Below are 144,179 nucleotides of genomic sequence, written 5' to 3' on the forward strand. Positions count from 1 at the left end.
TTAAACCAATCAAAAGGCAGGACATCACTTAAGGCCTCTCTATACTGATCTCAGCTGCCATATCATTACTGTATATAGGCATTATTAAATAAGTGAACAAGCGAGTGATTTCGGAAACAGCTTGTGTCACGTTCACCCAATTACTAAATGCCCACATCTGTTCACTAATCGCATACACCTGCAAGTAATCACTAGTCACTGTGTATATAGAAAACTACCTGTGTACCTGTCCTTTGTAAGTAATGTTCTAGTAGTGACTTCTGACTTATGCCATTTCCCCCAGTTTTGATTACTTTTGGGACCTGTTTTTTGATTATTTGCATTCGCCGGTACCTCGACCGAGCCTGTTTATTGACTATGATTATTCTTGGGTCTCAGATGTTTTCCAGTTTGCTTTTAATAAAACTCCTCCCTGTGTTAACTTAGGTTAGCTTTAATATTAAAATCTTTATTCTATTTCATTCTTTTTATATAATTCTTACTTCATATAAATATAATTAATGTCTTTTTTCCATTTACTATTTCTGAAGGGGGCGGGGGGAAAAAAACAAGATTACGAGAATGAAGTCGTAGCAGAATGATGTAATATTTGGAGAAAAAAAAGTCAAAATCGAGAATAAAGTCGAAATATTTTAAGAATAAAGCCTTAGCAATGCAAAATTAAAGCGATAAATCACAGTTTAGCTGTTTTGCATAAAATGGATGTGGAGGATTTGGTTAAATCCTATATTAGGCTAGGATTTAGCTATAAGGAGTTATAATTAGTAAACAGACACTGCAGCGGTTATGTATGAAACTTAATTTTGTTCAGAAACAAATAACAAAGACATTGAGGAAACTGCCTCTTTTGTGCAGCCTGAAGTGCGATCAGTGGTTGACTTTAAGGATATCGATGGTTACTGGATATCTGTGTGATATTCAAAGTCTTTTAAAAAAGAGTCTTTTGAAAAAAAAGTAAAACTTACAAGAATAAGGCCAAAATTTCAGACTTATTACTTTCTTCTTCTTTCGGCTGCTCCCATTAGGGGTCGCCACAGCGGATCATCCGTCTCCATACCACCCTGTCCTCTACATCTGCCTCTTTCACACCAACTACCTGCATGTCTTCCCTCACCACATCCATGAACCTCCTTCTTGGCCTTCCTCTTTTCCTCCTACCTGGTGGCTCCATCCTCAGCATTCTTCTACCAATATAATTCATGTCCCTCCCCTGCACATGTCCAAACCATCTCAATCTCGCCTCCCTCGCCTTGTCACCAAAACATCCTACATGAGCTGTCCCTCTAATAAACTCATTTCTAATCTTGTCCATCCTCGTCACTCCCAACGAAAACCTTAACATCTTCAGCCCTGCTACCTCCAGCTCCACATCCTGTCTTCTACTCAGTGCCACTGTCTCTAATCCATACAACATCGCAGGTCTCACCGCAGACCTATAAACTTTCCCTTTCATTCTTGCAGATACCCTACTATCACAAATCACTCCTGTCACTCTTCTCCACCCACTCCACCCTGCCTGCACTCTTTTCTTTACTTCTAACACACTCTCCATTACTTTGCACTGTTGACCCCAGGTACCTGAACTCCTCCACCGTCTCCACCTCTTTTTCCTGCAACCGCACCACTCCACTGCCCTCCCTACCATTCACACACATGTACTCTGTCTTACTCCTACTGACTTTCATTCCCCTTCTCTCCAGCGCATACCTCCACCTCTCCAGGCTCTTCTCGACCTGCTCCCTACTCTCACCACAAATCACAATATCATCCGCAAACATCATAGTCCAGGGAGACTCCTGTCTGACCTCGTCCACCAACCTGTCCATCACCACTGCAAACAGGAAAGGGCTCAAGGCCGATCCTTGATGTAGTCCAACCCTCACCCTGAACCAGTCTGTCGTTCCTACTGCACACTTCACTGCTGTCACACTGTCCTCATACATGTCCTGCACCACCCTCACATACTTCTCTGACACACCTGACTTCCTCATACAGTACCACAGCTTCTCTCTCGGCACCCTGTTGTACGCTTTCTCTAAATCCACAAATACACAATGCAATTCCTTCTGTCCTTCTCTATACTTCTCCATCAACATCCTCAAAGCAAATAAGGCATCTGTGGTGCTCTTCCTCAGCATGAAACCATACTGTTGCTCACAGATGGTCACCTTTTCTTTTAGCCTGGCTTCCACTACTCTTTCCCATAACTTCATGGTGTGACTGATCAACGTTATTCCCCTGTAGTTACTGCAGGTCTGCACATCTCCTTTATGCTTAAAGATAGTTACCAGCACACTCCTTCTCCATTCCTCAGGCATCCTCTCACCTTCCAGAATCTTGTTAAACAATCTGGTTAACCCTCTGGAGTCTGAGGGTGTTTTTGGCCCCTTGAGAGATTTTGACATGCTCTTACATTTGGTTCTTTTTAGTTGCTTTTAAAATATATTATTGACAAAAGACTTATTACACTGTCTTCAGCACAAACTGGGCTACCATAATATGTAAACAACTTATATGTATGTGTTTGTATTTTTGACAAAATAAGGTTTATGGGTGGTTTTTGAAAAAGCAAAAAAAAAACTCACTGAAATAAGGCCACAAAACCGATAGTAAACATGTTTCCCAAGACTTTTTGAGACCAGAGCTTCTAATGTAGGTTTTTATTTTTTTAATCATGTGAAAATCATCCTGCCTGCTCATTCACCTTAAACAATACATAGATTTAAAATTTAAAAGACACTTTTTACTTTGAAAGGCCATATGTGAAGAGGCGTCTACATGCTGTGACTGACAGCTTCGTAGACAATGGGTCGCATAATGACCTGTCTGTTACATAATGAGCTGTGGATCACTGAGCCAGGATCACAGTGAGAAGTACAGTACTACTAAAAGGAATGCGTTTTCTTTATGGTTTATTTAAAATACACATTAGCAAGGACAGCATTAAAAAGGGAATTGTGTAACAATAAAACAATACAGTACAGTATGTATAAAAAATAAAGAGTGCAACTAAAGCAATAACAATACACAGGGTTCTGCAAATCCTAGCCTGTAGGGCTACAATACTATGCATTAAATAATAATAGTGTATTCATTTGAGGAATCGGCAAGAACAAACAACTTGAACCCCCACTTAGTTGGCTTGGCTTTCATGTACTGTGTCCTCCAAGTGTTAGCTTTGCATGCTACCATCCTCTCATCCACGGCTAAATGTCTTCTAGGATGATAAGTTGCTTTGCATGTCTTACGAATTGTGTCCATAAGCGGTTTCACTCTGAACAGACGGTCATGTTCAGATGTGAACCTCTTTCTGTCATTTTCTTTGTCTGCATCTGGGTGACTCATGTGTACATTCCACAAAGTTGTCCTGTATCTGTCCCTTGACATAATTGTTGCTGGAAAGGGAACTGTGAAAATTCTGCTCTGTCGCCAGTAGTCTATGATGGAGGGCAACTTTACCATTGCCATGTAAAATAAGAGCCCAATGTAGCGATACATCTCACTCACGGTTACGTCTCTCCATTTGTATTTGCGTCCCTTGGCTATTGACTTGGCAGCTTGAGCATTTGTGTTGTGGCACAGAGTTGACACAACATTTTCCAGGAAAAACATTTTATATAGACTACATGGAGAATGAGAGTCAGAAGACCTCAGTTGAGGTTCAGGTTCACGTGTGGGCAGGAATCGCAGAGTCTGTGGAACTGTGTCGTTATCTGTCTGATCTTTCCATGACATGGTGGACTGTGTGTGCTGCCTTTGCCCTTTTTGGAGCAGGTGCTTGATCACATCTGTTTATGAAACACACACACACACACAAACATTACTAATTGTGTCATTGGTAAAGTTGTTTGCATAGGTCATACAATGCAATAATGATTCAAACTAAATACAATTTAAGAAAATATAAAATATGTACTTACTCAGGATGATTCTCGGTCGAACTCAAAATGGAGAGACACCTGTGTGGCCTGGTGTGAGTTTTCAGTGAAGGCAAGGGTGATGCAGCCACACTCCTAAAAATAAATCAAACAATATATTTTAGGATGATGAATAAACTTGAACAATATATATGTGTTAGCATACATTGTACAGCCTATAGGCCTATTTGTTGATGGGCAATAGGACAGATAAATGTTTGTTGATGGGCCATAGACCATAATGCATCTCAGACATTTACACCATCACCATTTACAGCTGAGCAAATAATATTGTCATTGATAACTCCACTGCCATCTCTCCTATATATCTCCATGCTTCTACAGGTATGTCATCTGGTCCAACCGACTTTCCACTCTTCATCCTCTTAATCGCTGCTCTCACTTCCTCCTTACTAATCCTATCTACATCCTGCTTTACCAACTCCACATCATCCAACCTTCTCTCTCTCTGATTTTCCTCATTCATCAGCTGCTCAAAATACTCCCTCCACCTTCTCAACACACTCTCCTCACTAGTCAACACATTTCCCTCTATCCTTTATTGCTCTAACTTGCAGCACATCCTTCCCAGCCCGGTCCCTCTGCCTGGCCAATCGGTATAAATTCTTTTCTCCTTCCTTAGTGTCCAACCTCTCATACAGCTCCTCATATGCCTTTTCCTTGGCTTTCGCCACATCCCTCTTTGCCTGCTGCCACATCTCCTTGTACTCCTGCCTACTTTTCTCATCACTCTGTCTATCCCACTTCTGTTTTGCCAACCTCTTTCTCCTTATGCTCTCCTGCACTTCCTCATTCCACCACCACGTCTCTTTGTCTTCCTTTCTATTTCCAGATGTCACAGCAAGTACTTTTCTAGCTGCCTCCTCATCACTCCTGCAGTAGTTTCCCAATCACCCAACACCTCATCACCACCACCGAGCCCCTGTCTGACCTCTTCCCGAACCTCACACTACACTCTTCCTCCTTCAGTTTCCACCATCTTATTCTTCTTCAGTCCTCACTCTCCTCCTCTTCTTCTTCGCCTCCAAAACCTACAGACCACCATCCGATGCTGTCTAGCTACACTGTCCCCTGCCAACACCTTACAGTCTCCAATCTCCTTCAGGTTGCATCTCCTGCATAGAACATAGTCCACCTGTGTGCACCTTCCTCCACTCTTATACGTCACCCTATGATCCTCCTTCTTCTTAAAATAAGTGTTCACCACTGCCATTTCCATCCTTTTAGCAAAATCTACCACCATCTGCCCTTCCACATTCCTCTCCTTAAAACCATACCTACCCATCACCTCCTCATCACCTCTGTTCCTTCACCAACATGCCCATTAAAATCTGCCCCAATCATCAATTGTTCTTTCCTAGGTACACCATCTACCACTTCATCTAATTCACTCCAGAATCTTTCCTCCTCCTCCATCTCACAGCCAACTTGTGGAGCATAGGCACTGATGACATTTATCATCATCCCTTCAACTTCCAGCTTCACGTTCATCACCCTATCAGAAACTCTTCACCTCCACTACACTCTTACTGTACTCTTCCCTCAGAATCACCCTTCACCATTTCTCTTTCCATCCACACCATGATAGAACAGTTTGAACCCACCTCCAATGTTCCTGGCCTTACTCCCTTTCCATTTGGTCTCCTGAACACACAACATATCTACCTTTCTCCTCTCCATCATATCAGCTATCTCTCTCCCTTTACCCATCATAGTACCAACATTCAAAGTACCAACCCGAACCTCCACTCTCCTACACTGCTCCTTTCCCTGCCGTCTCTGTAGACGTCTTTCTCCTCTCCTTTTCCTCCTTCGGCCAACAGTAGCCCAATTTCCACCGGTACCCTGTCGGCTAACGATACCTGTGGCGGTTGTTGTTAACCCGGGCCTTGACCGATCCGGTATGAAATTCTCATTTGTCATATTTGATGTAGCACATGTTTTACGCTGGCTGCCCTTTCTAACGCAACCCTCCCTATTTACCCAGGCCCTGGACAGGCACTAAGAGTGCACTGGCTTGTGCATCCATAATGGCTGGGTTCAGACTTATTACTTTATTCTCGTAAATTTATTTTTTATTAATTTATTTATTTTTACAAAAACACGTCATAATTTCACCTCATTATATGAAGAATTCAATTCAGTTTAATTCAGATTTATTTGTAGGGCACTTTTTACCATGGACATTCTACCAGAGGATCTTTACAGAGATAAAGAGGCTATAAAGATAGAATGTATAAGTTAGTAATTATAAGTTTGTTCCTTCTAAGTCTATCCCTGATGAGAGTACCAGTGGTGAATGTAGCATTGGGAAAAAACTCTGTGAGATGGCATGAGGAAGAAACCTTAATAGGAACCGAGGATTTAAAATGGAACATCCTGAACAGCGAACATCCATTCATTATACTTCCATCATTGTTGAGGTGCTGTCCAGTAAAAGGTGCTTAAATGCATTACTTTTCATTCAAACTGCACTCCTGCACCATAGTAGTACAGTGTTTTTATTAATTCCAGTTCAAATCCATTATCATGCTATAGTTCTTGAGTTGCCCAGTAAAATGTATGGATCTTTAGAAGGGAACTGCAAAACAACAAAGCTCATTTAAGCTTTCTATTCTATTTGTATGAACATTGTGATAACATTTTGTTAACGTTTTTTTTGTTTTTCTGCTTTTATTTACAAAGACAATGCACAGCAAAGGGCATGCCTGTCTTGCTTTCCCGATAAAGCCAATTTACATTCAACTTTTGTGCCTGCATGACTTAATTGCCTTGATGCTGTGGGCATGGCTCTGTGTTCTAATTAAACACTAAAATATTTATGGCTGCAAAAGGAGCCCTGTCCTCATCTTTGCAAGCTTCAGGAGCAAAAAAAAAAAAGAGTGAAAAAGGTGTATTTTTTGTGTATTAAAAAATTGACCATGTAGTTTAATAGTAAATAATTTTTTTTTAAATAAGGCTAAATTGTAGTAGCTTTTATTGTCAATTCATCCAGATATTTTAAAGCACCCAGTAAAATGAAATGATGTTCCTCCAGGACCAAGGTGCTACATAAAAGCGCATCAATTTAAATAACACAAAACTAACCAGAAGAAACAAACCTATAGATGGCAGGGGGTGAAGAATGTGTGTGAGGGGTGTGTGTGTGGTTTTTACTGTGTTGGTGGTTTTGCAGATGCTGTGTGTTGTGCTATATCCTATGATGAAGGGAAGAGTTACCCAATTGATCTTCTCAGCCATTTTCACTATCCCCTGCATGGTTTCCATTTGCTGTAGAACTTTTAGATAGTCTTTCTGTAGAATGTAGTAAAGATGGATAGTAGTAAAGATGGAGCTGGACTTTTCCTCAGCCTCCTCAGGAAGTAATAAGTGGGCAGAGTGTTGTGCTGTGGGTTACCACCCAGAAGATACATTCAATGACGTTGAATAAACTTTTAATTTCATTATAACAGCAGGAAATGGTTGTTTCCTCGGCCGTCTGTTCTTCTTTCATCATCTTAACATTAATAAGGGCTAAAATGCAAAAAAGAAATGAAAATGACCACCATCACAAACACCACCATAATAACCACATCACAACAAACACCCCCCCAATAAACACATAATTCTCAATGAATGTGAATCAGGTGCAGAGGTCACATGACAGCAGTGTGATATAATGCTGTATCATCATTTACCTTTGTCTGTTTTTTTACCTCAGTGGTTTGGACAGCTGGCCAGAATGACGTTTTTTATTCCTCCTGAGTTCTTCCAGAACTCAGTGTCCAATAATCTGTTTCTAGAAGTGTGCTTGGAAAACCCCTTTGAGCTTTTCTTGGCAGATTTGTCTCCCTGAAAGCTTTCTGAATCATTCTCAAATCCTCCCACTTCTTACTTTATTATAAGCAAAATTTTCTGACCAGCATACAACCTTTGCTCACTTCTTTTGATCGATAGGGATGGTTTTATTTATTTTCAAAAATGACACAAATGTGGTACAAATTTTTACTCATGACACAGTAATGAATTGTCCGATAAGAACAAAAATATAGGAGCAAACTTTATTACGTCCATCGATTTGAAAATCAACTCTTCTTTAAAATACTTTGTACTTCTGACCTAAAGCTTGTGATTCAAAGTGGGATACACTTTATAGACAAATGCATTGAGACACCTGGTTCTTCTTCAAACTTTTCCCACAAAGCTGGAGGCACACAATTCTACTGGAGGTCTTTGGATGCAGTAGAATTCGATGTTCTATCGATTGAACCAGGAAACGTCTGTTCCAGCGTAATAGCATGACCCTTTGCACAAAACCAGTTCTATAAAGATATGCTTTACATGGGTTGAAATGGAAGATCTCTGACTTTCAGAACAAGAGCTTTGGATAAATTGAGTGATTAATTGATTTGAATTCAAACCAGTGGTGGTTGTTGAGCTGGTTGTGATAATGGTGGCTGTTGAGATTGTGGTGGTTGTAATAATGGTTGTTACGATATTGCTGTGATGGTGGTACTAGTGGAAGATGTTTCATCAGACTTTGGAGTGTCTTTGTCGACCCTCTAATTTGTGATCGTTCATCAGTCAAATAATGATGTAGGTAATTTTTTATAAGTAAACATATCACATTCTATCCTAAAATTACCATTATTCACATCAGCAAATAACTCTTAACTCTTAAACACATTTAACACTCATAATACAATATTCCCAATTTTTCCCTCCCAATTGACATCCTCATCATTTCTACTTACATTACATTACCATAGAAAAACCCTAGTTATAGGAATGGTGATTGTAATGTGATTGTAACTCTGGAACCATGGATGGATTGGAGATAATGGAATCAGTGTATTTGTAATCCTTTACCTTTATCTTCTTTGGAGTGTTTTTTAGTGTGTAATGGTAACTGAGTGTGTTAAGATGATGGAATTCCCTAATATTAATTCAACTCAAACAGAGCTACTTTAATTTTGTGATAGAAGGAACACCTGGCTTGGTCTGGTGTGTGTGCGTGCATAGACTTCACTCTTCGGGGGAAAGTATCGATCTGTGGCAGAAGGAGGCTAACCCAGATGGACGTCCCTTGAGTTCAGAGACAATGACTAAAGTAACAGATCAATTTGTATGTGTACGTACACATACAACACACAATCTTGTTACCCGTTTCACTTTTCCACCCTTGGGAATCTATTGGCTAATACATAGACCTCCGAAAGTCAAGACCAGTTTTTCGTCACGGTTTGCTTTAGGAAAAAAAACAATGTTTTTTAGAGAGGGATCGTTTAAAAGATCAGAATTTTTTTTCAAGGTTTAAACATTTTGTGGTGCGAAATTAGTGTGTTATTTATCGATTTTCTGAATAAATTCTTAGAACCTGATAACTTCCTCGTTCAAGGTCCATTTAGGAACAAAGGTTGTTTTGCCTAGTTTAGGCTTAGAGACTTAGTGGCAGGATTTCCCTAAGTATCACAAATACATCAGAATTAATTTAATACCAGTTGCAGGTCATGCAGATCACATCTAGGACTTTAGTGGTGTCCTACCTGAATTAATCCACCTCTAAATACTATCATTATAATGCCATGACTAAGGAACCCATCAATATTATACAGAAACGTAGTATGACAGAGGGCTGCATTACAGACAGTCGTGTAAATGTCCTCACAATGAAACTAACTTCTTCTCTGTCAGTCATTGTGCAATGAAAAAAAAAAACAGCTAATAAAATGACATTAATATTTTTGAGTTTGTGCAGTTTTCTGCAGATCCAGATTGTGAGCTCTGACTAATGCAACTTTCTGACTATCCAATCAGAAGATGTGAAATATTAGGCATTAATGGGGAGCTTCTAGACTTTTAGGAGTGGCCAAATTGCAATCTAATTGTTTAAAGCAGCTTCAAGCAACATGAAGAGCCCGCAAGTGCTAACCGTGAAGGACTTACGACAAATGGATAAACCTTTAACCCTGGCAACACCTGATGTGACAGCTGAAATCAGATTTTAGCTGTAACTTCAACCAAAACTTACCCTTGCACTTACACTGACGCACTCTTCCGGGTCGGCGACCCTCTTCTCGTTTTTGCTACTGCCTCAAAAAAGCAAGCCATGGACACAACAGAGACAATCTGCAGAGGGCGGCGCTCCAGCCTCAGACCTCCTCAGAGGCCGGCGTTCCGCCTCAGACCTCCACAGAGGGCATCACTCTGACACTGATCTTCACTCTGCTGCTGGTCCATGCAGAAAAAGTTGCTTAGCTACTGATCGTTACTCTGTCACTGATCTCCGCAGAGGGCGTCACTCCATCCCAAATCTATGCAGAGGGCATCGCGTCTTCCCAGACTTATGCAAAGGGCATCGCTCCATCCCAGCACGTCGGCCAGAAAGCAGAGACCGCTCCCTAAAGGGGCAGCCACCAGGAGGCTTGCTCCATCTTTATCTGTACTTTCCCGTCTTCCAAGGTGTCCTACCTAGTTGCGTCTCCGCTTCAAGTCCTGCTGTGTCCGTGCTGGCACCTGAACTTCCTCGAAGATGCTTGTGCCTGTCTAGTAGTCCAGTATTTCCTTTGTCTTTTTATTATTCTCATTAAAGACAGTTTATTGGTACTCTGTGACACAGAAATGAAATGCAGAGAATAGACTATTGGGAAATGTTTTTTTACAGTATACAAAAAAGCACAATATACACAGAATATTGAAACACACTTATCCAGATTAGCTTACTGTACACTCCCATTTTCATACAACAAAGCAGACAGTTGAGGCCTTGCATGAGGACAGTCTTATGCTGCTAGGATTTGAACTCATGACCTTTCAATCTTAAATCCCACAGGTGAGATGAGGTAGCCACTGAGGTACGATTTGACTTGTAATAAAAGAGTGATGACTACTTACATTTACAATGCAGTCAGTGTTAAAGGTCCAACAGGGGCAGCTAAAATGTGTACTTTTGCATTCTGAGTGGAAGTCTAAGACAGTAGGAAACATTTACATTTGCATTTGTGGAATTTGGGGCATTTGGCAGACACCTTCATCCAGAGCAACTTTCAAGTATCTCATTCAGATAACTGAGCAATTGAAGGTTAAAAGGTTTTGCAAGCTTTGGGTTCAGGCTTTTGGGTTTTATAGGAGGCTACTCTACTCCAACCCATGTAAAGCGTATCTTCATGGAGCTGGCTTTGCTGAAAACAGGTTTGGGTCTCCTAGTTCATGTGAAGGAAAAATTTCATGCACAACAATTGTGTGCCTCAAACTTTGTGTTAACAGTTTGGGGAATTTACACTGTATATATTTAATTGTTTTTAGAGCTTAGCCCTGCTCAGCTGTGTGAATACACTCAGCTGCCAATGGCATATTTCTGTGTGACATCTTTACCTTGAAGAAAAGCAGAGGAGGGGGCCTCAGTCATTCATATCGATTTGCGATCTATAAACAGCGGAGCCCATTTCAGTAAATGCCAAGCCGTTTTCAGGACAATGATGTCGGGGTTATTTTTTGCACCGAGACGAAACAAGAGCGACTGCTCTCTAGTGAAAAACAGGTGGCAAAAAACAAGACGATGCTTCCCCCAGTCTCATTTTGTTTTCCTTTCTCTTTTTATCTTCAAGGCTGGTTGAAAGCATCAAGTTTTGTCAAGTGTTAGGGAACAAGACAAAAGGCAGGGTTCAAGAGTGAGTCATAGACAGATGTGGCGGAAAGAATCCGGTAATTTTCCAAAATAAAACATTGTTCAGAATCAGATAATAAATAAATAACGGAAATAATGTAAGTTATTTATTCTTTCTGTGCGGCCCAGGACCAATTGACCCATGGACTGGTGCCGGTCTGTAGCCCAGGGGTTGGGGACCACAGGCTTAGAGCCTTTTGCTTGGCTAACGATACCTGCTTACAGAGGCAAACTCGACAGTCTGAATCTTAGGCAGAGGATATAAGAATGAACTAATATTTCGTAAGTAGGCTGCTCAATCCTTGCCCATGCATAAAGAACAATTTATTTAGTCCCTTTGTCATAACTTGCTAAGTTAGTGATAGCCAGAAATCAGAAGGTCCCAGAAATCAGAAGGTCTATGCTTCATTCATGAGCCTTCAGTTTGTACCAACCTGGTCATAGATTTGCAGTAACACCAGACAACATAATCAACTACTGTAGATATAAATGTTTTGGGGCAATGTCACATTTAATCAAGAATTTTACATTTATTTGCCAGGCAATAATCAATAAACAAATGTCAAATCTGAAACAAATAAGAAATAAGAAAGTTGCACAACAGGATCACCATAAGGTGGCTCCATCTTCAGCATTCTCCTACTGATATACCCCATGTCCCTCCTCTGCACATGTCCAAACCATGTTGATCTTGCCTCCCTCACCTTGTCTCTAAAATGTCAGTTTTGCCAACCTCTTTCTCCTTATGCTATCCTGCACTTCCCCATTCCACCACCACGTCTCTTTCTATTTCCAGAAGTCACACCAAGTACTTTTTTGGTGTCTCTCATCACTTCAATTCAATTCATTTCAATTCAATTTGTTTTTATTTTATAGCGCTTTTAACAATGAACATTGTCTCAAAGCAGCTTTACACAGATAATGTGGTGATTAAAAGTGAATACATTCTTTATAAGTAAGTTTGTCCCTGATGTGCAAGCCGGTGGTGACTGATGCAAGGAAAAACTCCCCGAGATGGCATAAGGAAGAAACCTTGAGAGGAACCAGACTCAAGAGTAGTGAATCACTTCTGCAGTAGTTGCCCAATCATCCAGCACCTCTTCACCACCACCGAGCCCCTGTCTGACCTCTTTCCTGAATCTCACACTACAGTCTTCCTCTTTCAGTTTCTACCATCTTATTGTTTCAGTCTTTACTCTCCTCCTCTTCTTCTTCCCCTCCAAAACCATCCTACAGACCACTATCCGATGCTGTCTAGCTACACTGTCCCCTGCTTATACCTTACAGTCTCTAATCTCCTTCAGGTTGCATCTCATACATAGAACATAGTCCACCTTTGTGCACCTTCCTCCACTCTTATGTGCCATTTCCATCCTTTTAGCAAAATCTACCATCATCCTAGGTATACCTTCTGAAACTTCATCTAACTCACTCCATAATTTTTCATTTTCCTCCATCTCATAACCCACTTGTTGAGCATAAATATCAAGTACAGTACCTTAAATTCCAGGAACTTCTAAGTCAACTTTCTTGAATTAACTTGACTTGATTTAACTCCAGGATTAACATGTGATAGACTATTATGTCTGAACTAGATCCAGGTGGGGTGGGTGGGGTTTTGTAAAAGCAACTTAACATTGTAAGCATCACAGGCTTAATGGAGCTCCTAAATCTCCAACAGTGTTGCCACCTCATTTCAGAGGAAAGTGTCTTATGAATACTTATGAAGTCCCTAGGAGACATCTTGATTTGCAAATGAAACTGTGTTACATGATTAGGTGAGATTTTCTGGAAAGGTTTGTAGAATAGAATAGAATAGAATAGAATAGAATAGAATAGAATAGAATTGATAGAACTGATTGAACATAGATTGATTTTTGGGATCAATGGTGATCATAGATTGTTCTTTGGAAACAAAAGTGACAAAGGATTGGTCACTGAGAATAACAGTGTTCAGGGATTGATCCTTGGGAACAACTGATCATCAGAGATTGGGGTTTGGGAACAACTGATCACCAGGAATTGTCTTTGGGAACAATTATGATAATGGATTGGTCTTTGAGAACAATAGTGTTAAGGTATTGGTCTTTGAGACACATTGACGCTCAGAATCAGGGATTGGTCTTTGAGAAACAATGGCGATCAGGGATTGATCTTTGGCAATTGGTTATAAAAGATTTATTTTATGATGATCAGGGATTGTTTTGTTTTTTGTTCAGCAAAAAAATGTACTTTTTCAAAACAATAAAACATTTGTAGTCCTCCACATTCAACTAAATACTATTTTATAGTCTCAGGTTACCTGCAGCAACAACAAGTTCAATTCTGTTCATTTAAAACTCTGCTTTTGCTTGACATTACTGCATCTATAATGTTTTTTTATTTAAAAAAGAGACACAAGAAACTTTTCCAATACTAGACAAGCTTGTATGTTTATGCTTGTTTGCTGTTTCTACATTATAACACCTCCATGTCCCTGTCATAACAAACGGTACTATTTTTATATTTTCTACACTTGGATTTCAACTTGAAGTGGACTAAACCTGAAGAGAAGCACTGATCGAAATGCCGGCACTTTCAGCATTGCAGCCTTAAGTACAGCTTCAGGTTCCATCAAGTTTAATCTGGACAAATTTGAAACATGCACAATGAAGGGATGTGAACGTTTACAGATGTTTCATCACGGACAAGCTAATTTTGGAAAACGTTTGAAAGCACAAACATGCATGTCAAACATGCAAATCTATCAGAATTAGTGTGTATGTAGCCTCATCTACAACACAAGTTCATATTTGTTATCTAGAAATGTTTGGCTTTTTTTTTTATTCATTCCACTTACATCTGTTTTTCTGCCTTCAATGTGTTTCCCACAATTTCAGAATATAACTCAACTAACACTAATTTCATCTGACGAAACCCTGACAAACAGTAAATGATGGATGAATAAACACTAGGATCCACTAGGATTTCACTTCAAATACATGTTGAAATACACACAACACAAACAAATAAAGTTTTGGGGCAAACTTATGAAAAATAACAATAAATTGCCCCTGCTATTCCTTCCTTCCATCTCCTTCCACTTTCCCTTGTGTCCTGGTTTGCTAGTAACCCATGAATACACTTAAAAGCCTTTCAGTCTTGTCAGGAATGCCGTTGATGTTACTTTGTTTGCTTGTGTCAAGTGAACTACACATGACCGCACTGTTGAAGGACGACTTGGAATTGATTCAAGTAACCAGATGAAGGTCAAACTAAGATAAAAAGCCATCCTCCTAATCGCTAACTTCACTTTGCTCCCTGTTGTCTTGTTTTTTGCTAGTAATTCTTATTTGCTAACATCCTTTGGAAACATCCTCACAGCTTTTTTGTTTTTTTTCAGAAAGAATGATTAAAATTGCTTCAACTGCATTATTGCTTGACTAACTCTTCCTCACAACAAACCAATAAACATTCTCCATTACATTGGACCATAGAGCGAATAGGTGCTACTCTGACAAAATGGCAAGGATCTGCTCAAGGTTGTGTGCAAGGAAAAAATGTGCAATTGGAGTGGTGTTTGCTTTAAAATGGCGGCAGGTGTGCAGACAGGCAGGAGGCATACCTGAGGATAAGGTCAGTCTGGCAGGTAAATGAATCATGGCCACATGGCTTAACACAAGTTAGCCGTGTGTAATAAATTCCCGCTGCGCTAGCCGGCTAGCCAGCGGCAGAGGGAGGCCCTATTACACTGATGCATCGCTGCGCAGGCCCCCATCTCAAGGTCATTAGCGGCAAGCTAACCGAGGGGCGTGCGTAACAAAGACAAACAGCCAACAAATATACGCTAAGCAACGCTATCCATCTTCCGAGGTGGCTGGAGCACTTGCAAATGAACCTGAAGGGCTCGAGTATATGACTAGAGAGCGCCGAAGTTTATTGGGGGGAAAAAAAACACAGTCTGAAATGGCTTTTATATACTGAAGTCAGGGTCAGCATTAATCTAGAAGTATTTGAATGCACTGTGTTTTAGAAGCAATCTCTCAGCATCATTTCGCTGCATGTCTTCTATCTATCTTGCTTCTACACACTATTGATTTTGCTTTTGAGCCATATTTTCTTTGTCCCTGGACTCCCTGTCTCTGTGTAGAATAGCTATATAGGTTTTTTTAGTCTTCCATCCAGGTTCTGGACACAGCCCAAAAAGCAGACCCTCAGGGTCAGGCAGGTATTGAACTGTGGAGTGAACTTAAGTGCCAAGAGATATAACGGTCTCTGTGATGGCTGCCCCAATTCTTTATTTATTAAATAATACCATCTGTGCTACAGATCCTATACCTCACATACCACTCCTGTCAACATGTACTTATAAGGTGGACCTTTTGGGGGCAGTGAAACTTGATTTAAGATAAGATAGACTAACTGAAACTAAACTGAATCAGTGGGAATGGAGTTTGTAAAAGCTACTCAACAACTTATGAACTCACATAATTTTAGAGGGAAGAGTCTCATGAATACTCATAAAGTCACTAGGACACATCTTGATTTGCATTTGGAAATGTGTTACATGATGAGGCAAGATTTTGTGGAGAATATAATATAATAAATAAGAATAAAATAGAATAGAATTGGACTATTGGTATTTTGGAAATAATGGTGATTAGGGATTGGTCCAGTGGTGATCTGGCATTAGTCTTTGGGAACAATGGTAATCAGGGTGGTGATCAGGGATTGGACTTTGGGAATGGTGGTGATCAGGGATTAGTCTTTGGGAATGGTGGTGATCAGGGATTGGTCTTTGAGAATGGTGGTGCACACAGATTGCTTTTTTGAAAACAATAGTTGTGAGTAATTAGACTTTGGCAACAGTGGTGATAAGGGACTGGACTTTGGGAACTTAAGGCCTGGGACACATCAAGCTGTTGGTCAGACATCACCAGCGGAGCTCATCAGCGAGAAAGAGAACGCTGATTAGCTATTCAGTTTGGCAAATGAAAATAAACTAAACTGAAGAAAGCAAACAATGATGGAGTAAAGAAAGAGAGCACACAGACACATCATTCCCGGTACTTGTCTTTGCAACTGAGCAAACATGATAAAAAAAAGCTACAGGAATCCGTTAGAACTGATCGGGGCAGTTGTAAACGCTGCTTGCTTTATATAGTCACAGTTCTAGCTCATCCAGTTTCCCTGTTTGGATGACGAATACAGACTACTGCCACCTGCTGGCATGGGAGACTTATGTTCTCTCATGTAAGCTCAGAATGTACTCGCTAATTAGCCGTCGTCTGTAGTGTGTCCGATTTGTTCGCAGATGCTACTGCCTATTAAATAAAAAATGCCAAAAGAAATCAATAATCTATTATCGACCTCTAATCTATTTGGAATTTCTGCTTGGGCTCTTACAAAACAATGTAATTTTAGTAACTAACCATAGCAAAAAATGAAACATTTGAATTTTCTGACATTAATCTCAGTTCAACCTACTGCATAACCTTGTTATATAACTTCTCTATGAGTCTCATCAGCTGAATAACTGCTTCAGTTATTAAATTACTACATATTTAGACCTGGATCTTCAACTCAAATGTCATTTGTGGGTGAACTCCTGTGTTTAAATGCGGGGGATCAGCAAGCAATAGACGTAGTCATGTATATTTTCATAAGGGCAATGTTGTTAGCCCTGAGTAATCAGTGCGCAGGTCTTTCATCCAACCCTCTCAATTACCAGCACAGCATTCAATCATTCACTGTGTAAAGAATAAACTACACTCATCCCTGTTTCTCTGTGGCTGTGGGTGAAGGAGGTACTGAGAGCAGAAGTCAAATTACTCAGCTCATGTTGCAGCCAACACGGTGATTTATTTGTTGGCCCACAACAAGCCGAATTAAAAGTATCTCTCTCTGCCTTTCTGATTTGTTCCACTGAGCCAAATAAAAACTCTCTGTTAAAACAAAGCACATTAATTTGTGTATGTGTGTGCGAACTCCTTGGGACAAAATGTTCACCGCCAAAAAACAATCTCTGAACATGTTTTTGATGAAGGTACAAACCTAAACTAAAGTAAATGGAAAGAATTTACAAGATTGTGTCATGGCTTTTAACCATATTGGTTCATTCATCAGTTGCTAATAGGTTTTTTTTTTTTTTGGAAACAATGATTAACTGGGGGTGGTCTTTGGGAACAGCAGAGATCAGGAATTTGTCCTTAGGAACAATACTGATCTGGGATTTGTCTTTACAAACAGTGGTAATCTGAGTTTACTCTTTAGGAACACTGGTAATCTGGCATAAATTTTTGGGAACAACTATGAATTGGGATTGGTCTTTGGGAACAATGGTGACCAAAGAATCATATTTGGGAAGAATACTTATCTGGGATTGTTCTTTGGGAACAAAATAGATCTGGTATTAGTCTTTGGGAACAATGGAAATCTTGGATTGATCTTTGGGAACAATGCTTATCTGGGATTGGCATTTGGGAACATTGGTGATCAAGGAATTATCTCTACTTTAGATTGGTCTTTGGGGACACGGATGACCTGAGATTAATGCTTTGAAACAATGGTGGTCAGGGAATTGTTAATAAAAATAATACTGAATTGGGATTGATTTTTAGGAACAATGGTAATCCGATATTGGTCTTTGAAAACACTGGTGATCTGAGAATAATCTTTAGGAACACTGGTAATATCGGTTTGTTCCCAGTGGAAAATAGAGATATTGGCTTGGTCTTTGGAAAAAATGATGATCTGGGATTGGTCTTTGGGATCATTAGTGATCTGGGATAGATGTTTTAGAAGAATGGTTGTCAGAGAATCATCTTTAGGAACAATTCTAATCTTAAAATGGTCTTCAGAAAGTAGTAGATCAGGGATTGGTCTATGGGAACATTAAAGATCTGGGATTGTGTTTTAGTAACCATGGTAATCTGAGATAGTTTTTTAGGAAAATTGGTGATCAAGGATTTATTTTTGGTAAAAATGGTGATCAGTGAATCATCTTTAGAAACAATACTCGTCTCAGATTGGTCTTTGGGAACATCTATGATCTGGAATCAGTGTTTAGGAAAAGCGGGGATCTGGGATTTTTTTGGGGGAACATTTGAGATCTGGGATTGCTGATTGGGAAGAGTAGTGATCTGGGATCGTTCTTTGGGAACAAAAGAAATCTGGCATTAGGGAACAAAAGAAATCTGGCATTAGGAACAATGGTGTTCTTGTATTGGTTTGGAAAAAAATGATCAGACATAGTCTCAGATAAATGTTTGAAGGAATCTCAATTTTCATAATATCTTTATTCAATTTAAATTATAAACTCATGAGACATGTGGCTTTTACATTGTACTTTGCCTACCTCATGGATTGTTTTAGGACTGATTTCATGCATTTATTTATGAAGAAAAAAAAATTTCAATGCAGGATATTTATATTCAAGATATTTCATCATCTATAACTTATTATATCTTTAAGCAATAGCAACTTTAAATAATAGACTGTAAAGCTCAAAGTGTAGTTTTTCTAAGATATTTAAATTGTGTATGTAGCCCACTGTTTTCTCAGGAACTGTTAACATTTAAAGTTGGGTAAGGCATTTTCAGCTGTGAGTCCCAAAAAGCTGTGGTGAAGGCTAACAGATTAAGATTTGGAAAAAATACAAATACTGAACAGCTGCATTAACCATCAAAACCGAATGCTGCTTGCTCACAGCACATAAGGAAGGGGTAGCTCAATAAATAAGGCTTGGGGTTACTGATTGTAAGGTCAGGGGGTTCAAAGTCCCAGTATTGTTGAGCTGATACTGTTTGACTCTTTAGCAAGACTTCAGGGGTGCTTAACATGGCTCATCTTGTGTTCTGACCCTAGCTTGTTAGAAAGAAATACTTTGCATAGTAAGTGATATTTATGTTGCAATGTCAGAAAATCAGGTTACAGACTTAATAAAAAACATTGTTAATTTTTTCTTTATGTCATCAGCTTCATTACGATCCAATAGTCGTGCCGGGTATGGTTGTAGAAGAGCGATCTTTGGACGTGTAAAGGAAGATCAGGAGCTTAGTGCAATGTGAGAAGGTATAAAAATGAGCAAAAGGCACTGAAGAAGGAGAAGGATGGAATGACAAATCGAGGTAGATGGATGCCGCTCGCTCCTACATGCAGGGAAAATCTTTCTGGAATGGCAATCTCAGCCATCTCCGAACTGAGACAGATGGAGATGGAGAATTAGATTTCGTTTCCCATTACTGCTAAAGAAGAGAAACCCTACACCCTGACCACACCAGGAGCCTGAGAGTCTGGTCAACCAGATACTTGATTATAGACACACACACACACACACACACACACACACACACACACACACACACACACACAAAATTGCACACAATTAAACATTGCAGACATACTGTATATACACCGACTAGGCATAACATTATGACATTATAACATAATGACATTATAGCATTATAAAAGGTGAAGTAAATAAACTGATTATTGCTTCATCATGGCACCTGTTAGTGAATAGGATGTATTAGGCAGCAAGTTATCATTTGGTCCTTAAAGTTGATGCGTTGGAAGCAGGAAAAATGGGCAAACGTAAGGATTTAAGCATGTTTGACAAGGCTAGACAACTAGTTCAGAGAATCTCCAAAATTGCAGCTCTTGTGAGGTCCCCTAGAAAGGAACAGTGGTGAATCGGTGACAGGGTCATGGGTGGCCGATGCTCAATGATGCACATGGGGAGAGAAGGCTGGTCCAGACGAGCAACTGTAGCTCAAATTGCTGAAGAAGTTAATGCTGTTAATGCTCAATGGGTCAGGACTGTTTTGGCAGCAGAAAGGGAACTAAATATTGGCCAGGAGGCCATACAGTTATGCCTGGTTAGGGTGAGTTATGTCCTTTTTAAGGGCCTTGCTCAAAGGCCCAAGAGCAGCAGCTTGGCTATACAAGGACATGATCCCCCAACCTTCTGATCAGTAACCCAGAGCCTTAACCCATGAACTACCACTTTACCTTTTATTTTGTCCTGCTCTCATAATAGATTCTTATAATTTTACTCAGATTTTATACATGGCCAGATAGAGGTATCATAACATTCAAACTGATCTGAAGGTATAAAAGAATCTGCCTTATTTTTTTTTTTTACTTTCTTGATTACTCACATAAACCCACATCCGCTTATTATTCCTCTCACTGATAGACCAGTGGACTTTATTAACGAATAATATGTAATCAAATGATCTAATCACATGGGCATTCTGTACCTCTGTGGGCATCACGCAGAGCCTCTCAATAGGTCCTGATTTCCACTGATTCCAAAAGGTCATCTGATTTTTCAGGCTCAGATGGTCATTTTTTCCCTCGTTCATGCTTCACCTGGCTTGTTCGTGCCATGGAATGTTTCATTACAGGACCATATCAGCTTTCAATCAATTTTGCGTTTTTCAAAATTGAATCACATGTGCAACCCTCTTGGCAAACTGGTCACTAGGATGTTATTGTGTTAATTGGGTTAAGATTCTAAACAACAACACCAACCCCTCACCAGCCATCCCTTCCCCCACTGAGTTACAATTTGACTCGTAATGATCTACAGGTGGTAAATCAGTCGTCCTTGACTATGCACTACTTACATTTACAACTCAGTCGGTGTTAAGGGTCCAACAGGGGCAGCTTGGTGGTCCTGAGATTTGTGCTTACGACTTCTGATTGGAAATCCAACACAGTGGGATACATTTACATTTAGTAAAACTTGTTGTCCAGAGTGACTTACAAGTATCTAATTCATATAACGGGATGTGAACTCACAAACGTCTGTTCAGATGTCTAACTGAGCTACCACTCCCCTCAATTATAGGATACTGTATTTGGTCATAACAGTGTACTACAATGTACATTTGGCAGACGTCCTTATCAAGAGTAACTTAAAACTTACAGTTGACAGTTAAGGGCCATGCTCAAGGGCCCAGCATGGTAGAGCTGGCATTGAGCTTGTAACCTTCCGATCCAGAGTCTAATGCCTTAACCACTGAGCTACAACCTCCCTGATCCCAAAATATAGTAATGTCTGCATCCTAGCTGGCAATATTTCCGTGTAAAATTGCACCAAAAAGATTTACAGTGTGTGAATGCTTACAAAGCTCCTTTGAATGTCTTTTATTAACAAAATAAATTGTCTAGAACTTTCCTAAAACTTATATTCAACCTGCCATATTAATCCAAAAAGAAAATGTTTTTTTCTCCTTCTTGCGTTTATTGCACTATGCATTAATCCTTGGCTCTGTTTGAGTACACGGTGCCTGAATGTAATTTTACAACCTCCAATTAATTCCAAGAAAATTAAAGCCAGATCTTCATCGGGTCACTTGCAATCCTGCGAGGATTTCTCATTTTATGTTTGCTTCTGATGCCTAGCTTGACTGTCAAGAACAAACTGGGTTCTCTAATAAACAGTTGGAAACAATGTGCATGACGGTACACACACCAAGAGAACCTGTGTGAGAATATGCATGCTTGAGAGTTTCTCTCCACCTCTGTCGTGACGGTTCCTTGATCCGACACTGCGGTGGCAGGTGTGTGATTAGATGATGTGTTAATCACTGGATGACACGGCAGGTGTTTCGTATGCGCCTGTAATTTTAGCTGCAGCGAAGACAGAGAGGCTTCATGCTGTGATTCTATATTCAGGACCGGGGATTGTCCAGGTGTCGCACAAGAGGGATTAGGTATCCTGGTGCCAACGCTAAAACACAAAGCAAAAGGAAATCAAATTTTCCCCGAGTACTGCATATTGATCATTGGTGGGCCGTCAGGACCTTTTTTTCTATCAAAATCACTGACCTTTTTTCATATATTTTGATCCATGAATATGTATTAAATTCTCTCCAATAGTCTATTCTCTTCATTTCATAGTGTTTCTCTAATGTCTAAGTTTCTATCCAATCAGATTTCAGTTGTCACCTCATGTCTTTCCAGGGTTATCTGGCAAATCCATTTTGCTCAAAGCTGTGACTTTTAACCAATTTGTGTGGATTTAATATCTTTTTTTTATTGCATGATGGCTGACAGAGGAGCAACTGATTTGGTTGCAAATACACTTACAAGGACATTTACAAAAAACAGACTTTTCAAGAAAAGCGGGGCATCCCGAGCAAAGGTCGGCCGAAACAGTTCAAAACATTTTGAGACTCATTTATAATTTAGAGTTTTCTTTCCTGTACAATTTGCACCAAAACATCTAATTTGCCTTCAATTAAATTTCCCAGAAAAAACTGCTTTTAAATAGAGATTTGATTTGGTTTAATATCGATGAGTTTCCTGTCTGTGATGCAGCATTCTGTTATACTCCGTTTCTATTTAATGTTGATGTATTCTATAGCCTTGGCATCATAATGATGGTATTAAGAGGTGGATTGACTCAGGTAGGACACCACTGAATGTATATACAAAGGCACCAAGAAAACTAACAAAAGACATTTTTCTATTTAGCTATTTTCAGTACAAAATGATACACTACTAGCTTTTTGGCTGAGTAGTATAAGCAATTAATTACATTCTGTGGAGGTAAAGAATGAAAGCTGTATAACAACAAAGTCTGGCTTGTAAAAACAAAGTGTTTATTAGCGCCTTGGCGAAAGTGTTTGTGCAATGCATCAGGCTTTCGCTTTAATAATCTTGAGGTTGTGACTTCAATTTACAGCAGTACCACTCTGCCATCACTGGACCCTTGTGCAAGATCTTTCACCCATGACTGCGTCACCGTGTAAAATTTTAATTGAGTCACGTTGGATATTTTACATTTTGGAGTATCAGCTGGAAATAAACAGTATAATTTACATTACAGTGGTACCTCGGGTTACGTATACCGATACAAATTTTCCCATAAGGAATAATGGAAAATGGGATAATGCATTCCGAACGCGGATAGTGAATGCTATGTTTGGAGGAGGAGGAGGAGGAGGAGAATTATTGTTTGGAAGCAGAATCTCCACTACGATACTATTCAGTAATGACTACCGTACTGTAGTATTAACGAAACAAGATAAACAGCGATAAACATCGCTAAGACGGTGCTATCACAATGAAATCAAGACGCTAACTAAACTTTCTGGTTGTGTGACGAAAGAACCATCGTTCCCTCCAAATTTCGGCCGCGAGTTTCGAATGATTCATATCCTGAATCCTGAATTTTGTCGAATGACGATTTGTAATCTGAATTATACGTATTCTGGGATGTTTGTATCCCGAGGTTCCGCTGTTTATGGATATTATAAATCCAGGTGTCCAAGTAGTTTTTATCAATTCAAAGCATTGTCATTAATCTAGGTTTCTGTGCCGTGCTTATACAGTGCATTTCTTTTACCACGTACACCATGTTTTCTGTCTACATATGAGAATAATATTATTTGTTGAAGTCAGTACCGGGCAGTGCATTCAGTGGTGTCGTGCTACCTGAGTCAGTCAACTTTTAAAACCATTAGCACGCCACGGCTATAGAAACCATCAATATTATTGAGAAACGCAGTATAACAGAGTGCTGCATTACCGACAGGAATCTCACAGTGAGAATAAACGGCATTGTTAAAGCAAGAAACCCAATGAACACAATTCAACAAGTGTCCATTCACTGCAGCCACAGCTACACTGCTCGCATTCTTCAACTCTAACAGAAGCATCGATATTTACCTCGTAAAATAACGTTTTTCTCATGCATTATTGTTTTCCTGGGGATTTGAAATGAAGGCAACTTGTGTGTTTTTGTGCAAATCCTACGAACAACAAAAGTATGAACAGTTCATGATAAAGTTAAACAAGTGTTTTGAACTTTCGGCCGACCTTTCCTCACGATGTAAAGCTGTTCCTAAAAAGTCCGTCTTGTAAATGTTCTTGTAAGTGTAACTGCGACCAAATCAATTTCTTCTCCTCTGTCAGCTATTGTGGATTGGAAAAGAAAAAAAAAGGTGTTAAATCCACACAAGCATGTGCAGTTTGCTTCTATTTGCCTGCTATAGACTCGGACTACCGGTCTTCTTTCTGCACACATTAAGTTTATGTGCTTTTGTCTCACCATATGCCATCATTTCTAAAGAATCCTCAGATACCAGTGATCCTGTTTATCTTTTGCACTCTTGACCTGTCTCTAAAATCCTAAAACCTTTTATTCGGGTTTAGATTCTTAAAAAAATCCTTGCTGCTGCTGGAGATTGATCCACCTAAACAGCCTAAAGATACATGATACTAGTATTAAAGTTTCCACTGAAGAACCATGAAAATTAATATAAACTGTACTCAAAACTTTGAACTAAAAGTTTCCATGAATCATTTGCATTCAAGTGTCCAGCTGATAAGCATAACATTGTTGATAATAAATGAAAAATCTGTGTCTGAGATGGTATTAGGAAGAAACTTTCAGAAGAACCAGTCTCCAAAGGGAACTTCATGGATCTTTAGGCTGTTGGGGTGGAACCATCCCCAGCTGCACAGCGTGGATTCCAATCAGAGAGAGCTCCATCCAGAGCACTGGTATGATTTGATGGACTGAATTCTAGATTTCAGTCCATATTTCTATATTTCAGATTTATTTCATCCCTCATTATATGCTCCATCAGGTACACAAAACTCACTCATACTTGTAATTTCAATACCCTGGATAAAAAAAAAAAACCTGGTTGATTTAAGATCTTGCACTTGCTTTTCTGGTTGATTTTCAGGGCAGAACATAAATCAGGCATGAATGCAAGGTCAGTTGTTGCTTCTGGAGAACATATGAGGAATGTTATGATATATTATGTCTGAATTTCCCTTTGGAATGAATAAATCTATCTGTCTATCTGTGTTTAAGTAGCACTCACTGCCTACCTGTATACATACGAAGATATATACATGCATTACAGTGTTTGCTGATATCATGACCTGCACTAGCTAGCACCAGACACCTAGTCCTTTATGGCTTTTGAGACACATGTGCATATTTCTTTTGTTATTATGCAAGAAACTAGTTTATTCAATTGCATTAAGATTGACTTTGACCAAACAAATATAAAAATGTACAGACTTTATTTTTATATAGAAAATAAAATCCTCTCTTAACATGAATACAAGCTTTACACACTCTGGACAGTTCATTTCTCCAAACATTCAGCTGAAATAATTTGCCACTCATCCAGTTTATCCCAGAGATGTTCAATAAGATTTAGGTGCGGTGAATGGGCAGGACATTCCATGATAGATATCACTCCAGCCTACTGTTGGCTCTCTAAATATAACGATTACAGAGCTTGAACGTACTTTTCGGCTCATTGTCTTGTTGTATGGTGAAGTCGGTTAAAATTTGTCGCAGTCTAGACGGAATTGCTTGGTGTTGAAATATGAAATGGTTGCCATGTTGGTTCCTTTCACCTGGAATAATTCTTCAACCTTCCCTGCTCCAAAACAACTCCAAACCAGTATGCTTACACCTCCATGTTGGACTGTGGGGGTGAGGCAGTCAGAAGTTACAAAAATTCAAAATATCACATTTGGACTCAACTGTCCACAGAACTTTCTTTTAGTCCATCACTGTCCAATTCTTGCATGGTGAATTTTTATAAGAATTTACTCTATAATGTATTACAAAGAGGTGGTACCTTAGTAGTTAAAGCATTGAACTTTGGCTCTAGAGGTCTTGAGTTCAAATCCCAGTCACACCAAGCTGCCAAGCTGTGCCCCCGACCAAGACCCTTAACCCCAAAGCTGCTCAGTTGTATGAATGAGATAAATGTTAGTCGCTCTGGATAAGGGCATCTGCTAAATGGGATAAATGTAAAAAGAAAACAGGTGAAAAACGTCAGTTGAATCCTTTACAGAATGACAAAATAATGAATTACAAGAAAATATGACCTCTTGTAAACCTACTTCTTGTTAATAAAAAAACAAAAAAAACAAAACAAGACTAAAAAGTCACAGGAGTCATTTCAAGTGCAAAACATGCTGTTATTTATTCTTGGATTGATTAACAGAAGAAACCACATCCAAGTTTAACAATCAAGGGACCTTTTAGCGATTACATTCTGTTATATTGCAGATTCTACTTTCTGGTGCAGCCACCAGGACATAAATAAAATATATCTCAGTGCAGCTAATATTCTGATATTATGGCCTGTTTGCCCTTCTATATCTGCACCTTTATCTGTGAGAGAAATCAGATAGAAATAGATGGAGTGTGTCTGGGCAAAGCTGTAAGGCAGGCATATGGAGGGTGATTACTAGCACAGGGCAAAGGGAGGGCACGGTCCTGGGTGTGTACTTGAGCATAGGTCTTGCCTGTGTTTGAGTTAATGTCCCCTGGGCTGTCCAGCAGGCTTGGGGCCAAGCCGAACTGCTGTCTAATGGAGATTAATGCTGAGCCTGGATGTGTTTGGATGGCGGACTCTTTGAGCATGAAATACAGTCGCACAGGGCTGACTAAAGCCCTGATTTATGTCATCTGGATCCAAACGTCAGCGCTCGCGGGGTTTTATCTCTGTCCTGTTAATGGTTTACATCCGCTACCCTACATAAAGCATGTCCAACCATCACACACACACAAAATCATACTTTAAAAGCAAACACGGAATTTAAAAAAAGCAAAGCTGCAATACCATCATATTTATATGTCTAAGGAATGTCTCATGTTATGATGCATCTTTTGGCATCATACATATTTTTTTGCATTAATAATTAATATGTTACACTTTATAGCTACACTGTATTTTACAAACATTTTTGGACTCCTGGCCATGTGCTTTTTAAACATCCAGCATTCAGCATTTAGTGCTCATTTGCTGATATCATTCAGATGTTCCACTATTGTGCTTGTGGAGATTTACATTTACATTTATGGCATTTGGAGGATGCCCTTATCCAGAGCGACTTAAACTGATTTCATTCATACAATTGATGCAGATATGGAGTTAAGAGCCTTGCTCAGGGCCTCAAGGAGTAGCTGCTTGGTGTGGCTGGAATTTGAACTGATGCCCTTCAGAGAAAAAGTTGAATACCTTAATTACCAAGCTTCCACCTTTCAGAGATTTGTGCTCATTCAGCCATATGAATGTAAGTTAGACAGTGAAATCAAATCCCAGCCACACCAAACTGCCATTCCTGGATCCCTGAGCTAGGCCTTTAAGCCCATAGCTGCTCAGTTGTATGATAAAGGGGGTCTGCCAAATGGTATACATGTAAAATTTTAGAAAAGTCAGGTACTGGTGTAGGTGAGGTAAGGAGTCCGGGGCTGCAGTCAATTCATCCCAAAGATGTTCAATAGGGTTAAGGGGCAGAGCTCAATAGTAGGAGATCTTCCACTTCAACCTATGTAAACCATATATTTATCAATCTGGCTTTGAGCACAGACATATTGTCTTGCTGGAACAGGTTTGGTTCTCCTAGTCAGTGGTGGACAAAGTACACAAACCATGTACTTGATTTAAAGTAGAGATACAAAGGTATTTGTCTTCAAATATACTTAAGTATCAAAAGTACTATGATTTAACCCAGCCATCATGGATGCACAAGCCAGTGCACTCTTAGTGCCGGTCCCAAGCCCAGGTAAATGGGGAGGGTTGCGTTAGGAAGGGCATCCAGCGTAAAACGTGCCAAATCAAATATGCGGATCACAAATGAGAATTTCATACCAGATCGGTCGAGGCCCGGGTTAACAACGACTGCCACAGGTACCGTTAGCCGACAGGGTACCGGTGGAAATTGGGCTACTGTTGGCCGAAGGAAGAGGAGGAGAGGAGGAAGACGTCTATAGAGACGGCAGGGAAAGGAGCAGTGCAGGAGAGTGGAGGTTCGGGTTGGTACTTTAAATGTTGGTACAATGATGGGTAAAGGGAGAGAGGTAGCTGATATGATGGAGAGGAGAAAGGTAGATATGCTGTGTGTTCAGGAGACCAAGTGGAAAGGGAGTAAGGCCAGGAACATTGGAGGTGGATTTAAACTGTTTTATCATGGTGTGGATGGAAAGAGAAATGGTGTAGGAGTGATTCTGAAAGGAAGAGTACAGTAAGAGTGTAGTGGAGGTGAAGAGAGTTTCTGATAGGCTGATGATCGTGAAGGTGGAAGTTGAAGGGATGATGATAAATGTCATCAGTGCCTATGCTCCACAAGTGGGCTGTGAGATGGAGGAGAAGGAAAGATTCTGGAGTGAATTAGATGAAGTGGTAGATGGTGTACCTAGGAAAGAACGATTGGTGATTGGGGCAGACTTTAATGGGCATGTAGGTGAAGGGAACAGAGGTGATGAGGAGGTGATGGGTAGGTATGGTTTTAAGGAGAGGAATGTGGAAGGGCAGATGGTGGTAGATTTTGCAAAAAGGATGGAAATGGCAGTGGTGAACACTTATTTTAAGAAGAAGGAGGATCATAGGGTGACGTATAAGAGTGGAGGAAGGTGCACACAGGTGGACCATGTGCTATGCAGGAGATGCAACCTGAAGGAGATTGGAGACTGTAAGGTGTTGGCAGGGGACAGTGTAGCTAGACAGCATCAGATGGTGGTCTGTAGGATGGTTTTGGAGTGAGGACTGAAAGAAGAATAAAATGGTGGAAACTGAAGGAGGAAGAGTGTAGTGTGAGGTTCAGGGAAGAGGTCAGACAGAGGCTCAGTGGTGTTAAGGAGGTGTTGGATGATTGGGCAACTACTGCAGGAGTGATGAGGGAGGCAGCTAGAAAAGTACTTGGAGAAAAGATTTATACCAATTGGCCAGACAGAGGGACCAAACTGGGAAGGATGTACTGCAAGTTGGAGCAGTAAAGGATGGAGAGGGAAATGTGTTGACTAGTGAGGAGAGTGTGTTGAGAAGGTGAAGGGAGTATTTTGAGCAGCTGATGAATGAGGAAAATCAGAGAGAGAGAAGGTTGGATGATGTGGAGTTGGTGAAGCAGGAAGTGGATAGGATTAGTAAGGAGGAAGTGAGAGCAGCGATTAAGAGGATGAAGAGTGGAAAGTCGGTTGGACCAGATGACATACCGGTAGAAGCGTGGAGATGTTTAGGAGAGATGGCAGTGGAGTTTTTGACCAGATTGTTTAACAGGATTTTGGAAGGTGAGAAGATGCCTGAGGAATGGAGAAGGAGTGTGCAGGTACCAATCTTTAAGCATAAAGGAGATGTGCAGTCTTGCAGTAACTACAGGGGAATTAAATTGATCAGTCACACCATGAAGTTATGGGAAAGAGTAGTGGAAGCCAGGCTGAGAGAAGAGGTGACCATCTGTGAGCAACAGTATGGTTTCATGCCGAGGAAGAGCACCACAGATGCCTTATTTGCTTTGAGAATGTTGATGGAGAAGTATAGAGAAGGACAGAAGGAATTGCATTGTGTATTTGTGGATTTAGATAAGGCGTACGACAGGGTGCCAAGAGAGGAGTTGTGGTATTGTATGAGGAAGTCAGGTGTGTCAGAGAAGTATGTGAGGGTGGTGCAGGACATGTATGAGGACAGTGTGACGGCAGTGAAGTGTGCAGTAGGTACGACAGACTGGTTCAGGGTGAAGGTTGGACTGCATCAAGGATCAGCCCTGAGCCCTTTCCTGTTCGCAGTGGTGATGGACAGGTTGGTGGACAAGGTCAGACAGGAGTCTCCCTGGACTATGATGTTTGCGGATGATATTGTGATTTGTTGTGAGAGTAGGGAGAGGTGGAGATATGCGCTGGAGAGAAGGGGAATGAAAGTCAGTAGGAGTAAGACAGAATACATGTGTGTGAATGAGAGGGAGGGCAGTGGAGTGGTGTGGTTGCAGGGAGAAGAGCTGGAGAAGGTGGAGGAATTCAGGTACCTGAGGTCAAGAGTGCAAAGTAATGGAGAGTGTGTTAGAGAAGGGAAGAAAAGAGTGCAGGCAGGGTGGAGTGGGTGGAGAAGAGTGACAGGAGTGATTTGTGATAGTAGGGTATCTGCAAAAATGAAAGGGAAAGTTTATAGGTCTGTGGTGAGACCTGCGATGTTGTATGGATTAGAGACAGTGGCATTGAGTAAAAGACAGGAGGTGGAGCTGGAGGTAGCAGAGCTGAAGATGTTGAGGTTTTCGTTGGGAGTGACAAGGATAGATAAGATTAGAAATGAGTTTATAATAGGTACAGCTCATGTAGGATGTTTTGGTGACAAGGTGAGGGAGGCGAGATTGAGATGGTTTGGACATGTGCAGAGGAGGGACATGAATTATATTGGTAGAAGAATGCTGAAGATGGAGCCACCAGGTAGGAGGAAAAGAGGAAGGCCAATGAGGAGGTTCATGGATGTGGTGAGGGAAGACATGCAGGTAGTTGGTGTAAAAGAGGCAGATGTAGAGGACAGGGTGGTATAGAGACGGATGATCCGCTAATGGGAGCAGCCGAAAGAAGAAGAAGAAGAAGAAGAAGAAGATCAAAAGTACTATGATTTATTATGGCTATAATGTTCCTATTATTATTTTTGTCACAAGACTCTTAATCAAGACACTTAATCAACCCAGTTTATGTGAAAACACTCAAATGTTACGCTCAGCACACCAATCAATTCATAAACTAATATTAATGATTCAAACACTAAGTGATATCTATTAAAATTATCATGAGCCCAAAATCTTCTTTTCAACTACTTCATTAAAATTTCATAAATAAAGCCACGGGTGTTGTGGGAAGTCATGAGTTTTTTTCATAATTTATTCCTCTCAAAATGGTCTGCTTACTGTTTAACTGATGCTGAACTGTATGTTCATGCTAAGTAGACACCACAAAGCAGCAATCAAAACAACTTTAAAAGAGGGCGTGTGCTCGATCGTGATTGGTGACTTGCTGCGTGTTTGACCAGTTAAGTTTTTATCTGCTCATAAACAAACTGGTTTCGCAAAAGAAAGTTTCGCTATCTGCAGGAGTGAAAGGGAAAGTTAATAGGACTGTGGTGGGACCTGAGATGTTGTATGGTTTAGAGACAATGGCATTGAGTAAAAGACAGGAGGTAGAGGTGGAGGTAGCAGAGCTGAATATGTTAAGGTTTTCGTTGGGAGTGACGACGATGGACAGGATTAGAAATGAGTTTATTAGAGGGACAGCGCATGTAGGACGTTTTGGAGACAAGGTGAGGGAGGCGGGATTGAGATGGTTTGGACATGTGCAGAGGAAGGACATGGGGTATATCAGTAGAAGAATGCTGAGGATGGAGCTGACAGGAAGGAGGAAAAGAGGAAGACCAAGGAGGAGGTTTATGGATGTTACTTCCGATTATGTTACTAACCCAAACCTCAACCATGATTAACCAGGTTCACTCACATATCCCAGTTTATGCAGGCTATGGCACCCCTGGAGCAGAACAGTCTTGCTCAAAGGCCCAAGAATGGCAGATTGCTGAGGTTTGAATGCATGACCTTATCATCGGTAACCCAGACCCTTAACCACCAATCTTTCACTTTTCAGTTTGTCACATATCTCAGCTTGTCAGAAAGAACAAATGGCTTTTTAAAGGCTTTTCTTAAAGGCCCAACAGCGGCAGATTGGCGGTTCTGAGGCTTAAACCGCTGACCTTATGATCAGTCAACCAGAGAGTTAACCTCTTAACCTGCTTGTTGTGTCTCTCCGTATGTCTATTTGTTTACCAAAATGCTTAATGTTTTGTCTCGTTATTGTGTTTTCCTTTCGTACATAAAGAAAGTCGGGGGGCTTGCATCTACCTCTGTGGCTCGACTTTCGAAAACCTAAATGTAGCGAGAAAGACGCCATCCAACAAGTGTCAAAATATGAACCAAACTAGTTCTCCACTTACAAAAAGATGGTCCATATTCTCTGCTTTTTTTTTTCAAAAGTAGAGAAAATGATACAGTTTTTTGTGAACTTAAGAATTCTGAAACTCACACACACACACACATGCACACACACACACACACACACCATGTTATTCAGTGGAGCAGATCGTGCTTTCTGACCGCAGGGCGCCGCTCTGTACTGGCTGTGTGTCGAGAAGCAGCTGTGTCTTAGGCCGGTTTGAGGATGAGAGCGGTTACGCAGCAGTGTGTCAGCAGATTGGATTAGCCGTTCCAGACCCTCGAGGCATGACGCTCAGCACACACCACTGCTGCATGTATGACACATCTCTCCATTCATTCTAGGCCTGCGTGCGGACTTTGTTCGGCGCCCTCTTTCATCCAAATAGATGGAAAAAAAAAACGCTTTTCCTTTTTTTTTTTTTATTTCGAGTCATCCAAGTTTGATGCTCATACCCCAGCTTTCTTTCTTTTTTTTCTTTTACCTATTTCTCTCTATTGCACCACTATTTAAAAAGAAAAAGAAGAGGAACACGGGCAAGCCAGGTTGAGGTTGCTATAGTAACAGGCCTCGGCGACGGCGCCTGCAGCCTGAAGTCCTGCGTTTTTTTTTCAATTCGCACGTTCCCCTGTCACATCTAATGGCGGCCCGTCTTGTTATTGCCGAAAGAAGATGACAGAACGTGAATGCGTTTTAGTACAAAAGGGGGAGGGGAGTGAAACGAGTCAATGTGACAGATACCTGCAGGAACGCAGGCACGTGTAAGCTGTCAGTGCTTAAAGGGTTCTTGTTCACACCTCTGACTTGAAAGCAAGTTCTTGGAAGGATTCGGTGAAGCGTTCGGAGAGGTGGAACGTGGAATTTGCGACGCAGAGTTTATGTACGTTGACCTTGAGGGTCAGACTCGCGTTTTTCTGGTTTTAAGGGGATCTAGGAAGGCAGGTTTTCAAGGCTTTTTGTGTATTTTTTGATCTATTTAAAAATGATTGCCTTTTAAACAACAGACTTGCATTACATTAGTAACAAAAAATCACAAGGTTTTGACTGTCCTTTTGATGGTTCCTTTTTCAAGGGGAATTGTACATGTACTGAATTTTAAATTCAACAAAAATTGTAAATTACTTGTCATGAATGTTTTATTTACTACTTTAAATGAATAATACAATAATAAAATAGTTTATCAGACATGTGTATGTTATTTATTAGTACAAACTCTCAACAAGTTTTGAAATGTTACTCCCAACTTTCGAGCGACTCGCGGCTTCTTGCGAACTATCAGATATTTCAAGAGTTACAGATGAAATGCCGCGAACTATCGAGGATGCGAGTGTCAAGTTCGCGAGTATCGAGGTTCACTGTATACAGTTTTTTTGGGGGGAATTGGGAACCTTTGGAGTATCCATGTTAGAACAAGCCGAGCACAGACATTGCCCTTGCTCATTACAATTCATTTACATTCACAGCATTTGGCAGACATCTGGAGCGACTCACAGTTAATCTCATTCATGCAACTGAGCAGCTAAGGGGCCTTCCTCAGGGACCCAGAAGTGGAAGCTTAGTGTGGCTGGGATTTAAACTAATGACCTTCAGATCCAAAGTTCAATACCTTAGCCGCTAAGCTATCATGTCCTTTAGATTTGCATAAGACTGATTTTGCGTTTGGTTTCTGTTTCTTTTCAAGGATCTAACGTGAGCTCAGTCATATTTTTCAAGCTACATGACTCCGTTCAAAACAAACAGTGATGGAGCAGGTCTGGAGATAAACAGATGTTTCACAATCCCACATGGGCATCCGGGTGACGGAAGGCAACAACCTGACATCCCTCTTGATCATTTTTAGTGCGTGTGTGCGTATGTGTGTGTGTGTGTGTGTGTGTGTGTGTGTGTGTGTGTGTGTGTGTGTGTGTGTGTGTGTGTGTGAATGGCATAGTTGGCAATTCATTACAGGAAGACACCATTTTGTGCCAGTAATAGTGCATGCTGATGTTTTAGACCTTGGAGGCTCACAAGATAAATGTTAAGTGCGTTTAAAAAAAAAAAAAACAGTTACACCATCTGCATTGTCATTCATTAAAAAAGAACAAAAAGAACACCAAATAAAAATTGAGAATCCCACAAAAAAAGATCCTTTATTAAATCATTCTGGATTCATGGATTCATTGTTGGCTTACTGTAGCCTCCGAATCCACTTCCCGTTTGAATGCTTCCAAAGCTTCCTGTGCGTTTTGTGGATGCTTTTCTGCTCCCTACGGTTGGAAAGAACGGTTATTCGAATTATCGCAAGTGTCAACACAGGCTGATGTTATTCCTCTGAGGTGTTTCCATCCACGGTACTGGATGTTTTTTGTTGTTCGCACCAGTCTGTGATTTGAAAATCCCTTCCGCCGAGATCACGTTGTTCCGTATTCTAATGATGAATATGAATATTAACCAAAGCATTATTTATTTATTTATTTATTTATTTATTTATTTATTTATTTATCACATTGTGCTGTGCCACATAATTGCCTCATTGGATAATTGCATGAAAGAGCAATCGTGAGATTGCATGAAATTGCACGTAAGAGCAATTGTGTGCTGAGTGTATAATTTGCACTTAAATTTTTTGTCTTTTTTGTTCAATTTAACAGCTTTATTTTTTTCATGACCTTTCAAGTCTTTCAACCCAACACCCCACAAACCCCACCTCCAAACAGTCTGGTTTATTTGTTTTGCATTTGAATGGAACGAACTCAACATACTGATTTGGGACGATTTGAACTATAATGAGGTCCCAAAGGACATTGTGAGCCATTCGATGTAAAGTAAAAATAAAAATTGAAGTCTAAGGATTCTGTTTGTCACAGGTTATTGACCATACGGACAAAAGTTTGTGGACACCTGAGCATAAAATTAATAGGTACATTTTGGACAACCAATTCCATATTCAGTCCCAATGTTTTTGTTGTTATAATTTCCTTCACTTTTCTGAGAATTCTTTTGTTCTGCTAGATTTTGGAGTGGAGATTTGCACTCAATTAGCCTCAACGCTATTAGTCAGATACTAATAGGATGAGGTGATCTGGGGTGTGTTCCAATTCATCACAAATATTTTCAATAGCAAGGGTTGAGGTCAGATTACTAAAGCAGGCCAACTCAAGATATTTCACTCCAACCCATGTAAAGCATATCTTCATAGTGCTGGTTTTGTGCCCAGGTGCATTGTCATGCTGGAACTGGTTTGGGTCTTTCAGGTAAAGTGAAATTTTGGATGCTTCCACATCTAAAGATATACAATTATGTTCCTCCAAATTTGTGGCAACAGTTTGAGGAGGAACCACATATGGCTAGAAAAGTCAGGTGTCTCAATACTTTTTCTCCATGATCCTGGATTCTTAAACAGTAAATTAAACAGTAATGGAAGATGAATGAATGAAAAAAAGAACAAACGGATGAATGAATGAATGAATGAATGAATGAATGAATGAATAAATGAACTTGAAAATATAGAGTAGCTTTTGCCTAAACAACATGTATAAAACTGGAACTAACAAAAAAAAAAAAATACTGCTCATTTCAAGAATTTTTTCAAAGTAGCAAAGTATGCGAAATATGTCTCATCTCGAAGATTTATATTTTTTCAAGAGGAAAATCTGAAGTGAGCTGTAAATGTAGCAGATGACTGCTCAGACGTCTCTGTACATAGTGTTTTGACTCCACAGGCAGTGTAAAGACTGTTTGTTTTGTATTTGGTTCCTGGTGCATGTTTATACCCTTCATGATACGAAGCGATGGCAGGAATAGAACTCGACTTTAATACATAAAAAAGAACAAGAAAAAAAAAATTGTTGAGGCACCGACTTGTTACTTTTTCTGTCTCCCGCTTTAAGTTCTTGCCACTTCTCTTTCTCTAGTTTGGCATTTACATTGTGAAATGTTATCGGGCTGTCAGCATGTCAGCTGCGTTACGGCTTTCTAGTGTGCCTTTCTAGGCAAGGTGCCTTTGATTAATACGCTACCGTCACAAGATTGTACCGAGCTGTCACACCAAATATTCATGCCCTACCTTCCCCCACATGAGGCATGTGTAAGGGAGGTGGGGGGGCTTGGGTAATAATGCCTTATCTCATAATGCAACTGTAGCTGAGCACGAAGGAACACCGGAAAGGTTGCTTGGCGGCAGGTGTTTCAATTAAAGTGCAGTTTTCCATTTTCACCCGCTGAACACGCAGTGACCTTCGAATGTGCACTTGACACGTAATATAGTTCTTATTTATGTTCGGTTCTTTATGTGCTTATTTTCAACTTCTATTGTTGTATGAGAAAGGATCGTGTAAACGTGCAGGGTGAAATAATTACTAACATCAGTTGCAACAAAATGCTTATTCAACGAGGGAAATATACAGAGTATGAGTGGTGTATTCTTGTATCTGATTGATTAGACATTTTCTATAATATATATATATATATATATATATATATATATATATATATATATATATATATATATATATATATATATATTATGAATATGACCTTTCCTGCTATATGTGGTTCTTTTCCAAACTGTTACCACAAAGCTGGAGGCACTCAGTTGTACAGAATGTCCTTCAGATGCGCTCTAATAAAACTTTGCTCCTTGAAGATCTGGTTTACATGTTTTGGAGAGGAAGATCTTCAGTGGACTGCTGTAGAGCTCTGAGCTCATCCCTACTGCACACCTTTGGGATGAATGTGAACGCTGACTGTACCACAGGTCTCCTTACCTGCATTAGTAGCTGCCTTTCGGAACACCCTTGTGGCTGATGAACACACATGTCCATAAGCACACTCCAAAATGTAGTGGAACATTTTCCCAGAAGATTGGAGGGAATTATAAGAGTAAATTGGGATTAAATTTGGAATGCAATGCTATAAAAAAATCACATACCATACAGGTGACCCAATACTTTTGGAAGAATAGTGTAAATAATTAAATATTTTTTAATTGTTATATTAGTAAGAATAATGTAAATGTTAAGGGCGAAATAATAATTAACCTCAGTCACAACAACAACAACAAAAATTATTCAAAGAGGGAAATTATACAATAGTGAAGACATTGGACTACGGATTTGAAGGTATTTGGAATTCTGACTGCATCCCGGGCCTCCTTACCTCACCTACATCAGTACCAGACTTTACCAACTGGCTAAATGAGCAAAATCCCCCAATTACATTTCAAAATCTAGTGGAGCATCTTCCCAGTATAGTCTGAAGGTAAATTTTTAAAAGTATGTAGGAATCTTGTGTTCAGCTGGAACAATTGTTTGTTTCCAGCTTTGTGGTAACAGTTTAAGGAAGAGCCACATATGGCTGGAAAAGTCAGCAGTAGTATTTCAGTCCATTTAGTGTAGTGTTTCAAGTCAGTTTAATATAATGAAAACGATTCCTCTTTATACACATTAATGTATTTTCAAACCCAAACGATCTGACTTATAACTACTATATATAATAACTTAAAAGAACAGCAGTGGGACGAACACAGTGCACAGTGAAGTACGCAGCCCTCCCCCACCACCACCTCCCACCCCCTTCCAAGCTTGCCTATTTTTATTTCATGTTTCCCTCACCTTTGGCCAGCTCGATACTTTCTGACAACTGACCTTTGCGGATGAAAATTAAAAAGTTTATGTGTGTCTGCACTCTCTAATGATGAGCTTTGCCCTTTTCGCTGTCAATAATCCACACGCTGTAACACCTGACACGAGCTGTATGACCATCAACTACAGATATGGCAAGAGAAAGAATGTAAAATAAAAAAAAGGTGTACTCATTTATTGTATACAGATGTCTTGAATCTAAAAATATCCCATAGCAATGTCTTCGAGTGGCAGATTATTTTCCAGATAATTAGCTCGACATATATTATCCCTTAGAGCTCTGATGCCTTTTAATAGATCCTGGACATGTTCTGCTATGCCTTGAACATTGTTCTTATTTTCGTTAACTATAGATAACTCAAATTCCACTATATTTGACATATATTTGACTTACATTTTATTCCATGCATACGTTTTAGAAAAATATGCCGTCTCTTGCTACTTTAAAGTATTTACAGGAGAAATGTTGGGAATGTGTAGATGAAACTGGCAACATCAGAACATGTTTCAAAGAGGCATATAATGTACTGTAGTTTTATTCTTTACTGACACTATACAAGTACAAGTACAAATGCATTTACATGCAGTTAGGATCCAACCTGTGGTGCAAATAGCAAGTAAATGACATGAAATAACGGAACTGCAAAAGTATAAATGGTTCTTTAAAAAGCTGTTTTGGTTGACCTTTCTTCAAGATGTCGAAATCTGATTGGTTAAAGCAGTAGTTTAAAGCAACATATACTGTATGCTACAGGCACCTACACTGAGTGTTTAAGGCTGTTCTGGCATTGATGGCCTGCCACTGCTTGTTTAGTAAGAAACCAATTTTAGGAATATTAAGATAGGTCTATTTAAGTATATTTATAACTTTTGAGTCAAGGATTATGTAGACCAGGGTCTTTGTTAGATCTTCACACGACTGTGCATACATGCACAAGACATTGTTTTAAATTTGTGTGAAACTTTTTGATTTAATAAATCTGCAAGCGAGGACATGTCATTGGGCTTGAGAAGTAATGAATTATAACACCTGGGGAGACAAAGACCAACCCTGTAATTGGTCTTTCAAGGTGGAATGCCACTGTGGAAACTCAAAAAAGAATTTGAGGAGACATAAGTGAACATCACATGTCTGGCTTTTTTTCAAGGAGTTTTCTGCTTCTTGTCATACACCACTCTGCTATGCACACCTGGTGACCAGTGTTGGTAACATTCCCTTTTTTTTACGTTTCTCTCTGTGATACACCACAGGACTCTTTGCAAGGCTTTCTAGACACATATAACGGGTCCAAGCACTAAAACTTTATAGATATGGATAAACATGTAAACCTTAAATGCAAAATTGAGAGCCACTGGTAAACACAGGGACTGACAAATTATCCACGTGAGATAAATCCAAAAAATAGTCACAAAACAAGAGTCCTAACACAAAATTCAAAAGCTATAAACCCACTGTAGACAATTACAATTCATGTCCATTCTCCAGCATCTTAACCCTTATGCTCTGTTTATTATACTCTATGGACTTCAAATGTTCTGTTGCCAGTTCCTTGGCTTTTGTTCCAGTTTGAAAATGTTTGTAATAGAACAATCAAGCAACAACTGTAGAACTTCGGTAGATTCCAGTATTGTCCACTACTAACGTCTCACTGTCCAGGGCAAATATTTGGTTTGGGAATCAGACAGTGAGGTACCACATGTTGTGGGCTTTAAATGGAAAAGCTTTGACAACCAATGATCTAGAAGATGTCTGTCCTGCAAACCAACCCTAGAATTCAATATTCATGTTCTGTCATATAATAACAAGGATGTCAGATGGTTTTGTTTGAATATGAAAAACTAAATTTGGTGCATGGGTTTAATTATGAAAACAAAGTAACAATGAAAGAATAACCATTAAGCTGTATATATATATATATATATATATATATATATATATATATATATATATATATATATATATATATATATATATATATATATATACAGTGTTGTGCTAGTTAATAAAAAATAGTAACTAGTTACAGTTACTCGTTACTTCATTCAAAAAGTAACTTAGTTACTTTGTTGATTACTTTCACCAAAAAGTAATGCGTTACTGTTAACTTTTTAGTTACTTTTTTAAAGAACGTTCTTTAATGTTTCCATTAATGCCCTTTTATGCGTTATGGTCTATACAAACACAAAACTGACTTAAACACAAAGTAATTTTTAAACACTATTTTATTAAAGTCAGAGCAGCACAAACTGAATATATCACAAGGATTTCTGAAATAAATAACAAAACAAGCTGAATAATATATTCACAATCAAAAACTAAAGTGGCTTCTGCATCATAAAAGCTGTTGTGTTGAGCTCTTAAAAATATTCCTTTCACAGCTTAAGTATGAAAACTATCAACAATGTACAACATAACATCGGGCTAGCTTCTAGCTTTGTGGAGTTTCTGGAGGTGCTGATATCGCAGTAGATACGACCTTCAGACCAGAAAGACACAGCTTACATTTGACTAAAAACTTTTTGTCTTTATGCTCAACTAAAGTGAAATAATGAGCATATTTCCACTTTGAGAAACTCGTCTTGCTCTCGCCTCGACTCGCCATTACTGCCGCACAGACCTGAATAAACGGAGACACGCCCACAGTGCGTCTTGTTCGTATTTACAGTGGTTCATCCACCAATCCTACAATGCGTCTCTGCTGTAAACAGGTCAGACTGTAGGATACACTTCAGCCCAGATTCATTAATTTAAAAAAGTAACGGGTAACGCACCATACGGTAACGGTAACGGAGTTACTTTTATTTAAAAAGTAACGCGTTACAGTATTAGTTACTGTCAAAAGTTACTAGTAACGCGTTACTGCTCAACACTGTATATATACACAAACACAATATCTCAGTGCGTACACCCCTAACATTTCAGCAACCATTGTAGTACAATGGAACCTCAATACTCGCAACCTTAATAGTTGGCAACCTTTCTCGTGAAATAATCTGATAGTTCGCGATAAGCCGTGAGTGGCTCGAAAGTTCGGAGTAACATTTTAAACATTTTAGCTTGTACTAATAAATTACATAAAATTTTTGAAGAACAATTTAATAATTGTATTATCCATTTAAAGTAGTAAATAAATTCTCAATTCACAATTTTGGTTGAGTTCACGGTACAGTACATGTACAATTCCCCTTGAAAAAGGAACCATCAAACAGAGAGTCAAAACCTCGCGATTTCTTGTTACTCACGAGGGATCATAGAACGTAACCCCCGCGAGTATCGAGGTTGCACTGTATATCTTCTCAAGAGAATACAATAGAAATAAAACTTGGATATATATTTTAGAGTAGTCAAGGTGCCGCTTGTAGAGCAGTACATATTTACTGTCTTATGAAAATAACTCAATATACAGCCATTATTGTTCAAATAGCTGGCAACAAAAGTAAGTACACCCTAAGTGATAACAGCTGTATGTAGTGTAACCAGGCAAACCCACATGTCCTATTAATCATGTTCATGCATTCATCTGCTTGACAGAACCACACACATTTTGTGTATCTTGTATTCAAGGAGTTCAAATTTGGTGGTTTGAGTACAATTCTCTTATACTGACCACTGGATGTTCAACATGGCACCTCATGGTAAAGACTCTCTGAGGATTTGAGAGTTTGAATTGTTGCTCTCCACAAAGATTCCGAGGCGATACAAAGATCAGTAACACCCTGAAACTCAGTTATAGTACAGTGGCCAGGGTCATACAGAGGTTTTCCAAGACGGATTCCACTCGGAACAGGCTTTGCAAGCGTCCATCAAAGAAGTCGAGTCCTCGTGCTCATGAGTGCTGCAGCATTGCTTTAGAGGTTGCAGAAGGGAAAGGACAGTAAATCTGTACTGCTATACAAACTGCACATTGACTATTTTTAAATATTCTCAAGCAATAGTATTTTTCCTTGAAAAGACATTCAAATATGGTTGCTAAAATGTGTGGGGTGTACTGACTTTTGTGAGATACTGTATAAGAAGAGGGATTCAGACCATTCCATTTTACATACAATGTCTTGCTTTTGTAAATTGTAAATATCTCCAATCCTTTTAGACATTTTAAGGAGAGCATTCTTAAAACTGTCTTAAATCTGATCCAGTACGGAGATGCAGTATTTGTTTTCCTAAGTTCTCCCACACCAACCCGTTGCTTTGCTCTCATCACTAACCTTCTGGAGTTATTTTTAGACGACAGTAAACCTGTACTGCTCTACAACCTGCACAAGTTTTATTTCTATAGTATTGTTCCTTGAGAAGACACACCAAAACGGTTGCTGAAATGTGAATATATACAGTGAGGAAAATAAGTATTTGAAGGCCCTGCTATTTTGCAAGTTCTCCCACTTAGAAATCATGGAGGGGTCTGAAATTGTCATCGTAGGTGCATGTCCACTGTGAGAGACATAATCTAAAAAAAAAAAAATCCAGAAATCACAATGTATGATTTTTTTAACTATTTATTTGTATGATACAGCTGCAAATAAGTATTTGAACAGCTGAGAAAGTCAATGTTAATATTTGGTACAGTAGCCTTTGTTTGCAATTACAGAGGTCAAACGTTTCCTGTAGTTTTTCACCAGGTTTGCACACACTGCAGGAGGGATTTTGGCCCACTCCTCCACACAGATCTTCTCTAGATCAGTCAGGTTTCTGGCCTGTCGCTGAGAAACACGGAGTTTGAGCTCCCTCCAAAGATTCTCTATTGGGTTTAGGTCTGGAGACTGGCTAGGCCATGCCAGAACCTTGATATGCTTTTTACAGAGCCACTCCTTGGTTATCCTGGCTGTGTGCTACAGGTCATTGTCATGTTGGAAGACCCAGCCTCGACCCATCTTCAATGCTCTAACTGAGGGAAGATTTCCCCAAAATCTCGCAATACATGGCCCCGGTCATCCTCTCCTTAATACAGTGCAGTCATCCTGTTCCAGGTGCAGAAAAACACCCCCATGCTTCACAGTAGGGATGGTGTTCTTGGGATGGTACTCATCATTCTTCTTCCTCCAAACACGTTTAGTGGAATTATGACCCAAAAGTTCTATTTTGGTCTCATCTGACCACATGACTTTCTCCCATGACTCCTCTGGATCATCCAAATGGTCATTGGCAAACTTAAGACGTGCCTGGACATGTGCTGGTTTAAGCAGGGGAACCTTCCGTGCCATGCATGATTTCAAACCATGACGTCTTAGTGTATTACCAACAGTAACCTTGGAAATGGTGGTCCCAGTTCTTTTCAGGTCATTGACCAGCTCCTCCCGTGTAGTTCTGGGCTGATTTCTCACCTTCCTTAGGATCATTGAGACCCCACGAGGTAAGATCTTGCATGGAGCCCCAGTCCGAGGGAGATTGACAGTCATGTTTAGCTTCTTCCATTTTCTAATGATTGCTCCAACAGTGGACCTTTTTTCACCAAGCTGCTTGGCAATTTCCCCGTAGCCCTTTCCAGCCTTGTGGAGGTGTACAATTTTGTCTCTAGTGTCTTTGGACAGCTCTTTGGTCTTGGCCATGTTAGTAGTTGGATTCTTACAGATTGTATGAGGTGGACAGGTGTCTTTATGCAGCTAACGACCTCAAACAGGTGCCTTTAATTTATGATAATAAATGTAGTCGAGGTGGACATTTTAAAGGCAGACTAACAGGTCTTTGAGGGTCAGAATTCTAGCTGATAGACAAATAAATAGTTTAAAAATCATATATTGTGATTTCTGGATTTTTTTTAGATTATGTCTCTCACAGTGGACATGCACCTACGATGACAATTTCAGACCCCTCCATGATTTCTAAGTGGGAGAACTTGCAAAATAGCAGGGTGTTCAAATACTTATTTTCCTCCCTGTATCTGTTTATATAAATATAAATATATATTTATACACACACACACACACACACACACACACACACACACACACACACACACACACACTTTTATGTGCAAGACAACATGACTTATGTTGATTTCCTGATCATGGTTCATGATTTTCTGATAGGAAATAATGTCCCAGTCCATGTTCCTGACTCATAAAAAGTACTTTTATTTTCCATCCACTTTCCCCAATTTTTTTGCTGAATTCACATGATATTCTTGTGTAAAAAAAAAATAATACATTGTTTAGAAAGTAATATATAAGTTTGCTGACTCTGCCTGTTACAAAGTCTCTCAACATTAGAGACTTCTTCCATAAACATTGAAAATTGCTCAACCTATTGGTTATCATTCCCACTTACAACACATTCCACGTGTTTCTTATTGTCGTTAGTTTACAGGGAGTCTCCTGTTACCTTACACTCTACGGCCTTATAATTTGCACATGTGATTATTAAACATACAGATTTCCAATGTCACACTTTCACTCATTGTATACATGATTTATTATTTTTTCTGTACTGTATTCTCATTTTCAATTTCGTTTCTGTTGAAATTTCTCCTTGATTTCGACATGTTGATTGCGTTTTTATCTGTTTTTATCTGTCATTCAACTCTCACTCAAATAGTATTTTGATTTTTGAATGTATTTTTTAATAGTATATTTTTTCATTACCATAAAAATTACCATGGAATGCCAGTCAAGGTTAATCTTAAATCTATGAATGTGACATTTTAAAATAATTATAATGTATGAATCATACGAACCCCTACAAAGCTGTAAAAAGGCAATGTTTTTCATCTCATGCGCAGTTTTGAGTCGTAATCATAGATACTCCTCATATATAAATTGAATGATGTCTAATACATTTACGCTATAATAAGCATGTTAATCGATTACCATGCTAATTCTAGTGTAATTGAATTATACAATAGATTAAATAAACCTACCATAGCATATGACTGCTTGATTCGTATTTAGATTAAAAATATGCTGCTAAATCTTCAGGAGTTCAAACCACCAAACAACTTCTTCTAGACCTGACTACACAACTATATAAAGCAACTTAAAAAACTCGAGATGCAAAGTCTTCCTGAAAATGTGACTCGTATTGATGTATTAGAAAGATTTCCAAACTAGAACATGAAGTAGTCATAATTCAATTTGATTAAAATGTATTTCTATTGTGCTTTTTACAATAAACAGCTTTACAGAATTTCAGCATTATAGAACAAAAATCACTTTTAACGTCTGCGTATTTATCCCTTGCGGCAAGAAAAAACCTCCTTAGATAGTATGATTATCCCACTGGAACCCATTTTTTTTCTTTATGTTTCAAATGGACCTTGAAGAGTGTTTAAATTCAGATCTTTTGAATTTCTGCGTTATGACCCTTGCTTTGGTTTGTGACTACGAATTGGTATCCAAAAGTTTAGAGATTAATGGTGCGTTACATGAAATTCTGTGTTAAACTGGCTAAATCTTCCAAACAGATATGTTTGACACGACATACGTTTGACATACCGTGATGCCGCAATGAGTCGTCTGTGGTGTTTTGAGTGGTATGCGCATTTTAAAAGCGAAAGGACATCGATGGAAGACGACGAGAGCTCAGAACGAGCTCAACCCCCAAAACTGTCGGAACCATTCAGCAGCTTGTGCATGATGATCGTCGGAAAACAATCCACATGATCTCAGATTTGGCATGTGCGGACTTTGCCAGTTTCCTGAAGATGAAGATCCAGCTTAAAGGTCTCCGTTTTGACACCGTTGCGGATATCCGGCTTAAATCACAGGAGGTGCTTGACACGCTTCGTAAAGAAAATGCTCCTGAGGCTCCAGTGACCACTGTTCCTGCCCCTCTCCCCTCCATGGATCTTCCCACTTTGTCCAGGCCTGCCTCTGGATAGTGTTCTCTTTGATTAGAGGCCACTCTGTGCAGCTGGGGACGGTTTCTCATCAACGCCTTGGGTGGTTCCATGAAATTCCGGAGTAAAAACTGGAGCTTTGAGGATGGATTTGGACTGTAGTTAATGTCAACAGTCTGCTACATCGACTCAGGACTACTTTTCGCTTCTGATCATCATCATTGTACCCCGCAACATCATATATCTGCTCTAAATAGACATTTGGTGCAACCCAGATGAGGATGGGTTCCCTCTTGAGTCTGGTTCCTCTTAAGGTTTCTTCCTTATGCCATCTCGGGGAGTTTATCCTTCGCCACAGTCGCCACCGGCTCGATCATCAGGGACAAACTCGCACTTATAAAGAACATATTCACTTTTAATCACCACATTATCTGTGTAAAGCTGCTTTGAGACATTGTTCATTGTTAAAATACAAATAGAAATGAATTGAATTGAATTGAATTGTATTGTATAAAATGTTTTTATTGAATTGAATTCAATTCAATTGGAGTATCTGCCAATCAAGTTTCTAAGTAATATCTACATGTTCCCTCATGTAGGTTTTGACTTTTCTTTTATAATAAATCTTGTGTGGAAGTGGAAACCTGTTTAGTTGGGCCTCAGGGGCCTTGGGCTAAAACGGTGAATGGCTGCTCGTGCTTACTAAAGCGAAACAGAAACATTAAGTCACACCAACACCTTGAATGTCAACCTTGACACTGAAAAATGAAGGCAAGATTTGTTTAGTGCTGTTTTGGTGGAAGGCAGTTGATGTATGGCACTTCATAGATCATGCTCTGTGTGTGTCTGCTGACAAGCTCCTTGCTGGACTCTGGATTCTGATAACATGCTGGCGTGTAAACCCCCCTCCCTATATACATCTTACTACAAAGCCTGGTCAAAGTGACTGCTCAATATGAAATGCCCTAGCTCTGTTGCGAATCCAATGTGGATGTTGTCCAAAGGACAGGGAAGTGCTTGGCCAGATGGACTGGAAAAATAATAGAATTTACAGCCCTCTGGTGCGTAATCCCTGGTGGGAAGCTTCTGTTTGAGAGGAGTGTTGAACTTGTGGGAGTACAGTCTTGTGAGAAGAATTATCGCAGCTCAAGAGAGGAGAAAATTAAAAACAACAAAATCATAATAGGTATGAATGACGTTCTGTTTTCTTGCCTCTTTTCAGGTCATTGGACTTTTTGTTAAATATCAGAATGGCTGGAGGTGTAAAATTTCATGTGTGGATATTTATTACAGTACAATAGAAAAACAAGCAGAGAGCAAACACAGTCAAGCATTAATCATTAAACTCACATTGATAATCCAAGATTTAAAAGACAATGCAAGGCAGAGCAATCGAATAAACTGGGAAGACTTCATGAGCAGGCTTCGAAGAATGGGCTTTTGAATGACTTTACCTGGATGTGATCATCTGAGATGTTGTGACAATTAGACTCCATTCATATTAACTGCCGTGTAGAGGTGTCCCAGAAAAGGATCTACATAGACGAGTCAGACTTGTCAAGACTTGCCCATAGTCAACAAGTGGTTAGACAGATTTTATTTTCTTTCACACACAGCACACAGAAACAACTTTCTAATAAAGGCACCAAAACTGCCAGTCAAGTTATAGACAAAACTGACAATGCCTTTTTTTTTTTATCTTTTTAAAGCTGAAATGAAAGGCAAGGTGGAAAAAGCGTTCATAAAACGATTCCTCATAACATTTCAAAGCCACAATGTACACAAAGATATAGAAAAAATGTCTTAAAACATTTTGGATCAATTAACCTGAAAAAAATATTATAATATATTATAAATATATAATAAATAACTGCAGAAAGGCCACACTGCAGACAGGATTTGCATTTCACGTCAGCAAATCAAATGAAATCGGCTAAATTGTCTGTGCGAGCGTGCTCTTAGTACAAACAAAAAACAAAAACTTTTTTTTTTTTATAAAATTAAACAGTAAAGAAGTTTACAGAATCTCATAGACACTGGGTTAAATATATAAATACCTGCTGCCAAGATCCAGTCAAAGACCATTTGAAGTAAAATTTTAATCTGTCACAGGGAGGATGTATTTATTTTTAAATATTTATTAAAAGCTTCTTTCTTTTGGCATTTTTATTAACAATTAATGTTAATTTTTTGTGAGAGAACCAGGAGTTCTATGTAAAATCAGACATTGAGCACCCCAATATAAACAAATTAGCATGATCCTCATGATTATAACACTTCTACAAAAATTCGACTGTGAAATTTTTTGTATGATTTTTGAAGCATCAAATCTTCGACTATTCAGGGTCACCCTTACAGCAGTGTAGTAATGCTTAAACAACTAAATAATCAATTGGTTTTAGACAAATGTTTGCTTCAGTTGTCATAGATGAAGATGGAGAACTCTTTTGGTGCATGCTATTACATTTGAAACATTATAATTCACTTTATATTCTTTTCAACTTTGATACACTCCATATTTCTCTTTCTCCCTGTCACTCTTCTACTTTTCTTCTCTCTCTCCTGTCCTTTTCTTCTCTTCGAATCACCCTGATTCATCCTGACTCTCTACCGCTGGATGGTGTTGGAGTTTCAATCTCCAATTGAATTGAATGTCGTTTATTAAAAAGCTTCGTTCTTTTCACATTTTTATTTACATTATTATAAAAGCCTGTTAACTTTATGGAATTAGAGATTAAGCACCCCATCTAACCAAAATGGCATGATCCTGATTTTCAATTTAAAGATAAAATTGGAGACACTCTTTGCAGCTGGGAATGGTTTCACCTCTACAGCCTAAAGATCCATGACTGATCAACTCAAGAACTTCAATGAATTTGCACATTAATTAATTTCAACAGTCAACTACAATGGCTCAGGACCAGAGTTTCCATGAACAGTTTTTCATTTCAGCACCTATTAATGAACAGCACCTCAACAATGATGGAACTGTAATGAACAGACATTCTGTGTTAAGTATGAGGATGGGGTTCCTTTCCCACGGTCTCCACTGGCTCATTAGAGATGAACTTACAATTATAAGTAACAAACATATACACACTAATCTCTTATACAAATGTAAAACTAATTTATCTCTGTAAAGCTCCTTTAAAACAATGTCCATTGTTAAAAGTGTTCTATATATAAAAATATATTGAAAATATGACTTTTTTCCTAAGGTTTGTTGGCAATGAGTATGCAGGAAGGAGTTCCAAATCCGAATTAATAGTGAAGATCATAAATATCTTTGAGGAAAAAAAATCAGGCATAAATGTAAGCTACCATTTTAATGTAGCCAATCAGAAACTAGTAAAATACAGATTTTTTTGTTTTTTTTCACAGGTCTATGAAATGAGCCTGATGTTTAAAGATATGTGATTTTACTACCAAACTCATACATTGTGCACTAATTTAGTGAAGGCTGCCTGTGTGGCATTAAGCTCATGTTAAAGAAACAACACGAATCTGGGTTAAGGTTAAGGCATTATTAGCCAATTTAAAAAGCAAGTAATACTATGAAACAACAAGAAGGACTGAAAATGTACTTGCATCGGCAGAATGTGAGAAATTGTAGCTATGAATATGTAATGAAAAGTCTTCCACAGAGTGCTGAGGGCTTTCTACATAGCTGAAGTGAAAATTCTTCTAACATGGATTCATATTTTTGAACATCTCATTCCACTATTAGTCCCCATTTGCTGTTATATAATCTCCACTATTCTGGGAAGATGTTCCACTAGATTTTGTGAGATTTGTGCTCATTCAGATGCAGTAAATTTAAGTATTGATCTACATACTCGGCCAGTTAAAAGTTTGGAAACACCAAGTGTTTGATGTTTTTTTAAAGACACATGCATGTTGTTTTTGTTGTTATATGCAAAAATTTACAGTATAAAGATTTACTTTGACTTACTCAATAAACAAAATCCTCCCTTAGCATGAATTGCTTACACACTCTCTGCATCTGGATAGTTTGTTTCTACAAACATTCGGCTTAAATACTTTGCCGTGCCTTTTGGCAAAGTTGTTCTTCTCCAGCTGGAGATTTCTTTCTGACCTTGAGATCCAGTTCATCCCAGAGCTCTTCAACAGGATTTAGGTGCAGTGACCGGGCAGAAAATTTCATGATACAATAGATAACACTCCATCCTATTCTAAATAACGCTTACAGAGCTTGGACCTACTCTTTGACTCGTCCTCTTGCTGTATGGTGACGTCGTTTTCAAGGAGCTGCAGATGGAATTGCATGGTGGTTGCCATGTTGGTTCCTTTAACCCAGTATAAGTTTCCAACCTTCCCTGCCCCAAAACAACCCCAAACCATTAAGATTTCACCCCCATGTTTAACTGTGGGGTGAGTAGTCTGATCACATTTTCGGTCCTGTTTTACTTCTTACAGTTTTTCTGTTAAACCAGAAATGTCAAATTTGGACTCATCTGTCCACTGAACTTTCCTCTAGTCATTCGCTGCCCAAATCTTATATGTATTTACCCATTGCATAGATAATTCAACAGAAACAAAGGGAACATGCATTTATTGTTGCTAATTATATGACTATCCTATAGAGTATCTCTGAACCCCCCTCCCCTCCTCCCTTCTCCCCACACACTCTCTATCATGCTTTTATTCCTTCTATCATGTATGCATTTAAATGATTCTAAGATGTCATTAATCAGTTTTTCTTACCACTTCATTTACATGAAATTTAATTCAATGATTATTTGATGGGCTGTAGATTTCCTGCGCATGAGATTTAAGTACAATTTCCCATTTTAAATATTAAATAAATGGCTAATTATATATTTATAACTTGGCTAGGCTTTTGGGATGTGTATATTCTGAAGAAACTGTGCACTTATGAGGTTTTGCTCTGAACACTATTTAGGAAAAGATCTAGATCCCTTTAGTCAAATTAAGTTGCTGTTTAATGTCCAATAAATCAAATATACCTTTTTTGTTATAGCCTGAGGTGAAATTGTTGGACTGTAGCAGGAAAGGACTGCTACTTTAAGAGGGATGCTAATTTATTTTAAATAAAACACATACGGCACCAAAGGGATTTAAGTTAATATTATTCATGACAATTTCTATGGACCCGGTGCTTATCGTAGTTATTTCTCTCGACCCAGAGGGAGGGGCGAACCCAGGTGAGAGGAAGCATGAGAGTGTCCTTCGATTAGGTTTTTTTTTTCATGGTAGACAGCCCATCTGTAACACATGGCTACACACAAGCCGAAACTGACATATAGACAGAATGCTAAAGAGGCTGGTCCTGATCCAACTCACCTGTCAGGAATTCAACAAAGAGTAGGTTTGTGACTTTCAGGAAACACATTAGAGGTCATAGACTTGAGGAAAAACTGGGATTAGATGTTCCCATTGAACATTTAGTCTGCTAATTGTGCTAATTTAGGCTAAAGGGTATTAGTACAATCAGGTACTGATGTAGGTGATGTGAGGAAGCCTGGGGTGCAGTTAACATTCCAATTCATGCTAAAGGCGTTCAATAGGTTATATCTTTCACTCCAACCCATGTAAACCATATCTTCATGGAGCTGGCTTTGTTCACAGGAGCATTGTCATGCTGGAACAGGTTTGGAACAGGTCAAGTGAAGGTAAAATTGTTATTCTACCGCATCCAAAGATATCTGATCAATTGCGGGCCTTCAATTTTGTGGGCACAATTTGGGAAGGGACCTATATGGCCACATATGGCTGGGGTCCAAATACTTGGTGTATTTGATGCCAGAAGACATTGATTTTCTTCTAATTGAGTACAGCATCCAGTAAATTTCGCTTAACACCTACTTAATTCATTTTCATGTGATATGAAATCCGAGCGGAATTATACAATATGAAATCACATTTGTTATGAAAAAAAACAACAACTACAAAAAAACACTACAGTCCTACACATATATAAATTTTCTTTTTTTCGGCTTCTCCCATTAGGGGTCGCCACAGCAGACCATCCGTATGTTTGATTTGGCTCATGTTTTTACGCTGGATGCCCTTCCTAACGCATCCCTCACCATTTATACCGGCACTAAGGCTTGTGCAACCCTAATGGCTGGGGTTGGTTCCTTGACCGGGGATCGAACCCAGGCCGCAGTGGTGAGAGCGCCGCATCCTAACCACTAGACCACCAGGGAACCTACAGTCCTACACATATACGGCATTTAAAAGACGCCCTTATCCTCAACAATGCACAAAAGTGCTTTGAAGTCTCCATCAATGAATAAATCAACACTGGTTCACTAAGTTGCAAACTTAAGACATCATCAGCCTACAACTCTGTTGGGAACAATAATATATTTTCTGTGCATTCTCTGCAGAAGCACAAATTGACTACTGATTTTTGGATTTTTGAATTACGTCCACTGAATTCCTAATGTAAGATATGAGCCATATAAGTATCCCCAAATGGTAATATAAGTTGGTGTAAGTTAACTTATCATATACTGTACGTTTTTTTTTTTCAAATGTAAATACTCTAATAAAGTAGAATCCAAGTAAAATCCAAGAAAAAAAATGCATTATAAAGTGCTGCGCAGTAGCAATGTCATATTAAATGTAATGAAATGCATTTTTCAAGCATCTGTACTTTATCAGAGTATTTTCATTTGGCGAGACTACATTCAAATGCCTCGTACATCTTGTATTTGACTCCACGCATATGTTTTAGAAAAACCTGTCTCCTCTCGCTGCTTTTAAATATTCGCAGGAGAGATGTTGCGAATTTGCATGGAAGTCTAGGAGACTTGGAAGTATCTGCAGCAAAAATCTTACAATGTGCAGTTTTATGCTGTAGTCCTCAAGTCTAACTAAGAGAGACATAAACTGTAGATTTATTCTTTTATCATTATACAAGTACAAGTACAGAGGCATTAATATGCAGTTTGCATTTAACCAGTAGTGCAAATAGCAAGTAAATGAAATGAAATAGCAGTGGTGTCCTACCAGAATCAATCCACATCATTATGATGCTATAGAGAGCATCACAGACAAGAATCTCATACAGCGACAATAAATGGCATCACTTATTCAAAAAAAAAAAGAAAACAATTCAACAAGTCTCCTTTCACTGTAGCCACAGCTGCACCCCCAAAATACAGAAGCAGTAAACCTCATACAATGACCCTAGAGTTTTTGTGCATTTTTGTACATTTTTTTCTGTGCATCGTAGTTTCCCTGGGGATTTAAAATGAAGGCAAATTGTGTGTTTTTGTCTAAATCTTAGAGGAAAGAAACACACATCGTATAAATGGTTCATGAACAAGTTCAAATGTTTTGAATTGTTTGGCCGAGCTTTCCCTAGGATGTCCATTTTTTCTTGAAAAGTCCATCTTGTAAATGTCATTGTAACTGTATCTGCGACCAAACCAAATTCTTCTTCTCAGTCAGTCATTGTGGAATATAAAAAAACAGCTATCAAATCCACACAAATCTATTCAAGCTTGTGCAGTTTGCTACAGATGCGATTCGCGAGCTCTGACTAATGCGCCATCTGACCATCCAATCAAATGACATGAAAATGCTGTAATTGTACGCCTGCTAGATGGCCCCGGGGTTGCCAACTGATGCATCATGTACTTTATGCTACAGGCGCTTACAGTGATGATTCTGAATAATTTAATACATATTTCTAGGGAAAATATTATCAGTGATTTTGTTTAAGCAGAGAAGGCTATGCTGGCCCTGATGGCCTGCCACTGTGAAATAGTAAAGAGCAATAGTTATATATCGCTGTACAGGTAAAAGAAAACAGTATGTACATATCAGTAGTGCAAATAAGGTTATATAAAATAATAATAATAATAATAATAATAATAATAATAATAATAATGAATAAATTCATAAATAAATAAGAAATGTGTACACTGAGGTAGAAGCCTACAGTATGATGCATAGAATATGATCTATTAAAGACATACAATGAATACAGGCAATCTAAAATACAAACCCAATTAAAAAAATTTAATTTGATATTATGTACTGTGAATGGTGAGATATTTTGGTGATATTTTGGTGAGCTTTTTTTTGCAAGGAACGTTATTTTGACAATGTTCCACAATTTGTAGACACAATCTCTCTTAGTTTGGTGAAGCTCTACCCATCTTCACTTCAGAGAGAAACACCAATTATACCAAATGATATTACTGACCTGTTGACATTAGTTGCAAAAGTTTCTCCAACTGTTTAATTTTAATAACATTTACTTTTTTTCCAGACTTTTGTTGCCCCATCCTAATTTTTTTTAGACGTGTTGCAGCCATCAGCCTCATTTTTTTACTTAAAATGGTACATTACCTTAGTTTTCTATGTTCTATTGTGAATAAAATATAGTTTTTTTTTTCACAAATTTGGACTTGAGGTTGTATAAAGAAGTGTAGAAAAAGAAACTGCCAGAGTGCAGCATCAGTAGAAAAGGCTGTTCTAGAGTCTTTGCGAGACACTGCAGACTTCTGCAGCACTGTAGTGGACTTTGCTGATAGTAGATATGCAAACAGTCCATGATGGGAATGGGAGATCTCCTTGATAACACCTCTCACCCCACGTTTTTGATAAATGCCCGTAATGTTGGGCAGCTGTGTCCCAGTGATATACAGTATTGTGCGGTTCTCACACCTCGCTGTAGTGCTTTCTGGTCACACACTGTGCAGTTATAGTACCTCACTGTGATGCAGGTGTTAAGGATGCTTTCTGCTGTACATAGAAATTCACCATGATTCAAGAAGCTTTAGTCTGTTGAGTGTTTAAGGTGTTTAGAACAGAGGAGATGTGGATACACAGAAACATGGCATATAACCCATCGTCTCTAGGTTACGACCGTAAACCTAGTTCCCTGAGGGAACGAGACGCTGTGTCGAAACGCTATGGGACCGCGCTCTGAACCACGTGTGTAATCTGACCAATAGCCATTTGGAACATGACGTCATCAGCGGGCGACGCTGCGTAAACAGGAAGCTACAAATGGCTGCAAGATGGACCAGACGCTAGCTCCTGCGAGAAAAGGTAAGCGCCGCAGGGATGCAGGGAGTGTGGCATGGAGACACAGCGTCTTGTTCCCTCGGGGAACTAGGGTTACTGTCGTAACCTAGAGACGTTCCCCTTCAGGAACACGAGCTGCGTCGAAACACTATGGGAACGAGTGTCCAATCACGCCACACTGACCTGCCTAGAGAGTGAGGGCCTCGGCACCAGCACGCAGGACAGAGGAGCCCGGGGTGGCTCTGAGGTCAAGGTCATAGAACCTGACAAAGGTCAGCGGGGTGGACCAACCCGCAGCGTCACTGATGTCCTGGAGTGACACTCCAGCGGACCAGGCCGTAGAGGCCGCCACACTCCACACAGGTGGAGTGAGCTCGAACCCCGAGCGGTGCGGGGAGGCCAGAGGACTCGTGAGCCGACACAATCGCATCCACTACCCATCTGCTCAAAGTCTGCTTATTGGCGGAAACCTTTCCTGTTATTGCCATGGCAGACAAGCAGCTGCTCCGACTTCCTCCACGGACTCGTCCTGCGGATGTAAGTATCCAGTGCTCGCACTGGACACAGTCGGTGCTGTTGCTCCTGGTCGGGGGCTGTAAACGGAGGAGGGCAGAATGCCTGCAACATGACCGCACCAAGACGTGAACAGTCGCCATTGTGCGGCGTATGACCTTCTCGTGGATGGAGCTCTGGAATGGAGGAGGGTCTCTCCACCCCTTCAGGGGCCACAGCCACAGCCTCCACAACTCCCGGCGGGGGTGAACCAGGGTTCCGCCCGCCTGTGAGAGAAGATCCCTCCTGGGAGGAATTTCCCACGGAGGGCCCTCGAGTAGGGACACCAGATCAGCAAACCACGGTTTGCCCGGCCATCGAGGCGCTACCAGGAGAAGACAGACTCCATCCCGGCAAACTCTCTCCAGAACCCCAGGGAGCAGAGCGATCGGAGGAAAGGTGTTCCTGGCGTAGCCTCGGCCACGACTGTACCATGGCATCCAGCCCTAACGGGGCTGGGTGAGAGAGAGAGAACCAGAGGGGACAGTGCGAGGTCTCCTGGGTCGCAAAAAGATCCACCTGGGCTCTGTAAAACCTCCGCCACACAAGCTCCACCACCTCGGGGTGGAGACGCCATTCCCCAGGCCTTGGCCCCTGCCTCGACAGGGCGTCTGCTCTGACATTCAACCGACCCGGGATGTAAATGGCCCTCAAGGACAGGAACCTGTCCCGAGACCACAAGAGGACCGCTCGCGCTAGCTTGTACAAGATGGGAGACCCCCCTGGTGGTTGATGTAAGAGACCACCGCCGTATTGTCCGTGCAGACCAACACATGGCGATCTCTCAGGTCCAGGAGAAAGTGTTTTAACCCCAAAACACTGCCATCATCTCCAGGCAATTTATGTGCCACGAGAGACGTGGGCCGCTCCACAGACTCTGGGCGGAGTGGCCACTCATGACCGCTCCCCACCCCGTGAGGGAAGTGTCCATCATTAGCGTCACGCGACGACACGGAGACCTCTGGCAGCCCCTCCCAAGCTGCCAGAAAGTTCCTCATGGGAACCAGCCCCTCGGGACAGGCCTCTGACCCATTTAGAGCAGCTGGGATGGGGCCCTGCAGCTGATGACACCTCGAGAGCGGCGGCGGGTCTCCCCCATCCGTACTGAAACTTTGGGCGGAAGTGGAGAGAGATGCCCGCTGGAGGGAGGCCGTGCACCACAGCCCGTTTGCTGGAGGCGAGGGTGACCCTCATGTCAGCCTGCTCCTTTTTGGGCCCAGAGCTGTTTCTGGGCTGCGCGGTGCTCGGAAAGACCAGGCTGGCCGCCGACCAGCCCCACGAGATCGGCGAGGGAGGTACTCCTGAAACCTGTTCACGACCGCCGTCACAGCGTCACCAAACAGGCCAGGAGGAGCCATCGGTGCGTTCAAGAGCACAGCTCGATCCTTGTCCGGGAGGTCAGACAAGGTGAGCCACAGATGCCTCTCTGTGGCCACCAGGGCCGCCATGGACGGACCAACGGCCCGCGCCGTGTGTTTTGTGGCCCGAATGGTTAAGTTGGCAGCGCGACGCAACTCCTTAATGTCAGCAGCCCCGGAGCTAAGTCCCTCATCCAAATCACGTAGCAGGTCAGCCTGGTATGCCTGTAACACACCCATGTTGTGGAGACAACCCGCAGCCTGACCTGCTGCCGCGTAAGCCTTCCCTACTAAAGCCGATGTAGCACGTAGCGGTTTAGTAGGGAACACTGGAGCCTTCAGCGACGATGCCACGCTAGGAGAGAAATAGCTGGCTAGCATCTCTTCATCACGCAGCATCGCCCGTAGCCACACGCCTTAGCCACAACCACGTTCGCGTAGAGCGAGGAGTGGTGAGACGAAGTACGCGCTGAGTACAGGGTTTCCCAGGAACTGGACACCTTGGTGTGCAGATCAGGGAAAAAAACGGCAGGCCCCGGCGCCGAGGAAGTGACACAGGACGCAGAAAGCGCTCATCCAGCTTACTGGGTGCGCGCTGCTTCTGCTGCTCCACCGGCCAAGCTAGATCCAGCTTAGCAACGGCTCGCGTCACGACCTCAAGGACTTCCTTGTACAGCACAGGCTGAGAGGAATCCATGGGCTCGCTAGCATCCATCAGCTTACCTTCCTCAGAAGGAGAGGCATGTAAGGCCGCGCTGCTCGTACCGGGAGAAGAAGCAGCCATCGGGCCTGCTTCTCCGAGAGAGCAGAAGCTCAATTCAGCAGACGAAGCTGAAGCGGACTCATCCGACTTCAACCCCGCTGCTAAATCGGCCTGCGAGCCCCACGAGCACCGGCGCCGCTTCGCGTCGGCGAGAGCGGGACCGGAGCCGCGAGGGAGAGAGCTCTTCTCAAAAAGCGCTCTCTGGGAGCGAAGCGTGCGCATATTCATGTGGCTACAATGTGAGCAATCGACTCCCTCGAGAGCCGACTGTGCATGCTCCACTCCCAGGCAAACAACACACCGATCATGCGAATCCTTACTGGTAATGAAACGCGGACATGGATGAACACATTTTCGGAAATTCTGTCTGCCAGCCATCACTCGATCAGAGAAAACACAGTGAAACAGCGCTTACCTGAACGAGCAGAAAGCTATCATCTGGTCCATCTCCCAGCCATTTGTAGCTTCTTGTTTCCGCTGATGACGTCATGTTCAAAACCCCTATTGGTCAGATTACACACGTGGTTCAGAGTGCGGTCACGCAGGGGCGTTCCCATAGCATTTCGACGCAGCTCGAGTCCTGAAGGGGAACCAGGAAGCAAAACAGACAATATGGTGATAAATGTAACATTGTTTACACACAGTTTGTATTCTGGAATCTCAAATGTCAACACACAACATACACTATATAGACAAAAGTACTGGGAAGTCTGACTTTCCAGACATATGTTAATTTTCCTCCAATTGTATAGGATGTCTATGGGTGTGGGATCTAGGCTGCTACCGGTACACATAGCAAGCTTCATGAAGATACAGTTTACATGGGTTGGAGCGGAAGATCTTGAGTGGTCTGCTATAAAGCTCTGTAAACCTATTGAACAATTTTGGGATGAATTGGAACTCTGATGGTACCCCAGGCCTCCTCACCTAACCTACATCAGTGCAGGACTTTACTAACGGAATGAGCACAAATCTCCACAAGCACACTCAATTCAACTGTAGCACTTTTCACAATGGACACTGTCTCAAAGCAGCTCTACAGAGATAAATATGTTAAAAAGTTATATAAAGAATGCATAAATCTGTTCCCTATAAACGTTAATTTATCCCTAATGAGCGCACTAGTGGCGAAAGTGAAAAAATTTCCGAGATGGCATGAGAAAGAAACCTTGCGAGGAACCCAAAACCTCATCCTCAACACTGAATCCATTCTTTACAGTTCCGTCATTGTTGAGGTGCTGTTCAGTGATAGGTGCTGAAATGCAGAACTGTTCATGCAACCTGCGGTTCTAAGCCATTGTAGTACACAGTTGATACAAATTACAGTCCAAATCCATCCACAAAGTTCTTTAAATGCTCGGGAACTTCATGGATCTTTGCACTTCGGAATCTATACATTTCAATTCATTTTTATTTGTATTGCTCTTTTAACAATGAACATTGTCTCAAAGCAGCTATACACAGAAAATGTATTGTTAAAAAATAAATATGTTCTTTAGAAGTATAAGTTTGTCCCTGACTGCAACCCCAACCGGTGGCGACTGTGGCAAGGAAAAACTCTCCGAGATGGCGTAAGGAAAAACCCTTGAGTGGAAACAGACTCGAGGGAACCCATCCTCATCTGGGTTGCACCGAATGTCCATTTATTACAGATAAACGATGTTGCGGGGTGCAGTGATGGTGATCAGAAGCAAACTGTAGTCTTGAGTCTGTGTAGCAGAATGTTGACATTAACTACAGTCCAAATCCTTCCTCAATCTAGAACATCTTCCCAGAAGAGTGGAGGTTATTATGACAGCAATTGGGATACTGTTTTTAAGGAGAAATGTAAAAGGAGGGCTTGTATTTTCATTGTATTTCAGTAGTATTCAGGAATGGTGTATTTCTGATATAAGTAGTAACAAATAGATTAATATTTAATCATGATAAATATAATTTTGAATATGCTGAAGTTGTGAAATTTCCACCACTTTAACTAAAAGTTATGTGTCTTTTGAATATGCTGCATGGAACTCCAAGATTGAGTACTGTATTATACAATTGTTTGAGAGCAAACAAATAAATTACTTTTAATTTATTACTTTTAATGAATTACCCATTCAAACTTATTTATGAGTTTCATTTAATTGGCTTTGTTTTTGTATTTTTCGTATTTATAGAACACACTAAAACTTGGGTGGTGTACTTCATAAAAAAAAAAAAGGATTTTGCAATCATAGAGCTCATGGAAGATTTCATTATTAATTAGAGTTCTCATTAAAGTGGAATTTAAGCCTTTCATAGGCACACGCACAACCTTTGAAATGATAAGAAGTTTTTTTTATCATCGTTTTATGGTTTAGCATCAGAGAAAACTAAAAAAAAAAGAAAAAGAAAAAGAAACCGCTACATGAAACAGACTGGACGAATCGAAAGCGATTTCAATTATCTCAAATCTTTTCATTCTACAACAAGAAACTGTTGGCTCTCATATTGTCTACTGAATTATGAATATTAAAATGAATAGTGGGTTTTTTTTCTGTAATTGATTTTATTTTTTTTTTGCTTGCATGTGGAGGAGTTTTCTGACTCGCAACCGTGAGAAAAGACAATGAGCTTTTCGGATTTCGTGCTGAGCAGCCAAAAGATTTTGCGAAAATCTTGCACATGGAACACATTTGATTATGATGATGATGGTGATGATGATGTTTGTGTATATGTGTGTGTTCCTTTGATTTCACCAATTACTGAAACTGACAACATAATAATGATTGCACTTTTGGATCCTGTTTCCTGCTCTTCTGCCATGCAAACACATCTCACGCCAAACCGTGAAAAGACCCAAGAAAACTATTCCCTGATGGAGCACAATGTAATAATATTAGTGCTTTTCTGCATGGCAAACTGAAGACAGGCTGCTCACAAGGTATCATGCAAACAAATTTCGATGCTGTTTAACAGAAGACATTCGAGTTACGGATATATTCAGCTTGTATAGAGCACAAACCAGAATACCGACAGCTGTAGAAGAGTATAAACTGCGATCGGTCCTTAGAGGTCTTGCATAATGCTTTTTTCTAGTTTTCTCGTGTTTATGACTCAATTTCGAATGATCTTGACAAAATAAGTTGTGTCATGATCAAGAGAAAACAACTTATGTCAAGAAAATTGTGGTAATCTCGAGAAAACCACTCATGTAGAAATCATGAGAAAATAATGTCGAGATCGAGAGAAAACGAATTTTGTTATGCCGAGAAAATGATGTCATATGTCACGAGAAAACAGCTCATAATGTCGAGATCCCGTAAAAAAAACAGCTTGTTTTTTGTCAAGAGCATGAAGAAATTATGTCTAATGACATGGAAATGATCTCGATAACGGGAAAAAAACCTTGTTATGTCGGGATCATGAGTAAATTAAGTAAGGATCACGAGAAAACAAGAAAGACAAAAGAATTATAATGCTTAGGACTTGCGTAATAAACACTCTAGAAGCAGTCAAAATAACATCTGTAAATGCTAGCACTTTTTAGATAACCAACAACATGGGGGACTGTGGTACAGTAGTGCTCCATAAATAGAGGATCTTGATTGACCTGCTATAAAGCTCTATAACCCTACTGAACACCTTTGTGATCAATTGGAATGCTGACTGCACCTCAGGCTTCACCCTCATTAGAACCTAATTTTACTCACACTCTTGTGGTTGAATGGTTAAAAAGAGTGCTATTGGAGACAGGATCGATATTGTCAATCAAAGCCATATTCATACAAGAAATGCTAAAAATAAACCTGGACATTAACATCTAACATCAGTATATTACCCAAATGCTTTCATGTGCATGCTGTATATGCAGTTGGGTAATCTTCCAGCTATTGCAATTTTGGATTTTTCATCAATCATTTACATAATTTAATTGCAATCGTCCATTATTGGGGAAAAATAAACAAATAAATAAATAATAATTAAAAAAAAATATATATATATATATATATATATATATATATATATATATATATATATATATATATATATACAGTTAATACTATCAAAAGGCTTTGTTATGAACTAAGAAGAAGGCCCAAAAAACCTAATGGAGGTTTTGAAATAAAATAAAATAAAATAAAATAAAATAAAATAAAATGAAATAAAATAAAATACAATTCAATTTAATTTAATTTAATTTAATTTAATTTAATTTAATTTAATTTAATTTAATTTAATTTAATTTAATTTGATTTGATTTGATTTAATTAAAGGAGGTGGAAGCTTAATGGTTAAGGCTCTGGGTTCCTGATCAGAAAGTCAGGATCAGGGAGTTCAAGCCTTACTATTTCCAAGCTGCCACTCTCGGGCCCTTGTGCAAGGCCCTTTATCCTCTGTGCTCCAGGGTTGCTGTATCATGGCTGTTCACACCCCAGCTTCTCAACATCACTTGGATATGCGAAGAAAGAATTTCACTGTGCTTGTACATGTGACATATACAAACTACCTTTACCTTTTTTACCTTGAATTAAAAATAATAATTATAAAATTTAAATAATATTTTTTGCAAAATGAGATTCATCAATTAGTTTAGCTATATGAAATGGTTGTTATATAGTATATATATATATATATATATATATATATATATATATATATATATATATATATATATGTATATATATATATATATATATATATATATATATATATATATATATATATATATATATATATATATATGTATATTTTAATGAGAAAAATACATAGAGTTGAATAATAATAATTATCCTTTGTTAAACATAAATACATTTGATGGTTTGCTCTTTCCCCCTTCACAGCAGTGTGCAGAAATATATTTTTGTTTTTCAGCCAACGGCTTCTTGAGCCATAGAGTCAGACACAGCACCTGGCATGTAGTCACAACCCATTTCCCTGCTGCATTAGGCCTAATGGCTCATTTCCTAATAACCTCATCTACAGTAATGAGATGGCAGTATGCAGTGTGAGTAATAGCAGAGTTGTGAGTGGGGTGACGATAGTGGATTATCTAAAGTCTTACTCTCTTATCATAGGCAAGTTCTACTTTCAAGAAATTGTACTATATCCCAGATCTGCTTGTGTACTTTTATCTTATTTTTCTTTTAAAAAATGGAAAAAAAACATGGGAAAGCAAACGGTGATATTCAATACGTATTGTTTCAGCAAGAAGCAATTTATTGGGTCCATGCACCAATGTTTTTCATTTACAGCATTTGGTAGAAGTTCTTATCCACAGCGATTTACAACAGAGCAGGGACTTGCTCAAGGGCCCATCAGTGTCAGCTTGGTGGTGCTGGGATGCATAAGAATGCTGGGATTTGAACTTGTGACCTTCCGATCCAGAGTCGAATACCTTAGCCACTGATCTACCGCCTCCCGTTTCCATTCTTCCAAAGATGGCATGTCACTCTGTTATAATGACAACTTCATTTAATTCTGCCAACTTGCTTTCCTTGTGTACAAAGTGACACCAAAGCCATTGAGTATGAATTGCACAGCATTAATGCCTCCACAGTCATCAGCAGGCTCATATTTCTTCTTGTGTACAGGAATACGCTGACAAAATGGTAATGACAAAAAAAAAAAAAAAAAAAGTGTTTTGAGTACGTTGAGCTCTTCCTAGAAACCCAGGTGTTGGAACCATGTGGCAGGGCAGCAATGCGGAGACACTACACTACGCTGTAGAGAGGAGAGAGAAGGCCTGATGACTCATGAGATTTTTTTTCCTATAGTGCATCGTCAGCACGTTTCACTAACTCCTCATATTGTGCATTTCTGACTGACTGCAAGGCTTAAACAGCATAATATATTTGATTCATTTAATAAACCGTTGTCACTTTCAGTTTTTCATGCTTGGTTGTGTGGGTTTTTTTCTTTACTAATGCATTGATTGAAGAAAAATTACATGAAGTTCTATGGAAAATACGGCTTTGTTTTAATATACACACATGTTAAAACAGGTGTTTTGACAAGTAATTGACTCATTTACAAATTAGCAACATAAGCATGTAATTGCAAAGAAAATAAATCGGTGTTTCTGAAATGCAACAACAAAAAAAATATATATTAACCATTAAAATAAATAAATAAAACCCATAGGTATACAACCCTAATTCCTAAAAAAAAAGGTTGGGACGCTGTGTAAATAAAAACAGAATGCAAATTTAAAGCTAAATTCTATTCATATTAGAAGATAGACATTTTTTAACTAAACAAATCTTCCATTTGAAAGAAAAAATAAGGTGATTTTGAATTTGATGGCTTAAAAAAAAGACAGGGCAACAAATGTCTAGAGAAAAAAAAAGTGTTATTGAAAAATTAACAGTTAAAGAAACATTTAGCAACTAATAAGTCTCTAAGACGTAAAGATGGGCAGAGCAACACCAATCTGTGGAAGATTTGTGGACCAATTTCAGAATAATGTTCAACATAAAATTGCAAATATTGTGAACATAATATTTTATTGTTCTTATATTACGGTACATAATATTGTCAACATTTTAAAAGAATCTGGAGAAATCTTGGGTGAAAATCTATATTGGATGCCAGTCATCTTAGGTGGCACTGCATTTAAAACATATATAATTCTATAATGAAAATCACAGCATGGGCTCAATAACACCTCCATAAATCATTGTATGTGAACACAGTTTGTCATTCACAAATTCTGGGTAAATCACTTATCATGCAAAGAAATAGGCATGCGTACAGAACCGCTTTTATTTACATTTTACAGTGTCTGTTTTTTTTTGGAATTGGGGTTGTACGTGATCTAAGCAAACAACCTGTTTGCAATTGTGTATTGGTGCGATTGTCATCATAAGGTCATGTCTCTAAAACCATTTGACTATTGATGGTATTTGTAGTGACTAAAACTGTTGTAATTTAATTTAGTTTTATTTTGATAGCACTTTAAACAACAGTCATTGCCCCAAATCAGAATTCAATCAATTGTGACGACATTTTAGCATCATAAATTAGTAAATTTGTCCCTAATGATTGACCCATTGCCCACAGCGGCAAGGAAAAACTCCCTGATACTTTATAAGGAAGAAAACAGACTCAAAAGAGAACCCTTTCTCATCTTGATGACACAGAATGTAGAGTAATTGTAGTTCCATCATTGTTGAGGTGTTGAGGACACTTAATCCCCAAACCTTCATGGTTATTGCAACCCTAATCCATTGTAAAAAAAACTGTTTACATTGAATGTCATCCTGTCTTGTTTGTATTATGAACAGCAGCTACACTAATTCCTATCTATCTGTAAAAGACTGTAAAAAGGACATTACTCATAATCACACACTCTCATGCTCATGATACTTCCCACTTTTAAGTGTTTGTTATGTTTTTAATGATTTATAATCACATGCTTGGTGTCACCCAAATGACGGTGGGTTTCCTTTTGAGCCTGGTTCCTCTCAAGGTTTCTTCCTCATAGGCCCATGTTCCTCATCGGGGATAAATAAACACAATTCACTTAAATTTATATTTTTGTCCTATAATTCTTACAATATGTAAAGCTGCTTTGAGACAATGTCCAGTGTTAAAAGCACTATAGAAACCAACTTAAATTGAATTGATTGAAGTCCAAATCCTGGATATGTTTTCACGTATTTGGTAGACACCCCTATCCAGACCGACTTACAATGGTCACATTTATATAACTGCGCAGTCGAGAGGTGAGAAGGCGTTGCTTAAGAGCCCAACAGTGGCAGCTCACAACCTTCCAATACATTATTCTAAAGCCTGTACCAATGAGCTACCAGATTGATTGCACATTGAAATGCACATCACCTCCATTTGGCTTTTCAATCCAACTGACTGGATTTAAGCTCCTGATAATTAAAAGTAGCTTTTTACTGAAATAAGACTTAGTAAAAATATCAGAAACTCTGCCCAAGAAGATCTTCAGAAGTTAGCCTTTCAAGAACAGCCCAGAGTTCGATGGCATGCGCAGAGATAAATCGCAGATTTAATGGCTCCAGTGCACAATATCCAGAAAGGAATGGGGTACTTAATTAATTCACACATCAACACTCGTCTCATGACAGCTACATGATCTCGATTCTGAGCGGATTCTTGCTCCAGCGAGCTTCTTTCAAAAGTGCTACGACAGTCTTATGGAGATGAGCTGCTCTTAATGCTTTGATGCTATTAAAGAGATCGGAGAGTAAGAAATGAAAATAAGTCTCACTCTCTCATGCGAAAAACACAGAGCAGAAACAAAAAGCTACGCCAAGTCAAATTCGGGATAACTTCCAGACATGGACTTTGAAGGAAAAATGTTTTTTTATTAAATCTGCCCTATTTTAATCCATATTTCTACATTAGATAATTTTTAATTGCATAAGCAACAAACAGCTCAATATGCTTAATAATTTGGTTTCTTACAAGTTTTCCTTTATTTATCATATGTACAGGTCAGTTTGTACAATGAAGTTCTTAAGTGAGGCTACAGGCATTACACATTAAATGATATTTAACAGTAAAGAGCTGAGAAAATAAAGGGTATATATATATATTTGGGTCCCCTGGTGGTCTAGTAGTTAGGATGCATACGACAACAGTACTGAAATAAACGAGTGCACACGAGGATTCCCAGTGCGTTCCCTGACGTATTCAGATATCGCAATAAACGATATTGTCGCCTGGCCCACATTTCTCCTCCATATATTAAAGCAAATAACAGCCGTTGTCATCGCACTGACGGAGAAAATTGAGACCTGTCTATTTTACAGCGACGCGCAATTTCAAGAGAAATTGAAATTGAGGAAAGCATGTCATGTGGAAACTTTATGCTGAGAAAATGGTAATATTAGCGATCACTGGTTATTTGATTGTACTGCACTGTAAATATGGCTTCATCACTTTCGGAGTGTGTAATATGTCTGGAGTAACCGCATTTGGAAGCCGCGGTGCTACATTCTTGTACGGTTTATGTGCGACACATCAATATTATTTGTTGTCTCCATGGGCAAAGCTTGTTTTCTCTTTTTATTAGATCCTGAACCTCAGCTGAGACAATATAACTAGATGAAGTTTTACTCTTAAAAAAAAAGAAAACTAGTGAAAGAAATACTAAGTATTGACTAGACATTCAGGAACATTTCTTGTGAGAGGAGAAACTATGACTAAGACTGTAAAGCTATAAATATATTATTTTTTCCAAATAGTCCTAGAGCCCTATTATTCCTATTATCTATGACTAGAGATGACACTGATACCAAAAACTGTAAAAAAAAAAAAAATCTATTTATGGTGGATTGGATGTTGGAAGGAAATAATAATAAGATCAATCTGTAACAAATGGAAAAAAAATTGGATTGGGAAAAGATTTTTTTTCAGTTTTATGACACTACTTACCCAGCTCCTTTTAAGTAAGACATATTTAATAAGAAAATGATTTATGACATCGTGATTGGATGTGACCTGAAGAACAATAGCAGAATTGAGTAGTTCATCTCTCGGATCTCTCAACTCTTCTAGTCTGAGTCGTCCGTTTATTTATCACGTGACTCCTATATACACTATGCAGTGCATTACACAAAAAGCAGAATTGAGTAGGTAATTTTATAAGTTCTCTGATTCGAGTCGTTCGTTCTTTTATCCTATGTCTCCTATAGACGTACATAATTCAATTTAATTCAATTTCAATCATTTTTATTTGCATTGCACTTTTAACAATGAACATTGTCTCAAAGCAGCTTTACACAGATAATGTGGTGATTAAAAGTGAATATGTTCTTCAGAAGTGTAAGTTTGTCCCTAATGATCGAGCCAGTGGCGATTGTGGCAAGAAAAAACTCCCCGAGATGGCATTGAGAGGAACCTTGAGAGGAACCAGACTCAAGAGGGAACCCATCCTCATCTGGGTTCCACCGAATGTCCATTTATATGTTAATTTATAGCAGGCATGATGCAATAGATCAGATTTTTTTTTTTGGTCCGAAACTTGACATTATTGTTACAAGTCATTATGGGAGTTACGTGACAAGATAACTAACGACACAAACCAGAAGATGAGAGGTGAGCTACTCATTTTGTTATTCATAATTTGTAGCTGCAATGTCATATTTTCGATATTAGAAAATATTGTCGAAGTTGGTGTGTAGACATGTTGGGGGATCTGCTTATTGAAAAATCTGATTGAAGAAACAAAATGAACTAAATGACAAAAAACAATTTGTTCGTTTGATAAACGAATTTCAAAGAATCGAGTCACTAAAATAATCCGATCTTTCCATCACTATTAGCTTGTTAGGTACTGAAAGGAAGTGGTTTGAGAGCAAGATCCTGAGACTCTACTTTCCATCCAATTTCCTAGTTTTTTTAGGACAAGTTTGTCAGAGAGACAGCTAAAACTCTTTTCTACATCAGCCACCTCCGTAGCTCACATCCACCTTCCCTTCCACCCTCACTACCCACCTCCCTGACATTGACAGTTTCTTGGATGAGATGGTGGCAGCTATCAGCAGCTATTTCTCCACAATCCATTCAACTCAACTACATGCTTGGCTTCCTCACACTGATTGACATAGATACGTCTAAGCTTATCCTCACCAACTGCCAAAGCAGCTGTCCTTTGGAAATCGTCTCCTTGCCTTTTCCTCTGAGAATTTCCTTTCTCTTATATCTCAGAATGTACTCACATCAGCAAATCCATTCTATAGACAAACCTGGGTGAATGGACTGTTCAGAACAACACAATGTTAAACACATTACAGTTTGAGAACAACACATTTCTTCATGGTCCATTTTCTGTGTCTATCACCTACCTGCTCTCGTTATCTAGATTTCTGTTGGAGGTGGTCGCTTAGGGGCTAAATCATTGGACTTTGGATCTGAAGGTCATGAGGTTAAATCCTAGCCACACAAAGCTGTGACTCTTGGGTCCCTGAGCAAGGCCCCTAACCCCATAACTGCTCAGTTGATCAGTACAAGTGAGATAAATGTAATAAGTGGGTTTGGATAGCTACAAAATGCAGTAAATTAAAATTCCTTTTTTTTCTCCATTCTGCTTCCATTAGGGATCACCTTGATTGATCATTGGTCCATTTGTTTATTTAAATTCATTTAAATTAAATTTTATTCGTGTAGCAACTTTTACATTGGACATTGTCGCAAAGCAGCTTCACAGCAAGAAATAAAGAATATACATTTTGAATTCATAAGTGCATTCCCTAACAAGCAAACCAGAAGTAATGGAGGTGAAGGAAAGTCGCTTGAGATTTACAGTTATGGTATTTTGAGACACTCTTATCCAGAGCAACTTACATCTGAGCAGTTAAGTGCTAAGAGCCTTGCTTAAGGACTCAAAAGTGGTAGCTTGGTAGTGCTGGGATTTAAACTCATGACAATCTGAGCCAATGTCTAATGTCTTAACCACTATGCTACCACCGCTTTTGGATAAAATGAAAAACCTTGAAAAGATTGAGACGAAACCGGATGGTCAGGAATAAGTGGAGAGTGGATGCAGATGCAGGTAAAGTTTAAGTTAATTTTATTTTATTTCTATAGCGCTTTTCACAATGGACAATGTCTCAAAGTAGCGTTACAGGATTTAAGAATTAAAGTGAATGATGTGTGTTGATCCCTGATGAGCAGCCAGGGGCGACGGTGGCAAGGAAAAACTCCCTAAATGAATGAGAAAAAACCTTGAGAGGAACCAGACTCAAAAGAGGAACCCATCCCCATCAGGGTGATATCAAGAGTGTGATTATAAATCTTAAAAACAATACAAAACCCCAGAGAGTGAGAACTTACATAAGTACCGGAGTGTATGATTATGAGTAATGTCCTTTCTACAGTCTTTTTAAATCAGTTGACGTTGTGGAACCAGGAGTCAAGTCAAGTCAAGTTTATTTCTATAGCGCTTTTCACAACAGACATTGTCTCAAAGCAAAACAGAATTGTCTCAAAGCTTTAAAGAAATCAACAGTCAAGATGAATGGTGTGTATTAATCCCCGATGAGCAGCCAGGGGCGATGGTGGCAAGGAAAAACTCCCTTAGATGTTATGAGGAAGAAATCTTGAGAGAAACCAGACTCAAAAGGGGAACCCATCCTCATTTGGGTGACATCAAGAGTGTGATCATAAATCTTTCAACAATACAGAACACTGGAGAGTGAGAACTAACATGAGTACTGGAGTATAAGATTATAAGTAATGTTCTTTCTACAGTCTTCTACAGTATTTATGGTTATAAAACTAGGACACATTTGTGATCATCACAGATCCAGCAACAGCTTCTCTATGCCAGAGCCTTTAAACACTTCAGGAGATCCAGTGTCAAAACTCCACACATGTAGTGGGATCCAATTGGCACTGGTACGTCCCTAGATGGATCACTGCAAAAGAGAGCACAGACGTCAGGTCTTATTAGCTGCACGTGACGCAATTCCCCTTTTACCTGCACCCGGCCCCGCCCCCCATTCACAAACCGACGCTCGACCACGCCCCCGCTGCCACATCCATAATCTTCATGAGGTGGGACGTGACTGGAGCTGGCCAAACCTCAGGATGCCTCGGGATGGGGAGGAGATACTGAGCAACTCATAAAATAGCTCAACATTTGAGATCATCATAGATCCAACACCAACTCCTCCATTACAGAGCCTTTAAACATTCACAGAGTTTCAATGTCCAAAATCTACATGAAGTGGGATCCAAATGGCGCTGGTACGTCTCTAGATGGTTCAGGATGTTTGCGGGGTCGGCATCTACTTCTTTGAAGGTCCATAAATTTCATGAGTTGGGACACAACTGGAGCTTGCGCAATCTCAGGAGGCCTCTGGATGGGTAGAGAAAGAAAAACAGTGGAGAGGAATTAGCGTAGCTGCTGTTCATAATATTAACAAGCACAAGTTGATAATGTGCATGTGATCAGATGTTCTGGAGCACAAGGTTATGATATGTGATGTGTGTTATGTGTAGGACTCGCTAAAAAGACACGTCTTTAATCTGCACTTAAACTGGGAGAGTGTGTCTGAGTCCTAAACACTGTCAGGAAGACTATTCCAAAGTTTAGGAGCTAAATGTGAGAATGTTCTACCACCTTTATTGCACTTTAATATTCTTGGAACTACTAAAAGTCTAGATTTGAGATCTCAAAGAGCGTGACGGTTTGTAGTGTGTTAGAAGACTGGATAGATACATGAGCGCTGAACCATTTATGGCTTTGTAGGTAAGCAGCACTAGTTTGTAGTCGATTCAAAACAGGTAGCCAGTGTAGGGATGATAAGATTGGGGTTATATAGTGATATTTTCTCAGACATTTGAGAACTCTGGCTGCTGAATTCTTTATTAACTGTAGCTTGTTTGTTAATGATGCAGGACATTCACCTAGAAATGCATTACAACAGTTCAGTTTGGAGTTCATGAATGCATGGATGAGCTTCTCTGCATCAGATTTGACACCATGTTTCTTAGCTTAGCAATATTTCTAAGGTGGAAAAAGCCTCTTTTTGTAATGTAGGTGATGTGATTTTCAAAAAACAAGTTTCTGTCTAAAATAACTCCCAGGTCTTTTACTGTTGAACTAGTAGTTACAGTACATCCTTCTAAATGCAAGTTTAATTGCTGGAGCTTCTGTGTACTGGATGTTGGGCCGATGAGGAAAATCTCAGTCTTATCAGAATTTAATAATAGAAAGTTATGAGTCATCCAATCTTTTAATTCTTTAACACACTCGGTTAACCTGGTCAATTGAGATTTTTTGTCTGGTTTTGATGATATATTTAGTTGGGTATCATATGAAAATATTTAATTTAAAATTTAATATATCAACTACCAATTTATTTCCATAAACACATGATTTGACTTCAGATCTATATTCATCTTTTTAGTTAGAATAACCAAAATTAAAATATTTTTATATATTTAAAATAAAACATTTTAACTATTAACTAAGTGTACACCAAAATGACATTGTTTTCCCATGGAAAGGATAAAAAACCTCCCTTTTATAAATTTCCCCCTGGGATGAAAAAATGTGGTCTTTTCAAATTTGTAAATTTTCTGCCCATATTTGGGTGTTTTTGGTTTATTTTGAAGGTGTTATGAGGCTGGATGGTTGAGAACTATAATCATAATTAAGACCTAATAGAGATATATAAGGAATTGTAAACATAATTTTTGAAATCTGTTTTACCAAACTGTCTCAGTAGCTCTATTTGATTAGTTTCTCAGATTTTTTACATGGTAGAAATATTTTGTTTCTAAATACTGTTAGTGGTTAAAATCTGGATGAAAGAAAACTAAATACAGATGGTCCGAGAGCTAGAATGGGTTGACTTATGATTTTTTTTATCTTATGTTAAATATAGCAATATGACACAACTGTACAAATATTTTACGTTTTGCACTGCAGGATGTACTGTACTAAAATATTTTTCAGTTTTGGTCAATTTTGTTAAATTATTAACTAATAACAATACACTACCCCATACTGATCACTATTCTTTAGGACTCCTGGGTAGGCTAGGCTAGGTACCCATTTACGTTGGGGTCATGGCAACGCATCTCCTTCATAAGTCAGGAAATACCTGTATTGCCCATGAAAAACGTATGATGTTCATTAATAAAAAAATTCAAATATAAGACAAGTCTTACACCTTACATGCTGGAGATCTCTGCTTTATGGTGTACTTTTATTTTTATTTTATTCCCCCCCTATTACTATATAGCTTTTGCCGTCTTTGTGTCCAAATTAAAGTACTCAGATTGCTAATATTAAGGCCGCGGTCCTTCCATACTCTTTTTTTGCGAACCTGAAAATGATTACTGTTCTATATAAATCAGTTTAACAAGCAGAGCAGGACTTCTGGCTTGGTGCAATCGATAACCAAAATGAAAAGCCATCAGCTTCGAGCTGCTAATTAGTGTGAAAAATACGCCTTCGGTCCAGAGCATATTAATCCAGATCAGAAAGAATAGTGGTGTAATCTGTTAAGCAGCACAGCCGTTGACAGTTGGGTGAGATTTACAGTACAAGCTGGTCAAGTCTCCTCGGGAGCAGTTTACTGTAAAGGTGAGGAAACACAGAGACGCAATCATGGGAACTGATGTCCAATCTAAAATGTATCAAAGAGAGGATTAAATAAATGAAGTGTGATGGTCATGAAGTTTTTGAAAAGCAATACTTCTCTGATGCCTTGCAAAGAGGTTAAAGAGGCTGAGGGAAAGAGGGGAGGTGTATAAAGGGCTAAGTCGCTCATAATAGATTTTCCTTCCACCCAAAAATAGAAAACGATAGTGGAAGTCTGGAATTCAATTTTTTTTTTTACGGGTTTTTTTTCTGTTTCTTTACCTGTCTATACACCTGACTTGCAGAGGTGTAAACAGCACCTGCAAATCATACTTGAGTAAAAGTGTAGATACCTAACAGCAAAACTATTCAATTCAATTACCATTAAAATTTCCAATACGAAAAACCGGTCGTAAGTCCATCAGGTCGTAAACCGAGAAGAGTGACTACTCTATGATGCATACCGAGGCAGACATAAAGAGGCACTGTAAACACATTTAAATGATTTTTACATAGTACAAAGAAAGTAAATAAAAAATAATATATAACAATTTATTCTCTTCATTTCGTAGCGTTTCTCTTGGCTGTACTGCTTCCAGTACGTGTATGTGGATGTTAATTTTTTTATCCAATCAGATTTCAGCCTCTATGTGCTGCCATGTCAATCTAATCTGCCGAGGGCCTTCAATGTCTGCACTGCTGGCCCTTTTACCATAGTCTCCTTAAGAAATAGCCCTGTTTCATTAACCAATCAGATTTCAAATTTGTCTCACAGGGCAGCTAGCTGGCCCAGAATAGCGTCAGCATTTTTCTGTCCTCTGATTGGTCGGTCAAAGGGAAACTGTTACAGCCAAGTCCGACTGGCAAAACGCTTGTGTAGCTCTGCAAATTAATACATCTGAGTTAGACGAAAAATTGATTTGGTCTCTGACATATTTAAAAATAAATTTTGAAGAAAAGATAGACATCGTGAGGAGGTCGGCCAACCCCGAAGCTAGCTTGTCTCAGCCCGGGAAAGGGTTTGTTCACCACTTCCAGACCATTGAATACGAGCAGTTCCATTGGATTACAGCCTCTGAGGAGCGGTGCAAAATATGAGTATGTGTTAGGCGAGGTACGGAGGCGGAAGCCGGAGTAACGGCAAACAGAAACTTTATTTTAACAAAAGGCAGAGCCAACACAAAATACCCGCGTAGATCAGAATAACCCGGCAAACGGTAGTCAATAATAACATCCACGGTGCGTTAAGGAGGAAGCGCGGCGCGGAGGAAGCGACAGAGAAGGGTCAGTAGTCCGAGGTGCGCTGGGGAAGGTAAACGCCGCCGTGGAGTGAGCGAGGAGTCCGGGAGGAGAAGGTATGTAGCGGGAGCAGCACACATACGACCACACACCACCATGAACCTACACGAACACGCATGAACATTTAATAACGGACCCTGAGTGTGGGTGAATGAGGGGTTTATATTGGCGGTGTGATGAGGGAGTAGATGGGAGTCAGGTGTTCCCAATGAAGCCCGATTGCGAGCAGCTCTGTGCGGGCGGGGCACGCACGGGAGAAGGAGCGAGGTGATTTGGGGAATGTTATTAAACAAATATTGGTTCTGAGCTGCTCCAGATGATGTAGGTGGCATAGTTAAGGTTGTAGTGAAGAGTTTGCTTTAGTAAAATGGTTTTCACCGTCCATATGTGAAATTCCTCTTTCTCTCTGTAATGCCACGTGTTGTTATATTGTGTTAACGGTTTCTATAATTGCGACGTGATAGTGGTGGTATTAAGAGGTGGATTAATTCCCCACTGAGGGCCCACCACTGATATATATATATATATATATATATATATATATATATATATATATATATATATATATATATATATATATATATATTATTTTCTTCCATCGGAGGTGATTGCCGTATCTCCGAAATGTCATAAGTCAAGTGGTCGTAGGTCGGGGTCTGACTGTATATATTTAGTGTATATAATTTTAGTACATTTAATATATTGAATCATAAATTTAGTTAAGTGAAGAAAAAGGTTTCTTATATCTTTGATACTCAGTAAAACTAAGAAGTAGCCAAAAAATGGACTTACTGTACACCACTGCTGATGTGCTTGCATATTTGTACAGAATGCCATTTACATTCTGAACTGATATATTTTTCCTTCTATCATAATTAAATCATTCTTTGTTCTCCGTTTTTGTTCTTGCAAGAATGGTATTGACCAAATCTTAAAGCATGTTATGCTGCGTCGCCGGCATTGGCGATTGTCCAGAACTGAAACGTTTGCACTTTTCACTGCCATTTCATTTCTTTTTTTATTGCAACTGTTGTATTTCCTTCGTTCCAAAACCTTGTCCTCAGGCAGCTACATTTCCGTGTGTGTATTTTTTTATTACAGGGTAACAGTGAAATCTGGATTCGATCCTGTGTCCAGTTTCATTTGAGGGTAAAAAGGGTACATTTGAGGGTACATTTCCCCATAGAAATGTATGTTCAAAGTGCCCTGTGATGGACATCCTATCAAGAATGTATTCCCTCCAGACATCCAGTGCTCTTGACTCACCGTGACCCTGAACACAACTTTCCTAAAGCCCTTGTGAGTAGAGGCTCGGATCACTCTAATAAAGAGGTTGCACGTTTTGTTGCTCGTGGTTTTTTACTATCCAGGAAATATTGTTTTAGTGTTTCTAAAGCTAATTACATAAACATAAAATAATAAAATATTAATTTTAAATGATTCTTCAAGACTAAACACCTTAAACGTTAACACAAATTTTACTATGAATTGTATGGTTACTATTAATTTTGCTCGTTTTCCGCATTTATGATTACTGCTGCACTTTGCTGCATAAGTAATGCTGCACCTAGCGGTTAAAAAAATTTGTTTCATTCTCTCTACGAACATTTCCTTGGCAAAGGAGCAGCAAGCTGGACTGATAACGACAAGATTTCCAGGGTCTCAATTTCACATTCGGATGGCCCACAGTAGTTAAAAATATATATTTGCGCCTGCCAAGATCTTATTTGAGAAAAAATATGGGAAATTAAATACATTTCATTTATTCCAAACGGCGGCAGACGTCGATGATGTACAGAACCAGTTTTACATTCAGGTAGGAAAGAAAGAAGAAGAACATAAAGATGCACAATATATAATCAAATGTTGGTGGACACCTGACCATAGGATTATTATGTGATTTTTAAAAACGTTGTTCCATATGTAGTACCCATTTGCTCCTATAATAAAATCCACTCTTCTTGGAAGATGTTTCACTATATTTAAAGATTTGTGCTCATTTACCAACAAGGGTGTTAGTAAAGTCAAGTACAGGTAGTCCTCTACTTCTACAATGGAGATACGTTATGACAAACCCTGTAAGTCAAAAATATTGTAAGTCAAAGATGGTGCTATGACTGTGACAGTCTTTCCTGCTTCATGCTGATTTTTTATTTTAATTTTCTGCTCTAAACTGATGGCTTTCCTACTCTTTTTCTCACTACAAGCAAGAGACATATTTGGGCACTTGGAAGACATGTTTTTATCACTAAAATTGCTGTTTGGAACATAAAAAAGTACACACTGAGACCCTTTTTACTCCATCGACCGCTAGCGAGCGTGGGGCATATCACAGGGCGAGAGATACGCTCATCCCAGCTGCGCGTCCAAACTATAAGACATCGTCTGCCTGTTGCATGAAATTATCAATATTTAAAAAATGTTGTCGTATCTCTATCGTCAATGTTAAGATCGAAAAATCGTAAGTTGAACCATCGTAACTCTGAAGCAATCTGTACTGTTGGAGGTGAGGTGAGGACGCCTAGGGTGCACTTAGCATTCCTATTCATACCTAAAGTTTTAATAGGGATGATGTCAGAGCTCTATAGCAGCAAAAAGAATTGTACTATAAAAGTACAAAAGTTGTTGCCTTCAATTGTACTTAAGTATCCAAAGTACTATGATTTATTATGGTTGTATATGTTCCTATTAATATTTTTGTCACGAGACTCTTTGCTTAATCAACCCAGTTTATGTTACTTAAAGATTTTTATAACATAATTTCACAGTACTGTACATATAGCCTACTCTACTTACGACCAAATCGTGTTACGACCGGTCTGTCGAAACCAATCGTAGTCGTAAGTCGACAACTACCTGTATTCAAATTATCTTGAGCCCAAAACCTTTTTTTAAACATTTTTTTAAAAAATCGCACAAATAAGGTCACGTGTGTTGTGGCGAGTTCGAGTCTGGAGTTTCTTCCATCATTTATTCCTCTCAAAACGTTCGGCTTGCGGTTGAACTGATGCCGAACTGTATGTTGTTGATAAGTAGATACAATCAAAAGAGGCAATCAAAACAGAGCGTGCGCTCGATCCTGATTGGTGGCTTGCTGCGTGTTTGACGAGTTATTATGAGCTCATTAATAAAAAGTCTTATAAAATGTTCTGGTGCAAAAAGTAAGATATGGGACTTTGAAATGTAGTAAAAGTCTTCCTCAGTTAAATATTTCATGAAAGTACAGATCAGAGAAAAAGCTACTTAAGTACAGTAAAGAATTACATTTACTCAGTTACTGTTCACCACTGGTCAAAAGTCACTCAAAATTTACTTCTAAACTGCACCGTGGATGTTGTGACTTTATTACAGATATACACCGTAATTCATTACAGTGGAACCTCGATACTCACTACCTCGATAGTTTATGACTTTTCATTTGGAACCGGACTATAAGTAACTCGCTTAAAAATCTGATAGTTTGCGAGAAGCCGTGAGTGGCTCGAAAGAATCGGAGTAACATTTCAGTTTGTACTAATAAATTACATACAAATGTTTGAAAAACTATTTCATTATTGTATTAATCATTTAAAGTAGTAAATAAAACATCTATGACAAGTAATTCACAATTGTTGTTGAGTTTACAGTATAGTACATGTACAATTCCTCTTTAAAAAGAAACCATCAAAAGGAGAGTCAAAACCTTACCATTTTTTGTTACTCAAGAAAGGTCATGAACGTAACCCCCGTGAGTATCGAGGTTGTACTGTATGTAGTACATTTACATTACATTTGTGGCAATTAGCAGACACCCTTGTCCAGAGCGACATACAACCGTGCTATAGTAGTCCATAACATAAGTGTGATAGCCCTAGGAGCTGGTCGTTCAATGGTTAGGGCTTTGGGTTTCTGCTCAGAAGGTCGGTAGTTCAAGCCCCAGTATATCCAAGTTGCCACTTTTGGGCCCATGAGCAAGGCCCTTAGCCCTGTGTACTAAAAGGGTTATGTTTCATAACTGACCCCAGTTTCATATCATCTTCACCTTTTAGAAGCTGTGTCAATTTTTGGGCCATAAAGTCCCACCAAAATTCAGTGGTCTCATGTCACTGCTTCTAAAAAGGTCTAGGAATGTATTGAATTGGATATGGGAACATGAGCTGAGAGATCAGATGCAATATCAATGCAAATATGTTGTCATTTTGACCATCCTCACTCTAACTCTTCCCATTCCACCTATCTGTTTCACTTTCAACCTGATATTATCTCGATGAAGATAAGAAAAATAAAAATTGTGGTGCAGAAGAAAATTTTAATCCCTGTGATGTAGCAAAATTTGATCATCTGAATTTTGCAGGAAAAAAAGGAAAAAAAATCACCTCACAGCGCCGAATAGCAATCGAGTTCTAGCCAAGCACATATAAGGAACTAACTTATAGGCAATAAACGTACACATTCTTTCATACAACCTTACTATGACTGAATTGAAAAGGGGGTGGGGGGTTGGATTTTGGAGGGGTGGGAAAGGGGGATAAGAATGCTCTAGGCCTAATCATGTAAGAAAGTGCAGAATTCCTATTTCAGGGTTTTTTTTATTGCCTTCTTCCTTCTAACTAAAACGGCTGTCTAGAGTTTCCTCTAAATCAGTCAAGATTGATAATTCCAGATGTTTCCTCCATATGCCACAGCTCGAGGACGAACCCTTAGCATTGGATCCCTCGTGAAATATGTTCGTGCCATAAGTGGAATGCAGAGAGATGACTCAATTTCCGTCTGCTTGCGTTACCTTGAAGGTAAGTTTACCACGTTTGAAAATACGGCTTGTTTTGTTAATTAATGGCAGGATGTACACAGTATTATTGCATATCATCTTTTTTATCAAAAGACTATTTGGAGACACAGTTTACAGTAAGTCAAAATGTAGGCTGTAAAGTCTGAAACCAAGGATAAATTATGCATTAAAAATTAAATATACATGTTGTTTATATACATTTATAACAACAAAAGTATTTAGACACCTGACTTTTGCAGTCATATGAAGTTCTTTTCTACAAACTGTTATCACCAAATTTGATGCACACAATTGTTTTAAATTTTGGGATGCAGTAGCATGCAATTTTCCCTTCACTTGAGCTAGAAGACCCAAACATTTGACAGCTCCATGAAGATATGGGTTTTAGTGGAAGATTTTGATTGGCCTAAGCACTGACCTCAACCCTATTGAACATCTTTGGGATGAACTTGGATACTGATTGCACCCCAGGCTTCCTCACCTCACCTACAAAAAAGGTGTTCAAAAAGAACATATGAATCTTATGGTCAGGTGTCCCCAAATTTTGTTTATAGAATATTTGTATACAAAACAGTGTGAAAGCATTAATTATTGTCACTATTCCAATGTGTAAAGTCAACGCAAGAGTTTATTACTGATATATACATGTTAATTAACAGCTAATAATGTGTTACATTTCTACCATTTCAAGTTTAAGGAGAAAGAAGGTGAGGATGGAGCTGCTTGCTAGCAGTGGCAACTGAAAACTCATCTGCTGCGCCAACATTTTTTGTATTGAATCACTTTGCAATTATCACCACCAAGTAGAACAAGTAAAGTCAAGTTTATTTCTATAGCGCTTTTTACAAAAGACATTGTCTCGAAGCAGCTTTACAGAAATCAACAGTGAAGGTGAATGGTGTGTATTTATCCCTGATGAGCAGCCGTGGCGACTGCGGCAAGGAAAAACTCCCTTAGATGTTATGAGGAAGAAACCTTGAGAGGAACCAGACTCAAAAGGGGAACCCATCCTCATCTGGGTGACATCAAGAGTGTAATCATAAATCTTTATACAATACAGAACACTGGAGAGTGAGAACTAACATGAGCACTGGAGTATAAGATGATAAGTGATGTTCTTTCTACAGTCTTTTACAGTCATTATGGTTATAAAACTAGGAGCTACTGAGCAACTCATAAAATAGCTCAACATCTGCGATCATCACAGATCCAACACCAGCTTCTCCATGCCAGAGCCTTTAAACACTCCAGGAGATCAGTCTGTAAGATGTTAACAAGCAATGTTTAAGCATCGACCCTCAACTGCTCAGATGTATAAACAAGATAAAAGTTAGTTGTTAAAAGTGTCTGGCAAAAAACAATTAATACGCAAATCGTTAAAAATCATTAATCATAAAACTAAATTGTTAGAATTCTTGCTACAGAATTGGCAAATTGGTAGCAGCATATATGCGGTATGATCCATTAGGATGCTGCCAGGATGTGCGTATCTCCCGCCAGCAGTCAACAGAGATCAGTTGTCTCTTTGTTTGTTTTTTATTTGCTGTTTTTGGTGTTTAAAAGCCCAATTTTAGCTCTTGCATATACTATGTATTGATCCTTCATTTACATTTACATTTGCGGCATTTAGCAGACGCCCGTGTCCAGAGCGACGTACAAAAGTGCTTTGAGTCTCTAGCGATGAATAAATCCACAAACTTAATATACAGCAGACTATTAAAATTAGAATTAGATTCTTGATTTCTACAAAGCAAACTTGGTAAGTGATAATTTAAGTGTTTCAGGAAGAGGTAGGTCTTCAGCCGTTACTTAAAGAGAGACTCCGCTGTTCAGACATCTAGGGGAAGTTTATTCCACCATCTCGTTGCCAGAACAAAGAAGAGCCTTGAAGTATACTTACCTCTCATTCTGAGAGAAGGTGCTACCAGTTGAGCAGTGCTGGAGGATCTCAGACAGCGTGGTGAGGTGTGATGAGGTCTCTGAAGTAAGATGGTGCATGGATGGCCCCACCGGCACTCATCCACGCACCTGCTGTTAGATAAATATACATTATATAGTTATACAGTACGATAAAATTGTTCTGTTTTTCGAAATTATGTAACGTGTTAAATTATCAAGAATTTTCAATATCCTACCCCATTTCTTTGTGCAATAACATTATTTTCTATATTAAAAAAATGTGCAATAACATTTATACTTTATTTAGCTTTTTTGACTTCCTTTATTTTATTTTTTTTTACTTTAGAAAATGTGCACCTGGATGCTTCTGTTACCAAAACAAAATCCTTATAAGTGCAAACATACCTGGCAATAAAGCACTTTCTGATTCTACTTCTGCTTCTGATACTGATACATCGTAAGTCAGAGGCTACCTGTAGTGATGAGTGATGCAAATTATATACTTGTCTATTGTTGCCCTCGTTAACCCAACACTTCTTTTATTTTACATTAATAATCTCAAATCATTCGCAATTTTCTTGACAGAAATTGAGGCCAATCTGTCAAATGCATGTAAGTTGGTAAAATCGGCTAGTTTTAAGCTAGTATCCGTTAATACTGGTGAGTTCAAAGCAGTGTTTTACATCTAAAATCATTCACATGCCATATTCAAGAAAAATACTTCTCTTTAGGTGTATACTGACAACTAATATTACGATGCATCATAAAATCGCTGAGCTCATGCACAAATTGCATAAAGCTGACAGAACTGGTAACTAGGACTATGCAAAACCATTTCTTTTCTATTCAATCTAATACCAATTACTTAAGAAGATTATCGAATATAGGTACTGGTACCAATACAAGTATTTTTGTCATTATTATTAAAATTAAATAGACTAGAATTATCTGGACCTCTCATGTGTTACAAATTAGTATACAAAAATCATATTCACATAATTTCTTCCTGTTTCTAGGTTTGTGTTAAAGAACAAAAGAATGTTGACCCTTTTTCCCCTTGAGACCGTTTGCCTTGCAATGATCTAACTAAAATATTTCACGATCAGCCTGTCAAAGTTTTTTTGGCGAGTTAGTATTACTTGCTTGAAATGTTTTATTACCATACTTGCATTCAGTATATTCCATGTTTTGTTAGTACATTGTATTTCTTAAAAGATTTTAATTCTAATGGGAAATTTCTGTTTAGTAAAGGGGAGTAGTGTTTAAATAAAGGATGGATAAAGGGGTTGCCGTAGTAACTACTGTAATTGAGTATTTTTTTTTGTGTGTGTCATTCAACTTTTTATTTAAAGTAGTTTTTAAAATTTTACCCAAGTATGTTTTGTTTGAAGTATTGTATTTCATTTAAATTCTATAAGTTGCTGAGTAAAGCTTAAAAACTCTCAAACCTGTACAAGCATTTAAGTTAATACTTATATCTTTAGTTCAAATAATTGTTGTACTGTTGCGTTGCATCGGTGCCCGACTGTTCTAATGTTGGATAGCACCAGGGTTGGAAATTAACTTGGCAACTTGGGGCAAAATTGTTAATGCACAATTAGGCTCAAATACCAGTGTCATATATAATGAATAAAACTGTTATATTTTAGAGTAGATCTGTTGATCTTGCATTTAATATGAGCATAATAATGCAGTGTCCAATCAAAGTGTTTTGATTCGTCACTAAGCAGAAAATACCAGAGATGTTCAATGCGTGCTCTCACTGTCTGAGTTTTTACTAGAAGATTTTTTTGTCAAATATTTTATTACTCTTTGCACCTCTGGTGTCTATAGATTTTAATATTGACCTTCCTATTATGCCCTATTATGCAACATATAATATTTAGTACATATTAAACAAAAATGTGTAAATCAGTCGGATAAGTATTTTAATTTAAGTACAAATTGTCCTGATACAACATCGATTTGAAATGCCTATTAAGATAAAATAATCGCTGCGCCAAAGTAATATTATGCGAATCAGATAAAATCATTGTATCACACAAACCTTTGTGAACTATTACCATTTATTAGCATTGCTATTTTTACAGTATATGAGTCAGTCCATTTGTTAATATATACACTTTATTATTTCCTTAAGCGGCAACGAACGAGTGCATGTATCGGTTCGATTTTATAAAACCATGATGTATGACTATTTGTGGATGAAGTGCATGTTCTGCTTGAGATCAATAGTGTCCTGAATGAAAGTAGGATCACATCTGTGCCCCTTTAACCTATTACATAAATCATGAGAGAAACCGGAGCAGGACGTCAAATCCCCTTGGTCTTTGAATAAGATGTATCTGTCAATCCTCATTTAGTTCATGTTGGATTCATGGGAGCATCTTCAGTCCTTCATCGTTCAGTCCAGCTCTATCGTTCTCTCGGTGGGTAATTACACCCAGTCATGTTTTCTAATTACATAAGGAAAAGGGATTGGCTCAATTCAGTTTGGCAGAATGTATTCCTGATGGACAGACACCAAATGGCCTCTGACACAAACATGGTAAAAAAGTGAACGGATTACAAGCCCATCCCCTCCCCCTATATTTTTTTTCCCACCAATCCAGATGATGGATATTCATAGTGACATGATGGCCATTAACTACAGAAACAGAACACCGATTTGAGGAAAGTACTGCTGCAAGGTGATGACTCACATGAAAATGAGCCAGTGAGTGAAAGAGAGAGGAATAGAGAGAGAAAGAACGAGAGGCTGCCACATTAGTGAGTCTTTGCCAGGTCTGCTCATCTCAGCCTCATCAAGGTTTATTCGAACTGGAATAATTTCGACTCAAAACGCCCCACAGGGGTTCAGAGGAGTTTCTACAGATGGAGATCAGCGAGAAACTGCCTGAAAGGTGTACTAGCTGTGTAGGAGGAGTGTGTATGTGTGGAGGACAGGGTGTGAGGCGTTTTTTTTTTTATTATTTTTTTGCTCAGGCAAAATAAGAACATCTTCATTACCTAAGACTACCACCGCAACACTCAACATGTCACAGAAGGTCACCCGGGCAGTAAGGTCACGGCACGTTGTGACTCATTTGAGGGTTGTTTCAAAATAAGTCGTGATCTTTCGGGGTGAGCTTTGACTCCTCCCCGCCCACACTTTCTCTTAGTATAGCAACACCAAGAACCTTTGCTGGTGCATCGTACCCCGTGCACCTTGAGAAAGAAAAGTCAATAAGGAGCTTTTAAACCTCCTCGTTTTCTGTTTATACGAAAGAATAGTTTCGAAGGTGCTGTTTATCTTTGCAGTCTGCTGAATATGAATATTTCCTGTATTTTTCTTCCCTGCTTCCTTTCTGCAAATTTATCCTTTCAAGGTCTCTTTGTTTTCCATCCTTTGACTCTTTTTTTTTTTTTATAATACCTCTCAACTAGAAGTATAAGCACTGCCTTTCTTACCTCCTGCTATGACCTTGTGCAGAACTGCATACGCTGTGAAAAAAAGGAAGGCAAATGTGCAATTTTCCCAATTGTGCATTCCAAAGGAGCCGGATTTTCTCTTTGTCGATCCGAGGTGTCCATGTAGCGATGAGTAAAAGTCAAAAATCAAGCTACATTGCCAATCACGGCTTGAGATGTAAAGCTTGTGTGCATTATACAGTATGAGAGGTGTTCAGATGATTCGTTTTAAGGATGAATGGGATTGTATTGTATGGTGTACTTGGGTGAATTTTGGAGATGTCCCCAGATGTTTAATGTTCTCGATGGGGGCACATTATGATGAACAGATCTTAAAGAAGTCTTAAGTCTTATAAACAGTGAAGAAAAGTATTAAAAAGGAATCCTTACATGGATTAGGATTACCACCTATTAAGCCAGGTCTGGAAAATCTGGAGATATAGAGGAAAATCTGTTGACCAGATGAACCAGCTTTGGAGCTCAAGCAGAAAATACCTACATTGTACCAGGTTGGATGAAGTGATAGAAGAGTATCTGTGAGAGTGAAAGGGAACGTTTATAGGACTGTGGTGAGACCTGAGATGTTGTATGGTTTAGAGACAGTGTCAGTGAGTAAAAGACAGGAGGTGGAGCTGGAGGCAGCAGAGCTGAAGATGTTGAGGTTTTCGTTGGGAGTGACGACGATTGGACAGGATTAGAAATGAGTTCATTTGAGGGTCAGCGCATGTATGACGTTTTGGAGCCAAGGTAAGGAGGCGAAATTGAGATGGTTTGGACATGTTCAGAGAAGGGACATGGGGTATATCGGTAGGAGAATGCTGAGAATGGAGCCACCAGGAAGGAGGAAAAGAAGAAGGCCAAAGAGGAGGTTTATGGATGTGGTGACAGGAGGGTTTGGAGATGGATAATCCTTTGTAGTGACCCCTAACGGGAGCAGCCGAAAAAGAAGATGACATTTGCTAGACCTAAATTATCTACATTTCAAATTCCAAATCTTAAATTTGTTATACCCTTCCAGCAAATGTCTTCATCCCTACCATTCTTTAGTCAACCTCTATGCGGAATTGCAAGGATTTTCTTCTTTTGAAAGGAATTTTTGAAGCAAATGCTAAATAATCCATATCACTAGACTGATTTGAGTTTAACAACGCACTACAAATCATATTTTGGCGCATTACAAATCCTATTTCACTGCACTACAAAACGGATTTTCTGGTACAGAGTGAGCAGCCACAATAGCAATGCGCTAACTGTAATTGCTTTTTTGAACCCCTGACGTTGTTGTGTATGTTTTCAAGTTTAATAAAATAACAAAACAGTAACACTACCCAAGTGCGGAAGCCCTGTTTGGTATGTTTACGTGTACCATTACACCCCTAATTAAAACCTTGCAACAGGTTATAGGAATTTGGCTACAATGTTCAAAGTGAACACAGGGAAGCGAATCCCAGTCGATAAGATGCTGCCCTTCTGATCAGAAGGTTAGGTGTTCAAATTAAAGCACCACAGCTATAACTGAGATCACTGAGTAACTCTGGATAAGGGTGTCTGCTAAGTGCTAAATGAGCAATGAATATCTTGTAGCGTTTGGTGTGCTGGTTAACTTTTAAAGGAAACAAAATCAGAACTTTTTGTCTTTGTCTATATCTTGCATGAGCTTTAAATCAGCAACACTTTTAAATGGCAGCCGATCTTATCCACCATTTATATCAATTTTATGTTGTTTGGGTCCATATAAGTTGGTTTAAGAATAACCTTTAGACATGATCTGGCAACCTGTATAGAATAGTTTCAATCTTCAGAAAGTACATGCAGCAAAAAGTAGTGAGGTCAACATAGGTCTCTTTCTTCCAGGTAGAAAAGTAAAAAATAAAAATAAAAATATATATATTATTTTCTTTCTTCTGCAACATTATCCCAAATTTGACTCGTATTCAACTCACAGTATTGTCAATGTTAAATCTCTTCTATGAATATATGTACAATGTTGACTACTATCATGATGGTTTTTCAATTTTTGTTGGTTTGTTTGACCCTAATCATTTTCAGGGTCACATTGAATCCAGAGCCAGCATTTGACTGAGAAAATTCTCACATGTTTTCTTCGATTTATAAAATGTGACCTTTTAATCTTGGTAAAGAATTTTTTTAAATTTTGATTAAAATTACTGCAACAATGACATTTGTTGGTACATCAGACTAAGCAAAAGAATTCATGTATTTAACAAGAAACTGCTCTCGAAGTGAAAAATAAGACCCTCCAGATGAATATAAAGTGGCACTATTTGCAGCCTCTAGCTTCAGAAAAGCTTTACAGACCCCAATGGATTCACAAGACATGTCTATTAGATGAAGACTTGGTGCTAAAGGTTCAAAGTTTCCTAACCTTCTCTGCTCCAGGTGTAATGTAACATGGATGACTGTGCTCTGGCCCAAGCTTTTTAACAATCTGAGATGTACAAAGAATTTTTTACTGTGTGATATCTGATGCGATAATAAATGATGTCTGTCTTGAAACCAGCAGGGAGACATTATAACAAACTGTCCTTCACTTAATTGATGGTGAAGACACCTTGATGAATGATGGAGGACGTGTGTGCTTATAAACTTGTTAATGTTGACTTATGTACAACACCAGAAGCACTTGTCCATTTTTCCACTCAAGCCACCCGAGTGCTTGTTCAGTCCCAAGGTATGTCTAGACTGGACAACTGCAATTTGCTCCTTCTAAGATGGACATTCGTCCTGATCCAAAATGCAGCTGACTCGTTTTCAACCTTGCTAAGTTCTCCCATACCAATTTTTCCAATCCTCTATCACTGCTTGATTCGTCTCACCATCTCTCAGGGCTTAATCAAGGCAGCAATCAAGAGTCTTCCCTGTTCTAGTAATGCATGACAAGTTTTCATGACACACCACTCCTTACAGCACTTATCTCATCACACATGGAACCATGCTTTCTCTATCTTCTACTAATGCTTGAACGGTCTCACCATCTTTTAGGGAAAAAAGCCATGCATCAAGGCCATGTGCATGTTAATACGTTTTGGAAATTTGAAAATCCACCTGAAAACATATTTTTCCCTCGGTTTTGGCGTTCCATCCACACTGAGACGTTTTAGTAAAAAAAAACCTCCAAAGTGGGAAAAAATTAGAAAACACATTTTAAATGCTGTGATTGTGCCTTGTCTCGACATTGCCGTGACATTTTAAAGCTGGAAAGTAAAATGTTGAATCGTCTTACTGCTTATTCATGCACATTACAGGGATGTAAGCGTTTTCAGTGTGGAGGAGCAACTTTTGGAAAACAACTGAAAGTGTGGACACGAGGGGTGTAACGGTACACGTATTCGTGCTTTCGGTTTGGTGCACGTGTACCGAATGCAATCATTTTTACATGTGGAACTTTGTTTCCTTATTAACGTATTAAGTAATGGACCGGAAGTTTGTTTAGTCTCCGCCTCGCACTTTAAGCACTTTTTTAAATTATTATTGAACTTAAAAGCTTACGCAACAATTGTCAGTGGTAAAAAACAGAAACTAGAGTTAGCGCAGTGTCGCTGTGGCTTCTCACTCTGAACCAGACATGAGATTTGTAGTGTATTGTTTTGCACGTGCACGAAATCGCAGCCACTTCCAGGTCATCGTCAATGCTAGCTCTTAAAAAGAGAAAATCCTGTCAATTCCTCATAAAGAGTGAATGAATGAAGGATGAAAGGAATTAATACATTTGTTAAAGTATCCTGAAATAAGTAGAACAGTTAAGTAGATCATATCTTTAGAAAAAATTATATTAAATGTAAAACACATACAAACACATCTATATTACACAAATGGGGTCTAGCAAATGAAAATTATTTAATAACACATTCAGAATAGACATTCAGGCAGTTGGTGTGAAAGAGGCAGATGTAGAGGACTGGGGGGTATGAAGATGATAATCCGCTGTGGCGATCCCTAATGGGAGTAGCCGAATGAAGAAGAGAAGAAGAAATGTTATTAAATAATAATTTCCATTTGCTAGACCCCTCATCACATCCATAAACCTCCTCGTTGGTCTCCCTCTTTTTCTCCTTCCTGGCAGCTCCATCCTCAGCATTCTCCTAGAGCTATACCTCATGTACCTCCTCTGCACATGTCCAAACCACCTCAATCTCGTCTCTGTCACCTTGTCTCCAAAACGTCCTACCACTGTCTCTAAACCATAGAACATCTCAGGTCTCACCACAGTTCTATAAACTTTCCCTTTCACTCTTGCAGATACTCTTCTATCACACATCACTCCTGCTATCACTTTTCTCCACCCACTATAATGTATTCGATTATTCAGTTTAATCAATATAAAAGTGTATTGCATTAATTTGATTTATTCTAATTTATTTATAAAATGTTATTGTATGTATTATTTATCCAAACACGCATTATATATATATATATATATATATATATATATATATATATATATATATATATATATATATATATATAGTAACCTTTTGATGTTTACAAATGTTAATAATAATTGACTGCGTTCATAAAAAAAAAAAAAAAAAGCAATTTTTATATTTTGCATTTCTTCCCCTAACTGTACCTAAATTGAAAGTTTGTAGAAAAACGCCATTTTAAAATTCATCCCGATTACCGACCTGGCCCAAGACTCTTCTCTGTTCTGGCACCTACTCTAAGTGGTGGAATGCATTTGCATTTGATGTCTGAACAGCTGAGTCACTAGCAATATTTAAATTACATCTACAGAGCTACTTCTTCCAGCAGTATTTAAATGAGTACTTTAATTAGCCTATAAAATCTAGCTGTATTTCCTTCCAGACTAATGGTCATGTTTGTCTGTGCATAATGAACCATATCAGAATATATTCTTTGGAGAAGGGCATCTGCCAAATACAAAAATAGTAAATGTAAATAATGGGGAAAATGCAAGAATCCTAGTTAGGTTGATGTTGGGAACATCAAATCAGGATAATTCATAGTCAATAATGATAATACAGGCTTGATCATTGATTTTGAAGTAGACCCTAAGACACAACCTGGTATAAACACATAAACCTTATCAACAACTTACAGAACAAATCTACACAATAGCACAACCAACCAATGATGGAACCGTGGCAGAGACGGGACTAGAACTAAAAACAAAGGCCCATAAAGTCCAACAAATAAAGCAGGAATCATGCAGCACATTCAGTAATTTTTCTGACTCAGTAATATCACCCACAACCTAGCCGCGAGTATCGTAGAATAAATGAGTGTTTTGAATGCATCCACCCATATAATAAGAGACAATTCGCCAATCCAAATGCTTCTTCTGGATTCATCTGTAGGTGGATTTGTGTGGTGTATGATCTCCACACCTGATCCTCATTGACATTTGATTGGCACTTGTATCATACAGCCTTGTGTTTGTGGGCACATGACCATAATGAATATCCCATTCCAAATTTAGTCACCATGTGTTCTGCTCCATTCTCCTAGAAAAATGTACTACTAGATGTTGGAGTGTGCTTCTGGAGATTCATATGTATTCAGCCACAAGAATGTTAGTATAGTTCTTCTTTAGGGGGAAGTGATAGAACAATAATTATGGCTCTGGGTTACTGATCGGAAGGTGGGGATTTAAGCTCTAGTATCATCTAGCTGCCACTCTTGGGACCCTTGAGCAAGGCCCTTAACCCTCTGTACTCCAGGTGCACTCTATCAGGGCTGACCTCAGTTTCCTAACATTGCTCGGATAATTGAAAAAAAGAATTTCACTGTGTTTTAAAGTACAGTATAAACCATCACCTAAAGTCAGATGATGTAGGGGAGGTGTGGGGGGCAATTCTTTCAAAATATGTGAAATAGGTTTGAGGTCAAAACTCTATTTGCTGGCCACACAAGATCTTCCAAGAACGAAGAACTTACTATACAATTGTGTGCTTCCAACTTCCAAAAGTTTGGAAAAGAACCACAGACAGGTGTCCCAATCCTTTTGTCCGTTTAGTGTAATCATATCTTACACGATGTTTACTAACTGTATCTCATTTGCCTTCCATGATTGTTGTTAATATTTTACAGTATTTGTCACAACCACCTCTGCCTCACTTGACATCCATAAAAACAAGTCTTCTTTTACTTTTGGCTGCTCCCATTAGGGGTCGCCACAGCGGATCATCCGTCTCCATGCCCCCCTGTTCTCTACATCTGCCCTTTCAAACCAACTTCCTGCATGTCTTCCCTCACCACATTCACAAACCTCCTCCTTAGTCTTCCTCTTTTCCTCCTTCTTAGTGGCTCCATCCTCAGCATTCTCCTACTGATATACCCCGTGTCCCTTCTTGGCACATGTCCAAACCATCTCAGTCGCGCCTTTCTCACTTTGTCCCCAAAACATCCTACATGCGCTGTCCCTCTAATAAACTCGTTTCTAATCCTGTCCATCCTCGTCACTACCAACGAAAACCTCAACATCTTCAGCTCTGCGATCTCCAGCTCCACCTACTGTCTTTTAGTTAGTGCCACTGTCTTTAAACCATACAACAAAAACAAGTAAAAAAAAAAAAAAAAAGAGCCAAATTAGCAATGCTGCATCGTGAAATAGAATTGTGATATACCAAGGCCTAAGTTTGAAGTTTGAAAAAATATATATATATATATATATATATTGCAGATAGTAAATTTAAACATTATTCACTAAAGAAACAAACATTAGCTAAGCCTTACTAACAACAGCATTTTTACTAATCTCTTGAATGCTAGCTACCCATGACAAAAAGTAGTTCCATGCTAATCGCCTAGCTACAGTACAGTATTTTTATTAAGCTCTCATTCTTGTGGTAAACTGTAAACGTATATTTATAAGGTGCTTTTAAAGGACTTTCTTATTTGATAGTAAATGCAAGCCCCTTTCACCAAAAAAACAAGCATTAGCTAAGTCTTACTAACAACAGCGTTATGGCTAATCTCTCAAACACTACTGTAGCTAGCATACTAACCCATGACAGAAACTAGTTGCATGCTAATCGCCTAGCTGCTGTACGAATGCAAAATGTGACAGAAAGTACAGTAATGGCATTAGGGTTTCATCCTTGCTGATGCCCATGCTTCACAAATATATGATTATGTAATGGTGCTTGAAAATTTACAGCAAAATGGCAAAGTAATTTGAATTGTGACTTGAGAAGCTTCCATGGTGCCCTTCCAGGCAGTGATACAGGTCAGCTTTAGTTTCTTTGCTTGAAGCTTTTGGTGTGAAAAGCTATTAAAAACTCTGGCTAGCTTCTGTACGTTAGCCCCATGAGTTTCCCATAACACAGTGAAGATGGACAGCATACGATGTTGTATACTGTCAGGATTTAATAGCTCTGGGAGGTACAGTACAGCTCAGAGCTCACAGTTCCTCATGTGTGTGTGTGTGTGTGTGTGTGTGTGTGTGTGCGCACGTGTGCGTGTGTGTGTCTCTGGCGCAATATAGTCCCTGTCTAGCAAATAGTTGAGCTGTGAGTGATGACAAAGCCTTATCAGGGTGGTTTTTGAAAGGAATGATAACCATGAGCTGGGATGAAGAAGCAGGATCCTGTCTCAAGGTTAAATGTAGGACATTTATTATTAAAAATGTCTCTCACGCACAAGAAAATGAAGCACCTAGTCGGTCTTACATTATTTTTAAGCTTCTTTTTTTTTGTATGCTGTACACATTAAATTTCAGACATGTAAGCATAATTTTCTCTGGCTGTCTCATGCAGGATTTAGCATTTATCTCTGATCTGCACTGTCAGCAAATTCTCTCATCACTGTTTCATGATTATATCAGAGTGTGTAATGTTCAGAATATTAAAACTCACTTCACATGTTCCAGGTCTATAGATCAAAGCACCATGTAAGGATTTTGAAAATCATCTGTCTGTCTGTCTGTCTGTCTGTCTGTCTGTCTGTCTGTCTGTTTGACTGTCTGTCTGTCTGACTGTCTGACTATCCAATATACAATATGCATAGTCTAGAAGCTGCTATACTGTATAAAAAACATTGTATATGCTGATATATAATGTTTTAATAATTTTTAAAAAATTGGCATTTTTTTGCGGTATAAAGTGGAATAAAATATATTTATTCTCAGATTTGGAAATTATTCTTCAGGAACAATGGGGAGACAGTGGTCACAGGGGTTGTTTTCCTTTTTTAAAAAATATACTGTTTTTCCAAAATTTCCTGTTGTGTTTAAGTGATTATAACTTTAACCAATCAGGTTGTTTTGAAGTAAAAATATATACATACTGTATAAATTTAAATTGTTGAATCACAAACCTGAATTCAGTTTCATGTATCTGAAAGTGTTATGGGAAGCCCACCGTCTGAGCACTCACCTTTTTTCCCTTTGTCCATACCTCTAAATAGTAGTCAGTTATTTCTCACCCTTTTTCATAAAAATGCTTTTATATTTCTATGATCTGATTTAAGGCTAATTACAGTGTGCTTTTGCTCATGTCTAGCAGCTTGACTCGTTGCTGTGCTCTTGGCACATGATGTGATGCGAGTGCGTTTCCCGGAGCTTAAATGAAATTCCTGTCCCTAATATTAAAATACTGTCACAAGTGCAGATCTGCTCGGAAATGGACATTGTTGCCCACAGGGCTTTTTGTGTTTTTCCATTTTTGAAATTGAATTACCTTTTTTTTTTTACCACTGGCCTGTGTTCTATGAAAAATCGTGCGCTTTTAAAGATTTTCCAGTAACACTGTCTGCATTGATGAAGCTTAATGACCATGTTTAGATTTATTTATAATTTAATAACAATGCTGTGTGTGATTTTATACTGTGGCATAATATTTCAAGGCAATTAAAATGTGGGAACAAATCTATCTATCTATCTATCTATCTATCTATCTATCTATCTATCTATCTATCTATCTATCTATCTATCTATCTATCTATCTATCTATCTATCTTCAATGTCTTCAATCTCTCTCTCTTACTCTTTGTCTATCTGTCATTCAATGAATCAATCTGTCTGTCTGTCTATCCAACTATCTATCTATCTATCTATCTATCTATCTATCTATCTATCTATCTATCTATCTATCTATCTATCTATCTATCTATCTATCTATCTATTTATCTTCAATGTCTCTCTCTCTCTCTCTCTCTCTCTCTCTCTCTGCTATTGGTCTGTCAAAATGTCTTTCACTCTCTTTCTCTTACACTTTATCTATCTGTCATTCAATGAATCAATCTGTTTCTCTGTCTGTCTGTCTATCTATCTATCTATCTATCTATCTATCTATCTATCTATCTATCTATCTATCTATCTATCTATCTATCTATCTATCTGACTTTCTCTCGTTCTCTTTCTTACTGTCTGTCTGTTTAAAGTCTTTTATGGTTTTTAAGAGACACCTGCATGTTCCTCTTGTTCCTCTAATAATGCTTACAGAGATTGGACATACACATCGGCTCAATGTCTTGTCGAATGGTCAAGTCTGTTCCAATGAGCTGATTTACATGGTGCTGAAGTATGGAATGGTTGCCAGGTTGGTTCCTTTTACCTGGAATAAGTTTCCAACCATCCCTGCTCTAAACCAAACCACCTTCCACCTCCAAGTTTGACTGTGGGGGTAAGACAGTCTGCTAACATCTCGTTCTTCTGTTAGAGGCAAAGATGTCAAATCTGTCTACGGAACTTTCTTCCAGTCAGTCCTCTTGTGCTCCATAGAAACAAAAGGAACACACGTGTCTCAAAAACCATAAAAGACTGTTTCCAAACTTTTGACAGGTGCTGTATTTATTTATTTATTTAACAGCAGAATGGCTATTTTCAGCCTCATGCAGGTCTACAGTTTACACAGTGGTGTACAAAATTGACAAATGAATTCGGTGAGCTTGATCTGAGCCCTTATTTAAATTTCCAATATTTATGTGTATATATGGGTTGGACAGACGAGTATCTCAGAACACACAACATAATGAACCTTAAGGCAGATGGACTATAACAGTAGAAGTTTCCATTCCTGTCAGCCAAGAACAAGAATCTGAGGCTACAGTGGGCAGAGGTTTACCAAATTACAAATTGGATTCATTTTGCCTGGACCAGTTTCCTGGCAAGAAATGGTCATGGCATCCTGGGGATCTGTAAGTTAAATTTCCCAACATTGAAAAACACGCTCTTCTGCCCAACCCTGTTCTGCTACAGTTTATTTACTTATAGTAATAGTACAATTGGCCCTTTGTATTTTACATGCATAAAATATAAAACAGTACCGTAATTTCCGGACTATAAAGCACACCCATATATAAGCCGCACCCACTGAATTTTACAAATATTTTTATTTTTAACATAAATAAGCCGCACTTGTCTATAAGCCGCAGGTCTGCACTAATGTACTTTACACAGGCTTTAACAAAAGACACGTTACACACGGTGTAACAGGTGAAATATGTTGCGCTTTAGGAGCAGAGCGGTATTTTGGGAAAAGAGCATGTTTCCGCTATTACTGCGTGTTCAAGACAAGGATTATGTCCTTTTTATTTTTATGATGCTCATTTATAAGTTTCTTTGACTAACCAGTAACGCTGTTGCCAAGAAAAATTAAAAAGCACGAGTTTTGGAAAGCTGTCTGTGCTTATATGATTTCTGTTGCAACTGGAGTTAGCGAGCTCTCCCTTCACCCAGACTCATCGAGCTGCAACGCCTCGTATCTAAACAGTAGCCGACCAAGAAAGTCATTGTTCACTGTCTTCCTCCTTCCTTTCACAACTATTTCTCTCAGGAGTTTTTCTTTTGGCATCGTCGTGCGTTTAAAAATTGCTGTGCCGATGCCGTGCAGCTCAGAACACAGGTGAGGTGCGTTTTTTCGTTTCCGTTCGGAAATTTCATTGGTCTTATGTTATGTCGCTCAGTTTTTGGCTTGAAGTTTGGGAAACCGGGAAAAACACAGGAAAAATTCATAAATTTGCCGCTTCGTTGTTTAAGCCGCGGGGCTCAAAACGTGGGAAAAAAGTAGCGGATTATAGTCCGAAAAGTAAATTGATGATGATTGATGAACTATCTGTAACATATTGAATCGTGTAGCATCATATTTTCTCCGTTGCATCTAATTGCACTGGGCTGAATCAAATCCAAATCGGATCGTAATAGGTGTGAATCGTATCACATCGCACCGGTAGCTGCTCATTTGCATCTTTAATGGTCATCTTGTTGACTATGCAAAATCGCATCAGCCTCAGTTATGGAGATGCACATCCCTAATATGATTTATTATTAATCTATATTTATTATAAAAGGTTAAAGGTGGTAACTGTGTTTGAATAAAACAAATGATTTTACTGCTGTAATCATGTACTGCATCGCCTTTCTTTCACTCAGTGTGCATGTGTTTGTGGTTCGCATACATATTTAATAATTTATAATCCATGCTTTTGTAGTACATCATATTGTTTGGCGTATTTGCATGTTGGAGCCTGTGCTGTAAGTCATTCAGTTTTATGATAACGTATGAATCATTTCTCAGAGAGAGATAATGTAGAAAGGGATGAAAGGACAAAGTAGGAATGAGAGGACAGTCCCCATCCGAGGGCATTACCGAAACAAGGCCTCAAGCATGACCATGTTAATATTCCAGTCGGGCTCGGGTGCTCTTCAGTCGAATCACAGCCGATGTGAGACATTATTCGTGTTTTTCTGACAGCTTCCACTTTCCAAGTGATTGAATTTACCAAATGGAGGCAAAAGTCCTGTATGGGCACACACACACACAGATACACACACACGAGCAGGAGAAATCAACAAAGAACCTTTGGCACATGTTACACACACACAGCACACACACACACACGCTAACGTGGCTCATTCCGAATTCTATCTCCATTCCCTGAATGGCCTTTGCCACTGCATGGTCCCAGAACTAATGTATAATTTTTCATCTTTTTTTCCTCACAACATCACTGCCTCCACTAGCAGTAATCAAAACCCAGTCTAAGGCGCGGAGAAACATCAATATATTTTTACTCCCTCCTACGCGAAGCAAGACCAGTGTTACTTACTGCATCTCACCGATTTATGCTAAGGGCAGTGCTTTAAAAGGTCCCATTTTACTGCAGCTGTGCGGTTCGTAATAACTGGAATCAAGCGCATAAAACCAGTGCGTTTTTCCATTATGGCATTTCCCATCATGCATGTTTTTTCTCAGCGCATGCATGCTACTGCTACTTGACCATCATTTTGGAGTGTTTGGAATTTGCCACATTATTAGTTTTGCAGAAACAGAACACAAATATATCATGGTCAACTCCTGGAAAGTGAACCCAGAATTATTGGCACCCTGAAGTACTTGTTATTTTTGGAGAAGCTTCCAAACATACACCAGAATGATGATGCAAACTTTTTACCACAAAATTGGAAGCACACAGTTGTACAGGATGTCCTTAGAACTGGTACCATGACATTTTCCTTTTACTTAAACTAGGAGTTCCAAAACTGGTCCAGCATGACAATGCCCCTGTGCATAAAGCCAGCTTCATGAAGACTTCCTTAACATGGGTTTGGAGTCGAAGATCTCCTTTGGGATTAATTAGAACCCTGACTGCACCCCAGGCTATCTAACTTTACTAACACTCTTGTCCCTCAAAATCTCCACAACCACCCTCAAAGATCTAGTGGAACATCTTCCCAGAAGAGTGGAGCTTATTATGAAAGCAAATAGGGACTCAATGGGGAAAGAGATGTTCAAAAATCACATACCATTCTTATGGTCTTATGTAGTATTCTTTGTTCATGCGTTTATCATGCTATTTGGAGGTGATTTATTGCACAAGCCGACCAACCTACATTTATAGTTTACTGTAAATAGGCTTAAGAGGGTTTCCTTATATTACAGTACTATTGCAATAATCTAAATGGCTGTAGTGTGTTTCATGAAGATCCTGCATTTATTAAGTTCCTTTCACCTGTAGCCTGAAAAAAAACTACTGCTTGAAATATTCTTGTACTTATTTAATTGCGTAAATGACCATTAGGTGCTTTTGGAATATGTGCCCATTCAACATTTAGTCTTCATTTGCTGTTATAAAAACTTCCACTCTTCTGGGAAGATTTTCCACTAGATTCTATGGACCTTTGAAGAAGTAGATGCCGAACTCGCAGACATCCCGAACCATCTAGAGACGTACCAGTGCCAATTGGATCCCACTACATGTGTGGAGTTTTGACACTGGACCTCCTGGAGTGTTTAAAGGCTCTGGCATTGAGAAGCTGATGCTGGATCTGTGATGATCACAAATGTTGAGCTCAGTAGCTCCTAGTTTTATAACCATATAGACTGTATAAGACTGTAGAAAGAACATTACTTCTAATCTTATACTCTAGTGCTCATGTTAGTTCTTACTCTCCAGTGTTCTGTATTGTTGAAACATTTATGATCAAAATCTTGATGTCACCCAAATGAGGATGGGTTCCCCTTTTGAGTCTGGTTCCTCTCAAGGTTTCTTCCTTAAAACATCTAAGGGAGTTTTTCCTTGCCACAGTCGCCACGGCTGCTCATCAGCGATAAATACACACCATTCATCTTCACTGTTGATTTCTGTAAAGCTGCTTTGAGACAATGTCTGTTGTGAAAAGCGCTATAGAAATAAACTTGACTTGACTTGACTTGATTTTCAAGTGTGCTTTTAGAGATTTGTGGTTATTCATCCAGTTAGTAAAGTCAGGTGCTGGTGTAAGTGAGGTGAGGAGGTCCTTGTCAAACTCTTAAATTCTTACACTTGCCCATTTTTCCTACTTCTAACACATCAACTTTGAGGACAAAATTTATATTGCTGCCTAATAAATAATGTGGTGGAACAGTACACAAAATCCACAATCCAGTACATAACTCTGCTTTTATTCACAGTTTGGTTTAATTCTAGTACAGTTAGAGGGAAGAAATGGAAAATATAAAATTGCTTGTCATTTATTTTATTAACAGTTTATTATTATTACAATTTGTGATCAACATTTAAACAGTTTACATTTTTATAACAATTTTAAATAAAATGCCTGTTCGCTTCAATTATATAAAATAATGTTTTATAATATTTTATACAAATATATAATAAATCTAATTAATGCAATATACTTTTTATTATATTGATTAAATTAAATAAGAGCAATATTAAATATACAAAAGGTAAAAAAGACAGGTCTTTTCAAATGAAGTATTTTTTTTCTTTTTAGAATTGCATACAAGCATATCTGTAAAAACTAAAGCCATGGAACTGGTGGATTTGAGAGAGGAAAAAGGCAAAATTGTGAGAAAAAAAGTAAAACTTGCAGAAAATAAATTACAATATTAGGCGAAACTTTTTTGTTTGACGGAAACTGGTTTCCATATAAATCTTCTCCTCACCTCTTGATGTTTCCCCCCGTTATGCTATTTTTTATTTTACAGTGTGTGTTTACCTTTTTAGAGCGCTCCAGAGTTTAGCGGGTTGTGCATCAGTAATAACGGTCCATGGTGAAACACAATGCTCTGTGTGTAGTTAAATGGACTAAACGAAGCATCAAGGCAAATAATTTGCCTCAATGATTTTTTGTATTCGATACACTCGAGGAATAGTTTCAGACCTATAATCAATTAAATTGGCACAAATGTGTGTGTGTGTGTGTGTGTGTGTGTGTGTGTGTGTGTGTGTGTTTTACATTTAATATTGAATTTTCTAAAGATATGATCTACTAAGCTGTTCTACTTATTACTTTAACAAATGTCTTCATTTCTTCCATCCTTTATTCACTCACTCCATTGATATAGAGAATTGCCAGGATTTTCTCCTTTTATAATCAAATTTTCAAAGCTGGACATAAAACTCAAAAAAATCCATAGGACTAGCGTTAGCCACTACCTGTGCTAACTCTAGTTTATTTTTTATAAAACTCACTGAAAGCGCCAGGCAAAGACTAAACAAATTTGCAGTCCACCACTTAAAACGTTCCTGAGGGGACTCAAATTTGAACTCACGTAATTAGAGCTGATGAAAATTAGCACATTAACGCATATTCATTAATGGCACAAAATGTATTAATGCACAATTATTGCAGTGCTCATTTCTTTTTTCCATGTTTATTATATATATATATATATATATATACAGTGAGAAAAATAAGTATTTGAACACCCTGCTATTTTGCCCACTCTAAGTTCTCCCACTTAGAAATCATGGAGGGGTCTGAAATTGTCATCGTAGGTGCATGTCCACTGTGAGAGACATAATCTTAAAAAAAATCCAGAAATCACAATGTATGATTTTTTTAACTATTTATTTGTATGATACAGCTGCAAATAAGTATTTGAACACCTTAGAAAGTCAATGTTAATATTTGGTACAGTAGTCAATTACAGAGGTCAAACGATTCCTGTAGTTTTTCACCAGGTTTGCACACACTGCAGGATGGATTTTGGCCCACTCCTCCACACAGATCTTCTCTAGATCAGTCAGGTTTCTGGCCTGTCACTGAGAAACACGGAGTTTAAACTCTCTCCAAAGATTCTCTATTGGGTTTAGGTCTGGAGACTGGCTAGGCCACGTCAGAACCTAGATATGCTTTTTACAGAGCCACTCCTTGGTTATCCTGGCTGTGTGCTTCGGGTCATTGTCATGTTGGAAGACCCAGCTTTGACCCATCTTCAATGCTCTAACTGAGGGAAGGAGGTCTCATCTGACCACATGACTTTCTCCCATGACTCCTCTGGATCATCCAAATGGTCATTGGCAAACTTAAGACGTGCCTGGACATGTGCTGGTTTAAGCAGGGGAACCTTCCGTGCCATGCATGATTTCAAACCATGACGTCTTAGTGTATTACCAACAGTAACCTTGGAAACGGTGGTCCCAGCTCTTTTCAGGTCATTGACCAACTCCTCCCGTGTAGTTCTTGGCTGATTTTTCACCTTCCTTTGGATCATTGAGACCCCACGAGGTGAGATCTTGCATGGAGCCCCAGTCCGAGGGAGATTGACAGTCATGTTTAGCTTCTTCCATTTTCTAATGATTGCTCCAACAGTGGACCTTTTTTCACCAAGCTGCTTGGCAATTTCCCCGTAGCCCTTTCCAGCCTTGTGGAGGTGTACAATTTTGTCTCTGGTGTCTTTGGACAGCTCTTTGGTCTTGGCCATGTTAGTAGTTGGATTCTTACTGATTGTATGGGGTGGACAGGTGTCTTTATGCAGCTTACAACCTCAAACAGGTGCATCTAATTTAGGATAATAAATGTAGTGGAGGTGGACATTTTAAAGGCAGACTAACAGGTCTTTGAGGGTCAGAATTCTAGCTGATAGACAGGTGTTCAAATACTTATTTGCAGCTGTATCATTCAAATAAATAGTTTAAAAATCATATATTGTGATTTCTGGAGTTTTTTTTTTTTTAGATTATGTCTCTCACAGTGGACATGCACCTACGATGACAATTTCAGACCCCTCCATGATTTCTAAGTGGGAGAACTTGCAAAATAGCAGGGTGTTCAAATACTTATTTTCCTCACTCTATATATATACAGTATATACAAAAGACAACACAAAATCCTTCAACGCAACACATATATATTCACGATGTCCTTTCTTTACTCATATATCAAAAAAACAATATACTGTTTAAAATTCCATCACTAAACATTTGTTTTATTGATGCAGCAAGTCTCAAATCAAGCACCAAAATCCTTCACGAAGAACACATCCTGCAGTTCAAACCGTGTGGAAACGTTCAAACAAAAGATCTGTTTGGTGTCCGGATCATTTATTTATGCAAATCAAAACACCATGATTACTTAAACATTTACAAGAATATTTGGTCTTCATGCTCTATGATGAGTTTGGTTTCAATACTAATGAACATACATTTGCATTAAGCATCCATATTTGTTCATGCCCATGTTGATTGGAGTATTAAAAACTTGAAAAGTATTTATGTAAGGTACATTTAGAACAGGTACAAATGTGCGATTAATCAATCAATCATGTCATTGTTTAATATATATATATATATATATATATATATATATATATATATATATATATATATATATATATATATATATATATATGGCCTAACGTCCCACACGCAGCAACAGGCAAGCGCTCCAAACAGCGCCACTTCCGCACCCATGTTGTTACAGCGGGGAAAAATACAGCAGAAACAACTCCAGCTCGTATGCCGCTCCCACAGACTGCTAGAGCTCTCTACGTACCAAGGCTCCAGAGCACCCACCTGTACAGGCAGGACGAGATTTCAGCTACCTTCAGCACGGTCATGGCACCAATCGACTCAGATCAAGGGCGGCGCTACTCTAACCAGCCCCCAGGCTCAAACCAATGACAACCAACAGACTGTAAAGCACTCTCTTCACTTCACGTCTTCACTTCTTTCTTTCCCCAATTACTCCTGTGCACTGTAAATAAAATACAACAAACCACTAAAAAATAGTCAATAACTAGAAATTGCAAACAAACAAAAGAGAAACAAACTCCACTCTCTGTAGCTTATCTATAGCTGTATAATCTGTGCTCATGTCGGAATATCTGAATAGCAATGTGTGCAATTCAGTCTAAATTTCTCCCTATGTACATATATCTCAACTCGGAATAATAAAAGCTGGATCAAAAGGCATTTGTTTTAAAGCATTTGACAGGAAGCGGATGTACTCGAACCTCCCACACACAGAGGACGGCAAAAGAAGACAAATGAAAGCCCTCGAAGATCATAGGTACAGAATTGCACAGCTCTGTTAATTTTGTGAAGTTTTACAATGAACTTCACCTCTGTAACAACAGACTGAGTTGTGTCTGGGAATGAGCGATACAATAGAGAGTCGAAACTTCACTTTAAGTGTCTTTGTTAATATTATTAGAATCATATGCTGTTTTTAGTGGTATTGTTATAAGTATTCTGGGTGAAATTGAGGACCCCATACAAAGAAAAGCACTTGATACTCCAGATCCACAGACTGGGAAAGGGCAGTATTTAAAGATTAAAAAAAAAAAAAGATTTTCTGATCTGTTTTTTATTTATTAATAATTTTTTTTTTTCTTTTTAAAAGGTCTTGAATTGATAAATTGATGCCAGATAAATGGCTTTATGAATAGTTTCAAAGGTTAGATAATTACAGTACTTAAACTGTTTGACTCTGCCAGGAGATTAATATGAACAAATACTCCCACGAACAATAAAATGTTTTGAATAAATGAGAACTAACCTGTAATTATAACGTCCACCAGGCTTCCCACAAGCTACTGTGTGGTCACATGATTTGTCTCAGGACACCTGTTTTAGATTCATAGTAATTAGCACTTAGATACACACCTACTGTATATACACACAAACACACACACACACACACACACACCTATAATATCTACATATACATACACACTTCACTGTTTAAATAATCTGATATTATATACACTATATGAGCAAAAGTATTGGGAAAACTAACTTTTCCTGCCATATGTAATTGGATGCGGTAGCCTTACATTTATCCCCTCACTTGACCTAGGAGACCGAAAACTAATCCAGCATGATGTGTGTATGTGAAGATGTGCTTTACATTTAAGGTTCCCTGGTGGTCTAGTGGTTAGGATGCGGCGCTCTCACCGCTGCGGCCCAGGTTTGATCCCCGGTCAGGGAACCAACCCCAGCCATTAGGGTTGCACAAGCTTTAGTGCCGGTCCCAAGCGCGGATAAATGGGGAGGGTTGCGTTAGGAAGGGCATCCAGCGTAAAAACATGTGCCAAATCAAACATGCGGATGGTCCGCTGTGGCGACCCCTAATGGGAGAAGCCGAAAGAAAGTTTAGCCTTACATTTAAACCCTCACTTGACCTAGGAGACCGAAAACTAATCCAGCATGATGTGTGTATGTGAACATATGCTTTAAATTTAATGCATTTGGAAGATGCCCTTATCCAGAGCAACTTTTAACTTAGCAGTTGAGGGTTAAGGGCCTTGCTTAAGGGCCCCGGAGTGGCAGTTTAACGGTGCTGGGATTTGAACTTGTGACCTTTCAATCCAAAATCCAATGCTTCAACTATTGAGCTACCACTTGCCACATAGGTTGGGTTTACATGAGGTGGAGAGAAAGATCTTGAGTGGCCTGCGATAAAGCTCTGACCTCAACCCTACTGACCTCCTTTGGGATGAACTGACTGCACCCCAGGTCTCCTCACCTCACTTACATCAGTATGGGATGGAAAGGGATGTTCAAAAAGCACATACATATGATATGGTCATGTGTCCACAAACTTTTATCCTTATAATGTACATGCAAAGTAAATGCTTCCAGTGTTAGGCAGTATTTTGAGATATTAAGCTGTACGTATGTTTAATTGTGGTTGTGAGCTGTAATAAATGTCAAAAACAGTGATTTTTGTAGCTTGTTAGAGACCATCTTGTTTTTCGATTATTTACTCTACCTTAAATAAACATTTCAAGGCTTTTACAATTTATTATATTTTCAAAACTAATATGAAAATAAATGATTTTTAAAAAGTAAAAATGTATTCAATCATTATGCACCGTTTCAATTAACTTAAACAAAACAAAAATAAAAACCAAAACTTGGTGTTCAAGGTTGGTTATTTGTGCTTTATGTAGGTTAAAATGAAAGATCCCCTGCTATAGAGCTCGGACCTCAACCCTTCTGAGCACCTTTGGAATAAAGAGGAATACTGATTTCACCCCTGGATGAATGTGCCCAAATCTCCACAAGCACACTCCAAAATCTAGTGGAACATCTTCCCAGAAGAGTGATGGTGAACCTAAGAGCAAATGGGGACTACATGTGGAATGAGATGTACACAAAAGTTAAGTCAAGTGAAGTGAAGTCAAGTTTATTTCTGTAGCGCTTTTCACAACAGACATTATCTCAAAGCAGCTTTACAGAAATCAACAGTGAAGGTGAACGGTGTGTATTTATCCCTGATGAGCAGCCGTGGTGACTGTAGCAAGGAAAAACTCCCTTATGTTAGAAGGAAGAAACCTTGAGAGGAACCAGACTCAAAAGGGGAACCCATCCTCATCTGGGTGACATCAAGAGTTTGATCATAAATCTTTCAACAATACAGAACACTGGACAGTGAGAACTAACATGAGTACTGGAGTACAAGATTATAAGTGATGTTCTTTCTACAGTCTTATACAGTCATTATGGTTATAAAACTAGGAGCTACTGAGCTCAACATTTGTGACAAAACACGTAAAATCTTATGGTCAGGTGTCTACACACAACTTTTTTCCATATAGCGTGCACAATAGAACATGTTAGTTACATACATGTCAGTTACATATGTGATGTAATGTAACTTAAGACTTAATGTAAAAGATCTTGAGTGGTCTGCTATGGAGCTCTGATCCTCAACCCTACTGAACACCTTTGGAAGGAATTGGAACGCTGACTGTGCACCCCATACCTCCTCAAGTCACCTAATGAGAACTAAATGTGGAGTTCAAACGCATTTATCAGTCTATGGTCTGAAGTGGTCAGGTGTCCACAAAGTTTTGGCCACATAGTGTGTATAATAAAAAAAAATACAAATAGTAAGTCAATATATATTATAAAAAAAAGAAAAAGGATTAAAGCTTCACTTTGCACTGCAGCTACTGTTTCATGTTTGTCTCCTCGTGGTCATTTATTCGTCTCGATCAGGTTCAGAGTTTTTATTTTGTTTGTGTCCCCTTGTGTTATGTTGTATTTCAGTTTTTTTTTTTGCATTTCATTTACGGCATTTTGGCAGACGCTCTAATCCAGAGAGACTTTCATTTATCTCATTCATATAACTGAGCAGCTATGGGTTTAAGGGTCTTGCTCAGGGGCCCAGGATTGGCAGCTTGGCATGGCTTGAATATGAATTCATGACCTTTGGATCCAAAGTCCAATGCCTTAATCACCCCACATTTTTTATATATACTGTACATATATTGTATAAATACAATTCAAATACACAAATGGTGATTTATCGCCGGAGTTGCCGGCCGTAATGAAGCCCCCTGCTGAGTAATTTTGTTTCCCGAGCCGTGTCTCAGTGTGACGTTGGGGGATTGGATGATGTGTGCTGCATGATGGCAGTGTGTGCAACGCTAACATTGCTAATACGCTCGCTCATGCTCTCTCCCGTCTTGACTTGCCAGTTTGGAGTGTGTTGGACTCGTGGATGGTATTCCATGTAGACTGTTTCTGTGGATTTCAGAAGCCTTTGCTTTCCTAAGGGGGTAAAAATTGGCAGATCGGCGGAGCGCATGATTAATTATCAGCCTCAAATGTGTTTCATCATCTCAGGCTTTTCTAATTCAGACCACGTGCTCTGTCTGTCGTGTTATGAACATTTATACAAATCTTTTACAAATTTCTTTACAATATTCATCTAGTCAGTGTTATGGGATTATACACATTAACGCGGCTGTTCAATTCTCGAATCTAATTGGGTGATTGGTTTTCATTCACCAGCAGCTCTGACGGTGGTTTGGGCCGTAATTCAAAACACAAGAGGATATTAATGGGCTTGTTCTAATTTATGATTGTTTCTATAGCAACAGGCAGACGTTCCACATAATCTCAGGCGTATAATAAACACGTCGTATAACAAAGACAAACGTTTTTAACACCCTAACAGTAAGAAGTGTTTATGGGTTCTATTCTTTAAATAAGTTTAATGGGAAAGCCGGGTTGGAAGCAACTGATAATGATGCCGAGTGAAGGGCGTCAGATCATCCAATAATCAGCTACTTTTCTAAAACATGTCAAAGGTGAATCTCTTGAACCTTCACTTGCGACAGAGCAAAACACAGAATTGAAATTTCTGAAAATGGATGAACAACAAAGACATTATTACAGTAAAAACACAAATCTTGTATCAGAATAAATACATTTGTGCTTTTTTTTTCATTTATTTCATACAGAAGAAACTCAACCTTGTGCATTTTCAAATCACTGGAATCCAAACCGTAGTTTACATCAGGAAATACTGAAACTGTGCGCCAAAACTGACAGCATGACTAAATTTTGATGATCTTGTTTGTGAACAAAAGTACTTCTCATTCTGATATCAATGAGATGTTCATTGACACAAATATTTCCTTTTGTGAGATGAACTTGCTTTGAGAATGGATTTACTGGTTTGCAATCTTAAGGATGATTCGTAAAAATGCTCCAAAAGAAAAACATTTGAATTGAATTAGTAATTTGAGTAGTCAGTTCATTCCAGAACTTATTGTATGCAAAATAGTTCAACCATTTATCATAATCTGTCAAGGTTACATTTCTATTCAACTTTTTTTTGTAAAGATGAATCTGGAATGTCGCTAATGAAGGCAGTGAGTGGCATCAGATCAACCAATGAGCAACTGGTTCTCTAAAACAGGTCAAAGGTGAATCTTGTGAACAGACAGCAAAACACAAAAATGGATGAAAAACCAGGAAACAAACAAACACTAATACAGTACAGTACGTGTAAGAATCCTGTCTGGTCTCTTGCAATATTCCACATATATTAATGTGTACATTTGTGCGGTTAAAATTTATAGATGCCGTACAGAAGAAATTCAGCCTTGTGCATTGTCAATCATTGGAATCCAAAACGTAGTTTACATCAGGAAACACAAAAAATGCGTGTCATCATACTGACAACACGACTAAACATTTTGACGATCTTGTTTAATGCAAAAGGACTTAAACAAGCTCCAAATGCTCCAAAGTAACTGAGAAAAACATGATCTAACAGAGCTTGGAATTCAGTTTGATTTCATGTATAGCTTTTTACAATAGACATATCACAAAAGCAGTTTTATAGAAATCAATAAATTTTTTTTTACATTTTTTACACAAGTTTTTCCATAATGAGCGAACCAGAGGCAACAGTATCTCCCTGATACAATATAGTGAGAGTAAATAAGGTGAGAGGAATCAGATTCAAAAGTGAATCAATCCTCATCTCAACTGTGTGACACCAAATGTCCATTCATTAGAGTCAGATCTTTGTTGAGGTTGTCAACTGTATACTAATGGATGCTTGAGTAAAAAAAATCTTCCTATTAAATGCAGCCCAAAGTAATCCTTATGGCTTCTAAGTAGAACCATACAATCCATCATGCTAGATAAGAAAAAGAAAAAAAAACAATTCCGGGCTGTGAATTTCACTCCCAGGCCTTCAGTGGTGTCCTACCTGAACCAGTCCATCTCTTAATACCATTATTATGATGCCACAGAATTTAATTTAGAAACCATTAATATTATAGAGAAATGTAGTATAACAGAATGTTGCATCACAGACAGGACTATTTTATCTTATGGAGTTCATTATATAGTACAGATACAGATACAAATGCACACACTATGCACACACACACACAATCATTTGCTTGATATGTTTATTCTTTTATTTGTTTATAAAAGGGAAAAAAATTTGTTTATTCTGGGATTTATGTCCCACCTTGCTATTTTATGAAATCATTTTAAAATGCATTGTTTTTTGCTTAACAGGAAGCATAAAGGGAGGATTTTGTCTTGTGTTGTTTGCTTTTTATTTAATTTATTTATGTTTTCTTGTTTTGTTTGAATCAATAGTGTTTTTGCTCAAGGTGATGCATAAAGAGAGCTGATGGGGTTATGTTATTTATATTTTATTCTTAATTTTATTAAAAATTTTATTTAATGACAATTACATTCTTTTCATTATATTTTTCATTTATTTCATACAGAAGAAACTCAACCTTGTGCATTTTCAAATCACTGGAATCCAAACCGTAGTTTACATCAGGAAATACTGAAACTGTGCGCCAAAACTGACAGCATGACTAAATTTTGATGATCTTGTTTGTGAACAAAAGTACTTCTCATTCTGATATCAATGAGATGTTCATTGACACAAATATTTCCTTTTGTGAGATGAACTTGCTTTGAGAATGGATTTACTGGTTTGCAATCTTAAGGATGATTCGTAAAAATGCTCCAAAAGAAAAACATTTGAATTGAATTAGTAATTTGAGTAGTCAGTTCATTCCAGAACTTATTGTATGCAAAATAGTTCAACCATTTATCATAATCTGTCAAGGTTACATTTCTATTCAACTTTTTTTTGTAAAGATGAATCTGGAATGTCGCTAATGAAGGCGAGTGAGTGGCATCAGATCAACCAATGAGCAACTGGTTCTCTAAAACAGGTCAAAGGTGAATCTTGTGAACAGACAGCAAAACACAAAAATGGATGAAAAACCAGGAAACAAACAAACACTAATACAGTACAGTACGTAAGAATCCTGTCTGGTCTCTTGCAATATTCCACATATATTAATGTGTACATTTGTGCGGTTAAAATTTATAGATGCCGTACAGAAGAAATTCAGCCTTGTGCATTGTCAATCATTGGAATCCAAAACGTAGTTTACATCAGGAAACACAAAAAATGCGTGTCATCATACTGACAACACGACTAAACATTTTGACGATCTTGTTAAATGCAAAAGGACTTAAACAAGCTCCAAATGCTCCAAAGTAACTGAGAAAAACAGGATCTAACAGAGCTTGGAATTCAGTTTGATTTAATGTATAGCTTTTTACAATAGACATATCACAAAAGCAGTTTTATAGAAATCAATAAATTTTTTTTTACATTTTTTACACAAGTTTTTCCATAATGAGCGAACCAGAGGCAACAGTATCTCCCTGATACAATATAGTGAGAGTAAATAAGGTGAGAGGAATCAGATTCAAAAGTGAATCAATCCTCATCTCAACTGTGTGACACCAAATGTCCATTCATTAGAGTCAGATCTTTGTTGAGGTTGTCAACTGTATACTAATGGATGCTTGAGTAAAAAAAATCTTCCTATTAAATGCAGCCCAAAGTAATCCTTATGGCTTCTAAGTAGAACCATACAATCCATCATGCTAGATAAGAAAAAGAAAAAAAAACAATTCCGGGCTGTGAATTTCACTCCCAGGCCTTCAGTGGTGTCCTACCTGAACCAGTCCATCTCTTAATACCATTATTATGATGCCACAGAATTTAATTTAGAAACCATTAATATTATAGAGAAATGTAGTATAACAGAATGTTGCATCACAGACAGGAATATTATACAGTGAGAATAAGTCATTACTAAAGCAAGAAACCCAATTAACACAATTCAGCAAGTCTCCTTTCACTGCAGCCACAACTGCACCACCCACATACATCATCTCTATGAAAAGCATCAATATTAATCTTATAAAATTAAGGTTTTCTGTGCATTACGGTTTTCCTGGAAATTTAAAATGAAGGCAAAGTGTGTGTTTTTTTGCAAATTCGTGAGAAAAGAAAATGCACAAGTATAAATGGTTCATGAAAAAGCTTAACAACTGTTTGAAACTGTTTCAGCCAGCCTTTCCTCACGAAATTTCTTGTAAAGTCTTGAAGTCGATCTTGTAAATGTCCTTGTTAATGTACTGTATTTGAGGCCGAAATCAATTCCTTGAAATCAATTCCTAAAAACAGCCATTAAATCCACACAAATATATTCAAGATTGCACAGTTTGTTACAGATGCGGTTTGCGAGCTCTGACTGGTGCTTTCTCTGACCATCCAATCAAGGGACGTGAAAGTGCCAACGTGATCAGATGCTTTCTAGAAGGCCTCGATGACTCCAACTTGCGATCTGATAGGTTTAAGCAATTTAGTCTTCCTGCAATAGGGATTTTATGCCAAAACAGCCTGAAAGTGCTAATTGTGAAGGCTCAAGTCAGATAGATATCTTTGACCCTGGGAACACGTGATATGATGGCTGAAATCTGATTGGATAAAAAATCCAACATAAATAAACACTAATAGAAGCAGCATATAGGGAATAATTTAAATGTATGGTTGAGGGTTGAGGGTTACAGGTCTTATTTAGGGGCCCAGCAATGGCAGCTTGGTGGTGCAGGGATTTGAACTCACCGCCATCCGATCAAAGGTCCAACACCATAACCAATGAGCTCCCACTTAAAATGAATCAAGCAAAACTAAATAAATAGATTCTTGAAAAGATTATTATATTTCTTTGTTTGTTTTGCAGTGTGCATTACTTTATATGAAGCCACCATGTTTCATGTTTTATTCCTTCTCCTGCTTTTCTATACGCCGTGATGTTACGAAATGTTACCAAGGCATTTTTAAAACAATTAAACGAGGCTGGTTAGAGATCATTCCCTCAGGAGCTGTGAGCTACAGTACTTCAGCCTATTCAAACGGGAGCTCAAAATGACCTTGGAGCCGCTTCGAGATCACATACTGTACTGTGTTTTCACTCGCTCGACCTCCCGAAGGTGCAATTACGGCACAAAGGAAGTTTTGCTCAAAAGTTCTAACATTAAGGCTGAATTATCCCGATTATCCCGAAGGTGCTTTTGGCGCAAATGGGAGAGATTTATGCGCTACTTTATGTCTCACACATGTGTCGTCCCATTAAGAATTACGAGCAGCTGGGATACGGTAGTAAACAGCCTCATTATTATACAGGTTTATTTCCAAACTCCAATTAAATAACTCTGTCAAAGTTATTGAAGCAGGATGAACGGCGCTAGAACTAAACCCGAACTGAGAAAATACAAGATTCCCACTGGACTATTTTATCTTATGGAGTTCATTATATAGTACAGATACAGATACAAATGCACACACTATGCACACACACACACACACACACACACACACAATCATTTGCTTGATATGTTTATTCTTTTATTTGTTTATAAAAGGGAAAAAAAATTTGTTTATTCTGGGATTTATGTCCCACCTTGCTATTTTATGAAATCATTTTAAAATGCATTGTTTTTTGCTTAACAGGAAGCATAAAGGGAGGATTTTGTCTTGTGTTGTTTGCTTTTTTATTTAATTTATTTATGTTTTCTTGTTTTGTTTGAATCAATAGTGTTTTTGCTCAAGGTGATGCATAAAGAGAGCTGATGGGGTTATGTTATTTATATTTTATTCTTAATTTTATTAAAAATTTTATTTAATGACAATTACATTCTTTTTCATTATATTTTTCATTTATTTTGTTTTGATTTTGTTCTCTCTATATTTTTTGTTCTCAACTCTATATTTGTTATTTTAAATTTATTTATTTATTTATTTATATAATTGTATGTTTATTTATATCATGTTTCAATATTAACATTTGCTTACAATTGTTATCTTGCTTTTTAATTGTATTTATTTTCATTTTATATATATGATTATAATTCTTTTAATTCTGTTTTTGTTATTTTATTGTTTTTTATTTACTTTAATGTAATTTGCTTTCATTTATTATGTTATATTTTTATTTACTTTTGCTATTTTATTTTATTCTGGTTTGTTTTAAATGTAAATGTAATTCACATTATTTTAATTTTCCTTGCTTGTATTCTTTATTTTATTAAAATTCTTTCTTTGATGAAAAAATTGTATTGTATCTTTTTAATTAAATTTTATCTTTATTTATTTTTTTTACATAGTATTTATTTATTTATTTTTTTTTGCTGTTTTATTTAATTAATTTTAGTTTTCAAGTTTTAGACCCCTTCAGAGCCGTCACATCCGGACTGTGCAACAGTTTCTTTTCTCAAACCATCAGGCTTCTCAACACAGAACTGAACTGAAACTCACACATACACACACACACACACACACACACACACACACACACACACAAAACTGTGTGACTGATCTGTACAACCCGCACTCAAACACACAATCGTACTCACTTCACACATCCATGTCTTCAGCACCACTCATATAACATAACTTTATTACAATTAAACATAACATTACTACAAACTGTTTACATGCTGTTTATGCACATCTTTTTTGACTGCTGCTATTGCTCTTTTGCGCAACATTTTGTTTACATTTTTGTTTTATTTACAATGTTCACATTACTTTTTTACACACCGCAGTGTGCAATAAACAACAGGTTTACTGGTGGCGCTATTTTGTGTTTTTGTCTTACACTATTTTGTGTTGTCTTGCACTGTCCTGTATTTGTCTTGCACTGTCTTGTGTTGTCTTTGCACTGTGTGCACCAGGTTACACGCAATGCACTTTATGTGGTGAGGACACTTACTAGTCCTTAGCCCTTTGTTTTCTGTGATGTAGCTCTATGTTGTTTTATGTATCATCACGGTTCAGGAGGAACATTGTTTATTTTCACTGTGTACTGCGTCAGCTATATATGGTTGAAATGACAATAAAAGCTTCTTGACTTGTCTCTTCAGTGGTGGCTCAGGACCCAATGGTTCTCACGAAAGGCAATCCCCTCCGTACTTTGGTGAACTCTACGTGCCTTAGATGTTTGGAGAGCTCCCGGGTTCCTATCTCAGGGCCCTATGTTGGAAGTTCCCGGTCGTCGTGTAAAGCTTAAGACGAATGCATACCTCACGGGGTGGGGAGAGGTCATGAGTGGCCTCTTCACCCAAGGTCTATCGGCGGGCCCCCATTTGCTGTGGCACATCAACTGCCTAGAGATGATGGCTGTGCTTCTAGCATTGAAACATTTCCTACTGGATCTTAGAGGTCACATGTGTTGATCCGTTCTAAAACACCTCGGTGGTCTCATACATAAATTCAATTCAATTAATTTTTATTTGTATAGCGCTTTTAACAATGAACATTGTCTAAAAGCAGCTTTACACAGATAATGTGGTGATTAAAAGTGAATATGTTCTTTATAAGTAAGTTTGTCCCTGATGAGTGAGCCGGTGGAGACTGTGGCAAGGAAAAAATCCCCGAGATGGCATAAGGAAGAAACCTTGAGAGGAACCAGACTCAAGAAGGAACCCATCCACATCTGGGTTGCACCCAATGTCCATTTATAGCAGAGATACGATGTTGCGGGGTACAGTGATGATGATCAAAAGCGAAAAGTAGTCCTGAGTCAATGTAGCAGACTGTTGACATTAACAGACCAATTACAGACCAATCCATCCTCAAAGCTCTCGTTCTTACTCCGAAATTTCAAGGAACCACCCAAGGTGTTGATGGGAAACCGTCCCAAGCTGCACAGAGTGGCCTCCAGTCGAATGGAACACTATCCAGAGGCAGGCCTGGACGAAGTGGGAAGATCCACGGAGGGCGGCAGGAACAGTGGTCACTGGAACTTTAGGAGCCACTAGGGGAGGCTGCACTCATACCAGATCCACCTGTGGGCCCAGGAGAAGCTGCACTCCTTGAGAACAGCATATATCCTGGGCCGTCTAAACAAAGCAGCAGACACCCTGTCATGATAGGGGTTGAGACCCAGGGAATGGTGGCTCCACCGTCAGGTGGTGGAGCAGATCTGGGAGAGATTCGGCAGGGCTCTTTTAGACCTGTTCGTGGCAAAATCAGGCAGATTCGGAAAGAAGAAAGAGTCCTCAGGAAAGGTCAACAGAAAGAAAGCGAAGGAGAGAATTTAAATGACAGAGAGAAAAAATGCTCTTGTGGTTAAATGAGCATGATCTTCCCAGTAAAGCAAATAGGGATTAACTTTTAAACAAGATGATCAAAAGGCACCTACAAATCACATGTACTGGGTCAGCTACATATGGTTGAAATGACAATAAAAGCTTCTTGACTTGACTTGACTTGATATGTCCATCTGCCTCCTCCTTTATTCATCTTCTTTTCTTTTGGGATCTTTTTTTTCACCTTCCAATTCAATCAGCTTTCTATTTCTCCATCTCTCTGTCTCATTCTTGTTATGCTGGTGACAACTATAACTCTCTATAAGGTTTGCGATGGGTGCCAGTTCACACCTCACACACCATGTATCTCACCTACAGTAAACAAGCTGACAAGACAAGAGGAAAACTGCGGCGTCAAAACACTTTGCAAAGAGGCTATTTATAAATTCGCTCTGCTCATACACATGATCTCTGGATCAGACGCCGGCGAATTTTTTGTTCAAAGTTGCAGTGACTCCTTGTTCGTTCTCCTCCACGATGACACAGCAGCGAGAAAGTTTTTTTTAAGGGGGGGTTTCTGTGAAGCATTGATGCCGCTTAGCGTGCATAAAAAAATCCAGGATATACACTGCGCATTCAGTCAGGCTCCAGACCCACAATGGCATGTGTTTCATTTCATTTGCCAGAAATGAAAAAATAAATAATGCAAGATTTATTTTTGCACCGTATGCTGTTTCTGAGCATCTAATTACAGTAGGAACGTTTTCTCAGTAGTCCCCAGACTGCGCAATTTTACTGTAAGCAGATGTCGCCCGCAATTGGATTTATAGAATTTGGATAGAAGAGGGACTGTAAATGTGTTCAACAGATCTTATTGGCGCTGTCACTGGTGCTGTCGCTGCCCGATCAAGTAATTCTTTGTTTGGAAAAAAAGACGTATCTGGTTAGCAGATGTTGGACATGATTTCAGTGAAAATATAAGACAATATAAAGGAAGAGACCCTAAAAAAAAACAAAAAAAACAAAGATGCATTGCCTTGTAAAAGTGTTCAGACCCCTGACCAATTATTTCATACAGTAAAACCCCGTTGGACAAGCATAATGCATTCATGAAAATTGCTCGTAGGTCCATTTGTTCGTACGTTCAAACTAATTTTTCCCATAAAAATTAATGTAAAAGCAATTTAATCCGTTCGGAGACCTCTTTCGGTCGCTTATTTATGCATTTAAAAAGTATTTGTAGCCTGTTTTAACAAAAATACACCGCAAATTACCGTAATGTAAACATAATTTAACACTTACCCATGTGGTAAGGTAAGGTTACCATGTGGTAATTTTATTTACTTTCATTTTCCCAGAACCATCACTGATTTTCTTGGGAGACATTTTTTAAGATTTCTAGTGGAATAAAAATATAACACTAAAAAGGTTATGTTTTTGCTGCACTGAACAACGAGAGTGACCAAGCGATACGTCATCATTAAGCAAATGATGCGACCCTCGGCCGAAAGTGGGGGAACCGTCAGCTGGGTTTGCTTGTGCCTTCAAAATCTGCTCGCAAAATAGGGTACAATTTTGCGAGCAACTAATAGTACGAGCAAACGGAGATACGAGCGGTATCACCGCTTGCTCGTGCTATTAGTTGCTTATACAATAGGGTTTTACTGTATTACTGAATAACTGAATAAACGCAAACTCTAAAGCTGCTAAAGAAAAATGCTCTTGTGGTTAAATGAGCATGATCTTCCCAGTAAAGCAAATAGGGATTAACTTTTAAACAAGATGATCAAAAGGCACCTACAAATCACATGTACTGGGTCAGCTACATATGGTTGAAATGACAATAAAAGCTTCTTGACTTGACTTGACTTGATATGTCCATCTGCCTCCTCCTTTATTCATCTTCTTTTCTTTTGGGATCTTTTTTTCACCTTCCAATTCAATCAGCTTTCTATTTCTCCATCTCTCTGTCTCATTCTTGTTATGCTGGTGACAACTATAACTCTCTATAAGGTTTGCGATGTGTGCCAGTTCACACCTCACACACCATGTATCTCACCTACAGTAAACAAGCTGACAAGACAAGAGGAAAACTGCGGCGTCAAAACACTTTGCAAAGAGGCTATTTATAAATTCGCTCTGCTCATACACATGATCTCTGGATCAGACGCCGGCGAATTTTTTTGTTCAAAGTTGCAGTGACTCCTTGTTCGTTCTCCTCCACGATGACACAGCAGCGAGAAAGTTTTTTTTAAGGGGGTTTCTGTGAAGCATTGATGCCGCTTAGCGTGCATAAAAAAATCCAGGATATACACTGCGCATTCAGTCAGGCTCCAGACCCACAATGGCATGTGTTTCATTTCATTTGCCAGAAATGAAAAAATAAATAATGCAAGATTTATTTTTGCACCGTATGCTGTTTCTGAGCATCTAATTACAGTAGGAACGTTTTCTCAGTAGTCCCCAGACTGCGCAATTTTACTGTAAGCAGATGTCGCCCGCAATTGGATTTATAGAATTTGGATAGAAGAGGGACTGTAAATGTGTTCAACAGATCTTATTGGCGCTGTCACTGGTGCTGTCGCTGCCCGATCGAGTAATTCTTTGTTTGGAAAAAAAGACGTATCTGGTTAGCAGATGTTGGACATGATTTCAGTGAAAAAAAAAAAAAGCAAAGCCGAGACAATATAAAGGAAGAGACCCTAAAAAAAAACAAAAAAAACAAAGATGCATTGCCTTGTAAAAGTGTTCAGACCCCTGACCAATTATTTCATACAGTAAAACCCCGTTGGACAAGCATAATGCATTCATGAAAATTGCTCGTAGGTCCATTTGTTCGTACGTTCAAACTAATTTTTCCCATAAAAATTAATGTAAAAGCAATTTAATCCGTTCGGAGACCTCTTTCGGTCGCTTATTTCTGCATTTAAAAAGTATTTGTAGCCTGTTTTAACAAAAATACACCGCAAATTACCGTAATGTAAACATAATTTAACACTTACCCATGTGGTAAGGTAAGGTTACCATGTGGTAATTTTATTTACTTTCATTTTCCCAGAACCATCACTGATTTTCTTGGGAGACATTTTTTAAGATTTCTAGTGGAATAAAAATATAACACTAAAAAAGGTTATGTTTTTGCTGCACTGAACAACGAGAGTGACCAAGCGATACGTCATCATTAAGCAAATGATGCGACCCTCGGCCGAAAGTGGGGGAACCGTCAGCTGGGTTTGCTTGTGCCTTCAAAATCTGCTCGCAAAATAGGGTACAATTTTGCGAGCAACTAATAGTACGAGCAAACGGAGATACGAGCGGTATCACCGTTTGCTCGTGCTATTAGTTGCTTATACAATAGGGTTTTACTGTATTACTGAATAACTGAATAAAACGCAAACTCTAAAGCTGCTAAATAAAAAAGGCCAAAACACATTTGAGAATTGGACATTAAATGACTGGAAGAAAATTCTATTTTTTGCTTTTACAGAAGAACTTCGGTAAGACAAAGAACATAAGAGTAAACAGACTGCCTCACCTCTACAGTCAAGTATGTAGGGGGAAGCTTTGGGATTGTTTTTGGAGCAGACAAGGTTGGAGACTTATTCCGAGCAAAAGGAACCAACATGGCAACCGTTCCATATTTTAACGCCACGCAATTCCATCTGGACTGCAGCTGCATGGAATGACCTCCTCAGTCACCACACCTAAATCCTATTTACTTGCTCTGTGATGAACTGGATCGCAAAAAAGAAATCAACTAGTGAAGAACACCTGTGAAGAACATTGGCAAGTTTTACAAGAGTCACAGCAAAGTATTTCAGCTGAATATTTGGGGGAACAAACTGTCCAGATGCCAAGAGTGTGTGAAAGGCTGTTACTCAGGCTAGGGGAGGATTTTTCAATGAAATATGACCATTTATATAATTGTTTAGTCAAATTTAATCTTCATAGCATTACCATGACATAATTTGTTGAATAGGAACAAAAGAAACATGCATGTGTCTTTTAAAAACCATTAAGAATTCTTCTTCTTCTTTTTCTTTATTTGTCTCCATACTACTCTGTCCTCTACATCTGCCTCTTTTAAACCAACTACCTGCATGTCTTACTTCACCACATTCCTAAACCTCCTCCTTGGTCCTCTCTTTTCTCCTTCCTGGCAGCGCCATCCTCAGCATTCTCCTACACAAATACCCTATATCCCTCCTCTGCACATGTCCAAACCATCTTGATCGGGCCTCTCTCACTTTGTCCCCAAAACGTCCTACATGCGCTGTCCCTCTAATAAACTTCTAATCTAGGGTTAGGGTTAGAATCCTGTCTGTCCTTGTCACTTCCAATTAAAATCTCAGCATCTTCAGCTCTGCTACCTCCAGCTCCACCTCCTGTCTTTTACTCAATGCCACTGTTTCTAAACCATACAACATCTCAGGTTTTACCACAGGAACTATAAACTTTCCCTTTCACTCTTGCAGATACCCTTCTATCACAAATCACTCCTGGCACTCTTCTCGACCCACTCCACCCTGCCTGCACTATTTTCTTCACTTGACCCCAGGTTCTTAAACTCCTCCACCTTTTCCACCTCTTCTCCCTGCAACTGCACCACTTCACTGCCCTCCCTTTTATACACACACATGTACTCTGTCTTACTCCTACTGACTTTCATTCCCCTTCTCTCCAGCACATACCTCCACCTCTCCAGGCTCTTCTCAACCTGCTCCCTACTCTCACCACAAATAACAATATCATCCGCAAACATCAAAGTCCATGGAGACTCCTGTCTGACCTCGCCCGTCAACCTGTCCATCACCACTGCAAACAGGAAAGGGCTCAGAGCTGATCTTTGATGCAGCCCACCCTTCACTTTGAACCAGTCTGTCATGCCTACTGCACACTTCACTTTATCTTCGCTTCCCCCAAAAAAACATGTCGAAAAGAAATATTGAACAAAATGTAATTTCAATGCAGCATTTGCAATTCAGTAATATGAGATCATTAGTCAGAGGTATGAATACTTTTGCAAGGCAATGTACAGTACATCAAATATACAGTATGATTTAATTCTCTAACATTTCATATTGCATGTGTGTGTTCTTGTCATGAAGCCTCCATTCTAATTTTGTATTACTCTTAGCTTTTTTATACTAATAGGCTTATTTTAATGTGTTATCATAAATGCACCTGCTTGTAAAACCCCCCAGAGTTTGGTAGATAAAATATTTATTTAAAAATCATCATCCATCATTAGGACCAATCAGCTATCAAATATTATAGAATCAGCCATTGATCGTCTACTAAAATCATTCCATTGTCCAAAATTGGAAATTAAATGGTACAACTGTGACTCTACCTAGACAAAACCATCTTCTAAACTCACTCGCCAAGTAAAAAGGACAATTGATCATTCAAGAGTTTAACATATCCATAGCTCTAAAGGGTTAAGCTGTAGATGAATAGATAGAGAAATGAAGAGAACACAAAAAAACCATTGTGAATAAGATTTGATGAAACATTGGTCCAATACGACCAAAATGGAACTTACCTACCTGTTCATCAAGTGCCATTTGGCAGTAAACTCAGGACTTCTCCTTCACCCTCGCAGTAAAGCATGGTGGTGGTAGCAACTTTGACAATTCTAAAAAATTGTTCAGAAGGAGCAATACTGGGTCAAATGGTCACCAACAAACAAGGTAACAACCCAAAGCATACTACAATGGACTGGTTTCCAGCCAAAACCTGAATGTGTAAGAATGGACAAGTCAAATTCTACGACATGGTAACAAAAGACAAAATATATATAAACAAAAAAATAAATGCACAGATGTCCTTATGTATTTCACGATTTGGCAATGTGAAGGTGTCTAGCAATAACTGAGTACAATAAAGATTTGAAAAAAAAACAGGAAGTGACCTAGCTAGAATTCAGGGGATAGAGACCTCTGCTGGCAGGGAGGTGTAATTTAGAAACATTTCTACATCCAAAAAGGAAGCTCTTGACCCAAGTAGGTCAAGATGCTTAATGAAAAAGAATTCATAAAGTTTTAATATTGAAATCTCGCCCCAATTTACTGTACAATATTGTGTGTATTATTGATTCACACCCATTGCCGGTCACATGTGCTGCGTAAGATGCTCTGAATTTGCGAACACTAATTACACTTCACTTCGGAGCATTATCCTTTACCTCAAGACTTATATTTTCCGCAAATCTCCCAGTCAGCAGCTTGGGAAAAGAAACAACGTGGTGAGAGGAGACATGAGAAGTCCAGTATGAGCCTGAGAGCTGCTGTGAGCCCATTAATGATTCACAACTCTTCCTCCTGTGCTAAAATATTGATGGCTCTATTCTGATCAGTCACACTGACACTTATTCGTCCACCCGGTACATGCAACACTAAAATCACTAGATACCAAACATTAGTCTAAACCAACTATCGTCTCTGTTATCTCTGTGCATCTTACTTGTTCTCCTTGTTTTTGTCTTTTCCTATGACTTCTCTGTTGTCTCGGGATTGTCTTAATGCTCGAGAAGGCTCCATAAAGGTCACGTTCTACATGAGTGTTTGCTTTTTGGGACGCAATGAGAACTTACTGAAGGTCTTCTTAGTTTAGAAAGCAGAACAGAGTCATCAGGTGAAAAAAACGAGCACAAATGAAGTGAAATAACATAACAGGAGAAGGTAATGTAGTTATAATAAAGCATATAAAATTTGCATATTATTTCATAGAGAACGGGGGTGTAAAACAGATAATTGATTTTCACATCATGTTAATGCTTAAATTTTGACAAGAAAAGAGGAAAAAAGTATTGGGACACCTGACTTAGAGGAAACAGTTGTATAGAATCAGAATCAGAATACTTTATTGATGCCACAGGGATCGCAGTTGCTCACAGTACAATTTAAGTTAACTAAAATATAAGAAATTATTATTAAAACATAAATAAGTTATATATAAAGTATAGATGTTGTACAATCAATGAATTTCCAATAGTATTAAAATATATTGTACAAAAATTACAATGATACAGTTACAATTAAGTTATTGCACATGTAACATCTATTGTGCTTATATTAACAATATATGTGTCCAAAAAAAATCTGGAACTATACTGCATCTATGCCCTCTTCCCAAAGATGAAGCTCTAGCTCAAAGGTCGCCGTTTTGACACCTTTGCGGAGATCCAGCATGAATCACAGAAGGTCCTTGATACACTTTGAAAAACTTCCAGGACACAGAAGTGGCAGGAATGCTGGAGCAAGGGGAATGGGGGGATAGTGTGTAAACATAGATAAACCAGCTGTTTAAAACTCCTGTTTAACATCCTCAGCATTGTCTGGCAGATTTTGAAGAACCTAAGCATCCTCAGAAAAGAAAATTTCTTTATAGGATATATTTTTTTAACATCTCCCTTCACTTGAACTGAGGCCCAAACCTGTTTCAACATGTCTATGTCCCTGTGTACAAAGTGAGCAAACAAGGTTTACATCAGTTTCTATAGGAGCTCTCGAGTTGCCTGCTACAGATGTTTGTCCTTAACCCTACTGAATACGTTTTGCATGATGTAGAGCGCTGACTGCACCAAGGTTTGGAAAAAAAGACTGACTTTAGGAACTATTGTGGTGGTCTGTTTTAAATGTTTGTGAAGCTAAATCACCTCAAGTTGGTTTGTGAGCCACTTTTAAATAGCCAATAAGCTCTTTTTTTTGGTTTAGTTTTAAATGTCACTTGAGCTTATTTGGGGGTCTTTAATAAATGGCAATTATGCTGGGTTTTTTTGGGGTCAGCTGGAAATTGCATCAGGCTGGTATTTGGGTGAGTATTTTAATGGATATTCAGCTGGATGTTGGGCCATGTTTAAATAGCTCCAAGTTATTTGGTTTAAATGGCAATCAGGCTTATCTTACAAGTTCAAATAACATGGCTATTAAAAATATGGATCAACCTTTGAATCGATCAGATATATCTTTATTACTCTATTGCAGAGGAACCTGTTATGCATGCATCCCTTAATCCCCAGATAGCCGTAACCTGACTAACTTCCCACTGATTCTATTTATTTATCATTTTCACAAATCCTTTGTTCTTTATTCTTGGGATTTTGTTAATGCTTCGTAACACTCCACAAACGTTTGTGCCTACATAAATAAATACTGTGCTGGTGTTTAATGAGAGTCCTTGGACTGCTATAGCATCCTACACAGGGTGGTTTTAGTTTAGAAAATCAAACAGCACTGACATTTGATGTGCTTTGTTCTTCTAATGATAATAAATTACACACTTCACATTCACATCTTAACTGGTTTAGGTCATATGTCAGTAAATTCAGTAGATTCCTGAGATCAAGCCTTCGACGGCATTAATCGAGAGCAAATTGCAATTATCTCATTTATACACCTGGGTAGTTGAGGGTTAAGGGTGCTGAAGGGCCCAGCATCTTGGTCATACTAGGATCTTAACTCATTAATGTGCAGAATGTTTTTGGATGTGGTATATTCCCTTCACTTGAACTAGGAGGTCCAAACCTGTTCCAGCATGACAAAGCCAGCTCCATGAAGATATGGTTTATTTGGGTTGGAGTGGAAGATCTTGACTGGCCTGATATAAAGCTCTGACCTCATTCCTATTGAACACCTTTGGGTTGTCCCTCCCCTTTTCTTCCATCCTCAGCATTCTTCTACCAATATACTCAATGTCCCTCCTCCACACATGAGCAGTCTAAATCGCTCATCTCTGATCTCCAAAACGTCATAACTATCCTTCTAATTATCCTGAATAATACTCATTACTAATCCTGTCCATCTTTAACTCTGCCAACTCCAGCTCCGCCTCCTGGTCTTTTTGTCAAGTACACTGTCTATAAACCATTCAGCATAGCAGGTCTCACCACTGTCTTAAAAACTTTCCCTTTCACCTTTGATAAACTTCTAAAACAACCCTTATTCAGAGTGACATACATTATTGGGGGTTAAGGGCCTTAACGTTCTTAACAGTGGCTGCTTGGTGGTTCTGGGATTTGAGCCCACCACCACCTGATAAATCATCCAACACCATTGAGCTCCCATGAGATCCCATCAATGCATTCAGAACAGTATGGTTCGTTCCAACAGTTGTATCGTATTGTATTGTATTGTATTGTTGCACTCGTGAAACCGCAAGTGTCAGAAACGAGATGGCAAATAAATCATTCGGGGCAGGGACGGAAATCCTCACCACCCTTTTGAAATGAAATTGGCTTTCGACGGCAGGTTCTCTAGTCTCTCAGCAGACAGCTTGACAAGTTGACCAATTGCCTTTATTGACCCGCGGAGCTTGTCTTTAGTTGCACTTAAATGCCGAACCCACCGACGCATCTATCAAGAGTGCATTAGCGAAGTGTGTCGGAAACCGGAAAGTGTAGGATAAGCATAAAAGCATATTTTTGCACATGTATAATTCAACATTTTTGGGCCGATCTGCTGAGCTTTCGAGTTCTCTTGCGTGGGAATTTAAAACTATGTTGCCTCTCCTTCTTTTCCGTCCAGACCCTCCAGCATATAGCAGCGTAATCACGATACGTTTATGAGATTTTCAATAACGTGCCGGGCCATTACGGTAATTCAAGAAACACAAGCCCTCTTGGCCAGTACCCAGGAGACCTTCGATTCCAGAATTAAGAATTAAAAGTGCCATATTTAGTAGCAGAACATCACTTTAGTCAAATCTGACAAGGTCAAAGCCTATTAGTGTGTGTGGAATTGCTGTGAGCATCTTCCGTTGAAACAATTCGTTCTTATTTAGAAGCATTTCTCTTCGGGATACTAAAAAAAAAAAAAAAACGAACAAAGCTGTCAGGTCAAGACGTTAAGATAATTAGTCTTACATCTTTATTATTGTTTTTCACGCTGGAGTTCAACATGGTGCAGAGAAACAGAGACTCAATTAATTAGCTCAATCAGGTGGCTTATGTTGTTTGAAAAAAAAAAAAAGACAAAGCGTGACTGTATTTTAATTCCCGCATACGACACCGACGTCCGTTTCTGGTGAGTACGCATCATGTTGGCGTGACAGTAAATTATGTACATTCGTAATCAGGAGCTGCTCATGCATAAACGATGGTGTCGTGTTTACTAGGTTTCCAAAGTGCTCCCGCAAATGAACTTTTCATGGCCGTGACGACAAGTGCATCAAAACAACATGTGTCGAACAGCGATTACTGCCTGCATCCTTCTTGTTCCACGAGCTTATCTGCTAATGCGGGGTGTTCTGTTCCGCGAGAAAAGGGCCTGCGAGGCGGCATAAACAATACTCAACAATCTCATTTTATTCCATTTTTCACTTTAAATGGGGCAATAAATTAATATCCATCCTGCATAGATAATTGCATTTTTGTGTCACCCCTTTTTAGAAAAGGCGATCCAGAGACTTTCTTCCAGCATTCTGCTCATTGTGCTTTTTTCCTGTCGTCTTCTTTTCTGTTTTTTTTTAATCCATGGGTCAGAGGTTGAAACGTTTTACATACATTAGCTTATGGAGAAATATAATAAAGCTGGAGGCTTTTCAACTCTGAAGAACACATGCATAATCTATTATTTATGTACAGTCAATATGTGAGCTGTTGTTCTGATTAAATTGTAATGGATCAGCAGGGGAGAAATACATTCTATAAACAGTGTCGCACAATAGTGAGTACACCTTTACATTTTAGCAACCATTTTTAGTATATCTTCTCAAGGGACAATACTATAGAACTTGGATATACATGTATGTTGCAGTGGTCATACAGAGGTTTTAAAAGGCGGGTTTTACTCGGAAGAGGCCTTGCAAGGGTCCATTTAAGGACTTGAGCACTCGTGCTGTGCGTCTGGTGCAGAAACTGGCTTGAAAAAACAGTTGAATGAGTGCTGCAGCATTGCTTTGGAGGTCTCAGAAGCGGAAGGTTTTCTGTGACATTAAAATGGGTGATAGAATGTTTTTGGGTCAGAGTTGAATGCACATTGGGATTGTTTTTTATTAAATTTTAAATGGACATTTGGCTTTTGTGTTTTGAAATGGGTGGTATTTAAGTGTTTTGGTGGGCAGTTTTGTATTGCTACTGTTGGGATATGCACCAGGTTTTGTCATGCTGCATTACTGTATAATCCTGGAGATATTCAGTGTATTTCATGGATTTAAAAATCAGAATCAGAATCAGGTTTATTGGCCGAGTGTGTTGACACACACAAGGAATTTGGTTCCAGCTGTTGGTGACTCTTAAAAGTACAGACATAAATAAGACCTATACATGACAAAACAGACAAGACAAGACAAAAACAGACTATACAAGACAATACAGTATTCAAAAACATGAATACTGAAGTACAGACAGGCTTCAAATTGGTAAACAGGCAAACGGTCATGGGATTTAACAAACATGATGGCATTGGACAGGCTAGAATAGATTTTTGTTGATGATACAACATGATAAGAGATTGTGTGGTTCTTTGAAGCATAGCAAGAGGTCCGAAAGATGAAATCTGCTTGGGAGTGGGCTTATTTCTTATAAACAATTTTTTATACAGGAAGCCATGTCTTCTCCAAAAGCAACCTGTTCCTAAATGTACAAGAATAATACAGAGAATTCAACATGTGAGACAGAGTGGATCTTATAGTGCAGCATGATAGTTTACTATTGGAAAAATAGCATTTTTTGCCTGAGGGAAATATTTTTTCTTGTTGGACAAAAGTTTGAGGCGTCAAGTACAGCATAAAAATGTAAAAAAAAAAAGAAAAAACCTATAGCTGCTATTTTGTTTAATAATTATGTATTTATTTCTTTAAAGCTGTGTTTGGAATAATGTCTCCAGTTAAAATCAGCTTTATAAAGAAAAATAAAGTCAAACTAAATAATTCATGTTCACTTGTACTAGTGGGTCCTGTGGTGGCTCTGACATTAAGAATGTTATATATATATATATATATATATATATATATATATATATATATATATATATATATATATATATATAATTCAGTTGGAATAAAAATATATAACATTGGGGAACACTTGCACATTTCATTTGTCAGCAGCTTTCTGCCAGCCGTCTCTGCTTGTTTTTGCAGTTTTCGAGGTGTTCCCTGGCATTTTAATAACGTTTTCAAATTCATCATAGCCTTCGAGCAATAACTCTTGCTCTGCAGTGCTGCAAACTGCAGTCTTTGACCATTGAACCTCTGAAAAAGACAATTGCTAGCTGCCAATCATGGTTTCTAGCAGTAGCAGACCGTCAGGGATAGCAAGGCCTTCTCTGCTGGCCTAAACACTATCAAAATCAATAAGTTAAATTTTTTTTTCATAATATGTATTGAATTATTCCCAATAGTCTATTCTTTACTTTCAAAAGCATCAGTTGCTGTGCTTCCAGTAATGTATGATTAGGTTAGAGTTTCTATCCAATCAGATTTCAACAATCATGTGTTGCCAGAGTGAGCGAAATCTGCCTTGTGGCCTTCATAATAAACAATGCAATCGCCTGTAGACTCAAATACATGAGAATAAAACTGTTGCTTTAACTAATCAGATTTCGAGTTGGCAACGCCCGGGGCTATCTATCAGGCGCACAACATCAGCATTTTGCAGTTTGATTCGATGGTAAAAGAGCGCACTAGTCAGAGCTCGCAAACCACATCCGTAGCAAACTGCGCAAGCTCAATATATATTCATGTGGATTTAATAGTTGTCTTTTCATTCCTCAATGGATGACGGAGGAAAAGAAATGGATTTGGTGGCTAATAGATTTGATCGCTGAAAACAGACTTTCCAATAAAAGCTGGACAGTTGTTAGGCTTTTCCAAAAGAAGCATTTATACTTTAGCATTTTCGTTCTTGTAAAATTTGCACAAAAATTTGCCTTCATTTTAATTCTCCAGGAAAAGATTAACACAGAACACATTAGCACACAAAACTCTTCGATGGGGTTAATACTGATGCTTCTGCAGGAGTTGATGTATGCAGGTGGTGCAACTGTGGCTCCAGTGAAAGGAGACTTGTTGAACTGTGTTCATTGGGTTTCTTGCTTAAGAAATAGCATTCATTCTTGCTGTATGAGATTCCTTACTGTGATACAGCACTCTGTTATACTGCATTACTTTATGTGTGTATCATTTGATCTTGGGTATATTTAGGGATTTACAGAGAACGGGCTCCAGGAATCAAAGCCTGGTAAATGGTATACACAAAAGCAACTTTATGTATGCTTCATATGAAAGCTGAATGAACCCAAATCATTTTATACTGTTGCTGTTGGAAACAGGTGATCAGTACGAGGGCGATAAAGAACGTTTAAGTGTGTGTTAGGATTTTGAGTCCTGTGGTGTGATGGGGAATGAGAAGAGACTTGACAATGTAGAATGAATGCAATTAGTGCATGGAAAAACTGTTGTCTAGTTAAACATTGTTAAGTATTCTAATACATTTTTCTCAGAAAGCATGATAATGATAACAAATTCCCCTTTTATTGCCTCTGGTCAGTTTGTTTTTGCTTATGATAGCATGTGCCCTTGTTTCAGGTCTAGTGCTGTCCATATTTGGTTGCATCATTGATCTGTTCCGGCCTGTTCTTTGCTTCAGGATTCAGGATTTGCTTCAGTTCTTATATCAGATTGCATTTAAGCATTTCTAAGTTTGTTATTTCCATGTTCTCATTTCTTTTGATTATACATTAAACCTACACATATGGACATGCCTACAATATGCCTTCTGGATATGAGAACCAGAGGAGATCAAACAGAAAGCATCAAGAAAAACGATATTTGTTAAAGGATGATGTATATTCATACTGTATATATTTGTTCCTTCAAAAAAATTGTAGGCCGAATGTCTGATTTTGCCTGTCTGGTTTAACTGAAAAGCACTGATGTGCACTTTACTGTAACAGTACGCATCCTATATAGCCGGAAGACAAAAAGCAAACGTGTTTCCTCGGCTTCCTGGCGCCCTGTAATCATATTCGGTGTGAGAGAAATGGATTTTGCCTCGGCATCGAGAGAAAGACACTGCAACATCTGTTCAATTACGTTCGGCAGCTTCTCGCCCTCTCTTGGATCGTCGTCCTCTTTGTTGCGCGCTACCAGGGTGAAACATAAAAGGCAGGGGTTACTACAAACACTGACTCAACAGCTTTAATTAAATTGGAGAATTTGCATGGATATACAGTACACTACAGTGTGTGCATTAGTGTGTACGTTTGCATCCGTGAGAAAAAACATGTATAGGGGGAGAGATGGTGTGTGCTTTTTACGCATTTTTTCAAGTTGTAAATAATAGACATTTTAGAGAGAATAACATCATCAAAACTGTCTTCAATTTAATCCAAAACACAGATGCAGGATTTGTTTTTCTAAGTTCTCCCACACCACCCTAGTGCATTGCTCCCATCACTAACCTTCTGTAGTTTTGTCATCAGATTTATAACTACTGCTTACCTGCAAAACCACTGCACCAGGATCAGAATAGATTAGATATTTCAAATAACTTCTGTAGATCACTCTTGATAAGGACATCTGCTAAATGTTATGAATGTACCGTATTTTCCGGATTATAAGCCGCTACTTTTTTCCCACGCTTTGAACCTCGTGGCTTAAACAACGAAGCGGCTAATTTATGGATTTTTCCTGGGTTTTTCCCGGTTTCACAAACTTCAAGCCAAAAAACTGAGACCCATAATATCAGACCAATGAAATTGCCAAACGGGTTCAGGTGTACCAATGAGACTCTTTATATTAAATCAGATGCGCTCCCACTGAATCGGGCCGCACCACATCATAAATATGGATGATGTTCCTCTGACGTTTGACCTGCCGCTCACTTGGACTGTCAACAGGAAATGCGAATCATTTGTCACACTGAAAACAACCGGGCATGAAAAAACGCACTTCACCTGTGTTCTAAGCTGCACGGCATCAGGAGAAAAACTTCACCGATGGTCATTTTTAAACACACAACGATGTCAAAAGATAAACTCTCGAGAGAAATTGTTGTGAAAGGAAGGAGGAAGACAGTGAACAATGACTTTCTTGGTAGGCTACTGTTTAGATACAAGCCGTGAAACAGACACTGTCTTTCATTAAAAAGATTTGCGGCTTATTTATGTTCAAAATAAAAATCTTTGTCAAATTCAGTGGGTGCGGCTTATATTTGGGTGCGCATAATAGTCCGGAAATTACGGTAAGTTTGAGAATCGTTCAGAGCTCTAAATGGTGCAGTGGATTATTGTTGTGATTTCTTTGCTCCACTGTTGTCACTGTTCTTGGTTTGCTATTGCTGTGTGTGTGTGTGTGTGTGTGTGTGTGTGTGTGTGTGTGTGTGTGTGTGTGTATAACTGAATGATTCCAGAGCCTCATCTCATTGGTCATTTTGCTGCTTCTTGATTTTACTACCCGTTCCTGCTTACAAGAATAGATCTCCAAATGTTAAATGGAGCATATATGATGCTAATGGGGTCCTAATGGGTTTAAATTGGATTTGTCTGAACTAATTACAATCTAGGAGACACTTCAACTTCATCATTTTTATTAGATATGAATAATCTTTATAGAAAAAAATAATATTAAGGCAGAAAGTTGTAATTCATACAAACAGTTCTGCAACAATGGTTTAGCACTGCAGTGGCCATTAACAGTTTTGCAATCAATAAGTCCGTGAGTGAACAGTTGGTCCTCTCAACAATGATTGAACTGTAATGAATGGTGTCACCCAGATGAGGACGAGTTCCCTTTTGAGTCTGGTTCCTCTTAAAGTTTCATTCTGACATCGTCTCAGGGAGTTTTTTCCCATGTCAGGCTTAATAAGAGAAAGCTTCTCACCCTGCTGTAGTCTTTATTATTTGAGGTACCAACAAATAGCCTGCACCTTTTGAGTTAAGTAGGCGTGGGAGATCATAATGGTTAAGAAGTTCATGCAGATACTGAGGCGTGAGACCGTTAAGCGTCTTATACGTCAGAAGTAGTCTTTTTTAATTAATGAGAGATTTAATAGAGAGACTGATTAAAACAGGGGAGATGTGGTTATATTTTCTAGATCTGGTAAGGACACTTGTTGCTGCATTCCGGACTAACTAAAACACTTACTCAAACACCCAGACAGTAAAGCGTTACAGTAGTCTAATCTAGATGTAACAAAAGCATGGACTGTTTTTTCTGCATCCTGTAACGACATCATATTTCTAATTTTTGGTGAAAGGTGAAAGAAGGCGATCCTGGTAATATTATTCACACGAGCTTCAAAAAGAAGACTAGAGTCACTAATTACACCAAGATCTTAACTGCTGTACACACTGAGGCAGAAAGATCATCCAGGGATGCTACATATTCCGAAAGTTACTTCTAGCTGCATGTGGTTCTAGTAAAAGTACTTCCATAGTTTCCTAAGTAGATGTGAGCAGAACTGCTGTGCTACAACCTTTTCTAGAATCTTGGAGATAAAGGGGAGGTTTAATATTGGCCTATAGTTGGACAGCTGACAAGGGTCAAGGTCAGGTTTCTTAATTAAGGGGTTGATACCAGCCAGTTTAAAGGATTGAGGTACATAACCAGTGCTAATGGAAGATTATATTATTTTTAGAACAGGTTCAAATACTTCTGGAATGATCTGTTCAAAGAAACTTATAGACAAGCAATCAAGAATACAAGTTAATGATTTAGATGAGGAAATAAATGTAATTAGGTCATTCTCTTGAATGAAATCATCACTGCCTATTGATGGTGTGCATGTTAGTGCAGCGCTTGTATTTCCTGCTTATTTTGCTACAGTACTGAATAAAAATTCAGGATTTTGCTTGTTATTTTCTAAGAGGGTGGAGAAATATGCTGATCGAGCAGCACTAAGAGCTTTTTTATAACTCAGGAGGCTCTCCTTTCATGCTATTTGAAATACTGTCAATTTGGTTTGATGCCATTGACGTTCTAATTTGCGAGTGGTCTGTTTCAAGGTGAGCATATGATCATTATACCACTGTACTCCATTTTCTCTCCTTGATCATTTTGGTTTTAAGGGGAGCTCAATCATCTAGAATGTAACTAAACGTTGATTCTTGACATTCAGTGGCCCAGTCAAGTTCTGCGGGGTCAAACGTAGATCTAATTACCGTCAAAAGCTCTAGAAGATTATTGACGTAAATGGACGCTTAACTATAGCTGAGGCAGATTTTAAAGGAGATAAGGTAATGATCTGAAATAGCTTCAGACTGTGGAATTATAACTACATTTTTATATCTGATCCAAACAATTGTATTAAATCAAGAGTGTGTCCACCAATATAAGTGGGTCCTATAACTTTCTGATTAGTTGCTACTGAATCTACAATGGTGTCAGGGATCCACAAGCCACACCTTCACCTAACCCTCCTATCACTCCCAGCAGCTCTCCTACTTACTAATCATCTACACCTGGCCCTCATCAGTTCTCATGCTACATAACCTCTGTTCCTCCACCAGCTCATTGTCCGTTCTACAGCTTAGGCTAAGGAACACCGTCGGACTCTCCAAGCACTCTGTGTAGCTTATTGTTGTTCACAGGACTCTGTGTATTTTGTCTCACCATAGTTTTCACCAGGGTTAGTTAACCTGGTGTTTTGTTGCGGTTTTACCGTTCCCTGCCTTGCTCTTTATTTCTTCATTAAAAACCTTTGTGGATTTCACTTCGGTTTTCCGGCATGTCCTTTCACCTCACAAATGGACACAACTGCTGTTCTTTAGGAATCTTCCTGATTATCAAAATATATATTAAAGTCATCAAAAATTAATGCTTAATTAAGGCCCTGGGGTCTATAAATAATAATTAATGGAATTGACTAACTAGACTTGCTAATGGAGACTAAATATTTTATGTTGGTGTAAAGAATTTGTGTGCATTTGTGTTTAGTTTTTGTGTGACGCTGAGATTATTAACATAAATAGCTCTGACACCGCCTCCTAGCTTCATTTAATGCTAGATATTTGTTCGGTTTAATTCACATTTCTGTCAAACACAATACATTAAACTCCTGATCGGTAATAATTTCATCAATAATCAGAGGTGCTGGCTGTGCATTCAGTCTTATTTAATTTGATGTTGTTTAAGTTACTTAAACAGACTTTTTGAATTAGTTTTCCACATTTTGGTGTTGCTCCAGAGACAGACACAGTCTCAGTTTGGTGGACCTTGAGTGACGACTCCATGCAGCTAGCAGACGGTTGGTTTAGCCTGTTTGTCTGCTTCTTGACCTTGGCTCTGGATAGTCACTGGTTAAGTGCTGCTGTTCTGAAACTATGACCTATATTACAAGAAATGAGAGCAGCACGTTCCTGAGTGGGATTTATGCCATCCTGCCCTAATAGGCCAGCCTTGCCCTTCAAATTGCTCCAATTATCTATGAAGCCAACATTGTTTTTAGAGCACCACTTGGACATCCAGCAGTTCAGTGCTGGTTTGGTATGGACCCAGAGCATATTACTGCATTGGACATTGAGTTCACTTTTACACACCTCTATGATGTTACTTTTAGTAACTTTTGACTGTCGACTGCATATATCATTAGCTCCTGTGTGAAAAACTATCTTAGAGAACTTATGGTTTCCTAAAAACATAAGCTGAACTGCTATGTCTGGTGCCCTGGCTCCCAGTATACACCTGTCCAGTGCTGCTGGTGCCGCTAAAGGTCTAGCTTAATTTATGTGCCTCAGAATAGAGTCTCTTATAACCAGAGATCTTTCAGGTTTCTCAGCAGGTTCTTCATTGAGGAGAGCAAATCTGTTGGAAACGTAAAGTGGAGAGAAATGGTGCTCCCGTGGGCCAGCCTTAGCGTTAGCTTTTGCTTTGAGAGTATTTCGCCGAGTCGTTCTAACGCCGAATTCAAGGAAAGCTAACTCCCCCTAGGGCATGCAAACTTTTCCCTACAGAACCTGGACTAATGCTAGGATCTTCTCCATCAAAGAGCTAATTAACTTTACTTCTCACAGATAAGATAATCGCTAGCAACAGAGAGACTGACTATACATTCCACACTCCATACACTGAAGTTGGATGCTTCCATATCAGAGAAATTTGTACCTTAATGTGGTTTTTGTAGTGTGTTTGCAGTTGCGATGGGAATAGCCTCCACTTTAAAATAGGAAAAAAGTGCTCTTTTAAAAAGAAAAATGAGAACTGCAGCTGACAAAAAGTGAAGAATACAGGAAATAAAAACAATAATTCAAGAATATTTAAGTGAAGAAAACCGTAAACTTTAAATGCTGACAAAAGATGCTCTGTGCCAATATCCTTTGTTAAACGAGCTATATAAATAAAATACAATTGAATTGAATTAAATTGAATCAAACCGAATTAAAAAACTAGCCGATAAAAATGTTGGAGTAGTGATAAAACTTATAAACGACAGCCAGTGCTCCCAAAAATTTTCAAAATATATACCGTAATTTCCGGACTATTAAGCGCACCCAAATTTGAATTTTACAAAGATTTTTATTTTGAACATAAATACGCTGCACCTGTCTATAAGAAGTTTCCTACATTGAAACTAATGAACTTTACACAGGCTTTAATGAAAGACAGTGTCTGTTACACGGCTTGTATCTGAACAGCCTACCAAGAAAGTCATTGTTCACTGTCTTCCTCCTTCCTTTCACAACAATTTCTCTTGAGAGTTTTTCTTTTGGGATCATCGTGCATTTAATTATCACCATTGGGGGGAATCTTTTCTCCCGATGCCGTGCAGCCCAGAACACAGGTGAAGTGCGTGTTTTCATGCCCGGTTGTTTTCAGCGTGACGAATTTCCTGTTGCCAGTCCGAGTGAGCTGCAGGTCAAACATCAGAGGAACCTCCATATCCATATTTATGATGTGGTGCGGCACGATTCAGTGGGAGCGCATCTGATTTAAAATAAAGATTTTCATTGATTCACCTAAACCCGTTCTGCAATTTAATGGTCTAATGTTATGGGGCTCAGTTTTTTGGCAAGAAGCTTGTGAAATCAGGAAAAACCCAGGAAAAATCCATAAATTAGCCGCGTCATTGTTTAAACCGCGGGGTTCAAAGCGTGGGGAAAAAAAGTAGCAGCTTATAGTCCAGAAAATACGGTATTTAATTTAATTAAATTAAATTCATTTTAATTTGTATAACGCTTTTAACAATGAACATTGTCTGAAACAAAACTCCCTGAGATGCGATTAGGAACAAACCTTGAGAGGAACCAGACTCAAGAGGGAACCCATCCTCATCTGGGTTGCACCGAATGTCCATTTATAGCAGATAAATGATGTTGCGGGGTGCAGTGATGATGATCAGAAGCGAAAAATAGTCCTGAGTCAATGTAGCAGACTGTTGACATTAACTACAGTCCAATCCATCCTCAAAGCGCCCGTTCTTGCTCCGGAATTTCATGGAACCACCCAAGGTGTTGATGAGAAACCGATCCCAAGCTGCACAGAGTGGCCTCCATTCGAAGAGGACACTATCCAGAGGCAGGCCTGGACGAAGTGGGAAGATCCACAGAGGGGAGAAGGGCAGGAACAGTGGTCACTAAAGCCTTAGGAGCATGTTTAACTCGATTTACACTTCATATCTAAATTACTGTACATACTATATAAACAAATGTTTGTGGAAACCTGATCATCCCATTCCAACTTTAGTCCTCATTTGCTATTATAATAATAATATACTAATATCCACTCTTTTGGAATGATTACCACTAGACCACTAGATTTTGAAGTGGCTTGTGGAGCTGGTATTGATGTACCCAGGAGGCCTGGGATGCAATCAGGATTCTCATTTATCCCAAAGGTGTTCAGTAGGGTTAAAATCAAAGCTCTGTAGGAGGCCTCTAATATGTTTACTCCAATCCATGTAAAGCAAATCTTCATGGAGCTCGCTTTGTGAACAAAGGCATGCTGAAACATGTTTGGGCATCCTGTACAATTCTGTATATCCAAAATAGTGTTACAATTTGGGAAGAGGCATGTATGGCTGAAAAAGTCAGGTGTCCCAAAACTTTTACAGCAGAAGCAAATAAAATGAGGGATGCGGTTGTTTCGAAAGTGTTTTATTCAATTTAATTGATTCAATTTTACTGATTTATAAGGAAACATTGCAGTCATTTATGCAAACACCTAAGAAAATGGAGATTATTTAACCATGCTGGATATGACATTTTGTCTGCCATTTTTAACTGAACAACATCAGCTTTTCGGCTGATTGCTTGTGTCACACTTTCCTCTCAAGCTAATTGTATGCACTAGTATTCGGTTCAAATTCCGAGCTTTGCTTTATCTTTTTTTCTTTCTTTTTTTTTCCTTGTTCTTCTTTTCACATTTTTTTCCAAAGCATCCTACTAAGTTTGCCATGAAAGCTTCCAAAAAGAATAGGGTACCGCTAAGAAAGCGTTTCAGAAAAAATGTAACAAAACTAAAGAAAAAGAGATTCTTCTTCCTCTTCCTCTTTCAGAGAAAAGGGTTTCGGAGTTCAAGGAAGCCTCGGATACGGATAGCGAAATACTGCTTTCATTTAGCAGGCAATTTGCCAGCGAGGCAGTCAAGAGAATGAAACTCTGGCTGTCTTTTTTTATCACAAGTTGAAAAGGCACTTGGTTTTCTCCTCATGTAGTCGGTGCTAATTAGCTCACCCTGGAGATTACCCAGAAGGCTGCTTAACACCACCCCCTCACACACACATATACACACCTCCCAAAAATAAAAGATGCCTTTCCGCACTGCACTGAAGAGGGCTAGTGTTGCAGACTCAAGACGCAAAGCGTTCCATAATACCAATGCTCTTTTATTACAGTGTCATAAAAACAAAGATACACTATAGGGACAACGTTTGTGGTCACCCGACCATAAGTGATTTTTGAACATCCTGTTCCACACGGAGTCTCCATTTGCTGTTATAGTGACCTCTATTCTTCTCGGAAAATGTTCTACTACATTTTAAAGTGTACTTGTGGCAATTTGTGCTCATTCAGCTACAAGGGTGTTAGTAAAGTCAGGTACTGATGTAGGTGAGGTGAGGAGGGCTGGGGTGCTGTTCCCATTTATTTCAAATGTGTTAAATAGGGTTGAAGTCAGTAGTAGGCCACTCAAGATCTTCCACTTGTTGGAACATTTATGCTATTTGGCCGACGCCCTTATCCACAGAGACTTACAACTGTGCAGGAGATTGCCCAGCAGTGGCAGCTAGGTGGTGGTGGGATTTGAACTTGTGACCTTCCGATCCAAAGTCCAATAAATTAACTACTAATGGAGGTGGAGGGAAATACTGGACAGGCACGAAAATCCTGTGGCACGAGAAAAGTCTGGACGATGGTCAGGAAAGGCCAGATGAAGCGTTGAGCGAGCCTCCAGGTGGCTGCCCCAAGCACTTTCTGGCCGATGAGATGAGGCGGCGCGACACTCTCTGCGGAAGTCTGAGGCAGAGCGATGCCCTCTGCAAAGGTCTGAGGAGGAGCAATGCCCTCTGCAGAGGTCTGAGGCAGAGCGACACCTTTTGCGAAGGTCTGAGGAGGAGCGACGCCCTCTGCAGAGGTCTAAGACGGAGCAACATCCTCTGCGGAGGCCTGGACTACGTTGTCAGCAAAACCCAGGGGCTAAGCAAACACCTTGGAGAAACCCGGGGGTGGAGCAACATAGTCAGCAAGGATTGGGCGCAGTTTCCTGGCAGTTGTGTGCCTCCGACCTTCTAGTAACAGTTTGCGCAAGAACCACACGTGCCTAAAATGTCATGTGTCCCAATAATTTTTTTTCCAGGCATTTATATTCTCATTGATTTGCTGTCTGTAACACTAACAGATACAACAAGTATAAATATAGGGATTTCCAGTCCACTCGATTAAATGCAGCATGAACACAAATGAATTGAAAGCTAGCAGCTTTAAGAATTTGACAGCTGTGCTGTTTATGCTCTTAATCGCTCTTAATTGCCTAATCATACCTCATACTGTGCTCACAAAAAACAACGTTCTGTCTAGGTTTTAAATGCTAGACTGCAAGATTTTGTGCGAGTGCAGAGTGGAAACAGCACCTCATTAAAATGTTAAAATAATGAACATCGCCCCTCCTCATGCTGCTGATAGAGCGCTGGCAGGTTGGATTGTCTGCCTGTCTTCACCTGCCAAGTTATTCTCTCTCACATTAGTTTTAAAACTCTTCATCTTTTAGAAGAAGAAAAAAGAGCAGTGTGTATAAATTCTATCTGAACTGCTGGCAGCAGTCTCGGTCAATACCGAGTTCACTTGTTATTACTATCAGCTTTACTTTTAAGAGCGATTTCTGAGAGGAGAAGTCAGGATGAGATCAAAAAGAAAGCATGGATGATAAGGTGCAAAGGGTCATGTTGAAGTGTAGGGTCAAAAGTGTTGGAAGGAGCTTCATCTATACTCCTTATTAAATTCCCAACAGTATTTCATGAGACCTGAATGGATGTACAGCTAGTCTTTTATGGTTTTTGAGACACATGCATGGTTCTCTTATTTCTATGCAACAAACTTGGTAAAAGTGAAAAACTGACAGACATTGGACAGATAATTAGACAGATGAGTCCAAATTGGATACGTTTGTCTTTGAACTTATGTAAGACAGAGAACAGAAGCGTTGTCACCCCAACAATCAAACATGGAGATGGAAACATAATGGTTTGTGGTTGTTTTGGAGCAGGGAAGGTTGGAGACTTATTCTGGGTGAAAGGAACCAGCATGGCAACTATTCCATACTTCAGCACCATACAATTCCTTCTGGACTGCCGCTCATTGGAATTAACTTCACCATACAAAAAAGACAATTGGCCTGCCCAGTCACTGTACCTAAATCCTATTGAACTGCTCTGAGATGAACTGGATCACAAGAAAAGAATCTCCAATGAGTGAAGATCACTTTTGGCAAGTTTAACAAGAGGCACAGCAAAGTATTTCAGCTGAATGTTTGAAGAAACAAGCTGTCCAGATGCTGAGAGTGTGTAAAGCTGTTATTCATGCTAAAGAAGGATTTTCCAATTAAAATAAAGTCTGTCTATTTATATATTTGTTTGGTCAAATATTTATACTGTTTTGTTGCATTAAAAACAAAAGAAACATGCATGTGTCTCTCAAAAAAAAAAAAAAAAAAAAGATGTTTATTACAGGTACTGTATATGACATTTCTCAATAATCTAAGGTAAATAGGTGTAATGTCTGATTAAGATCTCCAATTGGTTTGAAGTTTCCCTTCATGTGCATCGATAATGCTAACAGGCAGGAGCATCAAAACGCTCAGGTTGTTCTCTTTCTAAAATTTCTTTGGAAGTTTCCTTTTATTTTCCGATACATGCCACTACTGTAGGTAAACCAGATTATGCTAAATTGCCCTAGTTATAAATCTAGGTGTGTGTGTGTGTGTGTGTGTGTGTGTGTGTGTGTGTGTGTGTGTGTGTATATATATATATATATATATATATATATATATATATATATATATATATATATATATATATATATATAGTGCCTTGTGATACATTTACATTTACTTTAGAAATTAATGGTACATTTCATGAGAACGTTACAGAGGAATTTGGCTTATAAAGGCTGATTTGTATGAAAAAACATTAAATTTATATTAGATTATATTCTTAAATATAGCATATTTCTTAGTAAATTATTTTTCCACCCAATCTTTCTGTCAATCCTATCACTCTAACAACATTTCAAAAACTAACATTTGGGTTGTAGGTATGCAAATCTATGCATATTTCATTATGCAAGGACTCATTGGTGCATTTCCAGAGGTGGAAAGTGTTCATACATAGAAATTCATAAGTTAAAGTATAAAATATAGATAAAAATATAGATACCTTACTGCCAAACTTACTTAAGTTAAAAGTCACCAATTCCAATATGATTTGAGTAAAAGTCTGAGTATCTGATTTGAACAGTACCAGGACACATTAAAAGCCAAAAACTGTTCATTTGTGAGGTTTTATTTCCTAAAATACAAATCAGATTGTACACCTGAACACTGCATCATCACAACAGTGTCTTCAACATGCCAGAATAAAACAAAGATCAAAACAAAACAAAAAAAGCAGTAATTAAAAAAAATACAATTACAGTATCATGTCACAAAGTAGAAGAACATTTAGTATTTGATGGACAGATAAAACAAAAGTGAATTATTTTAGATTGAATAAAAACTGAATATTCTGGGCTGACTGTGATTTGATGCACGGCTCAGTCTCAGTGAGGGGCGATATTTTTATTCAGCCTTAACAAAAAGCTGGTTTTCAAAATTTTTTCTTATTTTTTTTTATTTTTTAGACTGGAAATAAGGCCAGCAGTGTTAAAAAGTCACTCACAGGCAGCAGATGTCGGTAGGGGAGTGTTGAGCTTTGATGAAATCTTCAACAGAGGTGCAAAATGTAATTGGTAACATTCACTTAGAGTAAATGTTGCTTTTATTTATATATATATATATAATTATTTTTTTATTTTATTTTTTTTTTTTTTAATTAGCCAAAAACTACATTTAATCAAATACATCACTGTTCATTTCTTTTAACCCCAATTAACATTTTTTTTATGACCCTATTCCCTTGTAATGTCTTGAACATGTATACACAAACAAATTTCCTGAAATTCTGCAGGATTTAAAACTTGGAGCCCAGCAATCTTTTAGCTTCTCTGAGTGGAAACCATCGGCCTGATTAGTGAACAAGGGTACCTTAAATTGCCTCTTCACTTTCATTATTCCTCTAATTTATTGGCTGATTTGGGACATGGATCATTTATGCGCCGGCCGTTTCTGCGAGGAGAGAAGCGTCGCCCGTCTGCTAAACAGCTTCTCTCCACATTAAATTTTCACATTTTCATGCAGAGATGCCTCCCTTCGCCATTCCTGTAATTAGGATTATGGTAATGAACATTGTTTTAAGGCAATGCTCCAGTTAACGCTTGTTTATTCGTTCCTCTACTTATGAAAAGTGGTGCCTTCGTGAAGCAATTAACAAAAATATAAAAATAAATTGGCTTTGTCAGGTTGCCGGTTGACTCTTCAAACATACTGTTTGTTTTGGATTGTTTTATTAACTTGGGATTGTTAGAAAGAAAATCTTTATTCTCTTTTCAAGACTTGGAAGGAGGAGAGAGAAAGAAGGCAAGAATGAAAGCATGTTTTCACATGAGAGCATCCATGCGAATTTTTTTTTTTGTTCCTTCAGATAGTGATTGAGAAAGTTTTGCGAGAAGAGGATGTGTGAGGAGTGGAGGGAGAACTGATAGAAAAAGGAGCCACAATATAATTATTCCCACCACCTCGGATTACTATAATACATCTTACATAAAATGTGCTGAAATCCAATTTAATGGATGGAGGTTATTACAAATAAAGCATTGTAGCAGTGTAGTGGGACTGGTGGAGAAATAATAAAAGGGCATGTTGATGGGAAAAAAGGTGTGTGTGTGGGGGGGGGACCATTGGAGTCATTTCTTTTCATCACGGAGCTATCGCCTTGAAAGGAAAGGTGCTGGATTGCATTTGGGTCTTTTGTTCTTCGCTTGTCATCGAAACACAGTGGATTGCTGCACAGCCCTGAGTCTGACGCGTCCTGGTAAAACCCGCTGATTTATCGCAAGATGCAGAGGAACGAAAAGACAGCAAAAGGACTTTATTACATTTATTAATTAATGCCTCTATCGCATCGGTTTCACCTGCCGTGCCGGCCCCTGTGTTGCTTTCGGAGACGCGAAATGCTCGGCAATGAATCAAAGAAATGCTTTTGAACGGATGCGTTCGGAGAGCAGTTCAATTACTATTCATGTGAATCAGCTATGCATACATAGTAGGAATGCTGCTCTATGATGTTAATGCTTTAGTCATAATGGTGGGGGTGTCTTGTGTTTGGTTGCTGCACTTTTCAGCATACCCAAGGACTACAAGTGAGTAAGGGCGGTACAGTATCTCCATAAATGCAAGGAATAACCTGTACATTCCTAATGTACGTGTCCCTGTACATTTCCCAAATCACAAACGTTGAACTTGTTACTATGGAATCAAAATCTTTCGAGACTAATGGTGCTAACCGGTGCTATTCTAACCACGTGCGGTACCGCATCTGCAATTTAATCATGGACAGCAGGTTAGACCAAAAAGCAAACGTTTTTGGTCTGCAAAAGCACAGGTTTTTGTAAAGGCCAACTTGGAATATTTGCCTCCAGACTACCAGAGGGGACCCCTTGTCAAGGCTACCTTGAACATCTGACTTTTCCAGCCATATGTGGTTCCTCCCCAAACTGTTACCACAAACATGGAGGCACACAATTGCACACTGAATTATGATCAGGGGGCTACGAATTTGTATATCCATTTTGAGACTTGTATGAAGCGTTCCTGGAAGTTTGTAGAGGTCGATTTGACTTTTCTTGCTTACTCGATCTCGCAGGTCTCAAGGTCAGGTCTGAAGACATGAAACCAAGCGAATTGCCACTAGCATGACTAATAGAGACTAATAACACACTCATATGCATATTATGACAATATGAGAGTTTAGCGTTCACAACATCGTGTCTAATAGCGAACTGGATCGCTTTCTCCATCCTTGGGCGCAGTATTAATGGCGGGTCGTTAGTAATGCGCTAGGGTCGATCAGGTCATGCACTAACGATGCCTTGCTGGATGTTTGACTTTAGACTCTGTTAACTTTGAATAATTTTTTTTCTCACTCAATTCAATTGCTACCGTCTCCTTTTGGTTGCCATGGTGAACTCAGTGAGGGAAGTTTTATCGAGGGGGGATGCGCTTCAAGCTTCAGGAATGCAGAGATCAGCTCACGCAAAGCGGACTGACCTTTCAAACACGGCCTTTAACAAAGCCTCATTTACATTTAAGAGTCATGCTGAAACATTTGCAATACTCTGGCACTTTGCGACCCTGTTAGTGCTATTAAAATAAATTTGTGGACACCTGACCATATGATTTGAATGTGTTTTTTAAACACCCATTCGGCATTGAGGCTTCATTTTGTGTTATAAAAATCTCCACTCTTTTAGGTAGATTTCCAATCAATATTGAGGTTAGAGCTCTGTAGCAGGAGATCTTCTACTCTTAACAATGTAAAGCATATCCTAAAGGAGCTGGCACTGTGCACAGGGGTATTATCATGGTGAAATAGGTTTGGGTCTCCTTGTTTAAATGAAGGGAAGATTTCATTCTACCACATCTGAATACGTCCTAAACATTCGTGTCCCTCCAACTTTGTATTAACAGTTTGCAGAAGAACCACAATTGGCTGGAAAAGTCAGGTGTCCAATTGTTGTTGTTTTTTTTATATATAGTGTAACTGTGGTCGGTGCTGTTATTTATTAATGGATTATTAATAATCATTATTTATTAATACAATAAAAGAGAATTTATTAAATGACACTGATATGAACAATAATTCTGTAATTGATTTATTATAGAAGGAATCTCCAGTGTCAGCTCTTTGTAACAAGCAGCATGTTTTAAAAGACTTTCACGATCAAAGGCTTTTTGGTTTCTGCGGTTTTGTTTTTATATCATTAATTTATGAAAGAGTGAAAAAAAAGACAAGCCACTGTTTATGCAGCAGATTTATTTATATATTCTGCTTTAAAACCGGTTTATATGAATATTCCACAAGATAAAATGTAACTGGAAATGGATAAAATGTATGACATGTCATTTTATATTCTGTTCAAGTCAAGAAGCTTTTATTGCCATTTCTATCATATATAGCTGACGCAGTACACAGTGAAATGAGACAACGTTTCTCCAGAACCCTGGTGCTACATTAAGTCAACACAAGATAGATAGACAGATACACAAAACACAAAATAATGCCGACCAGTAAACCTATTGTATACTCTGATTATGCAGTAATGTGCAAAAGAGGATTTTAAATGACTATAAACAAGAAGGACTATAAACTAAAGAGGATATGTAAACATAAACACAGTGCAGTGCAAAAACAGCAGTAGCAGCAGTCGAGAGGTGCAAATACAGTATGAAAACAGGTTATATGATTAAATATTAATAATAAAGGATTCAGCAGTCAGTCCAGTAGTCAGCAGTCAGTCCAGGAGTCAGCAGTCAGTACAGTAGTCAGCCCAGGAGTACAGTGCCCGGGAAGTGCAAAACACAAAAAAAAATCGGAAAACAATTTAACAAATTAGAAAACAAAATAACAAATGCAAAAACAAATGAACAAATCCAAAAACAAAATAACAAATCAGAAAGCAAAGTAACAAATCCAAAAACACTAACTAATCAGAAAACAAATTAACAAATTAGAAAACACTAACAAATACGAAAAAAAAACAATAAATGCAAAACAAAATATCAAATCCGAAAACAAAATAAAAAATCCAAAACAAAATAACAAATGCAAAAGCAAATTAACAAATCCAAAACAAAATAACAAATCCGAAAACACTATCTAATCAGAAAATAAATTAACAAATTAGAAAACACTAACAAATACGAAATAAAAAACAATAAATGCAAAAACAAAATATCAAATTCTAAAACAAAATTAAAAAATCCAAAAACTAAATAAAAAAATCCGAAAACAAATTAACAAATGCAAAAACACAACAACAATTTAGACAAACTGGAAAAGGTAGGTATCGTTTGAGACTGAAACACTTATCGATCTTCGGACGAGACACCTGTCATTCAAGATCTACAGGAAGTACAACAGTCTTTTTTTTTCTTTTTGTATTTTTTATTTTTTTTTATTAAGCAATTAGCCATATACAAACAAAGTGGCAATAACAAGTACAATTTACATTACAATACACAGAAAAGGTGCATGAACATATGAAAAAACATTGATAAATTATTAAATTGTATAATAATAATAATAATAATAATAATAATAATAATAAAATTAAATAAAAGGAAATCTATAAAGGAAAAAAGATTCATTGCATTTTTCTTTTTAATCACTTCAAGGGTTTTTGTGAAAGATATAAACTCATTATAATATGCAAAAAACGTTGATTTCACTTTCAAGTATTTTGATTTGTGTATATAAAATGTTCCCATCAGAAGTCCTTCACATTGAAATTTCTTAGATGGGAAACTTTGGGTAAAGCCAGTTATGGATCAGACCATAAAGCGTCTGAAGTAACAGTCTGCGGCAGGAGAAAGTTGGAACGTATGTGTAAAAGTGTACAAACTAATCTTTATGTCATGACATACTGCAGCATCTCCATCATCACTGCATATGAATGTCCTTCCTCAAAGTAGATTTGAATTCATTCCATTTTCTCCTTGCTTGCCAATGTTTATTCTGTTCTGTTATTTTTTATTTTGAAGGTGCACTAATCAAAATAAAAATTTGTTTAAAGTAAACGGAGAACTTTACACATGTACAAGAAACAAAGTTATAAGATTTCATACTTCCTGTATCTCTTGAATGACAGGTGTCTCGTCCAATGATCGGTAAACTATACCTACCTTTTCCGGTTTGTCTGAATTGTCATTATGTTTTCGGATTTGTTCTTTTGTTTTTCCATTTGTTATTTTGTTTTCGGATTTCTTGGTGTTTTCTAATTTGTTAATGTGTCAGTCAGTCCAATAGTTAGCCAATGACTCCAGTAGTCAGCCTAAGAGTCAGCAGTCAGTACAGTAGTCAGCAGTCAGTCCACTACTCAGCCCAGGAGTCAGCAGTCAGTACAGTACTATGCCCAGGAGTCAGCAGTCAGTCCACTACTCAGCCCAGGAGTCAGCAGTCAGTACAGTACTATGCCCAGGAGTCAGCAGTCAGTACAGTACTATGCCCAGGAGTCAGCAGTCAGTCCACCAGTCAGCCCAGGAGTCAGCTCATGAATGAGAAGTCATCAGTCAGTAAAGTGGTCAGTCTAAGAGTCAGCAGTCAGTCCAGTGGTCAGTCTAAGAGTCATCAGTCAGTACAGTGGTCACCCCAGGAGTCAGCTCATGAATGAGAAGTCAGCAGTCAGTACAG

Source organism: Silurus meridionalis, chromosome 29 (genome assembly GCF_014805685.1).
Source record: "Silurus meridionalis isolate SWU-2019-XX chromosome 29, ASM1480568v1, whole genome shotgun sequence".
NCBI classification, from domain to species: Eukaryota; Metazoa; Chordata; class Actinopteri; order Siluriformes; family Siluridae; genus Silurus; species Silurus meridionalis.